Source organism: Echiichthys vipera (genome assembly GCF_963691815.1).
Source record: "Echiichthys vipera genome assembly, chromosome: X".
In the NCBI taxonomy this organism is placed as follows: domain Eukaryota; kingdom Metazoa; phylum Chordata; class Actinopteri; order Perciformes; family Trachinidae; genus Echiichthys; species Echiichthys vipera.
The window spans coordinates 39,018,897-39,160,393 of record NC_139825.1 but is presented as its reverse complement, the minus strand read 5'-3'; the positions used below and the strand labels follow the sequence as shown (position 1 = coordinate 39,160,393).

Sequence of the window (141,497 nt, the reverse complement as noted above, 5' to 3'; positions counted from 1 at the left end):
ATTTTTTATCTTATTCTTTATCACAACTAAGTTCCATTTTAGTATGAACTATCAAAAAAATTGCAGACTGCTACTTTAGAAGCGTGAACTCCCTCTGGATACCATGTCCACCATTTCAGCAGAATATTTTTATGTACGTCTCAGTCATAAACATGCAGTCGTAAAATTCCAGCTAGCCTTGAAACCACATCTCAAAATGTGCCCTTTGAGATCTTTTCAAATGTATAAGGACTGCTTTCGTAGGAAGGCAGGACAATGACAAATAATTCATTTGAACCACAAACATGGATAAGGTGAAGTCGCTATTTATCTTCCTTGATGAATGATAATGCAGAAAATCATGAGTTGTCCTTTTGCTATCAGAAGCTATTGGGGCTTTCCAACGATATCTACTAGGGCCCCGATCAAGGTCATCCAAAACCCTTCAGGCTCATAACTGCTTTTCAGATGGGACTCTGACATCTTGGAGTCAGCACAGGACACAGTCATAACATTTGGGTTGGAGTCTTCCAACAGATATTATTCAGTACAGCTTTAAAAGCAAAAGCTGATAATATTCATACTGTCATCATACTCGAGAAAGTCAGCAATCTGGCTGAGGGCCAGCCAGCTCACTGCTCTATATTTGGTCATTTCTCCTGGCTTAAAATGACTTCACCATTGCAATTTCAGCTTGGGCCCATGTGTTGTTTCAGTCTCATTTTCAGTAAACTCTGTGATCACCTTGCCTTTGCGTTCCACAGGCCTTTCACTGGGAGCACAAAGAGAGAGAGGGGCGTTAGTCCACAAGAAAAGCCCAGCTTTGGCTTCTTAAAGAAAGCAGAGGTTTAGCTCTTTCACTTCCACTGCATTGTTATGCTAAGGCCCTGCTTGGGAATAAGAGTGAACCATTAGCATCTGAAGAAGAGCCAACATCTGAGGGAAACATGTCTTTAAGGCCCCAAAGAAAAGAATCCATGCTGTCTCTCCCTCTCATTTTCTCATTCTCTAACACACTCACTTGTTCTTCAACTCAACTCTCATTCCTCACCATTCGAAGGCCCATTCTCCTTCCTTTCTCTTTCTCCTACTGGCTCTTTTGGCGCAAAGAGGGATAAGAAGTGTATCTGTGTGTGTGTGTGTGTGTGTGTGTGTGTGTGTGTGTGTGTGTGGGGGGGGGGGGGGGGGGTAGAAATGAAATGCTTCATGAAACAATGAATATAGCTCTTAGCAGATGTGTGCATCTATGTCAAACAGGTTATATTCATTACAGTCCTATTATTAAAGGCACCACCCACCTAACTGATGAAACCAGGAGAACGCAGGCTTATCTGAAGATACTAACACTTACCAAAAGATTACAGCAAACATACCTCGAAGGTAATGTGACTGGGGCTGACTACTATTTGAAAAGTGCAAGACTTGTATGTTACCTTGAGTTTCAATACCAATATACTGTTTGGAACAGGCCGATGGCTTGGCCTCCGGTAGGCTATTGCTGCTTGCACTTTTCTCAAAAAACAATGACTGTAGCCAAAAAAGGTGACAGAGGGTTAGAGATGAAAAACACCTGGTTAGGAACAGGGAAAAGGCTGTGGATTGGTTATGGCGCAAAGCTAAAGCGCTACAAATCGCCTCTTTTAAATTTGGGGAAACGGTTATTAGGCAGAATCCAGCACCCGGAGACTCATCATGACACAGTGTGGCCTGCTCTGCCATCACACAGAAATGTCTCTTCAACCCCAATACCATGGAGAAAGCAACCACGGACAGAGGCTACTACAAAAACTAAGAGCAAACTGCCCCAAGACACAGGGATTCTACTAGAGAACAGACTCACTCCACTTTCACAAGACTCAAACTCCCCAAAAGAAGGCTCATCTCCCAGGACCAGAGAAAGGTATGAGGCTAAACCAAATGCTAAAGGGCTACAGGAAGAGTTAACCACTGGGCCTCAAACTCTGATACTTTTGCAGCAAGAAAAACACTGAAGGTACTCCCCAATGGTTTCCCAATGTCATGGTGTCTGATGTCTCAAAGAAGATCCTTAAGATTGCTGCTGAACATCTGACACTGAAGACTCTCATCATCCACACAGGAGCCCTTGATGTTGTGAAGCAACAATCGGAGGTATTAAAACAAGACTTTATTGATCTGATAAACAAAGTTCTGTGTTTAAATACGAAAGTGTTTTTCACTGGACCTCTAACAACAGTTCAGCAAGGAGATGAGAGATTCAGCAGGTTGATGATGCTAAACAGATGGCTCAAAGACACTGCTCAATCAATGAACTTTATTGACAATTTCAACATCGTTTGGGAATGCAGCCGCTTCTTTAAGTCAGATGGATTTTACCTTAACAAGTCTGGAGTACAGCTGCTAATCTCCAACATTATTTATTTTCTGCGTCAGGCAGCAGCAGTCCCAATCAAGGACAAGAGACAAGAAAATCCAAAACAACAGATAAGATGGTGCTCTGGTGAGGGCGCTGAGATAAGGATTGACCATGGCGGACAGCGGACTCAGAAAGAACCTGCAACGTCACCATCTTCACCCCAACAAGTGGATTATCCCCCCCCCCCCCCCCCCCAGACCCCACACAGCCCCCAACTCTCTCCATTTTGGGTACATCCACACAATCGAAAACAACCTTTTTTTCAACCATTGTTCTTAAAAAGTTTACCGTCCACACAGACTCGGCTCAAGAAATATCTGCATCCACACAAAACCAATGAAAACGGCTAACAACTCTGTAATACACATGCCAGGCCTGGGTGTGGCGCTGTAACTGCCACAGAAATACATCAACAAGGGGAAGAAGAGAGGGAGAGCTGCTGTTGTGTATAATCATAACACCGGAGACTTTCCTGCTGAATCTGGCGACTTCCCAAATCCTCATCCATCCTATAGAGAAGTCTAGCGACTGTTTCTGGTGTTATTGGAGACTTTTGTGGTGTTTTGGACTCTGATGCACAAATCAGTTTGCACAAGTTTCCACAACGAGCAGTGGGTGTGGGTGCTGTGAGCCCCTTCCCCGTCCCAAAACACTCACAGACGGGCACTGTCTTGCTAATTTTTGCGACCTTCTTGGCATCTTTATTTGTAATAAGCTACTTGCGACCAATTTAGCAAATTATTCAGAGCATCATGGAAAAGGGAGAAATATATGGTCAGCCTAATTCATTCCCATGCATGTGGCTCAGAGTACAGTTAATTCTATGTGTCTATGTCTCTCTCCACACAGCAGCACTGTCGTTGTTATGCAGGTCGGAGGTGGGGTGATGATGGCATCTTTTAACAAAGTATGCAGTTTCGCTGTCCCACGGGGAGCGTTCTCAAATCTTCCCACTCCTTGTTGGGACCTGGTTACAAAAAATATCGTTTTCCGGATCCGATAACGCCGGCTGCGCGTGGATGGTCGGCCATAACGATACTAAAGTTGTGCGGTTACAGGAAAACTTGCTTCGTGTGGACAGGCCCTTAGTCTTGACACTCCGACAAGATGAAGAGCCTCGTCAATACTAGAATCCAACTAATGTCCTAATGTCCTATTATCTATACTTTTTATTTCTTAGTGAAACATGGCTGACTGAATGTAGCTGTGGTACAGTTCTCAATGAGGCAGCGCCAACAATTTCAGTTTTATGCATGAGTGACGAAGTGGTAAAAAAGGCGTGGGGCATTTAAATCTGTATTTCAGTGCAGGGAAACTATATTTGGTGCTTTTAGCTCTTTTGAATAGCTCTGTTTTTTAGTAAAGAGGGAGACAAAGGTTCTCTTTCTAATTATTTATAGACCACCAAGATACCCAGGAAGATTCTTCGATGAGTTTGCTGAACTTCTGTAAGTTATCTGCACAACTTTTTTTATCATAACAGGGGATTTTAACATTCATATAGACAATAACATGGACACAAATGGCAAAGAACTTTGTTTTTTTCCTGACACTTTTGGTCTCTTCCAACATGTGAAAGGGCCCACACACACTCAAGGCCACACTCTGGATCTGGTTATCTCTAGAGGTGTTGACATTACTTCTGTTGATATCAAGGACATGGCTCTTTCTGATCATTTCTGTGTGTTCTTTGACTTACAGATAACTCCAAGCATTCAGTTAACCTCTGTGTAAGAAAAGGTACATAAATGAGAATACCAGTGTTAAGTTTAGGCAAGCTATAGCAATGTCACCAAGTGTTAGTGCAGAGACAGTTGATGAACTCTTGGATAATTTCAATTGCAAAATCTCAAATGTCATTGATACCATTGCACCGATTAAAACTAAGATGACCTTGACCAGACATGGAGGAACACTATGACAGTAAAGTCTCTGAACACAGAATGCAGGAAATCAGAGCATAAATGGCGAAAAACCATGTCATTTTAACCACGGGTTATTCAAGGCTAGACAGCAACACTTTTCTGAAATAATTTATAAGAACATCAGCAACACTCACGCTCTGTTTGTTATGGTTCACAAGTTTACAACCCCCCCAAAAGAGATAGTTGCAGAACTCTACTCCACAGAAAAATGCAATGAATTTACTTACTTTTTCAAGGAAAAAAATCAGAGGCTAAATATCCACACAAATCAGCAAAATAATATTACAAAATAATACAAAAAACATTTGTCTTTATGTAAAGCACATTGAGTTTCCTTGGTATGAGATGCGCTGTATAATTAAATATGCCCTGCCTTGCTTAGTACGGATAGCATTTTAACCCTGCTCCCCTGGCTTACAGTCCTGTGTTTTAGGAACCAGCCACCACCCCAACCTGCACCTCCTTACACGGCGGCTCACTGTCTTATAATACGTCACAGGCTTTCACTGTGGGGAATACACACAATAAATATGTGTAAAACATATAATTCTAAAATGATATTTCCAAAAAATATTGTTATTCACCTCAGGGTTGATACTAGCCATACTGTAAAATGTAATGAAATGCAGTTTAGCTGAGAGCAGGAGGGTTGCTTATTGAAGTGGATTCGCATGGAACGACAACAAAGCTTTGACAAAATCAAATCCTGCAGATGCCAAGTCTCACGTGAGCGCAACCTCATCTATCCGGAACAATCATGTTACCTGGATAATTAAACATGGCATCATTGGCTTCCAAGTGTGAAAGCGGCTTTGGTTTCATCACTGCTGTGAGCTTAGGTTTGTTGTCTGAACGTTGGCTGCAATGCTCCTACAAAGCTGGAGCTGGTCAGGGGGGGGCAGCTGTGGGATGAATCATAGCCCCAACACACACACACACACACACACACACACACACACACACACACACACACACACACACACACACACACACACACACACACACACACACACACACACACACACACACACACACACACGTCATTCTGGGTGTGATACCCCCCATGGGTCACAACTGGACAAGAAGTGGATCAATTGGTAGAAAAAGAGAGTGATACTGTAAAGATTGGAAAACACACACTGTAGGGCAAAAAGCAGGAACTGAAACCTATAAATGCTGAGTCACTGGAGTTTTGTGGACTGTTATGTTCCCAGCTGGCTGTTGACATCTAAGGGAGAAGAGATGAGCTGAGCGATAACAACAACACCAACACCAGCACCACTGTGGAGACCACTGTCTGATAAACACATGACTCTGACAGGGATTTTTGGTCAAGCCCTTCTGGCTGCCTAAAGCTTTGGTGAAGCTCAGAACCATTCGGGGAAGAAAAGAATGACTAAGTCGTGCACCTGCCTCTCTGTCAGGGTAACACAGCCAGCACACTGACAGGAGGGAAGGGGGTGAGAAGGCTTTATGAAAAAAAGGAATTTTCAAGGACAGGGAAGATGTTGTGAAATCATATTGCGCATGTGGCGAGCACAGCTGCGGAGGGAGTGAATTGCTCCATGTGTAACAGAATGAATCACCAGTAGAGTTCCTCAGAAGTCAGATCACACTTTCGGCTCGCAGTCTCTCTCTAATTCTTCCTGTACCTCTCTCTCACTCCTAGATCCCCCACCCCCTCTTCTGTTTTCTTTATCTCGCCTTCTTTATCACAGGTGCAAGCAGTGAAGTTTATCCACATATGCAATATTTGATCACACCCCAATCTCCCAGCCGCATACACATACAGTACACAAATACACACACCTCAGAAATCACAATGAACAATGCTGGAGCCATCCAAAGTCTCTTCATCAGCATGAGATCATGTGGCATATATAACACACATCGCTCACACACTTCCTCCTCCTCCCCCCACTGCACTATAACGCAGGTGGCTGACTGCAGCCAGAGCAGCATTCCTGCTCTGTTGTTAAGTGACATCTCCTCTGTAGAAGTGTCCTCATCCAGGAAAATCAGATGACTCACAAGGTTATTTAGCTCAGATGGATCTCATTGAGATTTTTTATGTCACTGCCAATGTATCTGGAATGCTTATGGAGGTGACTGTACACCTACATGCTGCAGATGCATCATATTTTACTGAGAGCAGTTTGGCTGCTATCGCCCACAAAAGTCCAGGTCACACTAACACTTAACAAGGCAACATCTTGTGGCAAAATCGATTCATTCCATCTGTGGATTTGCTAATGGATTTGAGTTTCACTGGAGTTTGTGCTGTTGACCAATAGTAAGCCAATAGTACTGACCTTTGAGGTTCAAATTGGAGTAAGCTATTGTTGGTTTACTTAAGCCGTTTTCTCTTATGAATTCCTGGGGCTGGTTTCACAATGATAGACTTTGGCTTCGATCTAACGGCTCGTCAGACTTTTGATAGATGTCTAAATTCATCCAAATGACATGGCTCTTAGTCCACAGCAATCCTGGGGGAAGGGTGGTCGACTTTTTAGATTTAAAAAGTCTAAAATGTCTTATCAAGCAGCTAAAGACATTAATGAAATATCTTTGTGAAACTGGCTCCGGACAATGTCCGATAAATCAGGTTCAGTTCTCACTTACTGGAAATATTCCATTTGATTCAGGCGATGGGTGGCGTCTGGTAGAGGATGAAGGAAGCACCATGTAGCTTGTTCATAATTTGAGCTACAATTCTCTTGTTGTACCTTGAATTTGTCTGACGATTTCAACATCAGGCCTTAACAGCAGATGTTCTTGTTGGTATCTCGATAAATATCACCCTTCTTCTTTGCTCTTTTTTGTTTCAGTTTTACGACAGATAGAAACATCATCAATAACCCACTCACTCACAGTGAATTCTCCAGAGAATTAGCTTCTCTATTCACACATGGGCTCAATTTGAAATTGTCCAGACTTTGTGCTACGGTGCGTTTAGCGGCCGGTCCAACTGATTCAGACATTTGACTTCTCACGTACTGCTCCCCCGATAATGTCTAGATTCTTCCAGGGTGTGTTTGGAAAAGGGGCTCCAATGTCTATAAAAAAAGGATTGCTCTGCAGAAAGTGCTGAGACAGTACATCTTTTGAAAAATCTATGTCAATTGGTTGTGCCATTAGCAAACAAGCTAACAAGTTCCAAGAACTTTTATCCCTCCATGATAACCCTTATTATCTACGTAAAACAAAATATTTTGGATTTTCAGATTGTGCTGGGCTTCTTTCTTGTGTGCTTTATTATTAGTGACTGTTCAGAAAGCATTCACCCTCTGAAGTCCTCAGTAATGGCATGGTCAAAGGAGGAGCGCCTTCATGAAGTGAAGAGGCTGCCGACATCTTTATCTGTCAAAGCTTTGGCTCTGATGCTAAATTGACAGCTTTAGAATGTGTCTTTAATGCTAATTCAATGGCTAAATCCACCCAGTGCTGGGCTGGATGTAGTGCCCTGTAGGGCAGTGGTGTTATCCAGGGTCCCTAAGGACTGTACGGTGCTGCTCTGTGTGGTCCAGCCCCCCCAGGAGAGGCCTTGGGCCTCTACCTCCCTCTCATCCTTGTCCTCCTTTGATAACAGGAGTGCTGGAATGGAGGAGTAGCACTGGAAAGGAGATGGGGTGGGGGTGGGAGGGGGGTCTCCCTAGTTGCCAAGCGAACGCCATATGGGCAGCTCACTGGTGTTACTGGGGGCCCGGGGCAGTTCCCAGAATTCACATGATAATGAAGCCCGGGGCCATTCAGAGTGCTGGCCTAAAGCTGGGCCTAAGAGCTTTTGATAGCCCCCAGCAGCCTGTAGGCCTGCCCACCCCGGGCCCATCCAGCTTTCCTGCCAGGCCTAAACCACCTGTTTGATTTTCCCAGGGCCCTGCCACAGCGGAGGGAGAGGAGAGAAAGAGGGAGCAAGGAGGAGGAGGGGAGGGGCACCAAAGGAATGTCTCCCTCTTATTTTGTCACTGAGTGTGTACTTCCCATTCACTTCCTCTTTATAATCCCCTAGCCCTCCCCTCACATGCACACACACATACACACTGTTGCATAAACACAGGCTTGCACAAGAACACATGCACCCGAGTATAACCTAGATGCACATACGCACACACCCGTGCTGACCCACACTCAGGCTCTCTCGCCTTTTGTTAAACCCCCGAAACAATCCCAGGGAGAAGAATGAAGTTTAAAAGTAGGGCACCTTCTGCTGCATCGAAGTTTCACACAAATAGATTCCTGGAAGTGGGCCCTGGTTGAAAAGCAGGGCACTTGTCTTAGCTGTGTGTCTCATGATTCTACATGGGAACAAACGGAGGATCTTTCCTGGGCAGTTGAGGGGACTGGGAGACTGGCAGTGGAAGGACCTAGGGGGTTGGATGAGAGGGTGATGGAGATTGGGGTGGATGAGAGGACACCCAGGCGTGAGAGGAGGGAACAGGGAAAGGGATTGGCACTTGTGGCTCTTGTGGGGGGTCGATACATTCCTTTATCGTGAGAATGGCTGGTTGATGCACAGCAATAACATGGGACAGACAGGGCAGATGGCCCCAGGAAGTCCCTTACGGTAGCCGAAGCACATGAAAACAAATGTTCAATTCTTGCTTGTTGCTTTATCAAACAGTCAAAGGTTGAGTGACAGGGGGAAATTAATTTTAGGTCTGTCTAATTTAGCTATGAGGCTTACAAAGATATTTGCATCTAACATGGTAGTAAAATATTTCCTGTTGGCAAAACACACACACACACACACACACACACACACACACACACACACACACACACACACACACACACACACACACACACACACAAACACACACACACGCACGCACGCACACACACACACACACACACACACACACACACAAACACACACTGGGTGCACAGGTGTGCAGGTGTGACGCCGTGTACTCTGTGGCCACTTCTAGTTCCCGGTGTTACAGGCGGGGCAGCGTTCCTACAGTTTAACCTGAAATGCTACCTTGCTGGGGGCTAAACACCTGCGCTGCACTCACAGCGTTGGAGAGAAACGGTATGAGTTGATGGGGGGAGGGGGACCCTTACCCAACAGGGTCTCTGGTTACTGTAGTCCCCTGGCTGAGCTGTTCTTTTGACACATCATCCAGGTAAGGTGTAGAGGGGACAGCTGCATAGAAAACATTACAATAACTTTGCAATGTAGCCCTATTGAGCGCGACAAGAATACACACACCTACACCTGTTGCACCTGCACTTCCTTCTATAGGGCTCATGAATAGATAGCCAGATTCCCACACCCAAGTAAATTAACTTCCTCTTGCTGTTTCGCCCTCTATACAGCTTTGATAAATAGAAACAACAAACAAGAGGCGAAACTTGAGCAGGCTCACATCACAGCTGAACCAGCAGAGACTGTTAAGGTGGGACTTTAGTGTCAAGAGCATCAGGAGAGAGAAACAAAAACTCCCCGAGGCCCAAATAACTTGATTATACCCGCTCCACAATCAAAACAAAAGTGGCAGGCCCAATCTGTTCACTGTCAATGGCGGCTCTCATTTGTCAAGCCCATCCAAGAGGTTGGTTCTCAGGCGACTTGCACAATGCCCAGTGACAAACAGGAGGACTCTCCTTTTAGCCCTGCCTGCCACCGGGAAGCCCATCTGAAGTATTAATCTTTGGGTGGAAGAGTGGAGGAGAGGGCTCAGCCTGGCCCAGCCATTGTCCCCAGGCCTGGGCCCTCTGAATGGGGCTTTGTCAGCTCCCCAGCTGCCACTGTCCATGCTCCATCTTTGGGCTTTGGCTCCCATGTCCCCTGGCCGTGCTGACTGGACGCCTCTGTGCAGCTGTGGGGATGTGCGTGTGTGTGTGTGTGTATGTGTGTGTGTGTGTGTGGGATGGAGAGAGGTTAGGTGACAGACCATTCGTCTCATTCTCACACATAAACACACAAATACTAGGCTTTACAGAGGGTCTTACTTGTCATTTCAAAGTACTGCATTTGGTTGCCATGGAATCTTAAAACAATCAGAATAAGTTCCTGCCTTTAATACGTTACGAACTTCTTTCAACAATACGTATCTCAGAATTTCATTGCTCTCATTAACGATTTGACAAACTACAGGAAAACTTGCAGGGACATTTGTTGGTGAAGCTTCAATTTTTTATGTTGAGTGTTAAAGATGACCTACGGTTTTATTTCCTAGATTAATTAAATTATATGTACAATATATACATAACATATATACACCTCCAGTCCAGCAATGCTATCTGGTGTGTAAATAAGTAAACAGTTGAGATATATAATGATGGAGCTGATTTGATGCTGCCCAGAAGTGGTTATTTGTTTGTTCTCTATCTCCCTCCTAAAGCAGGGGGCAGCTGGCCAGCAGCAATTAGGCCTGTCCCCCATAGGCTTCTTCTGGCTACCAGCTGGGAACAGCTGGTCACCCCTTCTGCTACCAGTGGACCTTGGCCCTGCTGGAAGTCCTGGAAAGGAGAAGGATCTGACAAACAGGCCGCATTCACACATAGACAGGTTCTGCTAATGAAGAGGCCTCATCAGGCTACATTTACAGTTTCTATAGAGGTGCATCTATTGTTCAGTCCAAGAGGGGAGCAATAGCCGTGGGGCTCCTTGGGACAATAGAGTACCTCATCAGGTTGTGTTGCCAGTTTCACTGTGACTTCCGTGCAAAGTCAGATTCAACTCACTGACCATCCCCTGTGTGATGTCAGCAGCGAACTGTTGCTAAAGGGAAAGACGCAGAGGGAGGGGTTAGTTGGGACTGTGAAATAGTTGGTGGTGGTGGTGGGGGGGTGATGACCAGTGGACGGAAAAGGGACTCTGGCGTTATTAGATTTGCAACAAGCCGTAACACTGTCTCCCATTGTGTATCCCTCCACCCCTGCCCTCCCCCAAGCCCCTGACTGTAGAGAAGACTACCCAACATCCCCTCTTCCTCCTCCCTCTTACCCCCTCCTCACCCAGCCCCACCCCAGCACCCCCCACACCCCCAACTAAAGCTCTCTCTCCAGGCAATTGCCACTGGAGTGGAAAGTATTCCAGAGCACAATGCCTATGCTCTCAATGGGTGCTTTAGCATGCCACCAGTGCGCTGTCACCAGCAGATGGGGAGCTAATTAGAAGCCATTAAAGGGCTTTGATAGTGTGTGTGGGAACCAGGCGGAGGGAGATGGCCACAGGGGTGTAAAGGAGGGGTGAGTTTTGGGTCTGGTGAATGCACACACACATGTACACACGAGAGAGAAAGAGATAGAGAGACCAAGATGTTCCTGCGAGGCCAAGGATGCAGAGCAGAGGACACCTGTGGAGTTTCAAGGGTCTCTGTGAAGCTCCGCCACATACAAACTATCAGATGAAGATAGTGTTCCCGTAAGTTGTCCCTGGCTCTCAGGGAAGGGCATCCATCCACCCATCCAGTCTGCCGCCTGCACACAGGAAAAATACCCAACAGGCGAGGAGGCTCCAGCCGGTCTGCACTGCTGATGACACATCTCTGAACCAGGACTCCCACAGGAAGTGACTCCCAACCACGCGCCCTCAGTCATTACAGAGGAAGGGCTGCCCAGAGAGGTGCCAGGCCACGCCGGGACATACCAGGAATCTGGGAAGAAAACACACACTCACAGAAGCAGTGACACACAGTATTACAAACCCTCACATTCATTACAAACTTCCTCAGCCTGTACCTGTGACTGATGAGCCCTGAGAGCCACCAGTCAGTCGCCACTCCGCTAGGGAAAGATGTGACGTTATGTTGTGGTCAAAGTTTTTGCCCCCCCCCCCAGTCCCATGTGAGCTGCGCCACACACCTGCACACAGGTGTGATCATTATCAAGCAAACAGGAAGAGCGTGACTGGGAACTGGAAACTAATCCCACAGCTGCAAGGAGATGATCTGTGTGTGTGTGTGTGTGTGTGTGTGTGTGGGTGTGTGTGTGTGTGTGTGTGTGTGTGTGTGTGGGTGGGTGGGTGTGTGTGTGTGTGTGTGTGTGTGTGTGTGTGTGTGTGTGTGTATGTAAAAAATGTTGAAAACTAGCATGTGGTTCATAATCTAATTCCTGAATTCCTGCACATTTCTTTTCAACAGTGTATCTCGACAATCTCACTCCTCAGTCTAAGAAACAAAAAAATGTATTCTCCCCCTCCTCCTGCCATTATTGTGCTTTGGTCACTTTCATGTTTCAGGAAGTAGTATGCGCACTACTTATTGTCCCTGTAGCAGTAATAATAACAGCAGCAAAAGTGTGAAAGCATTGCTGGAATGTCCTATTTCCTCTGGATGAATTCCTGCACTAACTTTTCCCCTTGCGGCTTCCTGTAGTGTGCTTTTGTAGATCTTTTTGCCGTAGTGATGAAGAGGGCGTATTAGCTAATATGTTTCCCAGCCACCAATGGGAACCATTTATCGTGAAAAACGCTACTGGGAAGCAGTTTAGTGTGCTCGCATAGATTTAGCCAAATTACACAATGTTCTGAAAAAACAAAACAAGTGTTGCCCTTCTGCTGTTTGATGGCTGCGGGTCGTTGCAACAGTAGCCTGTCGTAAAAATAAAAAGTGATAACGGGCTCACATGTAAAGAGTCCACAGGGAAAATTAATTGTGTGTCAGCGATGAAGGAGGGAAGGGGTGCTGGGAGAGGGCACTGGCATTCTGTCAGTTAAAATCAGGAGCTAATATGTTTCACTTTTCGTTCCCCTCCTCTGCCTCTTCCCTCTGTCTTCTTTCTCCCCTTGCCTTGATGTGCTGTAAACAGGCTAAAAAGGGCCCAGCTGTGTGGAGTTATTGTTGGTGTCAGTAGGAAGTGCTGATAGCTTTTGCAGCTGAACAAAAGCTGGATGAGGGGAGTGGAGGGGCGCTCCAGACACTGTGGCTCCAGCCTAGATTCTCTCCCACAATCCCTGCACCGCACTCCCATTGTTCTGCCCACCCGGCCCTCCCTCCGCCCTGTCAGCTGCGACCTAGGACAGAGGGCAAAAAAAAAAAAAAAGAAAGAAAGGAAAAAAAGAAAGTTTCTTAAAAAGTTTTTACAGGCTACTGCAAAAGCTTGAAGAAACAGGCCCGGGGGCAGTTAACTTTGTTACAAGACAGCACAGTGATGCTGATGTTAACTTTGGTCTGCTGCAACATCTGTGCAGATATAAGCAGTGGCTCTTTAAATAGCATTTATATTCAAATGTGAGGAGAACAAGCTGTTTTTAATTCCTTCAATATGCAAATGCATTTAAAACTTGATTAAAAAACTGCACTGTCAGTCTGTGCAATTGTCAATATATTGATACGCTTCACAAAAGCTGCAGAAGATGCATTTATGAACAATTGTATTTTGCAGATTCTTGTCAAATAAGACAACTGAGTTCATTAGCATAATATATGGCATTATACAGTGGTGGAATGTAACTTTTAAGTACATTTACTCAAGAACTTAAGTAAAATTTTGAGGAACTTGAACTTAACTTCATTATTTATGCATCTACAGCAATTTTATTTGACTGTATTTCACATCTAAAGTTTCTACTTACCATATTTGGATTTCCTATACAAAATATATCATCTACTTATAGACTTTGGTGTATTACTATATAATAAACTACCAAAACGGTCTACGAAATGGATTCACATTGGCCATCTACAATATGGAAATACACGTAACATGTTAATAGATCAGTTATGATAATACACAATAATAAGACACTTACAGGGACCATTGTCATACTTAATGAGTACTCTAACTTTTGATACTCTGAGTATATGTATATGTTGGTATAATATTGGGGAATGGATTTAGGGGGTGCAGGGGTTTGGAGGGTATATAAAGGTGTGTATTCTGTACATAAGTTTTAGTTTTTTATATCACATTTGTAACATTTCTAGTGTGTGTTTGTTTTTTCCATTGATGTGTGTCCCTCTGTCTCTCTTTTATTAAGTTTCCTATTTAGGTGTTTATAGGATGCTGACTCACATCTTATGTAATAAAAAAAATTGATGTATTTTACTTAAGTAAGCTTTGGAATGCAGGCAGCTTGCAGCATTTCTACTTTTACTTAAGCTGAATATGTTTTTCACTTATTTGTATAATGTATGGTAGTTGCTGCAATATTATAGTGGAAACTAATAAACCATGTACATGAAGTAATGATAAAAAAATGTAAAACAAGTATTTGGGAAATGCATTTTCTCTTTTATGTCATTGCTTAAAATCATATTAAATTGTCTTTTATTTATAATCTACATTAGTTTGATGCATGATGTATTCGACACCATTTGACATAGTAAAGGTCTTACAAATAAAATGCATGAAATGAGCTGATAAAAAACATGTATAAAGGGTAGTAGTCAAGCTGTGTGAAGGAATGCAACAGTTACTCCGTGTTAAAATGCGGTAACAACATGCTGCAGAGCCTCCTCCCTCCTCTGACAGCTCGGGCTGTGCAGGTGCGCTGGGCGGTAATCTCACCCCGCTGCTTTAAGGTGATAAATGAACGACAAAGCTCCGGAGCCGGTTTGTTCTCAGGGCTCCGCGCGCCACGCAGGTGAATGGAGGAGTGCGGAGTGCGAGCTCTCTTGTTTGACGTCTCCATGGAGACCGCCCGAGCGGCGCCAGGCTGACAGGCGTCAAGGCTCGGATGAATGGGTGACGTCACCGCGCTGGCGCCTGCCAGTCTGCTCGGGCTTGTTTGGACAATCTGGGGGGAAGATTCAGAACAGAGCGATGCGATCTGAGTGTGCACACAGGCTGAGCACACACTGCAGAAACATGTGAAGGAATCCGTGAAGCTGCTGCTCACACTGGGCTTCCTTCAGTGCTGCGAGAAAAGTGCAGTTTGTGAGCATAAAGAAAGCCTTGAGTTTTAAAAAGTGGAGAGTTTTAGAGCAAGGGGGTGGGAATGAGTGCGCAGCATATTTCCATTCCTCTGATAGCAATGCTATTAAACTAATCATGTGATATATTGAATTAACCGTTAATCTATTTAATGGCAAATGAACGTTTTTAACTAACTTCATCATTATCATGAACTAATGACCTTAAAAAAGAAAGTTAATCTTTTCCCAGAGTTGCTTGGCCTCTGTGCCATCAGTTGTCTTCCTTTACTGTACTATTGTCATCCACATCTGCAGTGGCGTCAACAATTGTGAGAGGCAAATCTAGGGCACTGTGGTAGCCTAATTATCATTAGCCATTCATCCTATTCATCCTGCCCCATCCCACACACATTCTCACAGTGCATACCCAGGCATTCACCACCCCTTGACTGTCCCAAGGCAATCCACACCTGCAGAGTCCCCAAGCCATGGACAGCTGGATTCCCACATATTACCCATAAAAGACACACATTTGTTTCCATTTGTAACGCCATCCCTCAAACAGATTGTAAATCCCGATAACCAGGCGAAAGTGGTCATTGGCTAAGAGCGCCGCTGTGGACCTACCCATCAATACAAACGCAGCCGTCTCATTGGTTTACTGTCTTCAAACAGGACGACTCTGGCACGCCCCCGACTCCTGCTCCGCTATAAATCCGAGGAGGTTTGCCCATGTGGATGTTGCAAACTGTCAACATACTATTGCTGAGATCTCTAAGAGGAGGAGAAGCCACATCGCTCAACTACTCTATCTTCATCCCTCGGTATCTCTGGAAACTACACCTCCTACTCCAATCAAGATGAAGGTTGTCGGGTCTACCTGCGCCCTGAAGAGCAAAGTCGGCAGCGATGAAATGGTGCGCTGCCTGTCTGAGCAGAGCTTGGCCATCTCAAAGTGCAAGATCCCGCTGCTGGACGAGCACATGAGCGCCTTCCTTCACGACATGAACAGCTGCTACAGCAAGCTGAAGGAGCTCGTGCCCACCCTGCCCACCAACAAGAAGGCCAGCAAAGTGGAGATCCTGCAGCACGTCATCGACTACATCTGGGACCTGCAGGTCGAGCTTGACGAGCCGGAGAAGAGCCGACTCTCCGCCAGCGGCGTCACCCGCACACCGCTGACAACCCTGAACGCAGAGATCGCCAGCATCGCAGTAGAGGTAAATATATCTTCACGTATACTGCAGAATACAGAGAGAAAAGCGCAAGGTCTATTAGAGCTGTGTGCACCATGTGTGTCTTTGAACGTCTGTGCTTAAAGTTGTAAAGTCCGTGCGTAAAAGTTATTTTGCGCACCGGTTTGCTTGTGACTGCCTTATACCCATGCAACGCAGATGTACTAATCAATCTTCTTCTTCTCTTTCCCCGCAGAATGGATGCTCAGACGACAGGATTATGTGCCGTTAAGAGCTCTTGGAGCATCGCACCATCACCCCATAACGAGCACCGCGAAGAACGAACAAGGCTACCCGATGTGACTTCTCGACCACATCTATTAAAAACCTTGAACTGTGTAGGGACGTTTCAAACTCCCAATGCTAGAAAATTAACCTCGTGTGGACATCCTACGGCGGAGAGGATCTCTGTCACTCAAGGCTCTCGATTCATCAGAGGGCCCTGAGAGAAGAAGACCAGCGGTGTCCAGATATAGACTGGGTTAGCCGAGGGACCAAGACAAGTTCAGTGCAACCAGCATCGCTCGTTGCTTGTAGAGTTTCTAAAGAAAGCTAATGTTTCTGTCACGCTCTTTGTATCTTGTGTAAACCATATAGAGATATTCAACATTTTGTTAAAGAAAAAAAAGTAAATTTCTCAGATTCCTGAGCGACAAACTGTATTGTATATTACAATGACACATTATGTGAAGATATTGTTTTCTTACAATGTACCTTATCTGTGTTTTTATTAAAACAAGACAATTATTTTTGAACAAGAATTCTTCTGTGTGCTGTATATATATGTCTGTGTGTGTGTGTGTGTCAGAGAGAGAGAGAGAGAGAGAGAGAGAGAAAGATAAAAGACTTGAATAGAGCAGAAATACTTTATTGATCCCAAGTTGGGAAATTGTAGTAAAATGTGCTACATCAAATCATATACCTTGTGAGTCTCAGTGTTGGTTAATTTGCAAAAACAAGAACCCTAGTTGTAAAACAAGACACTCGGGTGGTAATTATGGTCAGTTATAACGTTATTATTATTATAACAGCACTCAAACTCATCTGAACAGCTTATCTTGTGGCTGACCTGAGTATCAGGGAAGTGTAACGTGATTGCCAATAATAATAATAATAACAATAAAAAGTGCTACACCTAGAATAAGCTGTTAAGACATCCAGGTAACATAAAACTAAAGCTGGGGGTCAACATAATGGCTCAAAGCCAGTTAAATTGGTAATGTGCCTCTCTATGGGTCATTACCGTATCACATTACAAGAGGAAGTATCCTGTTAAATCGTCAAGTCTAAAGATCTTGACAAATTGAGGCAGTTAGAAAAGTTTAAATATCATGGTGTGATGTCATGTTGATCATGAAAAGAGGATGTAAGATTCTACACTGACACATTATTTGACAGAGATAAAGTGATGTATGGGGGTTTATTGGAAAATAAAAAATAAATAAAAGAGATTAAAAATTAGTTTCACTTAATAAAGCATCCATTTAAATGGCGTTTCAATATGTTGTAGAGTAACTCAGCAAGTCTTTAGTCTCCTCGGCACTGCAGGGGTTAAACTGGCTTTGGCGAGGCGATTCGTTATAAGATTTATTTTGTTTCCCTGGTGCAATGTTTTTCCCATTTCCCTGCGGTGCGATGCGCACAGCTGCAGCCCCGGCGTGGCCAGTGTGTGATTGTGTTTGTGTGATAGCTTTGTGCCAAGGGCAGGGGAGGGCGGCGGGGCCCAGACTGAGCGGCGCCTCGGCACACCTGGGGAAGTTCAGGTTAAATAGCTCCACATTCCTCAACACACAGCTGATTGAAACATTAACAAACAGTAATCCACGGGCCAGGCCGCAGATGGGCCGGGAACCACGCCAACACTCAGAGAGAGAGAGAGAGAGAGAGAGAGAGAGAGAGAGAGAGAGAGAGAGAGAGAAAGTTACTCTCGGATAGAGATTCCCACAGTACACTCCTATGTTCTACATTTGCTCTTAATACATACACTTCAAAAACGTTTTTTAAACATACAATGCTTGAGCTGTTAGAGTCCATAAGTAGCTGTTCAAGAATATAAACGTATTTAATGTTTTCCTTTATTCTGAAAAATTACTTGTAGCATTAAATCTCTAATCACATATAATTATCTCTTTACAAATCCCTCTTTCCTAATCTGGTTGAGCCGTGGAGAAAATGACGACCAGGCTATTGTGGTTTCCCTAATAGGTCTGTACTCGATTTTTTTATTACCATTAAATCCAATTAAGTCCCATCTCTTGAGTTTAGTATTCGCTTAACTCTATTTTTATTATTATTATTTAATTCCGTCCATCTATAAACATGAATCAAACTGCATGTTGCTAACCTCGACTCCTATAGTTAGCGCCCTCTTGCGAGCCTGTATGAGCTGCTGTGTGTGGCACTTCTGTCAGTTGGAGGAGACATTAGTGGGTAGCAGCGCCTCCTTCTGGCAACAGTGACATGAACACATCTGTTTCTATGGTGTTGATACTATGACATGTCTTCCTGCTGATATAAAATAATGGTTCATAATTTAAAATTCAGTGAAAAATTGCGACTCAAGTACTTCACTTACACGCTCCTTTATAATACGACTCCACAACATGTATACTTTTACTCTCCATTGCAGAGACGAATATTGTGCTTTTTATTTATCTGACATTTCAAATATTTTCCAGATTAGGATTTTACATAAAAACACATGTTAAGCTTTTAATTAAATCATGTTTCAGATGAGTTGTTTTTAGTCGTTTTACCAAGAGAGATGTATTATCTAAACATGTCAGAACTCGTTTTTCTTCATTCCAACCCCATTAATCATCTTATGATGTGTCCTGTGACCCCGGAGGGGCCGAATCGTTGAATCACTGGATTAAACTATCAGAGTAGCTCCACCTCAGCCAGCTAAAAATATTAGTTATCAGTAATCTAATAATGTCTTAAAATATCAACCAAACGGGACATTTTTCTGCAGATTGACTACTCCTATGTAATTCAAATACATTTGTTAAATACAAGTCCCGAATGTACTTTCTGTATGTATATGCAAGTTGAATTTTGAACCTTAGACTCTTCTCAAGTATTTATATACAGTTCTATCACTTTTACTTAATTTAAGGACGTTCTTCAACTGCTGTCTGAAGGTTAGGATATGTCAGAAAAGCATTGATAGGCAATTATATAAAAAATTCTGTTGTAATACTAAGCAACATTTAATATTGTTTTATTTGATCTAAAAATGGGAATAGATGGATCCTTTATTAGCATCTTACAATAATCCAATAGCAGCAGCCCTCATCAACGTGATTCATTTTATGCAATAAACTGGATATTTAACTAGAAAATGTTTCTAAAATAAAGTCCTTGAAGCAGCTTTGCTCATTTGATGATCTGTATCTCCATGGTTGAATGCACTTATTGTAAGTCGGGGTACTGAATGTAATGTATTGTAGAGACAGACTGTGTAAATAGCAGTCAGTCACAAGATAACCATGTGAAGAATAAGAGACAAGGGTGTTTAAATAGAAATTTGTATTTACATCAATATCAACAACAGAAAAAATCTGTAATATACATCCTGTAAGATGACGGCTTATCTTACCTCCAAACAAAGAAAAACAAAAAACAAACCAAATGATCTCTTGCCTCTTTTTGAACTTCATTCAAACTCTACAAAGCTCCTTTTTTTCCTGAAGTAACAATATCTGGACAGGACATAAAGTTGTTTCCTGAAAGATAGAAGAGATATTGATATGTCTTGAACTGGATTTCATTCCATTGGTATTTCTCTTTCACAGCAAAACATACTTTGTTTGTTTTTCCTGGATGTAAAAACGTTCTGCTGTGGGTATCCAGTCCTTGTCACGCCATACTGATAGCCTCCTACTGTGGAACTTAGCCCCTTGCTCCTTCTGCTTACAGTACAAAACCATCCTATGCTTTTATAGAACCATGATATGTACCCATTTACCATCAGACTAATATAACGCTTATCAATAAAATGTACACCAAAAACCTCCGAAACTATACAGAGATGTGGAAAAATATCTTTGGATTGCGCACGTTGGAAAGGTAGATTAAGCAAGTTGAGAATAACAGTCAAAAGAAGATGGTGATGAATAAAACTAAACTTGACAGACACAGCTGGTGGGAGGAGAACATCGCAAGGTCCAGGCTGGTTGGTACACAGAGGAGTGCACGTTGCCGTCTTCACTGTTCTGCAGATGGATACAGCTCACCCAACGCAGACAAAACCCAACTAAACCACTTGATGTAATCGACTGGTTCACTTCTGCCAACTTCCAATAAAACCTCTGACAGTGTGAAAGCTCAAGCCTTCAGCTCATCAGATCACAAGTAAAAGTGCCTTGCTAAAACATGGAATACATGACTTTTCGGAAAATTAAAAAAAAATACAGCATTCAGAAAATGACAAACAAGGGATGGAAAAAAACCCCACCTGCAATACTTGCAAGGGCATAAAAAAGCAAATCAAACAAATCAGTATTGACCTATGGAACACAAAAATACAACCAGGTCTCATACTTTGTGCAATAATGGGCCTTTAAAAAGCATGTTTGATATATTTTGTAGGATATTTACAATTCATATTAACAGAGGACATTTGAGACATCTAATACTGCAGTACCATTTGTTTGCTTATAACAGGTGTTATGATGCTCAGTTACAGTCTAAAGCATAGAGGCAAGAGTTATTGCTCCAATCTGCATAACATATATAACTGTGCTTATAGCTTCTGATGACTTCAAGAATGAGGCGCATCCAAGGGATAAGAAAAACAATAACTAACCAATGGTTGTAAAGGCATTGAATCTCTAGTAAGGCTGTAATGATGAAGAAATATTGCATCAATCTTTGTTCCACACAGAAGCCTCCAGGTAAAGTGCAGCCACAGCTAGTTGTACCATAGTCCCGCTCTGCAGCCTGGCCGTGATGCTGAATACTGCCTGACAGCTCCAGGTCACGCATGTGAACACACCCGAACATGTGCTCACCCACATACACTGATTTTGTTTGTGCATCTTCTTAACAGGGTTATGGTATGTGAGGCTTCAATTGTGGATGAAGCCCACTGTTTGTCCTTGTAGCCACCTTCCTCCATGATGAGCAGTGTGCTGTGCTGAGTCTCCTGCATGACATGTTATGCTGGAGAACTCTGTGTACTGTGTGTGTGTTTGTATATGTGTAGGTCCAGCTCTCGGGCCTCAAACCTCTCTGCAACAGCTGAAAGGGTCCAGATTCTGCTATCGGCCACCGGTCTTCAGCAATACTTCTGCAGAAAGAAATACAACGTGAGTTGTGCTAACTCTCCACTGAACTTTACATGTCTGATATCTCAACTGTGTTTTAAATAATCAGCTGACCCCCACGTAAGACCACTGAACTCCAATGTGTCAATGTATTACCTACCTGATCAGGTCCCATTGGCATTCTGCTCATTCCCATGGGATTCATGCCTATTTGGCCCTGCATTTGGCCTTGCATCTGACCCTGCATCTGGCCTTGCATCTGACCCTGCATCTGGCCTTGCATCTGGCCTGGCATCTGGCCCTGCATCTGGCCCTGCCTTGGTCCTGGCATTTGGCCCATCTGTCCTGCACCGGCCCCGCTGACTGGCCCAGGTCCACCCATGGAGTTGTTCATCATCATGGGTCCAAACTGGCCCTGGTTGCCCTGCTGGGGAAACTGTTGCTGGGGGTATGTGCTGGAAAACCAGAAAAGAAAAAAAAGTTTTAACATAGGTCATTTACCTCGGCAACTTAAAAAGGTGTCACACTAGGAAAAGCCTTTTTGAGTATGGTGCTAAAATGATGATTATTAACTACAAGCACTTGAATAATTAGTGACTCTAAATACATTTTCTCAAGGAAGCCTAATGCTACATACTTGGTGCGTGGTATGCCGCCCTGTGGCCAGCCTTTCATGTCTCCAGACGGGTACATGGGCCCTCCCTGTGGATTGCCCTGCATCCCTGGCATCATGGTGTTCTGAGGAGGACCTCCCATTCGTCCTTGCATCATGTTTGCTGGTGGGCTGCTAACTGGAGCCATGAACGATGGGTCCCCCTGCTGGTTCATGCCTGCAAGTACATCAACAAGAGAACAGAGAGAGTTGTAGGTGTGAAACTTGAATATCAAGGAGAAAATGATACAAAGCTCTGTCTCAGTCAACTCACCATAGTTACCTCCATAGTTGAAGGCCTGCTGTCCAGGCTGGTTCATGGTGGGGCCTCCAATTGGGCTGTCCATGCCTCCTGGTGCAGTGACATTTGGAGGGGGGCTAAAGCCTCTTGCTGCCCCCTGGCTTTGCTGCTGTTGCTGCTGCTGCTGCTGCTGCTGTTGCTGTTGCTGCTGCTGCTGCATCAGCATCATCATCCTCTGCCTCCTCATCTGCATGGTCATCATCTCCCTGCTTCGCTGAGCCATCATCTGGGCGTTCAGGAAACCAGGCTGCAAACATACATCAATACTGACCTTAATTTGACAAATGGTGACTTGACATAGATATTATATTAATATTATATATTAAGTGTCAAGTGAATGCACACTACTTTAGATGTAATTAAGTGCTGACTACATACCTGACCACCCATGCTTGCAGGTTGCATGCCGGGCTGCATGCTAGGCTGCATGCCAGTTTGCATGCCTGAATGCATCGCAGGGTTTCCTCCAGGAGGATGTTCCATCTTTATGCCTTGTCGGGTCTGGTTAATAAACTGCCAGATGTGACAAGATTGACAGTAAACATACAGTATATCATATATGCCAGTTTGTTTGTTTACTTATGTTCGATATTAACATACAAGAAGCCACCAACTTCTTCTTAGACACAAGACACACCTGCTGTCCTTGCAGTCTCTGCTGCAGCTGCAGTCGGAGAGGCTTGGTGGCAGTCATCATGCGAGGTCGCATCATGTTTGCGCGGGGGTTGCCCATTCCAGCCATACCATGGAAGCCCCCTGTCTGGCCCACTTGATTCACCATGGGGTTGAAGCCTCCAGGAGACTGGCCTTGCATCGTGTTGCCACCATAACCCGGCTGCATGCCCATAGAGGAGGGGCCTGGAGGCCCAGGGTAGCCCTGGTTATACATGGGTTTTTGATCCATGGCTAAGGAGGAGTCTGGCCCTGGGAAAGACTCTGATGGTGGGCGCCGACCCTGAACTCGATCCTGGCCCTGCTGGTGGCCTTCCGGTCCATGGTTCTGTCATACAGAAAAGTTGCATTGTCATGCTAGTTTGGACAAGATAACTGTAATGCTATATCAGCACAGAGCTGGATAAGGGCATTGGTGTAATTTAACTACTGACAGAGCACATAAACACATATACATAACTTTTACCTGTCCTACTATTTCAGGGATGCCTAGGGCTCGGTCTATCTCCTGCAGAGCAATGACATCAGTGGTATTGAGCAGAGAGTCCAGCTGATCAAGAAGTGCCCGTTCATCACTTGGGCCCTCGCTACTGGTCAGGGGCCCCAGCAGCTCCTCCAGGGGGTGCCCAAACTGCTCCCTAAAACAACAAATGATAAGAAATGTCAATCACTTCAAGAGAAGCAGATACACTATTACCACCAACTTCTGCATTCAGCTTAAGGTCTGAGTTAGAAAAAACATCAGAGGTGTTGACCAGTGAAAAAGGCTTACCTGTTTGTGTTACCCTGTGGTCTGTCCATTCCCATAGCAGAGTCTGGCCAGGAGGGGGACCGAGGTGTTGGTCCATGTCCACCAAATGTGCTCATACCCATATTTGCCTCATTGGTACCTGCAGAGGTGAAAAAACGTAGTGTATGATGAGTATAGAGTGGAAACAACGACTCAAACTATCCACCAGTCAATTCCCAGGAAGTGGTTCCAATTCAAATATGTACATTACTTCATCATATTATGTACCAAGCACCAAACATTCACTTGTTACAGTTTCACACCCAACATGAGACATACCCATATCCATGAGTTGCTGCTGTAGCATAGACCTGGTTTTTCCAGGTACACTGTTGGACCGGTTGATCATGGGTCCTCCCATTGGACCTGAGCGTCCCATGCCAGGGTGTCCTGGTCCAGCCACGGGGCTGCCATTGGACCTTGGCATCCCCCAGTCCCCTGGCCCTGAAATTGGAGGCCGCTGAGGTATTCCCATTCCTCTGCCCATGCCTCCTGATCAACAAAAAGACCATAAACATTGAGTGTTTCATCAGTGAGGTTAGCAACATAGTGAATATTGGATCCTAAGCTTCTGTACTTTCAAGGGGGGTGGGTTTAGCTTAAAAGAAAGTAGTACTGAGAAAAAATTTATCTCAGTCTATTGTGTGGGACCCAGGTCTTAAAAGAAATTCAGGCTGTATTATACATACTAACAAATAGGGGTTCTAGTTACTTGTTGGAGTGCCCCGTGGTGGACAAACGCCCATGCCCCCTGGATATCCATTGGGAATAGGTCCAGGTCGGATTGGAGCCTCCATCTTCTCCTGTTTGACCAACGTGGGACAAGGGACATTTCGTCTCATGGCCAGCCCACCTCCCACTACTCCCTCTCCACCCATGGGCTTGGCATCAACGGACAAGGCTCTTTGATAGGCACTGCGCTGAGCTGGAGGCATGAGGCCTCTCTCGCCATCTGAAACACAAACACAGTACCAAAGTTAGATTACATACCTACGCACATTCAGATCCTAAGATTATGACTGCTGACAAAGAGGGATCTACATTGTGATACCTACTGTGAGACTTAAAAAACTTTTTGACATGCCATATGTTAAGACAGCTATCTTGGCCTTACAAACTCTATGTTTTTCCACATTAAGCAAGAACCTTCAGTGTCAGAATTGACCCCCATACTCAAATAGACTGACTTACCATGTAAACTATCGGGCATTTTTGCCTGTTTGTTTCCCACTTCCTTCCCTGCTCTGGAGTCTGGTTCAGGATAGAAGCCAGAGTTGTTCCTTGGGACACCCAGAATGGTCTCCAGGGTCTCCACCTGAACCAAGTGAGACACAATAATGATTAGAAAACAATCTTCTACTATGAATTTTATAATACAACTAATTAATTGTAATTCTGGGCAAACGCCTTACCTCATCAGATGGCTCCAACTTGACCTTTCCATCCATGCAGTGGGGGTCAGAGCTGGTGACCCCTGCCCCCTGAGCTCCTCTCCCCTCCAGCTCCTCCAGCTTTGGCTTGATATCACCACATTCTTTAGAGTCGTCCTTATTGAGGAGGTAATGAAGGAGGGCGTGGGGCTTCTCCTTCTTAGGACTGTGTTGCTCCAGCTTTGATTCTGATCCCTTAACCCCTCCAGAGGCTGCCGGCCCAGGCTCCGGTGCCCCTGACTCCAGGCTGCTCTTTCCCGTGGCCTCGGCTGTGATGCGAGCCACCTCGTCGGGAGTGTTCCCATTCTGCAGAAGTTTGTGGAGGATCTTGTGCTTCTCCTGCAGTGACTGACTTGTTAAATGTCCTGCAGCACCAGAGGAGGACACAGCACCGTGATTCCCACCCGTAGAGGAGGACACCCCTGATGAGGAGGATGGGCTGGTGACGCCGGCTGTTCCGTCTTTAGCCTCAGGCGTGGAGCTGGACCCGGAGCTCGGTGTGTGATTGGGTGGCACCAGCTCATCTGTAGGGGAAGTGAGGAGCTGCAGAAGCTTCTTGTGGGACTTGGCATCAGGGACCCGTCTGTTGCATTCTGCCCCGGCCAGACCCACCTCTCTGCTGGCCTGGCTGTCTGGTTTGTCAGGAGGGCCCTCGCTGGTGGGGGTATGTGGATGCTGCTGAGACTGCTGCTCTCCTCCAGCCCCCAGTGAGCTGCCTGGGCTCTTGGAGTCAGAGAAGACTGGTAGGCTTGGCTTACAGGGTCCCCCTACTGCCTGGTTGGTGGAGTTAATGCTTGGGGAGCTATCAGGCTTGTGAGGGGCAGGAGAGGTGAGAGGGGAGGGCATCGGATTGCCCACTCCCTCACTAATGGCTTGGAGGGCATTTAAGGAGCTGCTGGAGAAGGTGGTCCCTCCTCCGCCGCCTCCAGAGTTACCAGGGTGACTGGAGCTCATGGGAGAGTTCATACCTGCAAAGGACACAACCAGAGACATTATCAATCCATTCAAGTTATTAACACGTGTTACAAATCTGTGTGAGTTAAGAAGTTGGGATTTTCTATATCTAAGATTTCTACAAAAGTTTGGTTCATACCTCCAGGAGAGAAGGGGCTGGCACCCATCTTAGGGCTACCCCGGACTCTGGGTGACCCCATGACGTTGTGTGGGGGGCCATTGATCCCAGGACTAGCTTGGGGGGGACTGGTCATTCCCATCCCGTACCCTCCACCTCCGGGTCCACCTCCACCTCCATGGAACTGACCCATCTGCTGATGCTGGTGCTGCTGCTGATGCATGCCATGGTGGCCCATCTGATTCATGGGCCCCATTTGGGCCATGGAGTTCATGGGGGAGTTCATTGGATGCATGGGGTTCATTTGACCCATGTTGTTCATCTGATGCATGGAATTCATTTGATTCATCTGATGCATGGGATTCATCTGGTTCATGGGATTCATACGGTTGCCCCCAGAGTATGGAGGCACTCCTCTTTGTGGCATGTTGCCCTGTTCAGCCATGCTGTAGCCCCTGTTCATGCCCATGCCCCCTCCTGGGCCCATGTTCATCTGTTGGTTGGGATTGTTCACACCCATGTTTTGAGGCCTCATACCTCCACCCTGGTTTCCACGATAACCATTCTGCTCCCTACAATGAATACAATGACATAAATTGAAAACAGAACAGAGTTTGAGGACATACAACACAGTGAGACAATTGCCCAATTTAGGAGAAATCATTCTTCAATTCTTAAGAGCATTTGCACCTTTGTAGCAAATGTGTGGAGAGGAAAGAGTGTGGTTCATTGGTGTTGGGATTCCTGCAGAGGTCACTCCTGGTCTGGGCTGTGACTGGGGTGCCATCAGAGAGTGAGAAGCGGTAGAGTGGGGTCTCTGCATGGCTGTTATGGAAAGCTAGAGCAGAAAAAAGAAGGAGAATTAAAAGGAAAACAACACCATAGCTGGCAATGAGACCAAGCATATAGACACTAACAACACAAAAAAAGGAAAATGCTAATAAACAGCTTTTAATGTGAAGTTGACTTAATTAACAGCAATTACAGATGTGATAGTTCAGCAAAGAGGATCAGAGGCTGCTGTTTGTTAGATGAGTGGAACAAAAAATACTTTTTGTTCTACCACACCATTAAGTCAAGAGTGCTATTCATTGTGTCATACGAATCCAGTAATGCCTCCTGCTCTACTGGAGATGATTGATTAGTGCCTTGAGTCTCCTATTCATCTGGCAAGGGCAGTTTCATACATACCAAACATTTAAGGAGGTGACTTGGGTTCTGCTACATGCCTTGTATACTTTTGTCATTGCAGCCTTCTTGGCAATGCACAAACATGCCCTCCTGACGCCCTACGTCTAATGGCTAATGTTTTTGCCGATGTCAATAATGTCAATTTGTCTGCAACCATGTTCTAATTCTAAGTAATCCATTTATGTAATGTAGCACCAGAAGCGCAAATGCTAGGCGTGCTGTGGTAGCAGCTTAGTTATGGTGACACAGGAGGTTTAATTGTAGGGATCTTCAGAATTATTTACCATCTTGATAGTGCCTTTTGTAGGACCACGGTTGTCCCTCACTTCGATGGAGGAACATCTGCATACAGCGCCTCACAAGGTCCTCCCAGCCTGGACGCATAGTGGTGTGAAGAGAGGTGTGCTGTTCAATTTCAATCAGCTTGCCTGCAATAAAAGATACACCATTTGGATTACACAAAGAGAAATGGTTAGTTGCAAACCTTATATTTATATGCTTAATACAGTGTATTAAGCTTACAAAATCTCATTTGTAAGCTGGTATGCCAAACAAAAACATTTCCAAATATCACGTGTATACAAAATTAGATATAATAGAGTGGAAACTTACCAGACAGTTCATGGCGTGTGCTAAACCTCTCTGTCCTATCTACTGCGATGATGCGTCGTGCCACACAGATCATACATGACTGCAAATCTAAGTAAAGAGACAACTCGATGTTAAGTCCTCATTTGAATACACTGGAGTAAAAACTGGACATTCATAATCTTGTTGGTAAAGTGTAATTTGCAACAGTTAAACACAAATTGACCAATAATACAGTAGAAGGCATAAGACAAATGAGTCCTACTTTGCAGCTACTCGTTAAATCACGTCCTCTGCATGAATAAATGAACATATTAACTATTGTCACATGTTTAACTGTAACTACTGCCCCATTGTTTTAATCGGAAAATTAAAATAAGATATACTCAAAGCTTTTAACCATGATGTATACCTTCTCCCTCCTCCATCATGGCCCGGGGCTGAGTGAGGGCAAAACACTGCATGGTCTCATAACGTTGGCCCCCAGGTCTCTCCTCTGACATCCCATGACCATGAACAAAGTTCACCAGCATGCGACAGTTGAAGGTGTGGCTCTTCTGCCGAGGTGCCTCTCCAACCCACGATGCCCCATTTGGTGCTATAAAGAGAAGCAGACAACAGTTGAACAGATGACCATGTCTTTATTGTAAGTATGTGTGTCCAAGAGCATTCACATGTCAAGTCTGTTCTACACGTGTAAGTGATTGTGCTTGAGCCTAAATTTGATCTTGAATGTGTTTGCACCCACACATGTATGAATGTCTCACCATTAGACTTGGGTAGGTTCTTGTGAAACTCCTCCCTGTCTTCATCATGGATGATGTTGTACACACTAGTGTTGATTAGCTCTTCCTGCTTGTATTGCAGGTACTGCGTCACATTGTCCGACACAAACACAATGCTGCCCTCACGGTTCACCACAAACAGAAATCCATCCAAGGCCTGAGGACAGCAGGGACACAAAAATAGAGAGTTGAATGGAGGAAGATTTATCAGTGAAAATAACATTATAATTCACTTATTTGGTTACTATCTTTGCCCCTCCATAAACCAGCTGAGACATTTCTATCAACTTTAAGTGAACAATGACAGAAATGCACTGGTCCAGCATATGGAACGGCCGCTAATTAGTGTTGCTCCTTTTCCCCCCAGTGATTGTCCCCAAGCTGACCTGTAGAAGCAGCGGTCCCAGATGGTCCTTGTCAATGACCCCTTGACCAGTAGAAGACACATCCGCCTTCTGGACATCGTCATCACTGCAAGAGCTCTTTCCTGATCACAGATGAAGCACATCACAATAGTTATGAAGGGCTATCTATGAATGTGAAGGTATTATTTGGTACTCTACATACTGCAAATAATATCCATGGTGTAACTACTCTCTAAGAAGTGTAGATGACCTGCATGTTTTTCTTCACAGTATACATGATGTTATTATATAATATATTAAGTGATCATACTGTCAGAATATCACCACTATAGGATGTTTTTCCTGCTTCCCCAATACAATGAAATACAATACTTTTCTGACCAGCAGGTGGCAGCATGAGTAATGGAGGAGTGATTAGCATGCCTTTCTATTTTTAAAATCAGCATGTGTCTGTGTCTTTGTTAGATACCACTCTATATAGCAGGGCCATCTGTGGCGCGAGACACTGAGCAAGACGACAAATAATATGACACAGGATTTAATTACATTTCTAGCCAAACATGGGCAAACAGCTGAGAAAGCAGTAACTGACAAAAAAAGGAGACACCAGAGAAACTGATTGCAAAGACGTGTAAAGAGGGGGAGGGGAAAGGTGTGTTAAATGGACAACAGACAGTAAAGAAAAAAAGGCCCTCCATCATTCCCACCCTGTAACTATGGAAACCTGGCTGCATAACACCGGGGGCCAGCAGTAGCCAGCTGTGACCCGCTGGGCAGACTCCAATATGATTATATGATAGCTCTCTTCCATACCCACTTAACCTCACAGATCTAATCTCAACCAAAATAAAACAGGCAGAAGAAAATATCCTCTTTTGTGTATCCAGTCATGTTAAATCTATTTAAAAAACAGTTGAAAATTGGTCCAAGTATTGGAGTGACTCTCTATAAGGTCAGATTTCTGAGTCAGTGTCATTTGTCTCCCAGAGAGAAGCATGGTTTGGCACTAACAGATACACACTGTCACTGACAGCCTTGAGCCACGACCACCGAGTATTGGTCTCAATTACGGGTGTTCGATTACCCCCAGCAATACAAACAGCCAAATCGCCTGTCAGTCTGAAGCAGCCTGGCCATGAACCACACACACCACTTCATCACTGGCATCATCTGTCCTGCAGCAGGCTACTTGACAAGATTCAGTCTAACTTCACTCACTGTTTACTCCTCATAACAAATTCAGAAAAAAACACATAAAATGTTTATGACCACGAAGTGTATGGGTGTGCTTTGCACAGTGGTGGTACCTTGCTCTTTGATTTGTCTGATCTGTCTCACGGTCTCCTTGAGGATGGCACATTTGTCTGGCTTGACGTTGAAGCTGTCAATGTTGGAGAGGTTGGCAGAGATGAGCTCAGCCAGCTCCTCGATGTACTTGCTCTCTTGTTCCCTCCGACGCTTGTCACACCTGCCGGGGCGCCAAGGGGATTAGAAATGTTGCTATGACAACCTCACCTCCCCATGCCCCGTCAATATGCAGGCCATACAGCCTTGGCTTAGATGCTTCAGATATTTTGCTAGCAGCAGAAAGACGTTTCAACCAAGGGATGTTTGAGGGAGGCCAGGAGAAAGGAAGTGACCTCATGCAGTCACTGACATTCACACTAAAAACAGCAGCCATAACATGACATGTGATCAACACTCAACAGAAGTAACAGCACTCACCCTAAGCCTGGTGTGTCACAGGTGGATAGTTTACGTTTGCGGTCGGAGCACAGCGGCTCCAACGAGTTGTCTCCAATGCCACTCATCTTCAGCGCATATCAGCAACTGAAAGCACAAAACTGCAACACACACACACACACACACACACACACACACACACACACACACACACACACACACACACACACACACACACACACACACACACACACACACACACACACACACACACACACACACACACACACACACACACACACACACACACACACACACACACACACACACACACACACACACACACACACACACACACACACACACACACACACACACACACACACACACACACACACACACACACACACACACAATCAGAGGGAACCAACTGAGAATGTGGATTTATATGCTCATATGTGTGTGGTACAATCTAATCAAAGGATAAGTGTGGATTGGAAAGTGCCCTCAGCTGTGGTTTCTTTGCAAAGTTCACTCAGATATTACGCCAAATTCAGGCAAACCTTGAGAGCTTAGTGTGTTAAGTTATGAGGGGAAAAAAATCCCCAAGCTATTGAGGTTATAAATGAAGTGACTTCCAAGGGAAGACTAGATTGTAGATTCCCACAGATTTATGAGGGTAGACTATCCAGTTAGTAAAGCAGCCTTGGTTTCTGCTTAGTGCTTGATGGGAGTGAAATCTCATCTGTTCCACTGCGAGAAGCGACTGATGATGATGTAGTGATTTGGAGCCTCGGGGGAGGTGGGTCATCCTGCGTTCAGCCAGCCTGCCCGCCAGAATGATACCATTCTGCTGGCAGCGGCAACACACGAACAGACTGCGTATACAAACTGTTTCTAGTACACCTGCATGTTCAGGCATGTCTCTGCACAGTCTGTAAGAGAGATGAGTGCTAGGAGCTCCTGTCCCAGCAAGGCACATACTCACCAGGCTACCTCTTTGTCTAACTGCCTGGGACAGCACGGGGGAAGAGTACACTGCTTAGGCTTGTGGAGCCCAGAAACAATCCAGACGAGGCTCCACAGCGCATTTCAGGGACTAGTTAGAATTATCCCTCTTCCGCATTCTCTTTACTCTGCATTCTCCATACTAGGCTATATCCGTCCTTTCTTCCAATAGTGCTAAACTGCTGTTTCCCCCATACCATCCCAAGACAGCCCCTCCCGTCTGTCCCTCCCTCCCTGGGTGTAGCAGTACTGGGCTGTGGACCCTGCCCTTGTTTTTTTGCTCTGGCATTGCCCTGTGTCTGACCCCCTCAGAGTTCACATTAGAGGAAACCTCTGTAGCCAGCCTCTAAGGTCACTGCTCTTTCCTATTCCCACCCAGAAACACACACAAAGCTGCAGCAACCAGATTGTTCAACTACAACTCTATCCTCGACTCTGGGTCTGCATGTGTGTATGTGCGCACACAAACGCTCTTAAACACAGAGCGAGCTCATTCCAGAGTGGAAAAGTATAGAACGGATGGGAGCCATTATGCAACTGCTGTTCCGCAACTGCAGGCTAGGACATGCAGCCCAGTCACCCACCACCACTACTACTCTTTCTAGAGGAGCACCAGGTCTCAGACACGCACGCCGCACCATAAATCTGCATCGCATGCTTCTTGTCCATCTACCTTTCACCACCCCTCTCTAAATCCGCCTGTCCTGCTTCGGCTGTGACTCTCATTGCCTTCCCTTCTCTCTTTCCTCCTTCCTTTCTGATTTCTGTCCTAAGGCTCACCTCTGCAGCAGTGGAGAAAGATGACATCAGCCCTCATTCAGCCTCACATCCTGAAACAGACAAACAGCAGAGCTGGGGGCCTTTCTGAGGACAGGGAATGCATAGCGATGTAGCACAGTTTCTACTGTGGTCATGGGGAAACAATGTTAAAAAACTTTTGAGTCTCTTTATTACACACAACTTCACCGAAACAAATGGCCTCATGGGATTTAGACTGCATGACACAATTATCATCAATCATAATAATGTATCATTAGTTCACTCATGGTATGACTGAAATCCCAAAACTGAAAAACCCAAGTACACAGCACTTCTACAGCACGATGAGAGGTTGTGAGCAGCAGCCCACCAAAACCACAGATGACTCTCAACAGGCCTGGCATTTGACAATGTGAAACTTGCTGAGGGACAAGATGAGATATGTTGGGTACACATACAGCAGCTGCCGAGCTGTGAGAAATACAACATCTCATAGTGAAAAATAAAATGGTCTGACTGTTTAGCAGATTGTCCACCTGGTGTGTTGATGCAAGTGTGTGTGTGTGTGTGTGTGTGTGTTATTTATACATATATATGCTCACCTTGACCAGTACAAGCCCCAGTCAAGCTCCATTCAGGGTGTAGTGTCGCTTCAATTTCTCAACATCCCCTGAAAACAAAAAGAGAAAATCATAGGGTCATGAACTGGGGTGCCCTCAGAATGTCTGGACGTCTCAACATGACTCTATAATGGCACTGCTCCCTATGAAAATAGCAAGAGGCCTTTAGATGTTTTCTCTTTCACAGAAAGTCATGGGAAAAACTGATTTCTAAAATTGCACAGGAAGCCACAGCAGATAGCATCCTGTTTGCGTCCTCCCCTCAGCCCGTTCCACTGCGTCATCACTTCCCTTTCCTGGAAATGTGGCCACTCATCCACTCTATTTACATATTCTGTTTATCAGACTGGACCCATGTCATCCTAATCACACCTTGTATGATTGCTCTGCTGGCCATCAGAAAACTTTCCAAAGCTTAGCTTACTCAGCATTAAGTGAACAACACTGTGTTGAAATGACCCCATCCACACAAAGGTCAGAGAGTTTCTGCTAAATTATCAGATGGTTGCCAACGCTACATTTAAACTCTGATTAGTCAAAAGCTTTCCTCACTATGCACATAACTAAGCAAGTGTTTTATTTATTTATGGTAACCAAGAGGCGACTGGCACCTTTCTTTCCTGCCATTTCTTTTTAATATACAGTGCTTATACAACTTTTAGAAACATTTGTCACACATGCCGGTAACCATTCTGTTGAAACTTTTATAACCTTCAGTAATTTGCAAACCTAGTAATCATAATCACAGTAAAGAAGCGGTTTCCTGTTTTCTCATCAGTGCAAATGGATAATCTTTCATCAAAGTAACAGCAAGGGATCTCTCTTGAGCTGGCCACCAAAATCTGCATAAATGGTTCCAAAAATAGCTGTTAAAACAATATGCTTGAAAATATCTTGGCGTGCTTAGCAACATTATCATGTCAAGGTGCCTGTCATAGGGGTCCTGACACATGAACTGGGAGAGTCTGGCCTTCAGTGTTTGGGTACAAATTGCTCCAAAAACCAACATCATCATCCTACAGCTACAGATAAGCCTATCAGGTGTCCTTACTCCATGCAATCTAATACTAATCTCCCTACTCTGCACATTAATTGATTGATTCCTTCATTTGTTGACTCATAATATGTGTTTTTAGGATTCACTGAAAAACTCATTATCCATAATTGTTTTTCTCTAAACACATGCTAAACAATAACTACAGATGTAAAATAAACAAAAAACTAATTGTGGACAATACTCAATAATAAACAATAATATTATATTATTGTTTATTGACTGGTAAGTCTATATACTATCATGATGTCTCCATTTAGGTTTAGTCTTAATAGTCATAAATGTAACTTACAATCATAACAGTCATACACAGGCACACAGGCAGTACAACCTACTCTGCCCACTGTGTGTGTGTGTGTGTGTGTGTGTGTGTGTGTGTGTGTGTGTGTGTGTGTGTGTGTGTGTGTGTGTGTGTGTGTGTGTGTGTGTGTGTGTGTGTGTGTGTGTGTGTGTGTGTGATCCTTCACCACAGACCACTGATCACATCAGTCCTAAACGCAGGGCTGCTACTGAGCTAATGCTGCAGCTGAATAATTTAACACAGAGAAAGAGAGAAAAGTGTTCCCTTTCTGTCAACTGTCCAAACACAGTTTAATAATTCTGAGTCGACACTGACGAACACCAGAGCAACACATCCACAATTCACAGAAACTTGAGTGAAAAAGCAACGTGTGAATATTTTTGAGCTTCTGTTAGTTTTGTTGTATCCTCAACTCACATTCATGTCAACTATTATTTATCAACTTTATTAATCTTTATGTTTTCTGTCGCGCGCACACGCACACACACACACACACACACACGCATGAGTAACGCAAAACGTAATTCAAACCAGGAGAAGCACTGGTATGAATATGGATCGCAGCAGGAGGAGGAGTCAAAGCAGACTGAGCAGAATAAAGAAGTGTAGGAGGCGGGAGAACAGGGAGGGGGAGGGGAGAAGCGAAGAAACAGTGCACTGACATAAATGAACTGAAGTTGCTGATCAGGTCTGTTTTGAAAGAACAGCCATGTTGTATCTAAAAGGCTAGTAAGTATCTTTTAGGTTGTAGTTCAAAATGAACCTTATATATCATATAGTACACTATTATTTACCACCTGCCACTGGTGGCCTTGGTTATGATCTTGTCCCAAGACCAAGTCTGAAGCAAAGAGGAGATCAAGCCTGTTCAGTTGTGGCCCCCAAACTCTGGAACGAGCTGCTTTTGCATGTTAAGCTGGGCCTGACACTGCCTGTTTTTAAACCCGGTCTTAAATCTCATTTATATTCTTTGGCTTTTGACTATCCATGAGAGTTGCCCTTATATATAATTGTCCTTTAGTATTTTAAAGAGTTTTCTTTTGTGTCGTTTCTTAATGTTTTTCTTTGTTTTTTTTTGCTATCTCTGATCGAACGGCAGTTTGGTCAACTGTTGTTCTTTTTGTTATGTGCTTTAAAAACTGGATTGAATTACTGTAAACAGCTGGTAATGTTAAAGACCTCTGCCACCTCCGCTAGCAAACCTCTACATGCCTTGGAGCTTTCAAACAAATCTTTATTGACCATTTTCAACAGCCAGAATAGTACACAGTGGTCGACGGGCCGTTTTAATTTCTATTTTACATGTACAGTGTGAGCACTCAGGTCGTGAGCTTTGCCTTTACAGCATACATACGATTTACTCTTACAGTATGACTTGGAATTGAACAACAACCTTTCCAAAATCCTACAGTGTATGCCCAGCTTTACTGGAAAAACGATCTTCTTTAGGTGAGAGGGGCGCCTGCAGGCGGAAGGATATGACGCGGATTACAGCATGCCGATGGAGCTGGTTGGTAATTTGGTCATAAACAACCAAGTCTCTTGCCGTTCCTCGAACTTGTCTGATGATTCCAGCTTGGTTCCTTAGTAAGAAAAGTTCCTGAATTGTTGCCATCTGTAAATCACCCTTCTTCTTCATCTTTAGAAAGTTTGTTTTCTTCTTGTGTCAGCTGCGGCGTCATAAAAATGTTATCAATACGCCAATTCGTTCTCCATGAATACACCAGAGAATAAGCTGCTGTATTCACATATGGGCTTACTCAGAGCTTAAGCGGTCTTTGTACTAAGGAGATGGGGGGGCAAAGTCTATTTGATGCTTGGTCCAATTGAATCTGACATTTGTGTTCTTACATAATGGGTAATGTCTAGATAATTTCAGGTTTGCAGTGCATGTGTGAAAGGGACCCATGTCGCTCAAGAGTCTGTAGTGGGCTCAGTTTTAAAGCTATAGTCAATATGTTGGTATCATATTAAAATAGCTTGTCTGTTAGGGCGCACTCACACTGTTTGTCCGTACCGAGCCCCGGGCTATAAGGGCGCACTCACACTGTCGTTCTGTCCCGGGCCAAAACCGTTTTTTCAGCTAAAGCTTAGTACCTTTAAGCAGTGTGAGTGCACCCGTTCCGCGCATAACAGCCGACAGAAAGAGGTGGGCTTTAGCGGAGCCGTTTGCACATGTACGAGCACGAGCGTGCGCACGTGTACAAGCACGAGCACGAGCCTTACGGCGGTAGCAGTATGTGCGCCTGTTCGGACATAGAAAATAGAAGGACGGACCATGAGCGGACATTTAACAACAACAACAATGGTGGTGAAAGGTTCACGTTGGTGTGATGTGGAGGTGGAGTGTTTACTGCAGATTTGGTCGATGAAAAGATTCAAAAACAGTCGACAAGACGCACAAAAACTCTGACATCTGTGGAAAGATTTGTAAACAAAGCCACACACACGCGATCAATGCGTGTGACGTGTTACGTCGCTTTGTTTACAAATCTTTGCATAGACCTCAGAGTGTTTGTGCATCTTGTCCGACTGTTTTGAATATTTTTATCCGACCAAATCTGCAGTAAACATTTTACCTCTATCACACCAACGTGAACCTTTCGCCGCCATCGTTTTAAATGTCCGCGCATGGTCCGTCTTTTTTTTTTCTTTGTCCGAACAGACGCACATAATATGACGTCAGAACCGCCATAGGCCTTGTGCTCGTACATGTGCGCGCGCTCGTGCTCGTACATGTGCAAACGTGCTTTACAAAAGCCCACCTCTCCCAAATGGTCCTTGGCCGGCAAACTGGCCGTAGCTAGGCGCGGTGCGGTTGCACTCACACTGGTCAAACGAACTAGGCTTTACCTGTGGAACCTGTTTGGGCACGGTACGGATGGACAGTGTGAGTGCGCCCTAAATAACACTCCAAAATCGGGCTAAATTTCGAGGGAAAAACTGGCAAGGCCATTTTCAAAGGGGTCCCTTGACCTCTGACTTCAAGAATGACACTGGGTTCTCTGGTTACTCATTAGTCTCTTATTTACAGACACGAACAGGTTATAATAATCCTTGACAATTTGGGCAAAATCCAGCAGTTTTTCTCATGCAGTACAGTGTTATTTGTGTTGTTTAATTTGAGACCATTTGTTTGAAACTTTACCTGTGTATTCACTGACCTGTTGTGACCTCTAAGATGATCACAGTCTCTTGAAACTTTACAATAGGGCTGCTCGTTTAATCAAATTATATTTTCAAATTATTATTTTGGCTTCCAACAATTATGAAAACAAGGTAATGAAGATAAAACAATTATAGTGCCGCATTTAGATTCACAATGATGCTCTCGTTTTGTCTTGTTGGCCCATTTTCAGTGAGTTACTGACTTGAATATGTTGAGTTTAGTTTTCCGAAATGTTGAATATATGTTTAGGAGTTTTCAGGAGGTTGTGAGCAGCAAAATACGTCTCAACCAGAATACTCAGGTGGACGCTGGAACATGGTTTCACGTTACTCAAAGCCCCCGAACACCCACACAGGTGTTTTCAGTTACTCTGGCTGATTAGACCTCTGCTTGGGTTAAAGGTGGGTGGGGCTTTGATGAGAATTTGATGGGAATTGATGAGGTTGTAAATGTCCGTCTACCGATATGAATGATAAAGGTGTACTTTGTCCTGCATTAACAGGTGAAACAAGCTAACAGGAAACTCAGGAAGATGTCAATCAATCACAGTAGACACACCCACACAGTCCAGAGAGGAGGTCTAATCAACCGGATTAACTAAAAACACCTGTGTGGGTGTTCAGGGGCTTTAACAAAGACAAAACAGCTTGTTCTTTCCTTTCGCTGCCTGTATGCTGTCCTGGCTGCAAAAGGGCAGATAGCACTACTAGCATTGGCATTCGCTACTTTTTTTTGCTAAGTCTGTCATAGAACAATGAGTAACACCGAACAAGAATTCTTCTTCTACACACTCCTGCTTGTAACCCTTCCACTCACTTAGATAGCACCAGATGATGTAAGCCCAAGGACATCCACGTCTCAACATAAAGTATTAATAATTACTGCAGCATAAAAACAAAATTCCATTAGCACATTTAGAACGGAAATAAGGTATGTGTAGTTTCAGACTGAATTACACTTTTATACATTAGAATGATAATATTTATCTATTTCTTAACATTTTTTTAGTTTAATTATATAAAAAAATCAAGAAAATCCATTCATTAAAATGTCTCCAATGTCAATGAATGGGTTAAATAATCCTGATCACAATGTTGACCAAAATAATCGTGATTACAATTTTGCCACAATCAAGCAGCCCGACTTCAACACCCCCAACTAGAGACCTAGGACAGAAACAAAACTCTTTTACTGAACTCCTTTGACTGTGAGAGGTTTTGCGTCCTCACATCTTTATTAAAACAATTTGCCAACATTGCAACCACTACTTCACTGCATGCATTACAAGACAATTATTTAATTAATCAGTGCCTCAAGACTATCGTATAAAGCACAACTTTACTCATACTGAACAAACGAAGTGAGCATAGGGAGCATCTCCAAAGGCACAGGCCTGATTTTTGTGTTCTCTCAGGGAGGGTTTGATCTTACACACAGGATCTTGCAGCCTCAGTGAAAGATTGGGAGAGTTTGATACAAATGCAAGTCAACCTATGTAAGCTAGATAAATTAGCTGATAACTTTTTGGTCATTTCACAATCAGATTGAACATTCCTCATTAAATTGAAGGTGTAGAACACGTGAATGTGTTTGAAGGGACTATATGAGGGAATACATAGGTGAGTGTTGTTTTACGGTGTGCCTACCAGGTATAAGCAAGAGAGCCAATCACCCTTGTGGATCTCTAAAGTAAAATGCATATGATGCTGATGAGATTACTTAGGTAAACTTGGTAGTTTTGACACTGAATTAACGTTAATATTTTAAAAGTGCATTATTTCGATACACAGGGATTTGGCTAACAGCCAGAGTGGCAGCAGTGTCAGTCAGTCAGGACCAGAATAGTGACGACATTCCTGCTCAGCCTGAAATAAAGCCTGCAATCTGAGCTCCCTGAGACAATGAGTGGCAGACCCAACAATAAACACTGGTCCACCCAAAACAAAGATCCACAAAGTGGTGCACACATACACAAAACTACAGACCCACCAAAACGCACCCAGAGCACATGTGGTGACTCATATATCATATCATATAATTTATCATAACTGTGACAGATGGCTTAAAGGTATGGAAAAACAAAATGAAAATAGTTTTTCACGATCAAAATCATAGCAGATATGAGCTATTATAGAAGCCACATCGCACACGCACACACACACGCACACGCACACACGCACACACAAATCACAACAAAAGGTAAATTTGGGACAACAAGCACAAAAAAAGCGCAAAAAAGCGACAAAAAAGCGCAAAAAAAGAAACAAGAGGACAGAGGTCTTCCTGTTTTTCTTCAAAGAACTTCTCCACCTCCTGCTGAGCATCGATCCGGTTACTGGGTTGAGTGCAAAGTCTGGAGCTCAAACAAACCCCAGACTTAATGTTTTTGTTCCAGACTAAAATCCTGGGTCATTTTGAAGCCATGTTTTGCCGAATCCAAATGTACAGCCTATAAACTTAAAACAAACTGGTTCATTTGGACTTCAGTCTTGGAATAAATTAAATAATCACAAAAAATACAAAAATATATAAATATTTAATTAAATATTAAAAATATTTAGAATATAGTTACAGTATACTGTATATTTGGGCTGTTTTAATGTCAGCTACATTAAGCTCTCTGTCCAAATCCCTCTATAACTGCTTTGATGTCTCACAGGCTCAGGAATGCGTTATTTTAACCTGACTGCACAATAAAACACAACCAGTAGTTAAAAGGGACGTCACAAGGACCGATACTTGCAATATCTTTCGATTCTAAATTGAAAAAACATGAACTAATGGGGGAAGTATAACGAATTCCAGTCATACTTGCATTCACAAATCGGAGGTCAAGAAAAAGTGGAACTCACGTTTCACAACCCATGTGAAAGATGGCAAATCGCGTTGCCCCAACTCGTTAATAAAAAAAGGCATCATCGTGCCATCATTGTGTATGGATGTACTTTGCATATGAGGCTGAGGACAGTGCCGTTATTAATCCGCTGAAGCCACTATGCAAAAAATGCTACGGTGATCTTCAGAGGCATCCACGGGCAGCTACGGCACAGCTACTAATACAAGGTGATTTTTGATGCATATATATTAACAACATCCGAACGTTTTAACAAGTTAATGTTTACCTTAGAAAATCCTTATTTTTTATAGTGCCACTGAATTGTGATCAAGAATCTTGTAATTTCACTGGTATTGGCACCGACCACTGCATTTTTGATTTTGTGACATCTCTAGTGGATAATGAGAAGCACTTTAATAATACTCAATTTAAATAATCCAGTACAATGTGGTGCAACTAATCACAACAAAGGGGAATACTAAGGGCGCACTCACACTGTCCGCCCGTACCGTGCCCCGGGCTTTAGGGTACTTGTCCCCCCAATATTTAGTTGGCAAAAAGGTAAATAATTGTTTGTCTTCTAGGTAAGAATATAAACACTTTTACATTATCAAATCTTAGAAAAAATGAAGAAAATAGGTTTTCTTTCACTAAAATACGCACAAACAGCAGTCACTGAACTGACTGAAATAGGCTTCATCAGGACTGTTCAATTCATTTGGAATTGAGGCCGGTTGACGAAAATGATCCAAAATGAGGGGCCAGAAACATATGAGCATCACATTAATGTGTATTGTAAAACAATGCAGTGACATAAGAGTACATACAGTTTATTGTCTTTATTGTATCGATGTGAAAATTAGTCATTACCTCATAGTGCAACAAGCTTGTCAAAAAACAACCCTTGTTGAATGAACAAACCTGTGAACCAGAGGTTTTCACTCAATCATTGGACTAAAGTAAAGTTTGAGGCTCTTCTCCTTGAGTATTTTATTTTCCTGCTACTTTATTCTTCTGCTCCTCTACAAATCAGTGGAAATATTCTACTTTTTACTGCACTACATTTATCTGACTACTTTACCAGGCTGACAAGTACATACGAAACATTAGTTTATTCATCAAAAACTGGACTGACTGCTGCCAAGAGGATTCAGAAACCCACGAAGAAGAAGCGTTGTGGACGTGTGCCTACAGGGGATTTGACGCGCTGAGATGTAGCGCTGAGATGTAGCGCTGAGACGGATACAAGAGAGGACAGCGGTCATGAAGACTTACAGTACATTGCACCTCATAAACCGAACGGTACACACGTGTACCGAACCATGACATGCGTACCGAAAGGGGCGGATATTTCCGGTAAACCGCTCCTCCCCTGTCTCAATGTATTCACTTCAGTGAACCAACTAATGGTGAGATATGCGACAGGCTCTTCTGGGCCTTAAGCCCTATTCGGACGGGATTAGTTTAATGTGGTGACGTGTGGTAAAAAAGTCTTACCTCAGGACATCTGTAATATAAATTGCCAATTCGCACAGGATCAAGAAATCCCTGCATTCTATGGAGGTATGAGGGGTTATTTGATTTACACACTTGGTCGACTCCCTGTCGACATGTGGGTTCTACCTAGTTCACAAAATTAAGTAAACACGAAACTAAAGGACAGAACCGATTATTTTAAAAAAGTGTTAAGAGTGATTCTTTAAGCACCCCCATGCTAAAAAATACTACCTATTGACGGGATATGACGGTATATCAACATCGTATTTGGATGGAGCTAGTTTCACCTGAGGTATTTTTTCCGGACCGTTTTACAGAAGATGAAAATCACCATCATTTAATGATATTCTCCAGAATAACTGCTGACATGGCGCATTTGGACAGAATGAAAATCTCTGGTAAAAATTAACATACCGCATGCCCCCACATTAAAAAAAGCCCATCCTAATAGGGCTTTAGAAAGGAATACATGATAAGAAATGGCCATTACAACCAATAAAAAGAGGTATTGCCATAAGAAACATCCATTTGTTTGAGTGAATGAAAGCATCACACCTTGCAAAACACAATACAAATAATATACTTTTTAAAGGTCTGACTGCTGAGAGGAAGTAATGTCAGTAAAATTATAAATAATTAAATGGTAGCCTCTGTTCTTTTCTACTGCATTTTTTAATGAAAGTTGATTACTTCTGTTTGCATTTTACATGGACAGACAGTGCATTCAGAATGAAAAACTACACACTTTGAATGAGAAGAAAACTTAGGAAGTGATCATTGCCACAGTACACCCTCAGGTGTTTGACATACTGATGCTTTTAACTTTTTTACCCTTGCTAGATGGCAGGGAAAACAAGGGGACAATGGGTGATATTGCTGATCTTGCTTAATATGATTTAGAACCATATTTCACTTTGTTTAGCAGCCATCCATCATCTCGACATTTTGGGGATTCCCCCTAAATTGTGAGGGATGATAACTTCCAGAAGCAAACATTTTTCATTGAGACAAATGCATCATTGTTGGTGACTATTGCTAATTTGCTGTTTTCCTGCCAACATTACACATGACTTTAATGAAACATGGGCTAGTGGGACTAAACTGGAGCCAGAAGGTTTAATAGAAAGATGGAGAGTGCCGCCACTCAATGAGAATCAGGGATGGAGATGAGGACATATGTCAAGCATGTGTGTACAAGTGTGGATTTTGAAAAAGTGAAGCTATAAATTGTTCAGAGAAAGCCTCCATTTAGGTGCTGAGGCAGCTGTGAAATTCCAGCGAGGCTTAAAAACCAGACTGAAAACAGGCTATGTCTCTACGTCTGTCTGGTGGTAAAACAAGAACTTTCTGTCTCCTTGTTTCTCTGTATACTTTTAATGTGATGATCCATTCAAACCATGTCAAGTTGCGGACTGACATTGCCAAAAATAAAAACAAATACAAAGCCAAATTTGTTTTTCCTGTTTTACAGAATTTACTCCCTCAGCAAGTCTGACTATTTAATAGATGTTTCCACTGTATGGTTCGACTTAGCTTGAGTTAACTCACTTTTTTGGTTGCAGTGCTTTTTTCATTTTCCTCATCAGTTCAGTGTAGGTGTAGTTCTCAGCTGATCGCCATGGAGCTACCTGATATCATCTTCAGAGTGACCGCCGCTGGATCATCAGCAACCAAATAGAGGAATATCTGCGCTTTGTCAGCTGTATGCCGTAGTGTTCGGCATACTTTTGCAGGAGAGGATAGGTTTGTAAGATCTGGGTCAAGTGGATAAAACCGGTATTCTCAGTAGCTTGGCTGTTTAAAAATGGCCGGTTTGTCAAGGATGTATGTGACACGCTAGTGACAGCTCTCTCTGGCCAACCAGTGGTCTGCAGTGTTTAAGTCCGCCTTCTAGTATCAACTAGCTTGGAAAAAAATACTAAAAAAATATCAGGTAGTATTCACAACTTTTGCTAATGGAAAACCAAAAAAACACAGTCAAGCTGAACCATGCAGGGGAAAATGGCATTAGAGTTAAAGTCACACAAGGAGCAGTCCACAGTGGAATAAAGCATGCCTTTCAAAACCATGGTAGTGACGCAAATGTGAGAGAGAAGAGGACAGGGAGGTGGAGCTGGGAAAGCAGACAAAAACACACCTTCACTGAAGCTTATTGGAGTTTGTGAAGCATTCCAGAAAAGCATTAGTGAGAAGCCTCAGTCTTTAAGGAATCCAACTTGAAGGCTCAATTTGCCTGACCAATCGAGGCCTAAAATATGTTCTGTACATTTGAACAGTTTCCTAATAATAATAATAATAATAAAAGTCACACACAACCTTTGCAGATAAAAAATAAATGTGGGGTGAATTATCAATAATAAAACACTGCTTAGCCCATGTGGGTCTCATTTACACTGACTGCAAGACAACATACTGTTGATGTAAATTATATTAGAAATGTTCTCATGTAAGAAATTCACTAGGAAACATAAAAAAACATTAAATGTATAAAAACACCATCTTTTTATCTTAGTTGCTTTTTCCTCAAACTTGAAGAGCACATGATGCCCATAGATGAATGTGATGAGGGAGAGAAGATAGTTCAAAGCAGATATAAACCGCCTTCATGATTGCTTTTTCCCCAAGAAAAAACATCCCCCCACCCATGCCCAGTGCATACAACACACAGATCTCAGACAGGCTGTGTGTGCATCTCTGCATGTCTCTCTCACAAACTGCATGGTGTGGAAAAAACAGGGAAAATAAATGAAGGTGGAAACAAAGAGATGGCAGATTCCACTGTGTGTGTGTGTCACACTTGCATCTCCTACAACTATCCATCATTAAAACAGACAAAGAGCAGAAAGGACCAGGAAAGGGTGAACGCGGGCACGGATCCAACCGGCCAAATCTCTAACAACGCCTTCATCTTCTATAAGCTTGACATGTTGGTGTATATAGCGAGACGATAAGAGTGAGGACACGGCCTCGTCCAGAGGAGCCCACAGCGAACAAACAAAATGCAGGCGGCTGTGATCACACAAGGCTAATATTATGGAAATTACTTCATTAATCAATAGCTTAACAGCCTTTTATCTGGAGAGCCAGAGCGCCAGGGCCTGATCAGCCGCCATACTGCCCATTCCGATAACACACACATCGTCACTAGCAACTGATGGGGTTTCAGTGAGAAGAGAAATGTCACGTAGATTCAGATAATTCAGTGAAGATATGTCAACCATTGTAATTACTTTTGCCAATATTTATATATTAATAAATTAAAAAAAGACTTCAAGTTGATATAAAAAAAGATTGCATGGTTTTAACTTTGCTTGTCATAAGCAGTGTGTTTGTGTTCACGTTTCAACTGTGCCGCTCAATAAAAAAAAAAGGCAGATTTTCAAACCGCAGCGCAGCAAGTATAGACGATTTTCCCTTCCTCCCTCCCTCTTGCTCTCAAGTCTTTCTCCCCTCCCTCTCGCTGCGCCCTCCCCCGCCTCTCCCCACCGTCCCTGTTGGATTGGTGGAGTAAACACAGGAAGAGAGCGGGCTCTGTTCCACCACGCCAGAGCTGGGGCTGGGCGTTCCTTCAGAGCTCCTGCGCCGGGGTCAAAAGTTTACTGTGGTTTTCATTTCACCTTTCCTCAGCCAATCACAGCGCCACACTGCAGCGCCTGAACTCCGACCCCTGCAAAGAATTCTACTCAAAAGATGGTCTGACGCCAGTTTCACAACTGCACCCCCTCCCATCTCTCATTTTTCCCTTTACTACTCCTTTTCCTTTCTTTCAACTGGCCAGTTTCATGTGTTGACAGAGCCTAGGTGAAAAAGATTCCAGAAATGAGGTACGAGGGGTAACGGAGAGCAGGAGCACGGCTGGGTTTTTTTAATCCTCGCAGCCATGCTTGACTAGAAAACTTTCAATACTTCATTTATTTATTTATTTTATCTCAGGGTGACCAACAGTTAACCATGGGAAAACAAAAAACAAAATGAAAGAATTCACCTAAAAATCTTGGAATCACAGGGATCATTTTAGAGTCTGACACACAAGGAGAGACCATTTTAGTTGGCTTTGTTTCAGTCCAGTGCAATAAAACGCAGAGAATTATGGATTATAATAAAAATAAGAACATAAACCATATCCTTGTGTACTTTATAAAGTGTAGTACTCTACTCTTAGGTTTTCGTTCTTTATGTTCCTTCATTTATGGTGCTTTACAGAGCCCTGTCACACATTCTGCCCACCACATGCCGTTCAGTTCCAGGTTAACACTATTAAACACATGTTTAAATGACTTATGAGGACAGGCTGGATACAAAGGTCACAAGGACCAAGTGTTGAAAGACACACAGAGGAAGGAAGATGGGTGAAAACTAAACAATACACTCTGCTGGGCTTGTATCACAACACTCAGGAATCTGCTTAGGAATCAAATCAGAATTGCTCAGTCTGACCTGAAACACACACACACACACAGCCATAATCCAACTGGGGGTGTGTTTTGTCTTGGTGACTCTGCACTCTGTTCCCATCTGCTGAGTGATTAAGCCTGCACTGCTAATCAAGTCCCTCACACTGTATGGGAGCAGGCAAAGGACGTCTCACGCTGATCGAGCTGACACATGCTGGCCTCTGCTTCAAACTGCCTTCTTGGCTTTCACCCATAAAAAAAAAAGAAAAGGTTCAGGGTCAGTGTTCCTGCAGACCCACAAACTGCTCAAAATGAAATGAAATTTGATTGGTTCAGAAAGGCTTTCAAACTGTCAAACCAAAAGTATGGACAAAAGAAAATATACTGCCGTCTGTTCATTTTGTGATGTCTTCATGGAAGACTACGTAAGGTGCCTCGGATTGGACTGAAATGGAAATTATCCTATACCATAAACCAACAACTTTGGTACAGTAAGAGAGAGAGTTTTGTCAAACAGATGTTAGCGCTCCACATGTTTGCAAAACTCAGCTGCATATCTGCAATGTGGAGCCTTTTAAATGTGTTGCATCTGCTGTTGCTAGAATCCTCGCTAACTAGGGGGGTGTAACGATACATGTATTCGTACTGAACCGTCACGGTACAGGCACTTCTGGACGGGTACAGAAGTGGACAAAGGTCCGTAAATATGGCGTTAATATGGCAAATTTACAGTCTTGTTTTGCGGTGCGGAACATAAAACTTCCCCCCGAACTGTATTGCCTCCGACTTCGCCTGCACTTGCGCAGCATGGGTGCGCAGTAGTTGCCAGCGAGTGAGAGTCGGTGAGAGTAGTAGTGCAGGCAGCATAGCTGCAGCACAGGATGTGTGGATGGAAGGCTAGCGAACAGAGAGCGAACTGTGTGCCGAACGACAACATGAAACCGGAGCTTGCAGACGTCCCCCCAGTTAATTTTGAACATGTACACTTTCTGAAAAAAATCCAGGTGTCACCGCTGCCGTGAAACAAACCAAGTGGTGCAAACCCAGGTCCCCCCACTACTTCAACAATCCCTGCCAGGAAATTCAGAACGGACAAATTCTGCAGTTGCAATTATTTAAGAAGTATTATATTTATTGGAGCAGTATTTTTTATTTTTTTTGTTATACATTTTATTTCTTTTGTATTTTAATACTGACAGCCAGAACTGTTTAACTGTTGTGTTTAATTGTTTACTAATTAAACTTCTGTTCGTTTTCCCCCTTAAAGTGAAATTCCAGTGAAAAATCATCCCAGGGTCTTCTTTGGCAAATTGGGTCATCAAATAAGCCATCGAGACAATTTTTTCCATGTATGAACTATTAATGTAGATTTTCCGGAAAGTCGCTAACAGCCTGCCGCGGCTAACACGGATAATTTCGGGGCGTAGAGTTGGACGCATTAGAACGTCTTATTTCACCACTAATACTGCTCCGAATAACACCAAACCTCTGCAGTAGCATGACAAGAGTCCTGAAACATTAACCGAAGCACCAACAATGTAGTTTGTGAACACATTGAAAGAGTGTTTTGAAAGTATTACCTACTGGCCCGGTACCAGCTGCTCCATTCAAGTCGATTACCAAATGCAATCCAAAGGAAGGAGCCCATTGATGATTTATTTCAGCAAAACACGTAAACGTGGTTTGTAGCAGTTTGGTGAAATGTCCCACACAGCTTTCCCTGCAGCACCGAAACATTACGCAGACCTCAGGGGGGCGTGTGTTGCAGAAGACACACAGTGAGTGCAGGCACGGGTAAAGACGACTAGCCTGCAACTTGAAGTAAAGAGAGACAGAATGGTTCTGGATCGTTTCCGGCTGCGAAACAAAACTGAAAGCTTACAAGCGCCAAAGAACGAATGCTTAAGCAGAGGGATTACCGTGTCTGCCACAAACCACAACGTTTACGTGTTTTTCTGGAATAAATCATCAATGGGCTCCTTCCTTTTGGATTGTATTTGGTAATTGACTTGAATGGAGCATCTAGTACCGAGGCTAGTAGGTAAGTCTTTCAAAACACTCTTTTAATAAACTCCATGTTCACATACTACATTATTGGTGCTTTGGTTAATGTGTCAGGACTCTTATCATGCTACTGCAGAGGTGTGGTGTTATTTAAAAGCAGTATGAGTGGTCAAAAAAGATGTTTTAATGCACCCTACTCGCCGCCCCTAGCTATCCCGGGTTAGTCACGGCAGGCTGTTAGTGAATCGCCGGAAAATCTACATTAGTAGTTCATACACGAAAAAAAATATCTCAATGGCTTGTTTGATGACCAACTTTGCCTAAAACGACCCTGGGATGATTTTACACCGGAATTTCACTTTAACTTTGAACAGTACCGTCCTGTACAGTACAGTAACTTAAAAACCGAGGTACGTACGGAACCGTAACTTTAGTGTACCGTTACACCCCTATAGCTAACTATGGGCCTTTTCACACACCGGTTCATGTTTTTTCTACATTATACACGTTCGATCTGGTTTGTTTTGGTTTCACATTGCAATAAACGAGCACACCAAAGAACTATACATTACATATTTATATCCTGTCTCTCTCGATAACTGTAATCGACTGGTTTGTTAAAAGGCTTTCCCCTCCTCTCATATCCTCTCTCTAGTGTGGGAATGTTTTTTCCGACTCCTGCTCTCCCCATGTTGCTGCTGCTACGTTGTTATGAAGCAAGAAACAGGAACTTTACTTTGGTCTTGAGGAGCTGCAGCATTTATTGAGACAAACTGAGACCTATACTGGTCATGTACTACCACTTAACTGCTAATGTCCTCTCTGCTCCAATCACTGACAGCTGTGTGCTCTGAGCACATCAACCAGCACGCTATCTCAACTCACAATGTACGCACTAAGCAATTCCTCATAGGAGCTTCCCTACTTTTATAACATAATGATAGCCTAACAGACCTTGCTCTAATTAGTCCAAAGGTCTGAAAATGCCAAAATGCTTTCACACCAGAAGACAACTGTACTATGGTTTAGTTTGATCCTACCAAGACCACCTGTTTCTCCAGACCATGGTCTGGCTGGTTGATCCAGACTGTAGCACGGGCGGACACTAAAATAACTGAAAGTCCTGTCCGAATAAGATGTAAAACCAGGTCCCTCTTCGTTTTCTATTTATGTCATACCAGAGTAGAATCACTTGTTCCAGTATGGCAATAAAAATCAGATAAACATATATGAATACCACAAGAAACAAGCCTGATCACCAAAAATAGAGCCACCTCCTCACGAAACGCTGGATCAGACTTTTGGCCAACTTTTGTGACTGTTGTTTGGTACATAAAATACTACATTTGTGCAAAGCTTGATGTGAAGGGGCAATGCCAGGAGGCAACCTTTTGATTGGAGTGTTGCCTTAACAACAAGCCACATGCACAGGCGTGACATCACCAAGCAGAAGCAAAGAGCAGTAATGGTGAAAGGAACATTTTCCACTTTATCCAGAAAGGAGAGAAAAATAATCCTTCCAATTAAGAAATGAGTGTTGTCAAATGAATGGATAGTAATAAATTATCTGAGACATGCCTTGACAGTGTTGACATGCTGTAGTAAGTCTGGAGCCTTTAACGATGGTGTGGAAGTCTGTCATTCATAAATTGACTTGTCTTTGAACTCAAGGCTGCAATAAAGTAAAAATCGCACTTGTGGAAATCTAAATGCTGTCTGGCACAGTGTTGTGAGCAAATGTCTGCACACTCCCTGCAATTTGTGTCTTTTAATGAAAGGAGCTTTTAAATTGCAGGTAAAAATATAAGGTTTATAGGTGACATGCAATGTACCGTCGCTGTCACATATGTGCACATATCCTCTTACAACTTCGACTGCTACGCTATACCAGCCACAGCTGGCTCTCAATCCAGACAGACCCAGAAACCACACCCCACTGCCACATAAGTGCAACATCAAACTGTTTTACCTTGGAGATATACAGAGAGGGAAAGGAAAACAACGTATACAAAAGGAATGAACCCTCCCGACCATTTGAAACTGTTCCATACTTTCAGAGGACGGAGTACTGAGGGAAGTAAATGTCAGCTCTGTGAATATTTAGAAGAACCTGTGCACTCTGCAGCGGTCGAGGCCAAAGCCCCTTGTTGTTTTGGTTGTAAATGCAAAGCAACTATTTTACCTGTGTTAACACACCTTTTTCAAACGTTGTGTATTTGATAGAGGTGGAGTACATGGGATGAGAAAATTGTAGACAGAGAGAAGATTGAGTGTCCATGTAGCAGTTGAGAGGTTCATCCAGAAATGACAGTCTTTCTTTTCTTTTCTTTTCCTCTCTTTACCAGCGTCTCTTTCTCCTTCTCTTAACACTGAATAACAGACACAGAGAGCATCTGGTAGCAGTTATCTCACAAACCAAACTTTTTTTCACCCTTGCTGTCTCTCCTCCAAAGCATTTTTTATAAAAGGGGGCCCTAAACAAAACACAAACAAGGTCTTGCAAACATTTTACGATGGTAACAAAACTAGGCCAGGGAGCTACCCTCCCACTGGCTTGTTCAGGTGAACCCGTTTTACAAGCATTCTTCAGCTGGGGGAGCGAAAGTTAAAGGGGGAGTTGAAGTTAAAGAGGAAGGGCAAGGAGGGGAGGGGGACAAAGCTCTTGGCACCCCCTTCCCTAATAAACTCTTGCCTTCGTCCAATCAGCAAGGACTACAGAGGGTGAACTGTTCCAAATCCTTGCTGGTTATAAACTGGAATTGGGTGCAATGATTGCTTCAGGCTGCCCGTTTGGCTTTTAGAAGTGTGCATGGCTCACATATGGCTCAGCTAGCTAACACTTTGGTATTACCTCGGAGTTGAAGAAGAGGGGACCGAGGGGATGAATGAGATGTGACTTGAAAAAGAGTAAGAGTGCAAACTGTACCACTTGACTTTGGACTCAGTGGGCTGTCTGGCTTCCTCTGATTAGTGAATAACAATCAGCTCTCCTCTCATATTCTCACTCTCACTTGTTTGGGCGAAGTAGCTTTAAATATTTTAGTAGCGGAAACATGATTGTCTTGTTGAACAGAGTTTTCTATATTTAGCTCTACAGAGGTAGACAAAACCTACCTGTTGATACTAACACCAGTGTGGGGGTATGTGCACTTTAACAAACACGACAGATCACTGCACGAGTGACCTTGAGATGAGGACTAATAAGGATGTTTTACACCGCTGGAGCTGACCACAGGAAACTTTGTTAAACCTTAGTTGAAAAACAGCCTCCAATGACAATTCAGGGTTAGGTCTAAACTGTACAGAGTAAAGTGTGTTACTGTCGAGCAGGCAAGGCTTTACACTTTTTAACATATAAAAAATGGTACAGGAAACAGCAAAACATGCACCCCAAAACTGATTTTTAAATATTTGATAGTGATATTTCAATTTTGCTGTCTCAGTCAGAACTGGAACCGGACAACACTTGTGTTTACTCACAGGCATCTATTTAGAGACAACAGTGAAGCACATTAAGTTGTTAACTTAACTGTGGAGACTTCTTAAAAGAAAATGTATTAAGGTTTTAATTCTTTTATGTCCCATTTTGTTTGACAAATAACTGCATAGTATCATAATTACTCAAAAATAAGGCGGATAAAAATATCAACCATACTTTCAGTTTCAGCAACCAAAAGCTGAAGCTTGATTGCCAGTCTGGCAACCCCTTGTAAAAGTAAGTGTTGAGCCCTGGTAGATCTAAATCCCATTAACATTAAATGACTCCAGTAAAATGTTAAGATCTACTCTCTTCCTGAATGACAAGTACTAATTGCAAGTTATCCGTCAAAGGCAGCAACTCTGGTATTTTTCTTGACTTACTCTACGCTACCTGGGTTGCTGCCTAACAAAATGGTACCAAGACCAAGGAGTCATATTTCAATTGGGGGAAACAATCAGGCTTTCCTTTCAGCTCTCTGTGTCATGAAGAGTCTCTAAGAGACACTTCTCACTCACACAGCTATTAATCTTAAATTGAACACATAACACATTGGCAGTTACTCAAAACGAAAACGTATTATCTCTTAGTGTCTCTTAAGGCACACAGACTGGCCAAACACTAAAAGAATGCCATCTATTCAGACATCAGCGATGCAAAAATGCAGCTTGACAAAGACAGATTAGAGACAGAATCAAAAGGTGTCTCTCCACTTATTTTTTCTCCTTTTCTATGAAACCCGCCAACAAGTATTTTGGACCCAATGAATGCAACCAAAGAGCAGAAATATTTACCCAGGTCTGTTAAAACGGGAGATCATGCGCCAAAATGTTATTAGTGTCCTAAAGTTTTGAATTATTTAAAAACATTACATATTAAACACAGACCTACGTCTAACTATAAAGCAAGGAATCTCTTTCTTTCTCCTTTCCTTCCTTTGCATATCTTGACATTATCCGACCTATTTCATACTTGACTGTTGTGTTGTTGGTGACCCAATGCTTTATGTTGAATTTGACCAGATGGTGGTGCTATAACCACAACCTTTACCTCCTGACCTGAAACTATTGAACCATACCTTTCAGGATTTTTAACTCATATGAGCCACGCCTCTAGATGCATTTACATCTAGATTGATTTTCCATCATTTTGAATCATGTCCAAATCTGTCCCTTTTTTGCTACTATTCATATAAATTGTGAGCAATCATCACCAAATGTGGTACACAGAATATGGACCAAGCCTGAAAGAGTAACCTTTTTAGATTTTTTATGTTCCATACAGCTGGCCCCCAAAGTTTGCTCAAAGGCTGTGGGCAGGACTTATATTACAAAACATCTTCTGAACGCTCCGGGGTACTGCAGCCACATTTGGTGGACATGTGAAGAGATAAGATGTCTGAGTTGCCATGACAAATTTGGTGCCGTTTGGCCGACAGATGATGCTGCTACAGCGCAACGTAACTATAAAGGAAGGAATCAGAACCAGACTAATCAGGCCTGGTCATAGGATCCGGAGTTCCTCTTTCACACATGCAGCACACAACAGTATCAGATGTGTTTTCACTCCATATAGGCAGTTTACACTGTTGGCCAAAGCATGATAAAAACGCCATCAACACGCCCATTTACTCCCTGTTAATAAACCAGAGAATAAAGGGCTCTATTCACATCATGGCTCACTCAGAAATTAAGGGCGCACTCACACTTGCCATTAATACCATGCCCAGATCTAAGCGGCTAAAGTCTAGTTCGTTTGACCAATGTGAGTACAACTATTCTGTGCCCAGGCAGGGCATGCTTCCCAGCCTGGTTGAGAGGGGTGGGATTTAGTAAAGCTGCACATGGACGGCGTCCCTGAGACTATTTATATGCGACCCTTCCCACGGCGGACATTTAAAAAGATGCCGCCGAAGGTTTCGCGGTGGTCTGATGTGTCAGACAACATTAAATCTCAGAGGGGTGATGACGTAAAAGCAAGAAGCATTCGAGTCTCGGCTCGGATCATTTCCGCTGTGTAAGAGGGACGGGGGGACAATCGCGCTAAAGCGCAGCCCGGATCATATGGGCCAAGTGTGAGTGTGTCCTAAATGGTACAAACACTGTTTAGGGCACACTCACACTTGGACCAGATGATCCTGGCCGTGCTTTAGCGTAATTGTCCCCAGTCCAACATCGCACATTTGTGTTCTCACGTACAGCCTCAAAGGGTTATGTCTAGATAATTTCAGGTTTGCAGTGCATGTGTGAAAGGGGCTTATATACGACTGTCCTTCGCAAGCTGCAAGTAGCACTACCGGGAGACAAGCAATCCGAACAGGCACTGCACTAATTTGTACAAGTGTTTCAATTCAGCGTACTGACAAAAATTCAGTGAACCTATTTTGCTTCCATTACACTTACAGTGTTAACAATACAGTTGGCTGGAGAAAAATCAAAACATTACCCAACCTTACCTTGGAGCTACAGATGTCTCTAAATACATTTGAATAGCCCAATATAGTGTATTTTTACACCTGACATGTTTTTTTGCAGTATTAATTGTATTGTTGACAGGGTGCTAAAATACTCTACATCAAAAGAAACCTCCATGAGCAATAATTAAATATAAATAATGCCACTAAATATATGCTCATTGGATTATCAATAACGTAATCTGTTGTAACCAGAGAATCTGCCACCAGAGAGAGACTTCTCCCAGTCCCATGAGAAAAAGTGATAAGTTAATGAATTATTGAGAGCACAGGGGCCAGCAGACAAAGAGCGAAAGCCATGCATCCCAGTCACTTCTTCACCCCATCTGCAGTCAAAGAATCCCCCCAAAGATTGATTCATTGTTAATGCAGCCTGACACCCTGTGTGAGGGAGAAAGAAAGTGGTAGATAAAGGGACAGAGAATAGGGGACAGGGGGCTCCATTTGCCAAGAATATGAGCAGAAGCAGTTCATTGGACAGGTTCCCACAGTGGTCATTCTACCACTTACAAAAATACCACATACGTGGGCTTGAGTAATGGCATTCCATCAGACTCAAAATGAAGACAAGTTCGCACCTTTGATGGCTGAAGACTGCGCAGCACCATTCACACTTGTTTATTCCCCGCTGCATCCTATTTCAAATGACATTATTGAGATATTGCAGCTTTTTTAATGAGCGGACTGCATGAAATCATATAAGCAGAGCATTCATCAGTATGCCACATCCTAATAGCTAGACCGTACAGTAATATGACAAAAACACCTGAAACTCTCACGCTGAAATGAGCATTGAGCTGAAAATACCTGCAAGTATTGGCAGGGATGGCCCCAGGCGAAGAGAGCGACAGCACACCTAAACCCCAACCGTTTCAGTGGAATGACTAACCTACCTCCTCATTGTCTGCCGACATGAGCACGCTCTTCAAGAATGTCCTCTTACCACCTCGAAAACTGAATGCTCAGCACCATGTCGAGCTCAGAGAAAGCAAACCTGGACTCTACCTGAACCCTGTGAGAGATCATACTCCTCTGCACTGAAACTCATCCATCTCCCTCTGCCAGTCTCCGTCTCTCTCTCTCTGCTAGTCTCTCACACATGCATCTAAATATGATTTATCAGTAGTGAAAGCCAACATGTATCATACTGTGATGGTCCATTATACCAACCATTACAATCACGGATACGTAATGTCACGATCGCCATGCAAATAAATAACAGATGCTGTGGGTTCTCCAGAGCAGCCACACTTAGCTACTCAGTTCAAGTTTGGTTGACAGTGAAGATACAAGCTGGTTAATCGTGACCCTCAGCATGTTGACTTCAATTTAAAAATAAAATAAAAACATGTTTTTTATAAAGCGACAATTTGTGCATCTATCCCTTCCTATGAGTTGGTTTGTTACTATTTGTTTAGATGGTGCTGCATTTTTTGCAGCAAAATAAAAGGTAAGAAAACTATTCCACAACCAAAATGCAACCACAATACATGTATAATAAAGTTTAAAACGTGTTTACCCTCCATTACATTCATGATAAAAGCCGGAAACCGTAACAAAAGAGTAAGAATCAGTTTTATTTTCATGCTGTTACACAAGAAAACTACTACCGTGTAACTAACGTTAGCTGTGAACACAACACAGTCAACTCCTGCAGCCCCGTTTGGACCGAAACTGGAAAGCAAGTCTGATTTAGAAAAAATAAAAAATACTGCCGAAAGCTTTTCAGTTTTTTGTGAACAAAAACACATCCCAGTGGCTCCACAAAGTTAACATTAACGAGCTTTGAGTATTAACAGCTATGCTACTGAACCAAAGCGAATCAGAGAGCCTGAATCTCGTAAACTTTGTAGCTTAGCGGATAATGGAAACGACTAATAACGTTCACTGATCAGGGTGGCACATTAACAAGCCAGGCTTAACGTTAATTATTATATTATTTATACAGTTTATGAGCCACTTATATCATAATAGACAGTCTATAACAAACAGACAGTGGTAAGGTGGCTCGTTGTATCACAGTAGCTTAAAAACCACAGCCTGCTCGGAAGCGGGGCAACACCAACTGTCTGTGTGACAAACGTGTACGTTCAAACACACACTACCGTCAGTGTTCAAAAGTCTGTTATAATAGTATAATCAACTAATTACGGGAAACTCACCGGCTTCGACGCTTTCATTGAGTGGAGCAGTTTCTTTTACGCCTCTACGAACTCTCCGCCATCTTCGGCAGGACCGTGTTTGTTTAAATGCGAAACACTCCCAGAGCGGAGGGAGCCAGCTTGTAGCAGCGCGAAGGGGCTTCTGGGTAATGTAGTTGTTTCTCTTCGCGAGCTGCATCAAAACTGTTTGACACGTTCCACAACCGTACTACACGTGCAGCAATACCCACGGGCGTTATGAGCAGCGGTCACTGATATTATTAGGGGAGAGATTTAAAAACTTATTTATAGGCTGACAGAGAAGCAGCTTTAAGCAAATCACTCATTATAGGCCTACCTCTTCAGTATTTAATCATCACTTTACATATAATTACAAAAATATCTTTCACAAATTAAAAAGAACACACGTTCACATTTGGAAATAATTTAGGGGAAACGTGTGCACATTGTATGAGTGTTGACTTGAGTGCAGAACTAATAAAGCAGGCATTTCGACAGAATGCATGGTGTGCAAAATGTGGCGTGAAGTAAATAAGCATAATTTATGGTTTCTATATTGTTAAAGAGAACACTCCATTAGCTGCATCACATAAATACCTTGTAATTATTACATTTATATAGTGACTGCAACAGTGTGGACATAGGGGGAACTGTCCCCATGATGGTCCCTCAGGCAGGTTTTGAGCTTTTACTACTAAGGAGGGGGTGAGGGCCAAAGATGGAGGGAGAGCAGCAGTATGGGGGTGAAGAGGGGAGTAAAGAACAGAAGAAGCAGAGTTAAAATCTTAAAAATCTTTCTTGCTTTTTCGTGTGAATATTATTCTGCAATAATCTTAAAAACTTTGAGGTGAGGTGAATTATAGAGTGTGTATGCAGGATGGAAATATCCATAGTTTATTTGGTTGGATCTGCTGAGAAGGTTCATTACCAAAGTCATAGTGTTTGAGGTTGTGCTACCAATTTACAACATTTTGTTGCGTCTTGTTGACAGACATAGCGTACTCCCAGATATGGTAGGAAGATGGGCAATAAGTCACCCACATTATTCACATTATTCACAATATTGATGCAAAATATGATTATATGTAGGTGAATTCAGATGGATTGTTTGCTCATGTTAGATACTTGTTAATGGCCCATGACACGATTAAATCACCAAAAGTTAAATAGATAAAAGTTTAATTTAAAGAAAGCCTTGTGCATTTTGTGTGTGTTTTGGTCTGTTTGTGTGTCTGCCTGAGTGAGAGGGCCTCAATTACATTCCATGGAGACCCAAAGAGGGGCCCAGTGGCCCTCTGTTTGTGCCCCTTCCCCCACAAAACATGGCAAACTGACCTCCCCCCTCAATGAGTGTGAGGCACTTTATCCCATCCCCCCTCCCTACTCAGCCTCGCTACTTTGAAAGGACAGGAGATAACAGTTTGAAAGGACAGGAGATAGCCCCATAATCATTAATGTATTCAGATTAGTTTACCTGCAAACAGCTAACAGCATGCCTTTCTTTGCTCCCACCCCATCCCCACCCCCATCCACCAACTTCTCAACACTATGCAGATACAATAAAGCACAAAAAACATCTTATACCTACTATCAGCTATAACACAAGTTATAACTTAACAAGATAACAATAAATGATTTTAAATATAGCATTCAGGTAGCCTAAAAAACTCCATGTTATCGTGGATCTAAAAGTGTTTTTTAAGTTTAAAGTTCAGTAAAACCTACAAGTAAAACACATGCTTGTCTTTTCCGTTGCAAGGCTTTCTTAAGGCGATATATGCTGCATATGAACTGCAAGAAAGCGGTATAAATAACTTTGCTTGTCTGCTGTACTATCTTCAACTATAAGGCTAATCAAATGAAGTCACTAAAACACAGTGAAACTACAGAGCGTAACCTGTAAGTACATGTTTTTCTCTGTTTGATAACTGGATAATCAGATTCGGATCTATGTCATATGGCTTAATCCATAGTTTGATTGTGGAAACTAAAAATAAAAAAGCACAGATCCATGTCATACTATAGGCATGGATCTGTGCTTTTTGATTTTTTAGTCTCAAGTAAAGGATAAATAAACATTTTAAGGTGACTTTCTGCAGGTTACTTAATTCCCTTTTCATAGACAGCACATTGAAATGTATTATAATCAAGACCTTGAATCCAGAGGAGGCTCAAAGCTGTTCAAGGGCTGGTCATGGTGATCAACCCAAGGACTGACCTGAGCAGTCAATAATCTGACTAGTGCGCCATCTTGGGGACTGCAGGGCTCGCTGCTCGCTGGTTTATCGTTTGCAGACTGGATATCAGACGGTAATTTACAGTGAGGACTGATACACACGACACAATAATATTTACAACATAATAGTTACGTTTTAATGTGCAGTTTCACCGGAGTAATACTGTTTCATCGTTAAAACATCAAGTAAATGTCCTGAGCGGGTGATGCTCAAGATTAGTATGTTTTGAACGGACGCTCATGACTCATTTTTTTATCTCCAGTAATGTTAAACACATTTTTTTTAGGTGTAACTTTACAATTTTTCTGGTAAACTAGCAGAGAAAGAGAGAGATAAGCTAAACCCAACAGCCACGATAGCTTAACTTTAAGTCTTTCGACATTTGGACATTCTGCGAAATATGCATTATCCTTACATTGCTGAAAACCCACACTGACTCTTTCCACGGCCATTTCCCAGCAATTTAATCATTTTATTTTTGTATCTTTCTGCCACATAGTAGGCTACTTTTTTTTTTTTTACATGCATTAACGTCAACGCACCATCTAGCGTGTCAATGTCTGCACTTATTCGGGACTACCCTACAAAACGACAGGAAAGTAAAGCATTTTTCTTAAGCATGCAGTGTTGACATTGAGCTTACATATGAAATATTTCCAAGCAATCAGAGTTAGAATCTGATTTATTGGACCAGTTTGTGTGCACGTACAATGAATTTGACTTGTTTTTTTATCATTACCCTTTGTGTACTTACACAGAAAGAGACACATAAAACAAGTACAAAGCTGGGCAAAAAACAATACAATGGTACAGAGCGCTGAAGGTGCTGGGATAAATATGAGATGATTAATGTTAATGTGTTTTCCATAAACTAGAGTCCGAGTGCAGGTAGTATATGCAGCATAGCATTACCACTGGTTTGGTAAATATGATTATGATGCACGTTATGGCCTGCTGCCGGCACTGTAAGTAATATGCGCTTCAGGGTGACAAGGTGCATACTGTATATACATAGTGCACAGAGAGTGGGATACATGGGGGTTCAGTCAGAACAATTTCCTAGGCCCCATCTTGCAGGTAAATCAGACCCTATCCAGGAGTCTATAACTAAAAGGATTTGTTTTTTTATTATACATTTAATAGGTAGTTTAAATCATTATACCAGTGAGTGATGTAGGCTTCACCACATTATCCACCTTACATCGTATAGGCACTCCCATGCATTCCCTGCTTTATCATAGCAACACATCTTTTAGCCTCTGTCCAATGGTTGTCAAATGTGCTCCTTGTATAACTTATTTATTTGGCTGCTTTTGACATGAATACATTTCATAACACTGGGCCAGTATATACGGAGCTGAGCCCACAAGAGGTCGCTGCTGTCTTTCTTCCTGTAAGGAAGGCCATAGGGAACTCAATAGTGCATGCAAGTTCTTCTCAGTAACCAAATCTTAAACAATAAAAAAACATGGTGACAATAGCAATACCACCATATTTTTTACCCCTAAAACGAATGAACCCACTAAACGTCGATCACCTTAGTGTTTCTCTCTCTGATACATGCCATTAATTAACAGAATTATATGTGTCTTTCCTAAAGTGGTGAATAGCCTATTCTGCATTTTAGTGTTAGGTAGATAGCTTATCTGTTCCATTTGAGTTTTGACAATGAGCACTGAGCCATCAGTCACAGGTACACTCTTCTGGAGACAGGTAGTTACCAATTAAATCTATAGATTTTTAAGAAATATGAAACAGGTCATTGGCTAATTTCCTGACAGTTAGCGTCAACTGAATGTCTTTGGTGAGCTCTTGTCTTGTCTACTTTATTCATCCCCAGGGGTAATTATCATGTCACAGCAGTAATACAAGACAAGAAAACAAAGAATAGGGAAAAAAACCTAACATCAAATATTAAATACTAGTAACATAAGAGTTAAAAGTAAAAAGTATGTATGTGAAGGTATAACCGTTCTTGCAGTGTGTTCTGAGGTAAAATACTTGTTCTTGTAAGTCATTGAACATCTCGTTAAATCATGCTTTGTGGTGGAATGATATAATAGAAACTGAAAGTCACTGTTTCTTTAACAGTTGCGGAACCATATTGTTCACATGTGATCACACCATAGACGGATAACACACATTTCAAAGGCCAGTCAAATCACATGGCAGTAATTTAGTCTGTATTCCTAGCATTGTTGTTAAACCTTTAAAGGTCAAAGTGCATTTCATTTGAGACTTGTTTACTCATATGGCAGTTTTTAATCTTTCCCTTGATGGTTGGTTGATCTTTGGGGCGGGAACTAGTGAGACAAATTCCACCTTAGGAATACAGCCAGGCCTGTTCTTTGTGTTCACACACCATCTGCTGACTACCCTCATAGCTGAGCAAGAGGCCTACTTAATAGCAAGTATATGAAACAAAAACAGTTGTATGCAGTCTTGTTGGTAGCTGATAGGTGTGCAGAGGCTGACTTTTTTGATCCGGGCCTAGCTCTCTTGCTCTGAGTACTGCATTTTAGTTTGCCTGTGCTAAACAAAAGACAAGCAGCCAGGAAATGCAATAGCCAATCAGCAGCTGCCTTACATTTTATCGGCATGCGTGGCCAGTCTCTGCGTGCCTTATATCTGAGCAGTGAGTTGGACAGCTTGGAGAGCCGTGGCTGTGCTCTGAGCAGGGTGAGGGCTGACAGGGCTGTCCTCCATGTTTTAATAAGCATTGACATATCACACAGAGTTTGTAGCCATGCATCCACAGAGGTAAGCCTTATTTTCATTCTTTTACATATACAACACTGTTGATAAGGCACCAGCCACTGTGTGTGATCCATGCCTGAGTAATAATACAGGTTTGTCTGACAGACTGGGGGAGGGGGAAGAGTATTTGTCACCCCACAGCATAGGAGTGGAGCTAGGAGAGTATAGCATGGTACAGTACAACATAATGTCTCTCCTAACTGGGTGGCTGCCTGGACACATACAGTAGGGGGCCACAGGTCAAGTGTAAGGCCATTGTGTATTCATAGTGTACTGACTAAGAAAACCTGCTTCCTTTTGTCAAGATCAAAAGAGGAATGAGTTTTTGTGGCTGCTCCTGGCCTATGCTGTCAAGATGGCAGGCCTAGTGAGGGATCCAGGATGGCAGAGACAGGGAGCAGTGCAGAGGGTAGTCCCCAGAGGAATTAACAGATGGTAAACTGACAGCACAGCAAGTTTAATTTAGGCCTCAAACTGGCACGAGAGCAAGGCAGCAGGACACTGTTAATTGTTTGCCAGACTAACATGGCAATGCAAAACAGACTGTAAATTGTCCAGTTTTCATTTTTTTTCTACACTTCACCCAATACCCAGTTCACCCCAACATAATGTCCTTTTTTACTTAGTGAATTAAAAAAAAAAACTTTAAACAGGCCTAATCCTGTAAGCTGCTCACCACTTTTCCAAAATACCAATGATCTACAGACTAAATATACCGTAGCAGTTTTTCACAGGGTTGAAGGAATTGCCTGAGCCCAACGGTGTGCACTGCCTCCCGGTGTTGTTCTCTGCTGCCGAGTGTCAGCCATTTTAGAGAGCTTCCCCTTTCTGTCCCTCTGCTCCAAGCACACTGAGTATTTGTATGTAAGGGAGAAGGAAAGAAGAAGGAAAGGACTTCCTCTGAAAAGGTTCTGCATAGAAACCTTATCTCATCCATAGAGGCTTGAAAACCTGTTTGAAGTCGACCAGGTTAGATTGAATTCTCTCTCCTGATATCTGTTTATATATAATGATGTTGGTTTTCTGTATGCATGAAACAGATACAGAAAGATTACATTTGCTTAAATATTATATTTCTGCAGTTACTTAATATTGTCTTTTTATTCTTGAACATTTAGTATATTTCAGATGGATAATGTGATATTTGTTTTGTCATTATTAGTGGGTGTTGTCTGATAAATTCCTCTGTTTTAAATATAACCAGGGGAACTACGGCCTAGAAAAAATGGCACACATACTGTTGCTTGACCAGGGTTCAGGAGCAGTCTGCATTGACTGAAACAGCAAATCCCCCCCTCAGTGTTTTATGAATGGTCCTTGGTAATTCGTCTAATCCCTTCATTCCACTATGGTGCGAGGATTGGTGTAGGAACACTTAAATCTGCATTACAACGACACACAGCCTTTTTTGTCTGGTGTCTTTGAAACATCCACCAGATGACCTTCTTAGACTTGTGTAGATGATACAGTTGACCTTGACATTTTGGCCTGGGTGTGGTTTCTGTTTTGGGTTGCTTATAATGCACTGGAAATGTACCAATGTGTTTTAATTGTGTGCATTGTTTATATTCATAATTTGAAAATCTATATTGATGAAATGAGATGCATACATTAGTGAAACAGAAATAACTTCCACAGAAAGATTGAAACATGTATAGTGTTGCTCCTAGTTGTTTATTAGTGTTTCTTTCCCAGTTTACTGTTGCTCACATTGAAATCTCCAGGCAGACATTGTTTATGAAACAGTATGTGTTGAAGAAACGTTGCACATTGGAGGAATAATGGGAGGGAGGGGGTTATGCCTTCCATGCTGTCTGGGAAGCCTGTGACATTTCCAGTCCTGTCTTTGTGTCCAGCATTAGGCCCATGCTGCATATCAACATGCTGGGGCACATAATACGCTGCATGTGGTCTTCTACGGCGGATTCGACTGGTGCCGTGTGTATGTGCTGTGTGTGTGCGGTGCACAACATGGTCAGAGAGAGAGAAAGAGAGAGAGAGGGAGAGAGAGAGTGTTCAAAATGGATGCCATACACACATACTGGCTGAGAGCAGAGTGAGGGAGGGAATCTGATCCTCTCCCTGTCAAGCCTGTCGAGCTGCATCTTATATGTCTGATAAAAGGCAAACAGCCAGTACATGCATGCCTATCTGGGCTTTAAAGAAAGTGAGAGACTTGGTTTTCCAGGAGGTTTTTAGCAACAGTGAGGAGTAGTCCTCTCTGCATTGCAGCACTGTGGCTGAGGAGAGCGGGGAGAAGAGAGCCTGTGTGGCACACCGAGCCGAGCACCCAATCAGGCACCTCCGTGTGGTGCTCAAGCCAATCGGCAGCCTGCAGCCGAGGTTAAAGATTGACAATTGCAGGAGAGAGCAGCAGGGAGAGAAGGCCTTCTGGGAAACCTGGACCCATCTTTTCCCTCATCCCCCAACGCCCTCAATAATTGAAAAAGATTAAAGAATAGGGTGAAGAATCTGTGTGTGAGTAAGGGAAAAAAAGGTATGCTGTTGATTTCCTACATTGAAGCATGGATGTTGTGGCAATGGTGGGTGTGGAAAGGATTGTTTCAGTAGGTTACAATAGGCTGTGCATGTGCTCTGTGGTCTTTGATTTAAAAATGTTTTGTCAGGATGGGCAGCATTGATTTTTGTCCTTGTGCCTGTCCCTGTCTTTCTCTTTGTCTTTTGTTGCTGGATTTCCTGCCCTGGACAGGACAGGATGTTGCTGGGGTATATAGTCTGAGGCTGTCCAGACAGGTTAGATGAGGAGGCCAGTAAAGCCATTTCACAGCTCTCCTGTCTGCCTCTTTAGATGTGCTTTGATCCTGTCTGATATTTCATCCTTCTTTAGTGATAGGGGAGCAGGAGGTGTGGGGGTTGGTGAACAAGATTATTGAAATGAAAGCAGTATTTTTGTTTTCAGTCTATTTTTCTACACTAAACATTCAAATGGTGCTTTCCTTGGAGTAAGTTAAAGAAAAAATCGTCACAATTGATGCCATCTGAGCAGTGAGGCCGGTGCATCTGCTGTGGTGTCAGAGAAAATTGCAACAATAATAGGATCGGCAACAGGGCACATGCAAACCAAGGTGAATCATGTAAAACAGAAAAACCTGTTGTGCAGATTTTAAATTGCCGATCAAGGGCTGTGATTTTACCATCCATTATGACATGCTGCCTGTTATTAGGTCACTTGATCAATGAATATTAAATGGTTGTTTTAAAACAGCAGGGAGTCTTATTTACACGGTTTTCACTTTCCTGGGTGTGAAAAGGTTCAGACACTGCAGGGTCTTCTGTTCTGTGTTTTCATGTTTACTATTTATAGATCTGTGGTCAGCTATTTATGACTGGAGAATGGCCCTGCATATTGAGCTTCCTTTGCGCCAGTATTATTACATTTCAAAGTTGTGATCTTATTCTACTTTAAAGCTTAACATTATATTTTGTGTGTGTCTTTGAGCCGTTGACGTATGGTTTGAGTGATGGCATTGCTGTGTTATCAGTATCAGTCATGATAGGGATTGAAAGTGGCTGTTTGCTCAAAAGTCTGTACAGTCTTATTTATCTACTTATCTTATATGTTATTCAATTATTTAGTTGGTTACTATACTACTAGTTGGTACCACGTCTGACATCGGTTGTTGGGAGGGATAGTGGGATTTATGTTGGAGATTTTTGTTTTTCTTCCTGTTATTTTACTTTAAGGCAGATGCGTTGATACACTGTTCAACTGTTGTACTTTTTCTTGTTTGATTATCTGTGAAATTCAATTAAGAAATGTATCATGTCTGGCATATATCTATATATGTCTGGCGTCAGGCATTTTTGAGTCCTAACAGTTGTTTTTATGCTACTGGGGAATTCACTGACCTTTATATTATAAGCATAGCACTTTATCAGAAGTAGTGGTTTGAAGATCAGTTTTAATATGACTTTTTACAGAACATCTATGATGCTTCTCTTCCCAACTGAGGCCCCAAATCTAACCAGAATTTTACTAATGTCAAGAGACAGCCTGCTGGCAAAATTGATCTTGCTTGTATAGAATAACCCCATTGTAACAGGATGCGGTAGTTGTAAGAAGTAGGTGAGACTGTTTCATGACAAACTTCTGCAGGATTGTATTACAGTCTTAACACTGAAAAACAGAGCATTTCCATTTCCACTAATGTAGCATACAACTGGAGGTCACTCATAATAAAGATTGTTTGGATTTTGTTGATTTGCCTCAGATGAGAAAACCTAGCACTATTTGGGACTTTTAAACTGGGTAAATTAAGAATGCATTGGTCTTCAATGATAGTTTAGCTTGCAAGGCTAATAAACTATGATGTTGCATGCACTAAGGGCCTAACAGCTTTAGTGTACGTCATTTTTGGAGGGCTATTTTTTTCTTTTCGTCAGATAGAGTGCAGAAGAGAGTTAACCTATTGAACTAAATAATAGATATAAGAAATCTTCAACTGTAGTTTATGTTTGACTGGTAAACCTTTGATTTTCTGCATCAGTGAGGCAGAGGAAGAGGAGAAAACTGAGATTACAACAGAAGGAATGGAGATCTCAACACGATCCAAAGGTAATGACATACTGTACAAATTTGTTTTAGGATAGGTTAACAAGGCTCTGTTTCTATACTGAAATTAGGCAGTAATATGCATAGTATGTATACGTGGTTTTGTTGTGGTTGTCTTGGTTTTATATAATACTCGATATTATATAACTCACTTATCAATTGGCTTCACTTGACTGAGAGTGCAGGAAAACTGTTGTGTGTGTGATCTCTGGTATTTTTACCTTCTTCAAATAGGCCATCAGTGCGCCCTTCCTAGTTTGTGTAATCTTTGACCTTCGTCTGCAGTTTCAGACACGGGGTCAACAGAACGGATGACCCAAAAACGAAAGATGCCTAGTCCCTCTCACTCATCTAATGGTCACTCCTCTGCTGAAACATCCCCCTGCCCAGTGAAAAAGAAGAAGAAACCAGGTGCTGTTAGCAGCAGTAAAGACCAGGTAACGCTAATCAAAAAACACTGTTTAAAACTGCTACCACTCCAAACCTGGTCTTGCATTGCTAGATTTCCACAGTGCTGTGGCATCAATGGAGAAAAAGCCTGGCTGCACCAGTCATCATTCTGGTATAGGGGGAAAAAAAGCCTTGGCTTGTTTGTATTACTTTAAAATTATCTCTATCCTTTTGGGCGGTGCTAAGTCCTGGATGCAGCAACGATGCTCTTGAAAAATAGATTGTCAGAGGACAATGCAGTCTAAAATAGGCGGTCAATGGTAGGCTTTATCCCAAGAGGCTACATCCGGTGAGTCAGACTAGTCCTAATCCCTATAAACCAGAACATAAACAATGACTGGCATGGAGTCGCCCACACAGTCCATGAAACTAAGGCCTACCACCTTGCTCTTGGCATTTATTATTCAAATTTCAACTGAGAGTGCAAGATATTAAACTGAGGGTGGGATGCATGCTTTGGCATTCTGTAGAACCGGGCCTGAACAGCCCGGCAGATAGGGGTTAGGTTCTTTCATATAAATTAATTATTGTTAAAAGTGAGATGTTGTGTATGTAGACCTTTCATCTTAAAGATATAATCCAGAACATTTTCATCTAGTTAATTGTCTTTTAAGTTTCTATCTATCAAAGAGTGAGTTAAAACAATGGTGATTGATCATATGACCCACTAATGAAAGCATTTGTTGCCTTTTTGCTGAGTATCCCAATCTGTGTGTCTGTGGTGACATTCCCTCCCTAGATGTCAATGCGCTGCGTCAGAATTCTGTTTCAGGCTCATTATTATGTGTCTGTAACATGAGGCTCGCCTGTAGTTACATCTTAACGCCAAAGCCGCTACTAGAAACAACTATCTCAATTCTTACGGATTACAACTTCAATGTGCCCCTTCTGCCATTAACTTTCACCAATACTCAACAGTTTGTTCTATGGCTTGGACAGAGTGATATTGTGTCCTGCTTTATAATATTGCTAAACTGGCATCAGTGCCATGGTACATTCTCTTGTGATTCTGAGGCAGAGGTATTTCTTTCCTTTGCAGACATTTAAACCCCCAACTGTTGTATTTCTTGATTCTTTGCAAAAAGACGATGGCTGTTTGGCATTTGAATCACGGCCCATGTTTTCATGTCACTGAAACTCTTTGCACTTTGAAACATACTGTTTCATTTCAGAGACCTTAGTATTTAAGAAGTCATGCACTATAGCCTATTAGCGTGTTATGTCACTGTATTTTACAGTGTTATGTGTAGGATTGTCTGCCATATGAATAACTGTTATACACGTTCACGTCATTGTTCTATTTCATTAGATATTACTGGAAATAGTAATTTGATAAGTGTTTGAGGTCTGGTAATGAATCTGTGCAGCTCTAATTTGAAATGAAATTATCTTTGTGTCTTAATCAGTTCACAAATACACAGTAGGTAAATGATTGATAGTATTTGGCACATTAAGTTGACCTTTGTAAATGATTAATAGCCACTGTAACAATCTGAGCATTTACCAGTTTAATCAATGCTGTCCACACTGTTTACCCCTTTGACGTGATGCTTGTGTTCAGAAACACAGACCTAAATCAGAGAACTGAGCAAGTCACACAACTTAGAATAAATATCCAGACCTGTCGTCTTTTTAGGTAATTTATATCACAATTCAACATTTCTCATCTCATCAACCAACAGTTAGTTTGTAACACCTGTACTTATCAGAGCTTATGGCTGTCTGTGTTTTGGACTTAGTGTGCCTTTTATTGATGGTATGCATGTCTGCTTTGATTCTTTAATCTCTGACCTGATTTTGACCTTCCCCAACTTTGTCTTTCTCTTGCCCACATTCCAGTCAGAACTAAGACATGGTCCCTTTTACTATGTGAAGCAGCCTGCACTCACCACAGACCCTGTTGATGTGGTACCGCAGGACGGCAGGAATGACTTCTACTGCTGGCTGTGCCATCGTGAGGGCCAGGTGCTCTGCTGTGAGCTCTGCCCCAGGGTTTACCATGCCAAGTGCCTCAAACTACCAGCTGAGCCCGAGGGCGACTGGTTCTGTCCGGAGTGTGAGGTACTCAACTAGGAATGTGTATAGTTTTATGGGTGTAGTAAACCATATTTCAAAGCTTTTAGTCAAAACCTGACCTCAGTAAGTTTGGACATAAGCGATAAAAACAGTTGAGCCTACATACACTGTGATGAATAATAGGATAAGAACAATGTTTTCAGATATTTTCCTCTTGATGTCTTTCAGAAAATAACAGTTGCTGAGTGTATAGAGACTCAGAGCAAAGCCATGATGATGCTAACTATAGAGCAGCTGTCTTACCTACTAAAGTTTGCTCTACAGAAGATGAAACAGCCAGGTGTAAGTATTTTGGTCCCTCTGTCTTTCTACAGATTTCTTGCTACCATGCTAATTATATTTTCTCGAGTTAGGCAGTCTAATTACAGATGGGGTGCACTGTTTATTGTCATTTCTGCCTTTTCTAATTTTACATGGAAGTTTATCACTTGGATATTGGCATGTGTTCTTTTCTGGCCAGTCTTAATTTTTTAGATTGCTTATGCAACCATCATATTTTTAGATCTGCACCCTGAAGTACTACCTGTGCACTTATCAGTCCAGCATGATATATTATTGATTTGCATGTAAAAATAATTTCTAATAACAGAACTAACAATCATAGTCATTTCTACTATAATGGGCCTGTCATGGCTGGAAACCATGAAGGTAAACATGCTAGCTGGCGGTGAGGATACAGCTGCCCCTCTCACTCTCTTTCAGGATCATCCCCGCTTGTCATCTCGCTCCCCCCATGCAGCTTCCACGCAGAGAAAGACTTTTAATTGGGTAATCAATTACACCACTAACAAGACCCCGTCATGATTTCTTCCTTCACTGGTTTGCCTCCTTTTGTTCGAAGCTGCTTTTTTTAGTAGTAGCATGTTCTTGTGCAGTAGAGGGGAAGGTTATGCAATAAGTTTGACCTGAGAGTCTGTTTTCCTTCACTCTCTTTTCTGTCTGCTCACTTTTATAGACCGAACCCTTCCAGAAACCTGTCTCTCTTGAACAGCATCCAGATTATGCGGAGTACATTTTTCACCCTATGGATCTTTGCACACTTGAGAAGGTAAACCACAAGCTGTCAGTTATTTCCCTTTGATAGTATGAATGTAGTAATGTTATAAAGTTTGTCAGTCAGGCACCATCTTTTCTTCTTGCACTGCAGAATATTAAAAAGAAAATGTATGGCTGCACAGAGGCCTTCTTGGCAGATGCAAAATGGATTTTGCACAACTGTATTATATACAATGGAGGTATGTTTGACTTTGTGGAAACTATATTTGAGAATAATCCAGCTGATTAAATTGTTATTTTGCTATTAATAAGAATATACACCGGCCACATTATTAGGTACATCTTGCTAGTACCTGAGTTGGTGGTTGACAACTTTTTGTCTTAATTCTTTATGACATAGATTCAACAAGGAGCTGGAAACATTCTTCAGATGTTTTGAACTCATTTTCACGTTGAAGAAACTAGTTTGAGATGATTTGAGCTTTGTGAAATGGCGTGTTGTCCTGCGTGAAGTAGCCATTAGAAGATGGGCACACTGGTCATAAAGGGATGGATATGGTCAGCAACCACACTGAGATGGGCTGTGGCATTTAAACAATGCTAAATTTGTACGGGCAGTGGCGGATCTGGAAATTCTACATGTGGTGGCAAAGCAGTCGCAAGAGGTCTTTGCAGGATGGCATGGGAGGATGGTACGCAGGAATCCCCAAATGTAAATGGGTGACATGTACTGAGTGACATGATATGTGATGCTACTGTACTGCAGTTTATATGGAAAGAGAATAAAAACATACCATGTGGTCCAGGGGGAACTGCAGTAGGCCTAGGACCCTCTTCCTCCCAGTCATCTTTTGCCTGGTGGTCACTCCCTGCCCCTTTCTGAATCTACAGCAGCCTCCTCTTCATCCTTCACAACCTCTTCTCCTTCACTTGTTTCCCCATCTCCTTCTGTGGTCTTCTCCTGCTCTGACCCTCCTGGTCTCTCCAGTTGACTACCTTCTCCTTCATTTCCCTCCGTCTCTTCCTGCTGTGCACTTTTCTTACCAAGAAAACTGTCAATATCCCCACGTTTTGCTTTCCTTTCCATTGTTCTGCTCTCTTTGCTGCGATAGTTAAGATGTGAAAAGGTTATCCTTAGATTACGTTACACTGTAGGGCCATGTAGCTAATAAGTATAACAAATATAAATGTGTAGACTAATTAAGGCTGTTGTATTGGTCATTTTCCCAGTTTGACAGTAAAGGGTGTCACCTGTTTAATTTGTGCAGCGTCATTGCTGTGATATGTGACAGTAAGTGGTTTAATAGTAATGCTTAGCTCATCAAATCAAAATGATTGATCTCCTAGCTAGCACTGTGCAGTGTGTCTGTAAACGTTATGAATCGAAACAGACAAGTTGTTCTTGTCTTTAGTAAAACCAAAACGGATCAAAGGGCAACATGCTCTTACAAATCACGAGCGAGCGATTTCACGTTTGGCTAAATAATGCACACACAGTTTTAATAACACAAAAGTTAGGGGGCAGCTGGGGGGGGGGTGTAAGGCTCTACAGTAGGGGGGCAGCTGCCCCCCCCTTGCCAACCTGTGGATCTGCCCCTGACTAAGAGGCTTTAAAGTCTCTCAGTTCTGACCCAACCATCTGAATGTTGCAGATATCGAGACTCATCAGACCAGGCAATGTTTTTCCAATTTTCTATTGTATAATTGTTTAGATCCTGTGCCAACTGTAGCCTCAGTTTCCTGTTCTTAGCTGACAGGAGGGGTACCCGCTGTGGTCTCCTGCTGCTGTAGCCCATCTGCTTAAAGGTTTGATGTGTTGTGGGTTCAGAGATACTCTTCTGCATATCTAATGAGTGGCCTTTGGAGTATTATTACTGTACTTTCCTATCAGCTCGAACCAGCCTGGCCATTCTCCTCCAACCTCTGGCATTGTACATTTTCTATTTACTTTGTTGCACTTGTTGTGGAAATGGATTCTAAGGGAGGTTTATAGAGAGTATATGTAGCATGTTATGTTCTATGTAGAAGAGTGGGTAGTGTACTGTGTATATGGCTATTATGACAATAAACCCTCTTCTTGAATCTTGAATCAATAAGGCACTGATGCCCAGAGAACTGGCGCTCACTGGATATTTTCTCTTTTACGATCATTCTTTGTAAGGGATGGTTGTACTTGTAAATCACAGAAGATGAACCCTGAGGTCACCTCGGACTGGCCTACTAGTTGTTTCAATCGTTGAAACAAAACACAATGAAGTAGCATTCTGTTATTATGCAACTTAGCAACTTGACCTTCCAGATGATACCAGACAAGCCCCGACTCTGACCACTTTTGTGTCAAAGCTTAAAACTTTTCTATTTAATATTGCCTATTCCACTGTAAATGAGCTTAAAGTTGGTGTATTTACTGTCTCAATTTATCTTTTTATCACTTTTATCTCATTTCATTAAACTGCATACTTATACATACAACCAATGTCATGTTCAAAGTCACTTAAATTACCTTTAGTTTAAACTTGAGCAGATCATCTTGACCATGTCTACATGCTTAAATGCATTGAGTTGCTGCCACATGATTGGCTGATTAGATACTTGCGTTTACGAGCAGTTGAACAGTTGTACATAATAAAGTGGCCGGTGAGTGGCACATCTATGAGTAGTTTAGCTGCTGTTCAGTGGAATCCACTGTGTTCCACTGTTGATTGATGCCACTTCTTTTTTTCAGAGTAATTCATTTGGATAACAGATTTTTTTTTAAAGATTACATGCTGTTATCCATAATTTAACAATAACAATAATATTGAATTATCACCCTGTCTAGTGTGTATGCACACTGTTTAACATAAATGTATGTCCCTGTTTCAGGCAATCACAAACTCACGGCTACAGCCAAAGTGATCATAAAGATCTGTGAACACGAGGTGAGTGTGTCGTTTGGGTCAGAAAATATTTTTAGATTCAAGCTGAATTTTTATTTGTTGAATAATTTAAAATACTGGATGTGACAGCTGACACTTTATTTAATGTCTCCCGATTCTTTTGTTGCAGATGAATGAGATTGAAGTTTGTCCTGAGTGTTATCTCTCTGCTTGCCAAAAGAGGGACAACTGGTTCTGTGAGCCTTGTGTAAGCTAGATGAGTAACTTGAAGTTTCTGTTGATGATTCCACAAGGTTGTGTACCCTTTTAGACATAAATCACTGGGATACAACCACTTAGTTCCAGTGTTTTACTGTATGTCTGCAGAGTAACCCTCACCCTTTAGTGTGGGCAAAACTGAAAGGATTTCCATTCTGGCCTGCTAAAGCTCTGCGGGACAAAGATGGACAAGTGGATGCTCGCTTCTTTGGTCAGCACGACAGGTATCAGCCATTTGTGCTTCAGTTACTCAGTTACTTTGGCACATTTCAAGCTTTGTTTATGATGTGAATCTTTATCCATCAGGGCTTGGGTTCCTTTGAATAATTGCTACCTCATGTCCAAAGAGATTCCATTCTCTGTGAAGAAGACCAAGAGCATCTTCAACAGTGCCATGCAAGAGATGGAGGTCTATGTGGAGAACATGAAGAAGAAGTTTGGAGTGTTTAACTATGCCCCATTCAGGACACCTTACACTCCTGACAACAACTTCCAGATGCTGCTGGATCCATCCAACCCCTCATCCACCCCGATGAAACCTGAAAAACAGGAAAAGATCAAGCTGAGCTTTGATATGACAGCATCACCCAAGATCTCTTTGACCAGAGCCATGTTGTCAGGGGCCGGGGTGGGAGGAAGCGCTACAGGCAGGAGGCTCCACCTCAGTGATATGCCTCGCTCCCCCATGAGCACCAACTCCTCTGCCCACACTAATTCGGATGGGGAACAGGAGACAGCCGACAAGTCCCACACAAAAGCTCCAAACAGCCAGTACAGTACAGGAGAAGAGTCCATGGACTGTACAGGTATTTCACCAGTTGCATTTTAGTGTAGCAACAAGTGTGTTGTGTATAATGGGAGGAGACTTAATATAACAGTTAATATCTCTGAACAGCATCACCTGCCCATCCTCGACCTTGTCATGCAGGCAGTTCCCTAGACAGCCCTAAACCTTTCCACTCTGAAGCTCCTGGCGTCCCCAAGCAGGAGAAGACCCCAGCGACAGGAAGCATTCTGAATCTCAATCTAGGTGAATTTTTTATGGCAATTATGTGATATGCATGATATTCATATTTCGCTTGTGCAATTTTGTTTGGAATTATTTTTCGTTGTATTCTTCTAGATCGAAGTAAAGCAGAAATGGACCTTAAGGAGCTAAGTGAAACTGTTCAGCAAAAACAAGGAGCCACATCAGTCCTCACCTCTCCAAAAAGACAGATTAAGAGCCGCTTCCAGCTGAACTTGGACAAAACCATTGAGAGTTGCAAGGCACAACTGGGTCGGTAGAGTATGCTGTTTTGGGGATGTGAATATGATGTGGTGTTGAATAATTTTGCATGCACCTCATTAGCTGAACCATGAATCAAATGGCAGTGTGATATCCCTCCTGTTACCTTTTTTGGCAGGTATAGATGAGATCTCTGTCGATGTGTATAAACGCGTGGAACACAGTGACTCGGAAGACTCTGATAAATCTGACTCCAGTGAAAGTGAGTATGCCAGTGATGAGGAGCAAAAGACCAAGGATTGTCAGGATGCAGCGCCCCGTGCTGGAACCCAAAAGGAGCCAACCAAAAGTAAAGTCAATGACCATCCTTCCCTGAACAAAGACAAGGAGGGTAAAGCCGATTCGCTCGTAGCATCCGAGACTGCAGGAGGTGACCCCGCTGCAGCTGCAGCAGTTGCTGCCACTAAAGAGAAAATGGGCACAGATTCTGAAAAAGAGAGCCCAGAGAAGGCCAAAGCACCTCCATCTACACCTGGTCTTAGGGAGAAGGCTCAGACGAAGGAAGAGGCAAAGCAGCTTCTGCCAATGGAGGATTCTGACTCAGAGAGAGAGCTGGTTATTGACCTTGGAGAGGAGCAGGGAGGCAAGGACAGGAAGAGAAGCAGGAAAGAAAACACCACTGTTAAAGAATTATCTGCAGGTAAACCTGAAGGTGAGAGTCATGCTTTTCTCTGCTGATCTCACAAGAAATAATCAAACACACTTTGCATTAATGTCCAATTTTAGTATAAGTATCACATGGAAACATCACCAACTTGTTAACTGGTCAATAATGCTGGTACTTTCCCTTTTAGGTAAAGCCCTGACCCCATCCACACTCCCATCTCAAAACAGTACAGCTCCCTCCACACCCTCAAGTGTTTCCACACAGTCCCCTATGGCCATTCCTGTCACCATGGTCTCCTTTACTGCTCCTTCACCCGCAACCATAAGCCTCGCAACCGTGTCCAGTGCCGCCGCAACACCCCCCTCTTCCTCCTCCTCCTCAGCCTCAACGACACCAGCTTTAAAGAAACAGCGTCCTCTGCTGCCCAGAGAGACGGTGCCTGTGGTGCAGAGAGCTGTAGTATGGAATCCCACTGCCAAGTTTCAGACCTCCTCTCAGAAGTGGCACATGCAGAAGGTGCAACGTCAGCAACAGAACCAGCAACCTGTGGCAACCACGCAGACGCAGGCGTCGTCTCCCAGGCAAGGCCAGGCTCAAGTGCTGACCCAGACACAGGCCACTGGGAACGGCTCCACAACAGTATCCTCATCTTCACCTCAGCAGTCTTCCCAGAGCACACGCTATCAGACCAGACAGGCTGTTAAAGGTAGATAGCACAGATTCAAGTATGACTTTACACAGTGTGTCGGCCAGTACAGTATGTATCAAAACTCCATGATGTAATGATGTAGAAAATATTTACCCTCTACACGTGTTGCTAAATATTTCACCGTCAGTTTGGCCAGAACGATGTTTCTGATTCATAACGATTTCTAATTCTAGCTGTTCAACAAAAAGAGACTCCACTCAGCACATCTACGTCAGCTGTCACCCTGGTATCCAGTAGTCCAGCTTCTGTTGCCATGATGGCAGCATCAAGTTTAGGCACAGCTGCTACATCGTCACCAGTGGCAACAGATCTGTATATCCCCACTGCCTCAGCAGATGTAGCTGCAGACATCGCCAAGTACACAAATAAAGTTAGTATAAATTTCCATTCACATTTCCCTTCTAAGATGCCAAATCCAGTGGACTTAAGCATTGACGGATCATTCTCTGGCTAAATAACCTAAATCAGAGGTTTTCAAAGCCGCTGGGGGGCTTCAAAACTGTTTTCGGGGAGACTCAGTGAATGGAAGTTAAAACATATTACATTAGTTATTACATTAGGTATAGAATGGTCTAATTGTATTTGATTTGGTTAAAGAGGACAGTACAGGACATTAATATAGCAGCAAACAAATACTTGCTACGTATAGCACTATTAGGCTATGTTGACTCAATTGGAACAAATAAGGAACAAATAAGGGCGCACTCACACTGTACTTCTGCACCACGCCCCGGGCTTTAGGGTACTTGTCCCCCCCTCCCACTCCCTCCGCTGGCCAGCCGGTTTGTACTCACACTACCTGGGCCTCGTGCAAATGCTTCTTGCCTGTCCATACGTCATCACGCGGTAACACGTCACACGTCACACGCATTGATTGACGTCATCACAATGCGTTGCTTTGTTTACAAATCTTTCCATAGACCTCGGAGTTTTTGTGCGTCTTGTCGACTGTTTTTGAATATTTTCATCGACCAAATCTGCAGTAAACACTCCACCTCCGCATCACACCAACGTGAACCTTTCACCGCCATTGTTGTTGTTGTTAAATGTCCGTGCATGGTCCGTCTTTTTTTAATTCTTTCTATGTCCAAACAAATGACGTGAGAGCCGCCATTGGCGTCGTGCTCGTACACATGCGCACGCTCGTGCTCGTACATGTGCAAGCACGCTCTACAAAAGCCCACAGACCGTGGATGGCCAGCTGGCCGCAGCTACGCATGGCGCGGTTGCACTCAAACTGGTCAAACGAGCTAGGCTTTACCGGTAAAACCTGTTTTGGCCCAGTGCGGAAGGACAGTGTGAGTGCGCCCTAACATCATAATCATCATCCCATAGCATGATGGTTGGCCCTTAAATGGGATCAAGTACAACAATTTACTGACTTGCTTATATACTGTGACAATACAAGTTACATACATTTACATAATGAATAAATGTATTGTTAACATTAAAACACATTTCATCTTGTCATCTGATACCCCGCCCCCCGCAGTTATAGTGGAAATGGTGCAGTTTCATTCATTTGAGGGCATTTCTCATTGTTTTAAGGTAGAAGGAGGAATATAATTGTCCAAGTCTTATTAGAAAGAAAATATTTCTCTATGTTTGGAAATAACTGACGGCATTTTTGGCTTTATATTCAGCATATTAATGCAAAACAAAGCATGGCCCTGATAGATTTAAGGGCGCACTCACACTGTCCTTCCGCAGCGCGACCCAGGCTTTAGGGTACTTGTCCCCCCCTCCCTCTCCCCCCGCGCCCCAGCCCCGTTTGTACTCGTACTGCCAGGGCCGGCCAATGCTTCTTGCTGTCCATACGCCATCACGCCGTAACACGTCACACGCATTGATCGCGTGTGTGTGGCTTTGTTTACAAATCTTTCCACAGACCTCAGAGTTTTTGTGCGTCTTGTCAACTGTTTTTGAATATTTTCATCCGACCAAATCTGCAGTAAACAGTCCACCTCCGCACCACACCAACGTGAACCTTTCACCGCCATTGTTGTTGTTGTTAAATGTCCGCGCATGGTCCGTCCTTCTATTTTCTATGTCCGAACAGGCGGACATAACGCTACTGCCGTAGGGCTCGTGCTCGTACATGTGCGCGCGCTCATGCTCGTACATGTGCAAACGGCTCCGCTAAAGCCCACCTCTTTCAAGCGGGCCGTGGACGGCCCGCTGGCCGCAGTTATGCGCGGAGTGGGTGCACTCACACTGCTTAAATGTACTAGGCTTTAGCTGAAAAAACGGTTTTGGCCCGGGACAGAACGACAGTGTGAGTGCGCCCTAACACTTGATTTGGGAATGGTTGTTAGGGCGCACTCACACTGTCCATCAGTACCGAGCCCTGGGCTTTAGGGTACTTGCCCCCCCTTCCCTCTCCCCCTGCGGGCCAGGCCCTTTTGTACTCACACTGCCTGGGCCTCGGCGGAATGCTTCTTGCCTGCCTATACATCATCACGCTGTAACACGTCACACGCATTGATTGACGTCATCGTCCGTAGGCCTCGTGGTTGTACACGTACACACTCGTGCTCGTACATGTGCAAACGTGCTTTACAAAAGCCCACCTCTCCCAAACGGGCCGTAGCCGGCGAGCGTACCGCGCCTAGACGCAGTTCGCTTGGACTCACACTGGTCAAACGAACAAGACTTTACCCGTGGAACCTGTTTGGGCACGGTACGGATGGACAGTGTGAGTGTGACCTTAGAGACTCCATCTCTGTCACTACAAGGCTAATGGCCATTATTTTATTTGAAATTTCCTGTGTTGGTATTAAAGCTAATGGTGGTTTGGTCTAGATGAGGGGCACAATTTGGAAAGGTTTGACCCCCTGTCCACAATTCCTAATGGCTGGCCTTTTGGTAGTGTTGAATATCAATTAGATCTATACATTAAATATGTCTTCCTTGAATGAGCCATTAAAATATTATGGTCTATTCTTTTTCAGATAATGGATGCAATCAAAGGTTCAATGACTGAAATCTACAATGATCTTTCTAAGAGTACCTCAGGGAATACAATAGCAGAGGTAGGTGTTTGCTCTTGGCCCTGTAGAGACTGAATACTATTGAGATCATGAGTGTGACTTTGTATGTGACCCTTTTCTTGACCCTAACCCATGTTTTTTGTATTCAGATAAGAAGACTGAGAATTGAAATAGAAAAATTACAGTGGCTGCATCAACAAGAGTTGTCAGAAATGAAGCACAATCTTGGTGAGAACTTCATCAATCAGCAAAAATACTGGAACGCATATAGTCTTCTTTTGTGCGACAAGTTTTACTTGCGTTTAATAATTTGTATGTGTACTTCAATGTAGAGCTGACAATGGCAGAGATGAGACAAAGTCTGGAACAGGAGAGAGAGAGGTTGGTGACAGAGGTGAAGAAACAGATGGAGCTGGAGAAGCAGCAAGCAGTGGACGAGACAAAGAAGAAACAGTGGTGTGCTAACTGTCGGAAAGAGGCCATCTTCTACTGCTGCTGGAACACCAGTTATTGTGATTACCCCTGTCAGCAAGCTCATTGGCCAGAACACATGAAGTCCTGCACTCAGTCAGGTAACAGACACATACCAGCAACAAAATGTATTTGATGACATTCACACAAGGGGCTTATTTGTTGGGCTATATGTTTTCATTTTTTTTCTTACAGCTGCTTGTTACCCTGTCTGGAAGTCTTTGCTTGCCTGAATAATCACCAGCCACATGACATTCTCATAGATATAATGTATTTCTTTCCACTTTTGTTCTTTTTGTAGCCACAGCCCCACAGCAAGAACCTGAGGCTGAGTCGACAGCAGACCTCCCAAACAAAGGTTCAGGGCAGACGAGCACTGGCCCGACCTCTTTAAGAGACACGCCAGTCTCTGCACCGTCAAACAAAGACTGTGACACGGAGAAGAGCACCGACAACGTTGCTGTCACTTTGTCCTAAACAAGCTTACTATTCTTGAAAATGTAAATGTGTATAGATTTTTTTCACTATAAGGATATATGTCTATGTAAATGTCTATGTAAATTGTTCCGTTCAAGCAGCTGTTATGGGAGCAATCTAAATTATTTTAATGTATATATTTGTGTTTGCCTTTCAGGACTCACTGCCCCCTGTGCACAGCCTTTACATATCAAATGTGGAAACAAGACTGACAGCAAATAGTTAGTAACCACTAGAGGGGGCAGTTTAAAAAAATGTATACGGTATAATCATGCACTCCTCCACAGTCTTTAGAGAGCTGCCAGTTTAAAGATCTTAAGAGCATGCCTGAGTGTCACAAAACATACGCGTTGTGTAAAGGACACTAGTTAAACATCTGCAAAAATATAACCCATGATAATGGACCACACAGATTTAGATTAGACTGTTGACAGAAATGTCTGTAAATTCCTTATTTTGTATTCTATGTTAATTTATTTGTTATTCTAATGTTGCCTGCTGTATACTGCCAAGAAAATAACAAATACAAACATTTAAAACAAGCTGATTCTATTCTACTCTGTTGTTGTTGTTAGTTATGAAGCAGTCTGCAAAAAATTAGTATAATTTCAACTAATAGGTTCAGAAGGTAAGTTGGTTTTAAACAGAATGGGATTTCTGACATTCAAGTTATCATAATGCTAGTTTTGATTAAAAAAAGATCAATTACTTGTTACTCTTTTCGTTACACGTCTTGTTTTATTACTTTTCTGTTACACCCACAGAATCAGTAAGTCCGTCCTCTCCCTCAAAATTTTGCATACTTTGCATGTGCACTTCGGACTGTCAGGGTAATCGCCAGTGAGTGCAGATTAGCAAACTAGCTGTTTTTTTCTGTACATTTTATAAAACTACACGCTCCACTGACTGCATTAGAGACTCTTAACATGTGTGGCAAATCTTAAAATGTCAGGTCTCTATGTTAGTGAGTAGTCCTGACGGAGAGGTTTATTAGGGCATTAAATATTCTCATTAGAGATCAAAATTCAAAATTCTGACTTGTGAATTTGGCAAATTTCAGCTCAACTTCTTACTCAATTAATGATGACAGTGAATGTCATTACCTGACAGACACATTTTACATACATACATAATAGTATAGACTACTAGTGTGTTAAAATATATATTCGGTAGAAGTGTAAAAATACATAGATCTGGATCGATATAGCAATTATATGATCTATGATCCAATATCATTGCTGCAAAGTGAAGATATTGATACATATCACCATCTGTAAGATGAAATTCTGGTGCCTAAAACACTGAGATATAGAAGCTTCCAAACTACATATTTTTGATTGTACTTAAAATAGGACTTAAAGATGACAAGACAAAGAAACCAGATGATCCAGATGAGGATAGTTGGCCCTTAAATGGGATAAAGTACAACTATTTTCTTACTGGCTTATATCACTGACAATACAGTTAGAGTTACAGTAAGTTACATGCATCTACATAATAAATAAATGTATTGTTAACATTAAAACACAATCATCCTTTCCTCTGATACCCCGCCCCCCGCAGTTATTGTGGAAATGGTGCAGTCAAGTTTCATTCATTGGTTCATCTCATTGTTTTAAGGTAGAAGGAGGAATATAATTGTCACAGTCTTATTTGAAATACAATATTTCCCTTTGTTTTCAAATAAATGACAACCTTTTCGGCTTTTTATTCAGCATATTAATGCAAAACAGAGCATGTCCTGTTGGAACAGTGGATTTGGGAATGGTTGTTAGGGCGCAGCCACACTTTACATTTTTAATAGTATAGACCAGGGGTAGGCAATTCCGGTCCTGAAGAGCCACTGTCCTGCATGTTTTAGGTTTCTCCCTACCTAACACACCTGAGTCTAACAATAATCAAACTGTTACAAGCATCAGCTGCTTGATAACGAGCAAATCATAAGAATCAGGTGTGTTAGAGCAGAGAGAAACCTAAAACATGCAGGACAGTGGCCCTCAAGGACAGGAGTTACCCACCCCGGTATAGACTAATAGTGTGTTAAAATATATATCCATATACATCCATATAGCAGTCATATGATCAATGATCCAATATCATGGATGCAGAGTGACTTGACTTGCGTTCCCTGAAGCACGTGAATCTCGGGATGCAGGCCACGCCCATTTCCGCGATTTATGCAAAAGCTACTTTTTCGATTGTCTGATCAAGATGAAACTTGGTACACATAATGTTTGGATGGTCCCGACCAAAAGTTATCAAAAGAATTGTGATTATCTTATAAATGCGGAATTATAAAGGAACGACTTCCTGTAGATTACAGTCAAAACAGGAAGTGCTGCGGATCTTCTTCAAATTGTGTCTGATCAACACAAGATTCAGTAATCCAGTTTCTTTACTGAGTCTTGACTGAGGCAGCTACATAATCTGACACCAACCAACCACTCGGTGGCGCTATTCATAATATCTTAGTAATTACAGGCTTGCACCCTGTTGATACCTGCTTGCAGGTCTAGTTTCTATTGCATCACTTCTTGTTTTTAAATGTGCCTGATTTTGAGCTGTTTTATCTTTCTGCATCTTTTTACCGTAATCTACTTCTTAAATATAGCCTGCTTGTTTTTAATGGACTCACTTGTAGCCTGCTTGTTGTTATTTGGAACTTGTTTTAATGTATTGATTTTTATTGCTTTGTGTAAAGTGTCCTTAAGTGCCTTTGAAAAGCGCTATACAAATAAAATGTATTATTATTATTATTATTATTAATAAAATATTGATAAATAGCAGTTTAAGATGCACCTTGATTTTGAAATTCCCACATTATATTATTTTTTTTATAAAAAATAATAGTTTGTTATTTATTTAAATGGCTCTAATAAAACCGTCAAATAATAATTCAGTTCCTTTGTGTGAGTTGATAATTGATTATGTTAAATGGGAATATGATACATCATAGATCACAGGTCCCTGAATTGAATTCAATCAAAATCATATTTTGTAAGGATTTTAGCAAGTATGTTATTGTTGTACAAAGAATCAATATAGTATTGTATCACAATTAAACTTGAAACATACACCCCTAAACTACCATGATTAAAAAAAATATTTGTATTTGTATACTTGGAGTGTCAACGTAGCTTGAGATAAAACTAAATAAGCTAGAAGGTAAGGATGCATATTTATACACGTGTATCTGGTACGCCTATGCATTCAACCATAGACATAATAAAGGCATTATTATGCCTATGTATACAAGCCAAACAAACCCAGCATTGTTCAAGATCGTACACTACAAAACATTTCAAGTCAGATAAACTTGCAAATGAAAGTTCACCTGCTGCCTTAAAACACGTTAACTTGAGGTTTATCGTTGTTTCAGCTCAGAAATAAAAGTTTAAAACAATGACTGTACTACATTGTTGTAGTCAACTTGGTTATAGAAGTTGTCAAAGTTGTTTTAACATTTTATCACTTGCTGTCTCAACTTAACACTTTGAGTTAAAACAAAAAATTCTTACACATTATCAGTATAAGAAAACTGTTCATTACTTGTTGTTTCAACTTAATAATGCGAGTTAAAACAAAAACATCACCAGTAGAAGAACTTTTCTTAGCTAGTTGAATACCACACATTTCTGTATTATTGTAACTTAGTTTTGAGTTAAAATAACTGACTGATGTTTATACTACTTATATAGTACATGATACAACACACAGAATTCTTGCATTTGTCCAAAATACAACATTTATTATTAAAACATGTAAATAAGCTCACACATTGGGTTCTCATACATTGATAACATGCCACCCAACTAGTTGTTTATCCCAGTGTCAAGTGTGTCTCACAATTGTGTGCGTGTGCGTGTGTGTGTGTGTGTGTGTGTGTGTGTGTGTGTGGGTACAATAAGGCAAATATGAGGCATGTTATACAATGACACAATCTGAGATAACAGGTTCATTAAAACCTCAATACGATGAAAGATGCCACACAAAAATTGTGTTACTTGAACACACTTTTAAATCTTTTTGTTCACAGGCGATATATAGGCAGTTAATTCTTAGTCCATGGACTCTTGCTGAGCATTGGTCTGGTTTAAGGCTCATGATGACCTTCTAAAGGAACTCAAAGGTATACCTCATATTTTACGAGGAACTCGAGATTAAGGCAGTAAATGGCTTCATGTGCAAATTGTATTCAAAAAGTCCTTAATCCTGCTTTTGAAATGGTCCATGCTGATGAGGGATTCCAGTTTAAAGTGATCCTGTAGTTTATTCAAAGATAAGGGTGTTAAATATTTAAAAGCATAATAAGGCTACAGGAGCGGGTGGTGCAGATTCTGGTGTTTCTAGGAGCCAGCAGAGAACGCAGATAGGATGGAAATTGATGTACACAGAATCCAGCATTTTTAAAGATGAAGTATTTGCGTGAATGTGCAAAATATCACCATAGTCAATAACAGATAAAATAATGGCTTGGATGAAAAACAACATTTATTTCTATACAAAAAACCCAAATGCACCCTGTTTACATCCTTCCATCCCTCCCATTATCACATTGAGGGCTTCGCCATGAGCCTGAAGACAATAAGACAAACACATTTTAACTTACATGTCCAAGTTAAAAACATCATGGCAATTCTAATGAATAAAGGATGTAACTGTCTAGTGGGTGAGTGAGAAAATAATGGGACTTAAAGGCTGTGGAATCAACCAATGATAAATAAAATAACTCCTGCAAATGTAATAAAACATGTACTAAACTTGAGTTAAAAATGCAATAAAACCCAATAATGTCAGAACTATCGTCAGAATACGATAATACCTGTAGGATCCAATAATGTATTTTCAAAACTGTAATACCGCATGACAGTGTTTTAGTTTGTGTTTTAAGAATTGAATGTTATATACTGTACATTGGATTTGAAATGAAAGAACTCTGAGGACAAATAAAACGATATTGGGTCAAAATTCTAAGGATTTCTTCTGTAAAAAATTATTATTGCTTTAAGTATGGCAATGCCCCTTATGGACATGGCAAATGTTGCCTCAATCACATTTAAAACTACATCTAAAGAGTGTACTATAAAATGTGTGAATATAGTGTCTTACATCACACATCCTGATGATGTTGGAGGAATCATCTGAAGGGTAGTGCGGCAGACCAAGTAGGGCAGCTGTTCGGTTTGTGTCTCCTTGAGATGTGAGTGGACAGCAGAGTCCAGGCCGGAGGAGTTAGCTCTCCTGTGTTGGGCCATGCGTTTATGCAGTGGTTGTTTTGTTCCTCCTATGTAGAGATGAAGCCTCTTGGATGAGAGGTGAAACGTCTTCCAAGAAAAACAACCAAGTCCAGTTGCTTTTGACTTAAATGTTTTTGGGGATAACGATGGCCTGGACACATGAGAACATTCACAGGTGAAACGAGGCTGCTCTGTTTTGCAGTGTATGGCTGCAGGCCGTCAGTCCCCCTCCTGGCCAGTGGGGGCGCTGTATACACATGGAGCGTGTTCCTTAAAGCGTCAGTCATCTGTAGCCGTTAGCTAGCTAGCTCCAGGGGGATTGAAAAATGGAGGATTGACCGAAGCGCGAGGGCATATTCGGTATTTCTAACGTGTAGGTGAGCAGAATGCAAAAATTCAATATTTTATCAACCTTAGTTTAACTTGGTGTTGTTTCTTTTTTTTTAGTGTCACTGTTTTGTAACTGCTGCACCAGTTTTTCTACGAGTTAGCTTTTACGAGTTAATGTTGCAACGGCTAATGTGATAGGACGCGCCCGACGTTAACTGTAACATTTAACTTAGTTTAAACGCTATTAAAAAAACGACCCTGGACAGTCGCATTGAGTCGTTGTATCAAACAAATGTAGCTCCTATTTCGGCTTTCGACAGTTTACGTCATTTGCTTTTATTTTGAGGGCTTACGAGCTGACTGTGTCACTAGTCGGACAGTTTTGGGCTAAATTCGACCAAGCTTTCTGTTTAACCTACGAGATATTAATGATGGTGTAGTGTGTAGAGTTAATTTGATTGGGTTCAGCTAAATTCTTACTGCGTATCTTTGTAACCAAATATCGTCTTAACGACCTAACTTATCCTTGTGCTTACAAGAGTAACGAAAAAGACTTTAACGCCAGTGAATTAGCCGTGTGCTACTCTCGGCCTTAGTCGGACACCCCGATCTCCTCGCCGTAAACACCGGGAGCTGCTGATCATCCACACTAACATCAATGCTGTCAAAACATCCAGGACCATACTCCAGTCCTTCACAATATAATGGCATACTTTAACAGCTCCAAAATATACCGTCAATTCTTCTTAATTTACATTTTTTAATGTAAACCACCATCGGAGCTGTTCAGGCTGAGCGCCGCCAAAACGGTTCTTAATGCTTTCTCTCATCGACGTCACTTTAGTTTACTAATCTGACATACAAATGCTCATGTGCAACTATGAAACTTCACTTGTAGATTTTCACAAGTGTGTACATTAATTCCACTTGCACTTTGGTGGCGATCACCGAGTAAAAGCAACACGAAAAGACCGTAAAATGCGGCAGAACAGATCAGTCCGGATAAGGCTAATACCAGCGAACGGCGTCCGACTTGTGATACATTTCCTATAAATGCTAAAGGTTGAGCTAACAGTTAGCCACGGCTAATGTAAGGAGGCAATTGCAGACAAGATGTTACTGTGCACGTGTCATACCCATATCCCAAAGGGATCGATGAAAAATAAATCTAAGAAGTCTAAGTCTATACCACAAAGCTTTATTTTTTTGGTGCCCCCCCCCCTCCTTTCCGTGCCGTTAGCTCCCCCATGCTCGTGTTGGCGCTAGCTATACTTCTTAGCTAAGTTACGAGTGCACGTTTTGCACCTCTCCATTCAAGACGAAGCGATAAATGTCGAGAAAGAAGAGTCGAGACACGCAACTGTTTTTGCTTAATTTTATTCATGAAGTCACGGAGTGTGCCCCGCCCAACAATGCAACACATTTCGTGCCACTAGCTCGTGGATTAGCTACGTTTGCTAACGGTAGGTGGTGGTTCAGGGGTTTGTCAGTGTGCGGCCATCATCGGGTGTGCAGGAGGGAGGTAACGTCTGTTGTTGTCGTCTGTTTACTCCGGTGTAGTCCGACTGGTTTCATAAAAATGTTCAGGTCACGTTTTGACAGCATAGCGTTACTTGTGCGGTAATGATGCATGGCTGCGATTGGGATTTTAAGAGGTATTATATTATGCGCACTAAGGGCCTGTGTAGCGGACCCGTTTCGGTGTCGTACGGCGATTACAAGTACAAACACGGCTTCACCGTGTCGTCGCCGAATCTGTAAACGTTTCAAAGTCGATTTCATCACTTTGTCTTTTATATGTACATTTAATATCTGTCCCGAGACCCTCCTACCTCTGAAAGCAATAGTTTTCCTACCATTCACGTGGCACGATGTCGTGACCACAGGCACGCGACTGGAAAATTCAAAAACAGTCTCCGGTTGGATTTTAGTGTTGACGGTGCGTGGTGCAAAGCCCAGCAATACCTCGATTTAAATTTACATAATAGAATTATTATTATCTATTAATGAAGTCATTATTGTATACTAATGTTTCAACTGTTAAAATATTTCGATTATTTACTAAATCACTGTCAATCCAAGTCATATCTGGTTATTTTTTTTTATCAATTTGTAGTTACTTTGCATAACACTCATTGCGGCATATTAGGTTAAATCAAATTCACTTGTTTTTGGTGTTATGTTGGTCATTTTGGAGATGCACCTATCGGATACCCAGATTGGATATTGGCTCTGAATAATATAATACACAGAAATACAGTAACAGCGATCTAGTCACTTCAATTCTATGTTTGCAGCACCGGTTAGGGCTTTATAGTGCTTTTTAAAATATCTGTTTGCAGTGCACTTTACATGGAAGTGTTATTTACTTCTTTTTGATCCTAATGTACATTTTGTTAGTTAATAAATAATATTAAGTACATTTATATCCGTGTTAATTTGGTACCTTTTTTTTAACAAGGCTAAATATTTCTGTCAAGCATGATGCCTGCACTCACATGGTAAGGTACACGCTTCATCCATTCGACAGTAGTATCAGATCGGTATCTGATATTGGCCGATACGCTCCGCCCGGGTATTGGGTTGGATTGGAAAAAATGGATCAGTGCATCTCTAATCATATCCAGTTATATAGTTATCCCAGTTAATAAGCGTCTGTAATTTCCAGAAAATTAACATGTGTTGTTGTTATTATCATCTAAACAATTCCTCCGTGTGTTGCATCTGGAGTACATTGAGCCCAACTTGTGTTTTTCTCTTTCTCGCAGATCCTTTAACCTTGTACCAAGATTAATGATTACTGGTGCATAGCCGTTGTTTTGTATGAAGATCAACTGTTACTCATCACTGCAGGTAAAGACATTGGACATTTTATTTTTTTCTCTTAAATTAATTAAAGAATACAAGTTTTTTGGAAAATCTTAAGAAAAGTACAGTTTCCATAATTTTGACAGAAATAATTCACCAATCACAATCAATAGTAACAATTCCTAAACTGTATTGAGCCATAATGAATGTTTAGCCTAAACATTAAATTCCAAATAATGTGATGTTTGTGTGTGAATTATTATTATTATTATTTTTAAGTTAAGAAATGTAAAATCAATTCTAAACTAATGCATAAGTGGTTATTTTTTAGTATTATATAACCTTCAATTGCAGCACTGGACTATATACTGTATGCATATGATGTGACTATACAAAGAAGTTGCCATAGTCAGTCCTCCTGAGTAGCAAACATGCTAAACGCAGATACATTCGCATGCTAAATATTTCTATAAAAAGCTGTTGTGTAATCTAGTTAGAGATTAAAGAAATTCAGGTAGATGGCTGTCAATATTTTTGTAGACCTTACTATTATTACTATTACTACTACTACTACTACTACTACTACTACTACTACTACTACTACAACAGGCAGCCACAGTGCTAGATTATCCTTCAATGTCCTTGCAAATGTATTGAGACTGACAAATGTAGAGAAGGTCATAGTGGAATGAGATGTGGTGCCTGATACGCATACTTACTTATTTGTATCAGGAAACCTGCCCACATTTCCAGGTCGAGCGTGTAGTCCAACCAATTTGGCATTTTTACGGCCGATCTGTGTTTTAAAAACAAATATATATCTTATCGCTCTTCACAGCAATGTTAATATTCATCCCTTAGCTTTTTTTTCTGCATAACATTTTACAGTTGAAAGTCAACTTGTTAGTGCCCTCTGATGGACAAACAATGCAAATTAGACACTGTTTCGAAAGTGACTTGTTTGGCATTTCTGCCTTGCAATCCTTGTTACTTATCGGTCGACATATGTACATACAATTTATCAGTAAAAAGATAATATTGGTCAGTGTTGTGGCCAGGTTATTTATTTCCCGATGGCCTTCATGTTTTCAAGATATGAGTTTGTGTTCTCAGTTGCATCTACCTATTTATAGCAGCCCTAACAAAGTTGTTTGGCTACTTGGTGACGATGATATGCAAAAAAGTGGCATCATGGCACGACCTCAATAGAGCGGTCATTAGAAAGATTTGTTGAACTAGTGCCCTTTGCTGCTACATAGAACATAGGGTGGAATACAGTCAATTATGAACTAAACAGTTGTTATTGTGTTTAGTATATTTTTAATTTAGTTGGTCTCTTGTGCTCTTCTCTTAACTGTAGAAATTCTGTTTAAAAGTAGTGATTGCCTCCATCATCTATGGAGGAGAATGTGAGCCCTGAGCACTCTCTAGCTCCTGAGCCAGAGCAGAGCCAGGACCATATGGATAGCTGCTCTCAAGGTACCATGGCTGAGCTTCTTTTCCCCTCACAATGTCGGTGGGGGAGTTTTAGTAATACAGGGCACAATGGTAGTTGTGATCTTTACGTTTATTGTGAATTTGACTGAAAATGCAAATTGGTGAAAATGTAGGGTCATATCCAAGTCGAGCAATCATTTATAAATTTGTTGTGATTCATATGTATGCTTGATCAAAAAACAATTAGTAGTTTCTTGGCTATGTGATTGCATGCCATCTTTTTTTTTCCATAGCCTCCTTTTATTGTTTGTCCACAGGTTTTGGAAAAAGGGATGGAGAGCAGAAAGAACAGTTTCAAACTGAAAGTGAGAATGTGGCCATAGAGACTCTAGAGGAGCCAGATAAGTCTTCCAAGCAGAACAGTGAACTAAAGAAGATTTGGAGTGTCCAACTGTCCACTGTTGCAAAGGGAGAGATGCCTGTGGAGGCTGCAACCGGCAGCCCTGATAGCCGCTGTCCTGTACGTCGCAGTGGCAGGCAGCCCAAGCGTACTGACAAACTAGAGGAATTCCTCTTGACTGCCAAAAGAGGGACACGAAAGAGCGCCCCTCCTAGTCTGGAAAGTGGAGATCCTCCTTCCCAAACCCCTACTGATGCTGAGACAGCTTCAGAGGCCAGCTTTGATGGTAACACTGACACCAAGGCAGTAGAGGACAAAGTAGAGTCCATAGAGAGGAGGACAAGAAGTGGCACAAGGAAGCAGGAGCAGAGGAATAGTGGAGGTGGCAGACAAACTCGAGGAGGCGGTGGAGTGACAGTCAAAGATGAGGGGAGCTCTGACAACGAGGAGGACAGTAGAGACACTGCCAAGAAGGACCAGTCACCTGATAATGATGAGGAGAAAAAAGATGTAGAGAATCATCCCAGTCCTGAAGATGTAGGGAGCACTAATACGGTGCAGCCTCAGCAAGAGCAGGACTCTGACAGGAAAGAGGTACTTGAGGAGAGCGAACATGGAGATGAAAATGACGAAGAGGAAACGGAGGATACTGATAAAGACTCTGACGAGGACAGCATAGACGGGCCTGCGGCATTGTTGGCCAAACGTGGACCAATAAGAACATACATCAACAAAAAGAGGGCAGTCAATAAGAACAGTAACCCTGTTAAAGGTCCTGCTCCTGTCAAGCGGGAGACCAAGCCTAAACCTACCCATGCTTCTGGAATGACACGTAAGCCCCAGAAAGAAGACGACGACTCTTCGTCTTCCTCGTCACCTTCCTCGTCATCTTCCTCATCATCCATTGATTCTGACGATGGAGGTTATGACCCCAATGCACTTTACTGCATCTGTCGCCAGAAACACAACAAAAGGTTTTTATCCGATGTTTTTTAAGCCATTTTTGGTTCTATTGTAATCACAATGACTGTAGTGTCTATTTAAAGTGTTGGTAATATATTCATTAAAATGTACTTAATTAGTATTTGCTCTTCATTTCACTTTAAACTCTGCATATATGCTTAATTTTAAGCCCCCTCGTTGTTGTCAGGCTCGTAGCTACAACCACTATTTGATGCTATGTTGAGTTCTTGTTGAGCGTTACTTTAAAGAAATGTGGCACTATGAATGTTCTGTGCTCACTAGGTTCATGATATGCTGTGACCGCTGTGAGGAGTGGTTCCATGGAGACTGTGTGGGCATCACTGAGGCCCGCGGGCGCCTGATGGAGAGAAATGGGGAAGACTACATTTGTCCCAACTGCACCGCTAAGAAAAACCAGGTGGTCAGACCTGCCACATCTGTCCTCTCTACAAGTACAGATATTGGAAAACCCAAAGGGGCGACTTCTGCTCTTGGTTTTTCGGCTGCAACCTCTGCCGAGAAAACAGATGTCAGTCTGTCAGCTGCTCTGGCAGTGTCTGCAAGTCCATCCTTTACTACTGGAACTGAAGAGAAGGGAGCAGAGGACCAGGGCATCAAAGGAAGGATAGAGAAAGCTACTAATCCAACTGGGAAAAAGAAGATTAAGATCTTTCAGCCGGTAGGTTACAACTGATCTCAACTTAAAGGCTTTGTATACCTGTGTTATTTTAAATCCAGCTATTTAATCGTCTGATTCGCTGTGCCTACTGTTTTGTCATCCAATTCTTCACAGTACATGTCAAGAGTTGTCCCAATAATCTAAATTTATTATTTACAAGTTAATATGATGCTATTGTTAAATATGATAATGAAATGTTTAGGCAGTTAACAGTATTAATGGAAATATATTTATTTGCATTGTAAAAGAAAAATAGGCTATAAAGTCTTTCTTAAGTACTTGTTGACACTAGCCATTTGCGTTGTAAGCTCCTTTTGTCTGCTGGCCGATTTTAAATTGGCTGATGTGTCGACTTCATCCAGAGTATGTTAGGCAAACAGCTGACAACCTCACAGGTGGATGTGGTGGGGACAGGCTCCGTCATACCCGCCGCGGACAGTGGTGTACTTTTACTTGCCATGCGAACACGCAAGTGGTTCCAGGAAAATGGCTGCATGTGCCTGCGACAATACACACAACATTGTGGCTGCAAGTCCACAGCTGTCCCGAAACTATGTCCAAGCTTCCCAGATGGGTGAACTAGGACTCTGTTGCCTGCTTGTTGGTTTATGATTGGCTAACAAGGGTCAGCTATCAGTCAGCAAAAAAATAATCTAAATTTATATTATGTGAATTTCCCTGTAGTAAAATTAATATAATTCATCAAAGGGCTTAAATGTGTGGTTGAAAGGAACATTCAAATCATTGACTCCAATTGTTCCTTTGTTTTAGACAATGCACATTAGAACCCAAAAAGTAGCTCCAGAGTCTAAAAGAGTCTGTTATTGTGAAAACACTATGCAAAATAACATTGCTCATCATTAGATGTTTTTGTTGTGTACTGACTTGGAGCAGGCTCTACAGCAGCCAGCCCAATCAAAAGCAGACCAGAAATCGGCACCCACCATGGACAAGAAGGTGGCACCCACAGCAGAGCAGAAAGCACTACCAGACACAGAGCATAAAGTGGCGTCAGATGTGGAGGTGAAAACGACACCAACAGTGGAGGTGCGAGAGCAGAAGGCCGTGGAGGAGTCTTCCCTTCCCAAATGTATCGGACCTGGCTGTGAGAATTACGCCCAGCAAGATTCTGTGTACTGCGGCAATGACTGTATCCTGAGACATGCTGCTGCGGCCATGAAGTCCATTACTGATGACAAAGAGCCCAAGCAGAAGGACAAGGCCAAGGCTCAGAAAACCAGGTCTACACCAAAGGTAACTTGGACCACTTGAAATGTCAAAGAAGTTCTTGCCTTTCACCTGATGAGTTTTGTATGACTGCCATACAGTCTGTATACAAATAGAAGTATGCGCTCACATCCAAACCAAAGAGGGTATGTGCATCTGTGCTCAAAATGTCAGAAATGTCATACATAATTGGATAATGAGTGTCCTTGTAGCGTGCAAGCTATTTATTAATGGTAATACATGATTTGCTAAACAGTCTGTGTCATAGTAATGTAAATATAAGCCTTTTGATCTTGTCTTTTATCAAATTTGGGAAATGATCTCAAGTGTATTTTGTTAAGATGTGGGGTTTATTGTTAGCGTGGCCGGGCACAAGTACTTTTCTATCCTATTTTGGATTTTAAAAATGTAAAATTCTCATTTTGGGTTTTGTCTTGGATAGTTTCCTTGCTGTGGCTGCACCCTCGTCATTTTTGATAATGTCACAAGAGGTCATATCTTTGCCTGACTAAAATGGTTCAGAGAGCTTTGCTATTACTCTAAAATACTCAACAAATAAATATCAACTGGGAGCTGCTACTTGTGATGTCAGAACATCTTGTTGATTTAGAAGCCAATTTAGAGGGTAAGCATCCTGAATTTGGTCGTAACATAGGCTGTTTCTTAATAAGACACTGACTTATATTTCACAAGGTAGGATCACAGTCGATACACCTGTATAGGTAAGATGCAGTGAGCAGGTTAAGCTCAATAGATCAGATCAAAGTGAGCCATTGGCCTGTCTACTGACCAGTCAGCTCATGGGCACAATGGAGTCATCATCCCCACTGGATCGTGAAATGGACAAAAGCACTGCATGTGTGCATTTATGTCAGTGATAAGATGTTGTAGCCCAATAGGACTGCTGATATTTCACAGTCGCAGATAATATGTGGTGACTTTATGAATTGAAAATAGTTTTCCAGATGCAATGCCATGAGTTGTATAAGTGAATCATTTACCCAGTGCACCTGAACGATTGTGGGTGATAAGCCTGTTTCGTATAAAGGCCAGAAGAACATGCTTTTGGGGGTGTGGTAGCTCTTCTGGCCAACAAACCCCAGATTCACTCTTGTTTTAGAACAAGCTTTGTACACCACTTGGCGTTTCGCCTCATATCTGCGATTTTTGTGTCACACACCCAGTATCCAAAGGCTGACGCCCAGAAACATCCCAAACAAGGAAATGAAAATCCAGACGAAAGGCAGCCTGTCAATACATGTTTTCTTTTTTAGGAAAATCCTACTGATTCTGCCTTTATTGAAAGGAACATCTCAATATGGCTCTTAATACAATGTTTTGGTCACACTGTCGTGCTTTTCAAGCTTTTTTCTGCACTCTTACATCTACCTTTCTAATGTCTTTAATCATTTATATTACCATTATCTTATCTTTAATATTTGTTATAGTGAAAATATAGAGGGGAATAGATAACTGAAATGTAAGGCTTACAGTACTGTCTATAACAGTCTTTATATTGTTCACATTCTTGATTTAACTGTTATTGTTGTTTTGTAGGGGTTTATGTGCTTAAGGTCGGTATCTTTTATTAGCCTAATATTGACCTAATTTTACCTCGGCACCAACAATCATCCCCGGACAGTCCTCATCTTTTGTTAAATACTTTTCATATGCTATGCTGCTGTTAGAAGCACATATGCCACTTGTCTTTTGTCCCACAATCCTTTGGTTTTTAAAATTACTTTAATAAAACAAATGGACTTTGTTGCCATTATACCTTCAAGGGCTGAGTAAAAGTGATGTGTATATTCAGGGAAACTCTTTATAGGTGTGTCAAATTGTAAGAGCTACTTCTTGAAGAAAGCCTGACAATGTTGAACTTTTTGCTCGCTAGCCTATACCAGTAAAACAGACCTGCCAAGAATAATTTATTACTCGGCTATATGAATATGTCTAGGTTTACAGAAGCTTAGTTGCTACATTCAGAACAATGTAAAAGGTATACAGAAATGCTTTATTTTGAATTGTACTACGCACACAATGAGTGTTTAAAAAAGGAGAGACTATGAGAACAGTCAGACTGAAGACTGTAAAAGTTAATGGTTTTATATACCATGAACAGATTTTGGCAGTTGGCAGAACCTCATGAAAGGGATCTAATTTTAAAAGCCAACATGACTTTAGTCAAACATTTCAGATTTTTACTGTTATGTTATCAAACAGTTCTTCCCCAGTGCTGGTTCTAAAAGGTCTGAATGTGTCTTTCTTCCCATCCACCCAGAGCATCGCTGGTGGGAAGAAGACTCAGAGGAAGACCCGGCAGGAGTCAGACAGCGAGGAAGACCACAGTGATGACCCAGATGATGATGATGATGATGACGACGAAGATAAGCATGCAGTGGAACTCCCGCCCCCACCGGCCACCGCGTCCTGGTCCAGCGACCATAATTACATTGCAGTAACACCAGAAAAGACTACACCCATATCACCAACAGTGTTAAACAAAAAGTGTATGTATCTCATTGAAGGTCTTGGGCTGTTGTTGAAATCACCTTATTTTTCCATTATAAATGTGGTTCCTGTGATGCTAACATCATTTAGAAAGGATCCGTGCATATGGGGACGAACATGAGTTGTCTGGAGATAACTCCACTGTATGCTAGTCTTAAAAGTTATTTGCACAAGTATTGTGAGTTTGATAATGTAAAGTTTTTGTTACTTAATGAAAGTGGGCAGCTGTGGAAAAAAAGGTAAGTGTTTGTGGCTTGGGTAAGTATTCAACAACCCACATTTTTCAAAGGGGCACTCCACAGGTTGCACTAGTCAAGATTGTTAGTCATTTTATTGGGTACTTAGTCAGAGAACACAATTCTAAATATGTTCTGTAGCTGTCTCTAGGATTATCTCAGCTTGGGAGACTTTAAATTCTTAAAAGAAAGCCTGCATTATTAACTGAAGGCCAGTTAGAATGTTTTATATATATATATATATATATGCCTCTGTTGCATCAAATTTTACTGCTTCCTTTTTAAAACGACTATTGAGTCCCTCAAATTTTGGAAAGTGCAATACTCAGTTGCTGGAGTACCTCTTTTGAATACCTCAAAGTTGAAATGCATAGTTGTAAATGAAAACGGTATCCTCTGGCAGAGTTAAAAAGCAAGGCAATCTCAAACTCTGAGCTTGCGTGCGTGCGCATGTTTGTTCTACTTACTGGGTTCATCGCCTCAGGTCCCTCCCTCCCTCCAACAGGTAGGTTTCTCCAAATTCCCAAAGTTAATGTGTACTCAGTGAAGCTAACTTAACTTAAATTGAGCTGACAATAACCGCTGTTAAGCACGGCTTTGTGTTTTATTTTTCTGCCCTTCATTTTGTGGGTAACAGGCTGACTTCAAAGTTGTTGATTCATATTAAATATGATGCTCATGGGAAAACTGGCTTTGAAATAAAAGGTGATATAACAGATTTTAGGATGCCTTGACTGATTATGTGAGCAGTGTTGGCTTGCTGTAGGATATCCTGACCAGTTCAGCTCAAACAAGCAAATTCAACTCATAAGTCTACACACACAATGGAGTTGTGACAACCAAGAGCCCCCAGATGATGAACAGCTGGAAAAGAAGGAAGCTCTGCCACTGACCAGACCACTTGGAGACACTGCAGTGAAGTTCAGAAGGGGTGCCACAGAAGAAAGAAGCTAAAGACCTGGGTTGAGCACTGATCCAGAAGAGTGAGAGGGGGAGACCCTAGCTCAGGTTTTTCCACACATTTTGCACCTGATGAGATCTGATCTATATTAAGAGGAACAGTTGCAAGGAAATGTGGCCAGTGTGCCTCACCTTTTGTAAGGGGTAATTGAAAGCATTACATGGATCTTAGTATTTATGTTAAGTAAATGTAAGGTCAGCAGATCATTATGACCACTGATTTTTGTGTGATTAACAGGAGGAAGTTGTGGCTTATTAATTAGTTTTTTTGTAGTCCGTATTTTGCTGAGGGATATTTTGACTGGTCTGACAAACTTTTCTTCAGAAGATGGTTGACTGGGTATCATTACTATTTCTGTGCACAATATTGTTGGGGTTCATACATTTAGTGGGTGTATAGTTTGTGTTCAAGGGCCCTTGATGATTTTACTAATGTAGCTTTAACATGCAAATTCTTCATGAATAATTCATCTGCAGATGAAGAAGAGCCATTTGAAGTGTGTATTGCCATATGTCTAGCTGGTTGATGCAATACTTTTTTCCACCATAATCTTGTGTGAATAGTTTAAGAAATGTATTATTCATGTGTACCTGCAGCATTTAGTTAAATGACGGAACCACCAACAGGATTTGGGTCTAGTTTCTTTTGGGGCCATGGCCTTGTCAACTGGTTATGATTCGGGTTTGTAGCTGAGTGCATGATATGAGTTTAAATTGACAGAGGTAAATTAGAACTTCGTTCTCAATAATTTCCTTTTCTCCAGGTCAACATCATGCAGTCAGTGTGATGGATTTCTTCTTTAGTAGGTAGTGAAAGAAAACATTTAGCCGGTGAATGTCCAGTTGATATTGCTTGACTCACATTCAAGTGCGAAAACCTTGTAGACCTCTCTTTTCAGTAAGTGTTGATAGTGAGATTACAATAAGGGTAAGACTAGTGCATCAGTTGCCCCTCTTGTTTGGATCGTTGGGTGCCGAGAATCAAGCCGTTTTATGGAGTACAAAGATCATTGCTACTTAATGTTTGGGAAGAAAATACTTTTTCTCAAATGGACAGCGTAATGTAACTCATCCACTGATACAAATTAAAGGGCTTTTTAACTGCCCAGCTGTCAACTTTGTGTTTAAGAATATTCATTGTAATTTCTTCTGTGTGTAAACAAATCATTGTGAATGATGTGCTTTTTTTGTTTTTTTAATGGGAGGGGTTCATTGTAACATTTACTACTGTTTAACTTTTTATGATTACAGGTTGTTTATTTCAGCTTTGAAGTTGATAACTGGTGTCTCAAAACCATGTGGCGCTTTTTCAGGCCTAGCCTGAATGTTGTAGTTGGAATTATAGACCTTAAATCCTGATTATCTGCTGTTTGTAAAATACTTAAGTGCTACATGTTGTGTCTGCTGTTATTGTAAATCATAGCATATGTTTAAATGTTTGATCTCTTCCTTGGTTTTCAGCTCCCCCTAAAGAAGAGAAGCTGGGTGAGAAGGAACATAAAGAGAAGGAACTAGCCCCGCCTCCTGAGAAACCTTCCCCAGCACCTGCAACCAAAGTCAAAGGAAGGAAGAAGTCCCCGGCTCCGAAAGCAGCCAAGGTTTCTCCGAAGGGCAAGAAGCCTTCACTTCAGACTGCTTTGTCCAAGAAACCTGTAACACGTCAGAGTGAATCTGCAGCAAAGTCAAAGAAACCAGGTACAACTCCTGTCCACACACCGTCTCGCTTCCCTCCAGGTCCAGTTAATGTCACAGGAGCATTGAGAGTCGTCAAGTCCAACTTTACCATTCCTAAGAAGCAGCCACAACAAAAAGATTCTCCATCCCAAAGTAAAACATCTTCATCCTCGAGAGTCCAGTCATCACCAGTTTCTTCAGCTCCTTCCAGCCACTCCTCATCCTCCAGACCTCCACATACAGCAGCTTCAGTGCCCCCTGTTTCCCCCATGTTGCCGCCACCCAACAACCAGATGAGAACGAACATTCGCCGCTCGCTGACAGACATCATATTTAAAAGGTAGGAGTCCCACAAAACCTAGCTTAAACTTTTTTTTAATTTCCTTTCTTTCTGTAAGTCTTTGGTTACACTCCAACATCAGATACCAATATTTGTTGTGTTCCTTACCATCAGGGTGAGCGACAGCGATGATCTGAAAATGCCTGAGATTGAAGTGGCTAGGCTGGCAGTTGCCATTGAAAAGGAAATGTTCAACATCTGCCTTAGCACTGACAGCAAGTACAAGAACAAATACAGGTCCCTCATGTTCAACCTAAAAGATCCTAAGAACAAAGTGAGTCGTCACAAATATACATGCCCTTACTTTTCTGTCAAGTACACGTCTGAGTTTCTGAGTTTACCTGATCTGTCATGTTGAGATGTTAAATTATGACTGGTATGTTCCCCTCAGGGCTTGTTTTACAGGGTGGTGGGTGGTGAGGTTAGTCCCTTCAGACTGGTGAGACTAAGTACGGAAGAGTTGTCTTCCAAAGAGATATCTGAGTGGAAGAAGCCATGTGCTCCAGAGGTAACTATTACTTTCCTTTAGCTAAACGCCAAGCGTATGTTAACTTGACATTCAAAGAGCATATATGGTTGTCTCCTGCAGGCCCAGTCCCCCAGTTCAAGGTCCCATTCTGGACATTCCAAACTGGGCAAAAGACATGACTCACGTAGCATGGATATGGATGATGCTCCGCCAACATCCGATACGGATGTATGTATCTCTGCCACCACTTCATCTACTCGCATGGCTTCTGCTGCAGTAAGTGGTGGCATGCTGTCTTTCTTTAGCTTTCACACCATTTTTTTCACCTTTGCATGAAGTGCTTAGTAACAAACTGCAACACAAATCCGGCAAATTACATACAGTAGCAAAGGTATCGTGGGTTAGTCTTGCCAACTGTCCTGTTTTTCAATGCTGATTCTTTCTTTCTGAAGCTTTGTCTTTCCTCATCGTTGGGCATTAAATCTTCTTGTATCTACTTTGCACAAAATACAGTGTTTTACATGATAGTAATCCAAAATTCAAGTTAATAGATGAACTTGAACAGATAACCATTCTCATAAGAGCTGATGGAGCTCCTCTTTTCTGTGTTAACAGGACCAAGATGAGTCTAGCTCCACTCCTGCAGGTTTGGCTCAGCCCTCTGCTGTAGAGGGGAACAGTGGCAGTAGCATGCCAGACATTTTCAGTACCATGCTCAAAGACACCACCTCCGAACACAAGACTCATCTATTTGACCTCAACTGTAAAATATGCACAGGTAAATGAGACGCAGAAGAAGGAAGTGTCAGGTTGATATCCAGGGAATTTTAAATATTTTGTTATACATCGGATAACTCTTTTAATCTTGCCCTCTAGGTCAGAAGATAGATGATGAGCCTGCAGCTAAGAAAGCCAAACTGACCAAGAAGCCTGAAATTAAGCCTCCCAGACAAGAACTGTATCCGTCTAGGTCAGGGGATGTCTCTCCTGCTGGCCAAACACAGGTCCCCACAGCTTACCAGCAACAAGACCCCTTAGCATACCAACACCCAGCCCCTCCATCCTTCCAGTCTAACATGGAGCCAGCTGTCCTAGAATCACAGCCACAGCTAGACCTCAATATGCTGGCACCTCCCGCCCAGGCATCCGCACCCATCACCCCCACTGTGTCTTCTGTCACCACCCGCAGAGACCCCCGCATGGCCAGGCATAGCTCTGCTGTGACTGTCACCTACCCTGCTCCAGAAAAACCTATCAACAACTCAGCAGAAACACTCCCAGCTCCTGCTAGTGTTCCAGCGGAAGTTGTACCCAAGGCACCAATGCCTATGCCCCCAGCTCCACCATCTTCAGTAGCTGCATCCAAACCAGTTAAAACAAGGTGCTTAATCTCATCACGCTTTTACAAATAAGTTGTGTACTTACATTTGTTAGCAATATATTTTTATATTGTGTGCTGAAATTGCATGATAAATTGGGTTTAAAATGTTCAAACAGGATCTGTGGTGCTACAGTAGAGTATGATGGAGCGTCATTGTTATATTTTTTTAAGAGAAGCCCTGTGTACGATATATAGTCTTGAGACTTGGAATCTGGATTTTCTCTAAAAGGAAGACTTTTGTTTTTTTACAGTACATCTGAGCCTCCTCCTGAGGGTGAGACAGCTATCTTCCTCCATGGTCAAGAGAAGATTTGGAAAGGATTAATCAACATGCAGGCTGTTGCCAAGTTTGTGACTAAGGCTTATCTGGTGTCAGGATCCTTTGAACACCTTAAGGAGGTTAGCAATTTTTCCTGGTGATTAGGCTGATGTTTTGTTTCAAACTTAAGCATCATTGAATGCCAAACCTTTGAGCCAATCATAGAAACAAGAGTATCATACTTATTGTTGTCAATGCAGGATTTGCCAGACACCATCCATGTAGGAGGACGGATATCTCCAAACACAGTGTGGGACTATGTTGGGAAACTGAAAACCTCACTCTCCAAGGTTTGTTTAGAGAAAAATTCAAGTGTAAAAGTGCGTAACATCTTTATTTCAAGACCATGCATCTTTTATATACTGTGTTTTTGCTCTCTCTGTGTTCGCAGGAACTCTGTTTGATCCGTTTCCACCCAGCCACAGAGGAAGAGGAGGTGGCATATGTATCTCTGTTTTCTTACTTTAGCAGCAGGAAAAGATTTGGTGTGGTGGCTAACAACAAGCGTCGCATCAAAGACCTCTATCTCATCCCACTGGGCGCAAAGGACCCATTACCCTCCAAACTCTTGCCGTTTAATGGGCCAGGTAAGCATCTACAGGGGTACACAAATGTAACTTGGTGGTTGGATGGATTAAGTTGTATTTATTTGAATGTTTTTGCTGTGAGTTTGTTTGTTTTTTTGTCTTTGTACCTGTGGTGAGTATATTTAATGAAATCTTTGTTGTTGAACTCAGGTTGAAATGAGAGCTTGTTGATTCATGAGTTTGTACTGTAGGGGGCACTCACACTACATGATAAATCTCCCCCAGAAAACACTGTGCATTTAACAGCTGCTGTGTATCTGACTTTGTATCACATATTTCTAATAAAGGAAGTTTGCATCGCAGGTTGGTGCCAATTGAGTCCAGACTCAACCTTTTGTTTAAGACTTGGCTCCTACATAAACATAGTGGAACAACTGTGTAAACAGTACATTGTTATGACATGTCAACCATTTTATACCATGCTGATGTTCATATGGTAAACATGCTGCGCCACTGGAATAAACCAAAAATGTTCTTAACATCTTCTAACTGAATAATCGGCTCTAGATGTAACCTTTGCAACCAGTGATTGTAAATTCACTGTGAACAATACCCACATTGCTATTGCAGCTGTGGTAAGTAAAAAGGTTGTACATCTCAGAGGGCCTCCAACATCTGTAGATCTGCACCTGTATAGTGCCTTTTTTCTTTTAGTAGCTTCACAAAAAAAAAAAAAACACATCTTAATTGATGCACCTAATTGTAATTGATAACTGTAGATCAAATCTGTTTGAAGTATATTTTGCAGTCATGGGTTGGAAATTTCTAGAAAATTTTCTAGAAATTTTGAGTCTTGTTTTATATCTGGCAGGACATATTCAAATCAATTAACTTATTAACAAAAGCCTACTGATGACAAATGTTTATCTGCAGCTGGTGCTCATTTACTAATGTCAGCATGTTTTTTTCTTTTCTGTTGAGTTTCACGGCCAAACTGTAAACAAGAAAACTTGCACAGTTCTACCATCATCATTTGTTGTTGGAGTTGAGATAACTTTGGTTTTATATCTGATAAAGCCTTATGTGCCACTAGTTTTTAATGTATGAATCGATTTTAAAGGGCTCTCATTTCCCCTGTTCTTTTGTCTTGCAAGTCAGAAATACTCAGTAAAATATTTTAATAGCAGCAGAAAGAAATGTCAGTCTATTTTGTGAATTTGTACTTCATTTGCAAATGTTTTCTAAGATTTTGTTTTGTGCATCTTGCAGGGCTTGAACCAGTTCGTCCCAACCTCCTCTTAGGACTGTTGATCTGCCAGAAGGACAGAAAGCGTGCTGCTGCTCCACTGGAAACTGAGGAAAAACGGTCGAAGACTCAAACCAAAGATGCTGTTGACACTGGCTTTCCAAAGCCATCTCCTTCAGTCAGAGCAGAAAGAAGCACACGTCAGAGTCTTGAAATCCCCTTCAGCACAACTCCTCCAGGGTCACCTCCACCCAGCTCCTCAGAGACCTCTAGCGGCACTGTGGCCACCTCTTCAGTCCTTTCCTTCTTGTCCTCTGTCAAAGCTACAGCCACATCCACTACCACCGGCAAGGACTCCCCATCCTCATCCAGCTCTGTTGCTTCCTCTGCTGCAGCTGCCACTCCTCTTCAGACCATCCTCAACACTCTTTTTGGGAAGAAAAATCATGACTCGGAAGCTTCCAACTCTCCGTCTGATCAAGGTGGGGAACTCTATGTCCCGTCCTCTACAATGCTAGACCCTATTGTGCAGCAGTTTGCACAGATTTCTAAAGAGAAACAGGTGGAGGAGGATGAAGATGACCGGCCATATGATCCAGAAGAAGAATATGACCCTAGTAGGGGCTATACTGTGCCTAAGAAACCTGTTGAGGTAGTAAGTAAACCTGAAATCTCTAAGCAGCCTGAGGTGGTTGCAAATGAAGGTGATGATGTGGCATATGACCCGGAAGATGACTCAATTTTTGATGAGGTCAAAAGTGTGGTACCAGGTAAAGCTAAGGTTGTAACTGAATCTATAACTGATCCACAAAATATCTTGGAGAGCCTTAAACAGATTGGGGATCAGACATTCCAGAAACAGGGAGCACAGCAAATGTCATCTACAGGTACCTCATTGACACTTCCAGACACACTCTTAACACAACCTACCAAATCCCTTTTGGCCAATACTCAGCTACTGCAACTTGGCAAAAAGGTTGAGGAACTAGTGAAGTCTTCATCAGTTACTCCCTCGATCACCCAGAAGAGAGATCCCAGACAGAGCAGGGATCCTCGCCAGGCTGCGGCCAGCAGGAAACCAACTGATGAACCTGAGGAACACGAGGAGACATGTACTATATTGGATTCTACCCTTTCCACACAAACTGCGGTTCAAGACCCTCAGCCATCTAATATAATTGAACTCCCAGACTCCTCACAAGGCCCTGACACATTGCGGCCTAAGGAGGAAATTAAGAGCGAAACGCTGCCCTTCATGGAGTCAGTCGAGATGGAGGTAGCAATTCCATTATTGGGCGAGGAGGTGGAACCTGATATGGAGGTCAACTACACGGGTGAGACAGAAGTGAAAACTGAGGAAGCTGAGCCAATCAAGCCAGAAACCGAGATGGACAAGTACAGTATTTGGCCAAATGCTGCGAGTATTTTAAAAGCTGGTGAGGACTCAGAATATGAGGAGAACAGCCAAGATGTACCAATCACAAGTTATTATAATGAGCCTGCAAACACCTCCACAATACCTTCGACAATCCCAGTACTTACTCAGAGCACAACAATGGTTGACACTCAGTCCCATCACATGCCGCATTACAGGTCAGCATCAGGCTTTGACAGTGAGTATAGACCTCCTGCTGACATTCCCCCACCATCCATCTTCCCCCCGCCCCATCCGGTGCAGGGACAAAACCTGGTAATGAGGCCTCCGCCGATGGCTATGCCACCACCTATGCAGGGTCTTCCTCCAATATCAGGCCCCCCTCCTATGCAGAGACCCCTTCCACCCATCCATATTCCTCACACAATACGTGGTCCTCTCCCCATGCAGGGTGACAGCAGCCAGCAATATGGTACTGCTCCAACTGCATACGCCTCCTATCAGAACCAGTGGTCAGGCACCCAGCCAACACCACGGCGGCAGCCTCCTCCCGGACCACCTCCCCAGAATATCATGCCACCCAGAGGACCACCACCATTCCCTCCAATAGCCCAGAGAGGTCCTGCTCCTCAAATGTTTGGTGCCCCCATCCCCCCACAGCATACTGGACAGCAAGGCCCCCCTCCAGGCCTTCCTCCACCACCTACTTTTGATGGTCAAAACAGTTTACCTCCACCAAGATTCACTGGCCCGCCCCCACCATTTAATTTTCCTGCAAACAGAGGTCCTCCTCCACCTTTCAGCGGACTACCTCCTAGTCATTTTGAAAACAGACCTCCTCCTTCGTCCCACTTCCCAGGGCCTAGGGGTCTCCCATCATCACAGTATGGTGACCATGTGGCTCAACCCACGATGGTAGACAAACCTCGAGCCTCTGCAGAACAATATAACAAAGATAATTCTAACTCCTTCAAGTTAAATGTGGACCAGAATCCAAACCTTCTGCATATTTTTAAAGACAATCAGGGTCCTCCACCAGGTCCAGCATACCGCGGGCCTGCACATGACCAGTATGAGGACAGAAGAGGCCCGCCTTCCAGTAGCGAGTTGAGCGGACAGCACTTTAATCCACATAACCAGTATGGCTCAAGACCATACTCCTCACCACCACATAGAGAATCTTTTGATGAGCACCGATGTCCTGCCCCTCAGGAGAATAGACTCCATCCATCTCAGCCTTTTGTTGGTTTAGAGTGTTGCTGCTTTGATAGGCACTCGGATGAGGCTAGACCTGTTCGCCACAGTGGGCCACTACTGCCCACTCCTCCAGAGGCTCCCATTGGTCTTCCAAGTTGCATGGGAGCTCACAGTCCAGACATTCACCGGGATGACCACTGGCGCCACCACTTACCTGAAATGAGGAGGAGGAGCAGCACCACCCGAGAGGACTCGGAACCCCGCAGTGGAGATTGCTTTTGTCATTTTGAGGTAGGGCATAGAGATGCTGCTTCTGGTCCCTCACTACCCTCTGAAGAGAGACTAAGGGAGCTGTCTGAGGACCGTCGGAGGGAAAGAGAGCGGGAAGCCCCCCACGCCGGTAGAACGTCATGGGACAGGGGCCAGGACAGACGGTGGAGCAGAGAGCGAGAGTGGGATAGAGCTAGAGAAAGGAATCGTGATCCCGAGCGTAACCGAGAAAGAGACCGTGATCCGGAGCGGACTAGAGAAAGAGACAGAGAACCCGAGCGTATCCGAGAACCCGAGCGTATCCGAGAACCCGAGCGTATCCGAGAACCCGAGCGTACCCGAGAACCCGAGCGTACCCGAGAAAGAGACCGTGATCCTGAGCGTATCCGAGAAAGAGACCGCGATCCTGAGCGTATCCGAGAAAGAGACCGCTATCCTGAGCGTATCCGAGAAAGAGACCGCGATCCTGAGCGTCCCAGAGAAAAAGACCGCGATCCTGAGCGCATCAGAGAAAAAGACCGCGATCCTGAGCGTCTCAGAGAAAAAGACCGCGATCCTGAGCGTATCAGAGAAAAAGACCGCGATCCTGAGCGTATCAGAGATAAAGACCGCGATCCTGAGCGTATCAGAGATAAAGACCGCGATCCTGAGCGTATCAGAGAAAAAGACCGCGACCCTGAGCGTATCAGAGAAAAAGACCGCGATCCTGAGCGTATCAAAGAAAAAGACCGCGATCCTGAGCGTATCAGAGAAAAAGACCGCGTTCCGGAGCGTACTCGAGAAAGAGACTGCGATCCGGAGCGTACCCGAGAAAGAGACCGCAGCAGAGGGAGGGAGGGAGAGCGACATAGGGAACGAGTCCCTGACAAGAGGAGAGACAGGGAGAAAGACAAGGAAAGAGACAGAGCCAGGGATTCTGACCGGAGGGACAATGACCGTGACAGGGGGAGAAACCGGGATCGAGAGCGTGAACGAGAGAGAGACAGGAAACGGGACAGATCCCGAAGCAGGGAAAGAGACAGGGACAGAGACCGTGGGAAAGGCAGAGACCGAGATAGGGAGAGGGAGAAAGATAAAGACCGGGATCATCGGGACAGGAGCAGAAGCAGAGAAAAGAGAGAGGAGAAAAAGGACAGTAAAAATGATACACCCAAGGAAAGAGATATAACTGCAGAAAATGTCAAGACCGTGTCCTAGTCTCTGTTTTAGGGACACTACATTACTATTTTGAGAGACACTTTGTATTATTTCGTTCAATTTCCACAGCTGTATTCGTACTAGAAAAAATTGACAATGTTTGTATTCCTTTTGTCACTTAAAGATTTCTAACTTTGTTTCATTACATTTGAAAAAACTTAAGAAACTGAAGGCCATCTAAGTTGCTCGTGTACAAGACGTATTAAGCTACTGAGTCCTATTACATGTACCTTCCTCTTGTCCTAGCATTTTTTGTAAGAAAACAATAATGTACCTGAGTAACACACCACTTGCAATATGTACATATGAGATGTGTATATATACACTGATGAAAATAAAGCCATATATCTTAGATGGATAATGTGCAAGTTAAGGAAACACTGTTTACACACAAATGTGTGTTAATATGTACTATAATGCATTTGCGCTTATTGTTACTTTAAAGGCTCCAACTATCTACAGTATACATCCCATCAATGAATTGTTCCCATTTTGTTTAAAATTAAACCTGATTGATGACACGTGTGTGTACTTTTATCAACAAAGTAGAATATGAATTTAGTCTTGGGTTACACCACTGCCCATTAAGGCGGCTTAGGCTGTTGCAGCACCTTCAAGATAATTAGCAGCGTTATGACATCCTAGTTCATGCTAAAATGGCAGTTCATATCCACATTTATCTAAGCGCAGTTGGAGTGTCAACATAAACCAGATCATGTTTTAGACTGTGTTCTCATATTTAACAGCCTCAGAAGATTTAAGTAGTAACAGTAGCACTCACATCTGGTAGAAGGGAGAAACCTGGGGAGGAAGAGGATGAGAAATATTTCTAGTAACCAAACGAGATGTTAAATTCAAAAACATACCTGCATGATAAAGTAGTGTCGGATTCTTTTAGAATTTAAATAATGTAAAAATAAATATGTGAATAGCGACATAATTTGGGCCATTCTGTACAAACATTACTGTAGTGGGGAATAAATGACATGGTGAGAATTCTATGTTCAGGAAAACCACGGTATTTTAACAAACTGAATAAGGAAATAGAATTTATTAGACAATATAATTGATTTTAGACTATGAGAATCAGTCATTTCTGAAAAATGATGAGCATTTCGTTAATTTGTCCCACTATCACCCCATAGGAACTTTTATTATAATTGCTTTATTGTTTTTTTCTGATTTAAACATAAAAACCCATTTTGTTTGTGAAAGTCAAAAACCAATAAAATAACAATACATGTCCAGCTACCTAACTATGACAATAAACAAAAGCATTGGCATAAATAACTATTCTATATAGCACAAAAATGTATTAACCACGGAGGATCATTCAATATTTATGTATTGGCCTCTACATTACTCAATATTTAATCATCACTGCCCATCTAATTCAATTCAATTCAGTTTTATTTAAAGTGCCAAATCACAACAGAAGTTATCTCAGGACACTTTACAGACTAGGTAAAGACCACACTCTATGATAAACAAAGACCCAACAATTCCCCCGTAGAGTACGGTGGCAACGAAAACCTTCCCTATTACAGGCATCTGCTCTGTCTTTGCTGCTTTGACCCTCTGTGATATTCTCTTCTGAGCCGAATAGTTTATCATCAGACTGTGTCCCAAACCCATGCCACACACTCAAAAATAGAGGTACCAGTGTGAACCTAAAAGGATACGAATGCTTGTAGCTTGGGGTGTACCTTTATACTATACTACAGAAATGTACCCACTGAAAAGGCTGCTATAGGGTACTTACAAAGGTGCAACCCCAGCAACAAGCTATTCGGGACTTTAAGGAGAATTGTCCACAATAATTGCTTCTTGACTGTTTGATAAGATCATATAAAGTTAATTGTGAATAAATATTTATTACATAAAATGTATCCATGTCAGTGTATAAAATAATGAAAGTAAAGATTGCTTAAATTATTAATAATATACATTGCATATTCATGCTATTCTGATAATCGATTCATTGGTTTGACTCATTTTGAAGAAAAAATGTCAAAATTCTCTGACCTCAGCTTCTTAAATGTGAATACTTGTTGGTGTCTTTACTCCTCTATGACAGTAAAATGAATATCTTTCGGTTTTAGGTAAAACAGACATCCAAGGCATCTCTGGGAAACACTGATTGACATTTTTCACTATTTTCTGACATTTTCAAACAAACAACTGTTAATCGATTAATCAAGAAATTATCGACCGGTTAATTAACTATGACAATAATTGTAAATTGCCGTCCTACTGCAAATTAATACATTCTTAAGTAAGGTATTTTCTTGTACTGTATGTACAGTTTGCATCATGAAAACCAATCAAACCATCAACGTACTGTATTAAGGCAGAATACTTCAAGGAAACAAACAAAGTCTATCATCAACAAAATATGTGTCAAGAGCTTAATGGTCTAACTCATTTCCTGGATCGAGCAGATCCATTCATTGTCAATTGTGACATGGTAAACATGGAAATGACTGTCATAAGAGCAAGGAAATAACAGTTTCCTACACAACACCCAAAAAATCTCAACGTTGAGAATCTACTTGCATCCAGGTATGTTCAGTAATTCAGGTTAACCACCCAAGTTACAGTTTCGGTAGGGGTTTGTCTCCATCCACGATGATGTTTGTGATGCGCCTCTGGAGAAAAGTCAGTGTCTTTTTGAAGTATGCAGGATATGTCATGTTGAAGACAAAGTACATGCAGAAGGCTGCAATAAAGGCCTCAACCACTGAAGTGCAGGAACAAACCTAATTACTTAGCCCTTGATGACACTCTGACACTGTCTGGAGAGGGCAGCTTTCCAGTCTTGATCTTTCAATTGAACGGCCGGGTATGGAGTTACAGGCATACCTTATCAGATAATATGGATCTGATAAGGTATGCACAGTGATCCAAAAGAACATTAACCTATGGCAGTAGTTATGCACGACACCAGGTAATTACCCCTCAAAGGAAGATGAAATCCTCAATCTTCTCATTGGACATCGAGGACAAGAGGAGGAGTCAACCCCTGAAGTCAATTCCTAGATCAGAAAGATTGAACAATGTTAAGTGCTAATGCATTTCAAAGAACTTTGGTTGATACTAATAACATGCAAATTGCCATAGACAAGCTACTGCATTAGAGTCGCCATGTTACTTCAAATACAGAATATTTGATAACTGCTACTTCAAATTAAACTTATATAAGCTTTAAGATAATGTTGCATTTACATCCACTAGTGTTTCCTTGTAGTATTCTGCCTTTGTGTTTTTCTCTTAAAAAACAGATTGATTGATATCATGGTATGATATTCGGATAGGAACACTTACATTGTACACTGTGACAGCATTTCATACAGAGACCCAGATATTGTGTTGCGGTACTTTTGTTCCTTGTGGACTGGTTCTTTGGCATCGAAGCAGCTCTGGACATCTTGTAGAATGGAAATGATGGCTGGCAGTCTGCGGCTAGTAGGTTCGGACTGCAATACAGCAGGAGGACAACATTATCTTTGCCATTTTGCGACCCCTTTAATGCAAATGAGGACAATAACACCTCGATGCATGTGAAGATACATGTGAAGCTCCTCTGCTGGGGACAGAGGAGCTTCACATGTTTCTTCCAAAGTCAGGATGACCTCCTTATAGCGGTGTGTGAATTCTCTGAACTTAAGCTGTATTTTGAAAGGCAGAGATATGCAATCATACTCAATGTGAGTCCGCAGTCTACTGTTTCTCCATCGACATCATTGTCTGAAATGTAAATAATAAATAAAAAAGCTATCAAAAACACAGAAGCACTGAAACTCTGAACATGCAAGGAAACCAAAATAAACCACATAAAACAAAGCCTTTTATCTTCAAAATGTACGCTACTACTGATGCAGGAGTCCTAAGTCCAAATCTCTGCTTACTGAACCGGAAACAAAAACTTCTACTTATTTTAACTATCCAACTATATTTTAGAATAAAAATAACACAATATCTTCTTATCTTTATCAACTTTAAAGGAAACCTCTTACTTAATTTCTCGGCCTCCTCCTCTGAGATGTCAATACCTCCTTCCACCACCTACAGACCCCTGAGCGCCGTGCTGACCTTTGACCTCCCGCTCGGCACTGGAATCAGCATGACCTTTGACGTCTGTGGTATTAATGCGCTGCTGTTGCTTGGCAACCATTTTGCTATGTTGGGGGCATAGACCGTGTAAACTAATTTTATGATATATTTATTATAGTCTATGGTTGATTGGCGGAAGGATCACGAGACGTTTATGATCACATTTCATGTTGCTGTGTGTTTATTTACTATCTAATAAAAGCAAGTTTCGGGATTTACAGTGATTTTAGAATTCAATCAATTTTATTTACAGTGCCAAATCATAACAAAAGTTATCTCAGGACACAGAGTAGGTATAGACCCCACTATGACGTAACAACTCTAGAACAACCTAACTGAACTCAACTTAATTTATGTAGCATCTTACCTTTAAACATGAAGCCAGAAGTCCTTCACAAAACAGGATTAAACAGACAAATAAAATAAAAAACAAAGAATAAAAGCAAAATTAACAATTAATAAGCATTACTGTTCATCTGCATGGTAAATGATTTGGCTCTGAGGACTGCCCTATGTGCTCTTGTGCAAGAATACATTTTGTTTTTATTATAAATCGATTCCAAACTGGTCCTTGTGTCACAAGTTTTTCTAACAATAGTATAGTATTCATTAGATGTAGAATGGATTTCGAGCGTAGTGAGAGATTACATTTCGGCAATTTAATAATCCTCGTCTTCATCTTCATCTTCAGTGTACGGACATTCAGAGGAATTCAAGCCAAGCTCCCAAGCTTCATCATTTTCACCTTTCATTTCCTTCCGTGGCTTGGACACTGACAGCCCTGACCATATCATCTGAATCTTCATTGGGCACCATACAAACTCATCTTTACAGTCATAGCTCAAATAGGCAAACTTGATGAGACTCCTGCGTTGTCTCATGTCCAGGACAGCAAACACAAAGTAGTTGAGAACACTGTCCTTGACATCTGGGAGTTCTCTGTGGATGAGAGTTTCCTCCAGGAAGAAGCGGACCAGGGGGGCTTGGTAGTGAGGGTACCCCAGTGTTCCCAGGCACTTAAGGATGCGGGTGATGCGCAGGTTGTTATGAGTGTGACTGTCAAAGATAAACGGTTAAAAAAGGCAAAAAAAAAAGAAATTCTTAGATGTTTTTTCTCACTTTAAGTGGACAATATGTTTTATCAGAACTCTGAGATTACCTGTTAAGGTTGTCGAATCTCTCTTTCCAGTTTGATGCTCTCTGGACTTCTCCTGTTTCTTCATCACACAACTTGATACCATAGAAGTCCAACATGAGTTTGTACGATTGTAACAGATTTGCCTTTGCGGTGCTGTTTTGAAGAAACTCCTGAAGGAAATGAAAAACTTCTGTCAGAGCATGTGTTGGAGAAATATATAATATGCTATGATATCTTAAATATGTGGGTTTACATGCGTGAGCGGAGATGTCTGTCTCCTCTCTCATGTGTGTATAAGGGGTTGTTTTTATTAAACTGGCGCCATAACAGATAACAGGACCTTGGTCCTTGAAAGGGTTGCGCTATATTATTTGAGGCACTTTTGGAGTCACAGTTTGCTGGTGTCCGTGATCATGTACACATATGCCAGAAGCTTTTCTGATCAGATTTGTGTTATTTAACTATATATTCTTGTAAGGACAACTGAGGGCCTTACGTTACTTCTTTATCCATCATCTGGAAGGATCATCAAATAGTACAAGTTTTCTTTATCAAGGCAAATAATTGCTTTTGAGATTTTAACTTGGTAGCTTTTATGTAGCCATTACCTTAATTTCTTCTTTCGTCAGTGTACTGGCCTGATAGTTCATCCCTGGTTCCTGCAGTGGGAACAACCTTTAAGAGATATAAATAAATTGTTTACACAGGACCTAAACATTTTAAATTACATCTATGATTATGGAGTAACTTACCATTGAATGTAGGAGTGTACAAACTCCAGTGTGTCATACTGTCCATACCAATTGTTGTGGAACTCATGTATGTAGACACCTGATAACAAATAAACGCAAACACCGGAAGATAGTTGCACAGATTAACATGAATCCAGACCAGATGTTTCTGCTACACAATATTCTGTTTTGCTTATTACTTTTCTATAGTAATGTCTGTTCTCTAGTGAAATACTGGACTATCGGACTCCTTAACGGCTCTAAAAGTTATTCAAATGAAACAACATGAGATGGGGAAATCACTTGTTGGTCAAGCTGATCACGGCCCTATGATGAGGGGTGACGTGTGGATAACTCTGTTTAAGGGGACGCAAGCCAAAAAGCTTGGGGACCACTGAATGAACCCATCTGATGCATATTTATACTGAAGTTAAACTGATTTGACAAATTAAACCACAGTGTAGAACTTGTTTAAGTCGTGTCCATGTGCTTGTAGGCCTACCGTCAGGTTTTGAGGACGCCGATCCAAGGTAGAACTTCAAATTAGGCTTGTCATCCTACTCAACAGACGAGAAGTGCATGTTTTTATTATAACTATGTCATACAAAGAGTCACATAACCACACAGTCATCATGTTTGTACTCACATATGCTGGCCTTATCCGGCGTTGTGGCCTGGTCTGGGACTGTGGGGAAATATAAGAAAAGTGTGTGCCTGCATGGTTAATGCTTAAAATAGGGACAGTGTGTTAGTTTGCAGTGTGGGTGCTGTGTTTGTGTGTGTGTGTGTGTGTGTATGTGTGTGTGTGTGTGTGTGTGTGTGTGTGTGTGTGTGTGTTTGTGTGTGTGTGTGTGTGTGTGTGTGTGTGTGTGTGAGAGAGAGAGAGACTTACAGGGTAGCCATGCCTGAAGTTCTGCATGTCTCTTGCAGCATTTTCAAATCTGCTGAACTTGTACTGGTACACAGAAAATAAATGAAGGTCAGTTTAAACTCAAGACATTTAATGGTTAGAGAGGCCTAACAACAAAAAACTGCAGTAAATGGGCCATTCCACCAAATCTGTGCCTTTTATGTCCCCAGGACTGTAAAATAGGCTAGATTTGCAAAGTATCCTTATTGTAATTTGAAGATATATTATGTTAAAGCTTAATAAAAGCTACTAGCTCACTGAGGAAATATGATATTAGTCCACCCATACCCTCTAACGCTATAGTTCACCATTTGAATCCTTCAGAAATCTTTTTTGATCTTTTTCTCATCCATCATAAGTTTAAATACATATTAGGTCGTGTCCCCATGTTTCTATTACCCCTCTAAAACTTTCACCCATGGTCGTAACTTGCCACAAATAAAGCTTTGAAACTGCAGTTAAGTAATCCACCACATGAGATAAATCTAAGGAGATGTAACAAGGTCACTTTTAGAGCATCGAAACCAAAGACACACAGAAAGTCTTAAAAATCGAAAGTGATCCCAACGCAGGCCCCCGCTGTGGGTGCAGCAGGCCCGGCTTACTCACGTGTTTGGCCGACACCTGTCGTCGCCTGGTGCTCATCATGAGTGGACTCTTCTCGGTCTCCCAGGTTGAATCATAGCCACAGTACAACTCATCTGAGGTCTTGACTCGGTAATTGTCTTCGCTGTCAGACTCATCGCCGTCTTTGACGATCCTCGGCCGCTTGCTGTCGAGCTCTCGGTCGAAGCCTGCGGGCCTCTTCCCGGCGTCAGCTTTCTGATGTTGACCCTCATCACGGCCAGGCTGCTCCACCTCCACCTCCACATCGACCTGCCCCTGCTCAGTTCCCTCTGTAAGTTTGTCTCTGTCGTCTATTTCAGGCGTCGGGCTTCCGTGGCTCCATCGCCAGCGTATGGCTAAATATTGGACAACCGAACCAATCATTTTCATACCGCTCCATATGAGACCCAGTGTGCGCCAAAACGGTCTTCGTACCCGCTCAGTGAACGGAGAAAGTCGGTGGATGATCCAGGCCATGATAAACACAACTCGTCTGCCGAGGTAACACAGTAACGACACAGTTTTCATCCGAGCTTTATGTGATGTAAGTCTACATGTTCAACTGTTTCACTTTCGCTTTCTCTCAACTCATCTTGACACAACAGAAACTTCCGCGGTGAAGTATGACGTTATATTTGTGCCACATTAGGGTGAAGGAGCAAAGTGAGATTTTGAGCACAGAAAAATTAATTTAGCGAGTACACATTATCAGATGAGCAAGCAAATATATATATAAATATATATAAAAATATAATACCACCCCCCTCGTGCCTCCTTGGTTGAAAAAGTGTGCTAAAGTGCCCTCAAGAGTGGCAAATTAGGAGAGAAAGTCCAATCTAGAATAAGAAAATCCAAAAACATGCTCAATGAGTGCCTTTCTAATGCCTTTACAGTGCCTACATGGTTGAAAAATTGCCCTCTAGAGTGGTGAATACAAGAGAAAGTGCCTCTTTGGCTGCCCTTTACATAGGAAAAAAAATATTGGGTGCCCTCTATGGTGCCCCTTCATACAATAAATTATGATGATGTGCCCTCTAGAGCAAGAATATGGCAAACCAAAAAAACATGTTGTGGCAAGATAATGAGGTGCAGACGTTCCTCTCTTTGGTAGCTGACGAACGGGGAATGCGAAAGAGGCGTTGCGTTCATGTGGTGTCGCTATGAAGAACTGTAACATCAAGTGGTCCAGAAATCTGCATTGGATAACGAAGCAAAAAGAATATTAAGAGTATGCCCGTACCAAGGCCCATAGTGGAAAAGCGCAATTAGATGCCAAGTTTGAAACACGATAAAGTAATCTCATCTGCACTGTCCCTGTTTTTCCAATGCACCCTTTTGGCTAGATTATGTTACAATAGTAAACGCCAAAATGGTTGCCAACAATGACACAATAAAGTACAATAAAATACTAATATCCATTGTTAAAAACGATATATTTCCTTCATTTACGTTTTCAGTTTTAGCCACACCGCATTTAGAGTGTGCAGGTCTCAGAGGGGGCTTAATATCCATGCTGAATACAGACAGAGTTGTTACTTTCTCTCATCCTACAGTGTGTGAGGCAGGTGATACAGCAAGTTTTCTCTAAAATTGTAAAGATTGATCTACACCAATGATTCATCACTAAATACTAATGTACACTGCAAGTGCTTTTATAGTATAGCTGTAGACATTGCCTAGATTCCTAGCTAAGGAGCTAGCTAACTTAAGCTAATTTAAGAGTGGGGTTAGCATTGGGCTACCCATATAATTACAGAATGCCAAGGAGAGAAAGAAAGCTGAAAGACATAAAGAAGGAGTTAAAAAATGCTGCAAGAGGTAGCTCTTCTTTGAAAGGATGGATCCAGAGCTGCAACAGCCAGGGAGGAGATAAGGATAAAGGTGTGCCAAGTCATCTCATTGCTAGCTATAGTGCACTCCGTTTTTGTATGGACTAAATTCAACACTAGAACCGCCGCGGCGTTAATTTAACTAAGATTTTCTTTTCCTTCCTTGATACACTCTCCCAGGAGCTACACCGGAGGTTCAAGGGGAAGGATGAGACACCAACTGGGTTAATTCTTTCAGGCCTTACCATCCCAAGTCACTGGAAAGGCATGACAAATGACAGAGTTGCTCTATCTGTCAAAGATGTATGCAGGTTTTATGATGTGGAGGAAGACAATGTTGTCACCGAGCTCAAGGTGTTCCACTCATCATATGCTCTTCCTCCCAGCAACGTGAAAGCTGTGTTAAAGTTCCTGAAAGACACTGATGTGCAATCAGTTTTCCCTGGTCTGACTTTGCTCCTTAAAACAAATGCAACAGTCACGGTGACAACCGCTTCAGTAGAGCAATCATTCTCTAAACTGAAGCTAATAAAAACCCAGCTTAGAAACCGATGTGGGGAAAGTAGGCTCTCGGATCTTCTGCTGCTTTCAATCGAAAGGGATATCCCAATTGACTATAACAAGGTCATTGACATCTACAAACACACGGCCAAAAGAAGAATTCTCCTATGACTCCACCACCCACCATCTCCGTCCCCTGACAGCTAAGCTCCCAAATCATAGCGTTCATTGTCATTATCACGTCTGTTTGTGAAACACATGTTTATAGTCCCCTCTGTGTTTTGCTGTGTTTTATAGTTTCCTGTGTGGTTTTATTATAGAGGTGTGGTTATGATTGTAATTGTCAGCACCACATCATTAATTACCTTTTTCTGGATCTCCTTATAATTGAATGCTTATCTTAATCAAGGATGAGGACTATTTCAACCTTTTTCTGGATCTCCTTATAACTTAATGCTTACCTTAATCAAGGATGAGGACTATTTCATCATACATGATGCATCATAGCTTTTTGCACGCTGGTGGGGCCCGTGTTGGGCAAAATGTGCCCTTTTAATTTTTTCGCCCCTGCCCTTCAAACAGCCTGAGTCCGCCCCTGATTACAGCGCACATCCCGGAAGCATTCAGGAACATCAGCAGACCACAGTGGATGCAGTGGAGTTGTTCGACTAAAGCTGGATTATTATTTTTTATTATTTACTAGTGTGACCGTGGGTTATAGTTGCATATACTTCTGTGAAATAAGAAATAAAAGATACGGAAACTCCATTCACTGAACGGGACGGTGTACTTTATTTCTTCGCTCCTCTCAAATCAGGCAAACTCACATCGCCAACACTTCTAATCTGTCCCCTTCAAAATAAAAGCACTCAAGAGGAAACTAGGATACATTATTAATACGGTGTATTATAGCACTGTTTTGTCACGTTCAGATTAGGTGGAGCCGATCACAGCTGACATCGGGTGTGAGGCGGACAGGACGCCAGTCTATCACAGGACACATAGAGACAAACTGGCAATTTAAGTTATTAATGAACCTAATACGTGCATGTCTTTGGACCGTGGGAGAAAACCCACACAGACACAGGGAGAACTTGCAAACTCCACACAGAAAGGCCCCAGCCGGGTTTCGAAGCAGGAACCCTCTCGCTGTAAGGTGACAGTGCTAACCACCACACTACCATGTCTTACCTCTGCTAAGCTTGTTTTGATAAACCATGGCAGAGAGTTTCTCCGTGATTACATAACAACCAGCCCAGTGAGGGAGAAGCTTGCAAGGAAGTTTCCTGGTTCCCTGGTTGTCATTTCTGTTCAGTGGAGCAAAGATGTAGTACCACACCTTGTCTCCCACCTGGAGCTCACCATTGGACGATTTTGGTCGTAGTATGACTTACGTCCTTCTGTGCTTTTCTCTAAGTGTTATTGGGCAAAAGCAAAGGTAGCCTTGAGGTGTTTGTTCAAATCGGTCATGTATTCATGCGTGGTTTATGCTCAAACAGGAGCTACTGGACATCATAAATGACTGTTCAATAAACTCTTATACACACTCATCAATGTCTACCTTTGTTAAAACCTTAATATTACCATTTACTTTCCAGTGATATTATTCAGTGGTCCTAACCCTGTTACCACTTTACACTTTAAAATGAATTAATGAATTGACAGAGCCTATAACTGAGTATATTCAATTTTGTGAGACTGACGTCACTTTTAAGAAAACCATCAAAATATATCCAAATACCGAAAGAGAGGCTTCCGTAGAGATGCGACAGTGTATTAAAGAAAGAAGGGCTGCCTTTATTAGTGGAGACTTGGACAGAGTTAAATTAAAGAGGAAAGAGTTAAAGTTAAATTCAATTTTAAGGAAGAACAGAATGCATTTTAAAGAAAAAGTGGAGAGTCAGTTTTGCTCTGGTAATATAAGAGAGCCTGGAATGGACTCAACACTATGATTGGAAAGGAAAGTAAAAGTAAAATAAGATGACTTATTGAATAAAGACACTTATTTAGATGATTTGATAAAACTTTTAAACTTCTAAGGATAATGATAATTTTATATTTTCTCCAAAACAACTGACCACTCTGCAATAACCCTGACAGAGGCAGAGGTTGCTGCAAGTTTAGCAAGAATGGAAATCAAATAAAGCACATGGGCCTGATGGATTAAAGACACGGGTGATTAAATCTTGTAGGTTTCAGCTCACAGGAGCTTTTACAAAATTATTTCAGCTCTTATTAAATGTACATTATGTTCCAAAAATATGGAAACTTTCAGATATTATTCTTGTTCCCAAGAAGCCAAGAGCAGTAGAGTTTAATGATTTTAGACCTGTTGCCCTGAGCAAATGTATGGAGAGGGTTATAGTTAATCATCTTTCAACATTTCTCAGCCGATCATTTGACTCATTTCAGTTTGCTTATAAGAGAGGGAGGGGTACTGATAATGCAACGCTGACCCTAATGAATGCATTAACAAACCACCTTCAAAAGCCTAAGAGCTATGCTAGACTTTTATTTACAGATTTGAGCGCAGCTTTATATTGTATGCAGAAAATTCTTCCGACTCAAAGGCTTTGTAATATTAATAACACCAACAGTCATATCATTGAGTGGATCAAAGATTTTCTGACCGATCGGCCACAGTGAGATGTGGGGGTGTCATATCCGGCACATTGAATACAGGCGCACCGCAAGGATGTGTTCTGTCGCCTGTTCTGTTATCTTTGTACACTTATGAAATCCAAATCAAAAATCCTTTCTGTCAACTGTATAAATATGCTGATGATATGGTGTTAATGGGTCTTATGCAGGTGAGGGATACAACCAGCCAGACAATGCATTTTGATCATATTGCTGAGCTCACTGGGTGGTGCAGGGACAGCTGCCTTTACATTTTCATTTTTCATTTCAATTTTATTTACAGTGCCAAAAGTTAACAAAAGTTATCTAAGTACACTTTACAGAGTAGGTATAGACCACACTCCATGACCTATTTATAATTTACATAGACCCAACTATTCCCCCCTGGAGTACAGTGGACGGATGTTTCACCTCTCATCCAAGAGGCTTCATCAGTTTGTGTTTACAACTGATCAGGCTGGGACTGGAATGTTATCCTGTGCTTTCTTCACTCTCTGAGTCAGAAGGGTCTGTGCCTTCCACTCTTAAGGTGTATTTGGCCACAATCTCAGCTTTTCATGTTAGGATAGACGGTAAACCACCAGGCAGCCATGTGCTGGCATTTAGGTTTATGCAGGGGGCCCATCGTTTGTGAACACCAGCGTCCCTTGTCTCCTTATTGGGATCAGGCCGCATTATTAGATGCTATGACTAAAGCTCCATTTGAGCCCCTCCGGCAAGCGAACCTCAAGTTTTTATGGTTGAAAACGGCCCTGCAGAGAACAGCAGTTCTACGTCCTAAACCAGCTTTTCATCCGAAAGTTATAACAGCCGGGTTTAAATCCACTACCGTAAATCTGTCTACCTTTTGCCCCCCTCCCTTCAAGTCGGAGGAGGAGAAGAGGTTACATATGTGACCTCTCTGTGGGGTGTCTTCTGGCCAAATGAATCTCGGAGCTGATCAGGAACAGCCGTTCATTCGTTCTGCGTATATAACAAAAGATAATGGTGGCGTTCAATCATCTTGTGTTACATTTTTCATGCTTACAAAATTAATTAAAGGACACAGTATACAGTGATCGTATAGATTTAAACTTATGTAATGAAAATAAATATAATAATAACAATAACAAAGAAATTACATATTTAAAATATATCATACATTTTTTTAACTGGACTGTTACCCGTTTTATATTTTGTACATTTAACAATGATGTAACTTACTTACATAACATTGTAATAACACCACAACATTACTGCAATCTCTTTAACACAAACGTACCTGCGTATATAACAAAAGATAATGGTGGCGTTCAATCATCTGTCGTGGACAAACTGTTTGGAAAGACGGTGCATGGTATTTTTAGCTAGTGACACTGGAGGGAAATCACTAACAACAAAACACATTAAAAAAAAAACAGTTGACTTAATAAAAACGTGACAAACTTATTGCAAAATAACTTATATCCTACCAATTACAGTAGCTTAGCTTTTAAGTACTAAGAAATAAGTTAACATTTTTTTGTCCACAGACATTCTCAGACACGTTACCTCAATGTAATCCTCTGTTGCTTTGAGTATTACCTATAATCCTTTGCTAGTACGGCGGGTTTAGAACTGTAGATGGCAGTGTTGTCCCATTTAGCGGGATTTATTTACCTTTTTAACTATGTTACACATACACTGTGTCCAGTCCGTGCCCTTGACATATATGTGGAACGCACCCGGACGTTGAGACGCTCTAAGCAGCTGTTTATCTGCTATGGTTCTCAGGCTGAGGGTAAGGCCTTGTCTAAAGAGCGCTTATTAAAGTGGATAGCAGAGGCTATCACACTGGCTTATTCTGCGTCGGGCCAGGCACCCCCTCAAGGTCTAAGGGCTCACTCTACCAGGGGTGTGGCAGCCTCCTGGGCGCTATTACAGGGCACTGCTGCTGCCCCATGGACAACCTCTCATACATTTGCGAGGTTTTAAGTTTCTGGATATGATAGAGGCTACAGTGGCTCATTCCATCTTAAGTGCTGCCAGATGATTAGCACCAATAGGTGATCGAACTATCACTGAGGTCAGTGGGATGCTACACCAGTTGGGGCATGCGTGTTTTTTCAGCGGCCCTGTTCACATGTGTGTCAGCAGGGGTTGGGCGGAATCATTTTGGCAATAGTACGAACTCGAGTTCGAAATGAAGTAAAACGTTTGGGTTGTGCTACTCACATTGTGGGGGCGATTCCACGGAGCCGCCTAAAGCCAGGTGGAGACACCTGGTTGGTTGGAAAGGTTGGTTGGTTATATTATTATTATTATTATTATTATTATTATTATTATTATTATTATTATTATTATTAATATTGTTGTTATTATTATTATTAGAAGTAGGTTAAGTAGAAACATTTTTCAAAAAGATTGAGCATTCGTTTAAAACAAAAATCTAGAAATACTTTACAGCAAAATTGTACATTTATTGTTTTGAATAAACACCTGAGACTTGTTCTCAGTTGCCTCTCTGAGGAACTTGTTTAATGCAGAGGTCAGTGCATTATTGACGTATAGTGGCATTTTGATTTCAGAAAGTGATAAAAATCATAAAAGTCACCATAATTACCCTTTGTTACATATGAAATAGTATAGAGCACTATATATTACATTTATTTGTAATTACATGAATAACTTTTTTTAAAATTTAAAACTTGAAAAAAAGTTTTTATTTACACAAGAAATAGTACAGAACACTTATAGAGATTATTTTATAATGAACTTGAAGTTTTAAAATGGAGGAAGTTAAATTTGTATTTATTTATTTGTAGTGCATGAGATTGCATAAGATTAAAGTGAGCTTGAAGATTTGAAATGGACCCTGTGCTATCTATCCTTTATTTTGTGGCTTCTTTCTGACCTATGGACACTAATGATGATGTTGAGCTGCTGTATGCATTAGACAGGTTGTGAGCTTGTGTTGTGTGACGGATTTTATGTTGTGAGTGACTATTGTGTTTGTACGCTTATGTTTGTTTTGTGCTTTGATGTATTATGATTACTCAGTTATGGATGTATGTAATTCAAATTATGCAATATTCTTGTGATATACTGTATGAACTGAACTAAACTAAACATCGGCCACCTTTCATAAGATGACCTATGTTTTGGTTTAGCAGTAATGTTTGGATACAGAGGCCTGCATTGTGCGCCTCTTCTCTCGGGGAGTTATTCTCCAGATAGTCCTTCAGATATTAATTGTTGTTTTAGTTTATGTAGATTTAGTTTTATGACTGAGAAGTCCAGACACATCATAACTGCCTTTTGGTTCTACCAGAATATTTATCTGCGTCTAGTGTTACGTTATGTTATTATCGCGATTGACCTCAGAATGCACTGAAGGCTAGGAAAAAGTCAGTCTATGGAGGGTTTTAATGGACATATTTTGATGCTATTTGTTCCTACTAATGTTTTTAGTTATGGGTAGGATAAATGTTGGATTATGTTTTTTCTTTAACTTTTATTTTATTACTTTACTTTATAAGATACGGCCTTACTTTGCTTTTAATTTTTTACGAGTAATACTTGCCTTTGTAAAGCATTAAAGAAACCATTAACAGATGTATTGATATTCCAGTCTGAGTTTCCTTCACCAGACTCTACATATAATTCATCTATTTTATTTTCCTGGGGGGCAGATGACCCTTTCACTGGCCATTCCCCGTCTGGCCACCTCTTCGACTGGCATACCTAATTTATATAAGTTCTAGTCTTTGTGTACCTTATTTTTAGTCTTTGAGTAACTTTCTATTTCGTTTTTTTCTTAGGATTTGGTTTACTTTTGAATGCAGATGTTTTGGAGGTTTTAGACTTAAATAGTGTACTACTGTGTGAGTCATGATACTGTTGGACTCCAACTCTGAGGCTTTCTTGTACTTACAGATCAGAAGTGCTGGTAGTTGAAAAAATCATGCATGCGATATGGCATTAGCAGAACTTATAGGTAAGGGAAGCAGTTCCTGAAAAAGAGTTTTGAGCAGCAACACTCTCACTCACTCACTCACTCACTCACTCACTCACTCACTCACTCACTCACTCACTCACTCACTCACTCATCTTCTGTGGTGGGTCGCGGGGGCAGCAGCTCTAGCAGGGGACCCCAAACTTCCCTTTCCCGGGCCACATTAACCAGCTCTAACTTGGGGATCCCGAGGCGTTTTCGGGCCAGTGTGGAGATATAATCTCTTCACCTAGTCCTGGGTCTTCCCCGAGGCTTCCTCCCACATGGACTTGCCTGGAACACCTCCCTAGGGAGTTACCCAGGGGGCATCCTTACTTGATGCCCGAACCACCTCAACTGGCTCCTTTCAATGCAAAGGAGCAGCGGCTCTACTCTGAGTTTCTCACGGATGGCTGAACTTCTCACCCTATCTCTAAGGGAGACTCCAGCCACCCTCCTGAGAAAACCCATTTCCGCATGTCCTTCAGTCATGACCCAGCTTTCATGACCATAGGTGAGGGTAGGAACGAAGATTGACCCGTAGATCGAGAGCTTTGCCTTCCGGCCTTTTCGTCACAATGGTGCGGTAGAGCGACTGTAATACCGCCCCCGCTGCTCCGATTTTCGGGCCAAACTCACGCTCCATCGTCCCCTCACTTGTGAACAAGATCCCAAGGTACTTGTACTGAAGGTCACTGACTGTTGATGCAATCAGGACGGCATCATCTCAAAAAAGACCCTCAGCCCACCAAACTGCAACCCCGCCCCACCACGACTATGCCTCGTTATCCTGTCCATGAAAATCACAAACAGGATTGGTGACAAAGCGCACCCCTGGCAGAGGCCAACCCCCACCGGGAACAAACAGTCCTTCTCCATGAATTCTCCGAACTTCTCCCACACCCGCTGCTTTGCCTCTGACACAGCAGAGGCTGCAGCCGTTCTGGCCCATCGGTACCTTACAACTGCCCCCGGAGTCTTCCGCGATAACACATCCCGGAAGGCCTCCTTCTTCAGTCGGACAGCTTCCCTGACCAACGGTGTCCACCACTGTGTTCGAGGGTTGCTCGAGGGTTACTGCCCCTTGAGGCACCTAAGACCTTGAGGCCTACACTCACCGCTGCAGCTTCAGCAAAGGGAAGCTTTGAACATTGCCCACTCCGGTTCAATGCCCCCAACCTCCACAGGGATGCCAGAAAAGCTTCTGGCTCCAGACGGGGGGCCCGGGCTTCTTCCGGGCAGGGTCTTTCTTCCTCTTCCTCGTTGTTCGTGCACTATACATTAGTTTAGTAAAGTTAAAAGTTCAGATTAAACTAAATGACTAAAGAGGAGTGAGTTAGCTAATGTTAGTAAAGTAAAATAAAAAGTTAAGATTAAACTGAATGCGGCGGTGGTTGGGAGAGACTTCTGGGGGCGAGAAGAGGAAAGAGACGGGGCGAGGATATCGACAGAGAAACGAAGAAAAGGAAAATGAAAGCCAAATGGCTGGCGGGTCGTGAATGGGTTGTGTTTGATCACAAATATGTCGTCATGTGTTGTCAGGGAACTAGTGATTTCAAAGTCAAGGCAGTAAAAGACCATGAGACTGCCTGAAGTCATCAGGAGAGCCCAAGGAAGTTGGATGTAAGATAGATAGATAGATAGATAGATAGATAGTTAGATAGATAGATAGATAGATAGATAAAAAGATATAGATAGATACCAAGCTTGAAATTAAATGTTTGCACTGTGTATATATTGTTGTATGTTTTGTACTTGATCTGTGTTTTGTCATGTCAATAAAATTATCAAATGCATTCACTGTGGCACTCATAATTTCTCTTATTTTCACAGGAAAAAAATTGGCAAGTGGAGCCACATTGGCTGATGATCAAAAAAGTTAATTTAGAACCCTGGTTATTAGTGTGGGTGATAAATATGTATACATAAGATTTTTCAACCAGGTAGAAGGAGTATTGTAATGTCATGTATGCATCTAAAAAGGATCTTGTATGCTTAATGTTTTATTCTTGGTAATCACAACACAAGAGCTTTACAAAAATAAATAAATCAAAAAATGTTAATACTGAACTCCAGTAAGCAAAAATAAATCAGTGCAGGCCTGACTAGATATGGGCGCCTTACTGCCACTTTATTGCTGTTGCACTGTTTATTCTAAGTGGGTTTTGTTTCCTTTTCTGTACATTTACAAGGCTGACACTGCAAAATAAAATATGCTAGCTCTCAGTTAACATCATTTAAATATGGTCCCATTCTGTGAAGTATTTATGCTGCAAACTTTCTCAGACTAACTCTGTTAATCACTGATTCTGTGTTTAGAAGGGTTTGGGATACACAAGTGTCAGAGCATCTGTGTGCGTATGTGTGTGCGTGTGTGTGTGTGTGTGTGTGTGTGTGTGTGTGTGTGTGTGTTGTGTCTGCCACAGAGAAGCACAGCAGAAATAGCTATGTTTCAAGACTCTACTCACTTGATTATTTTGCCCTGTGAAGCGTTCATGTGCGGAGTATTCACAATACTCTGAGCAATGAAGCATTAGCTGGTGGCAGTGCTGACCTTTATCAAGCACACTTAGTGGCTGAGTGATCGAGCCAGGCTTCGCCATTAACTAAGTCCACCACAGACTGAGAGAGAGAAATGATCTGTATCGGTGCATCACCACAGAGGCCTGGTTCATGGAGCTTCACTAGGGTTCTCAGTGGCATCTGCTTAGTTTTTGCTCAGTGTCAGGCTAATTGGGTTCACAGTACAGCAACCAGAAAATAGGCTGAATGCTGTAGCTCTATGCTGCAAGTTATTTCAGTGTAATATCCGTGATATCTGCACAATGTTCCATATATTTCAGAACATTCCAGTTTGTGGGACCTATTCATGCACTAAACCAGGCCATAAGAGCCTGAGATCTGTCATTTAAATTCACATTTATTGCGTCCATCTCGTATAGAACATATGGCTACCACAATTGTATTTTTATCTTCAAGAGACAGTACCTTATCCCGCTTTAGTAAGCAAAAATGAATCTACTGCTGAACAGATGTTAACAGTGTAGCATGCAAACAGGTCTTGATTTTCTTCACTGGCAGTAAGAGCAATTATCTCCTTTTGAAAGGATTCCCGGGGAGATAATAGCCTTGCTAACGTCCACTTAATGAGAGCACATAGTGCTGACATCAGTAATATTCAAGACCAGTTTGTTTTGTAGATTTCACATTGTGTGTAGGAAACAAGAAAAAGAACCATCAATTCAGCAGTATACTGTGAAATCACTGCGAAGGACACCTGACTTTCTTTATAAGGATCCTGTGGTTTTAACAACTCTCTAGCAATGAATTAATGATGCTGTACTATCTGATGTGCACATCTCATATCTCTCCACTCTACAGGACGGTCTGTGCATCCCTTTATCTTCCACAGGAAGACATTAAGAGCAGGATGTCCACTGACTGGAGTCGAGACACTCATCTGTCCAAGTGCCATCCCCATAGAAAATGAGGCGGGGAAATATACTGCAAACATGATGCTATCTTTACACTGATAACAGTGGGTGACGGAGATAAAGATGGTCGTTATGAGGATCACACATTACGGAGACACAGTGTATGTTGGTCTTGGAAACAAAAATGCATCCTTTAAAAGCTTGTTTAATTAAAAAAGGGTTTCATATAAGCGTTTAGACGAGTGTCTCTTTAGTGACAAGCTCTCGGTGTCACAGAGGGAAACAGGCCTGAACTTTGCAGTGGATGGGAACAGTGCTTTGAGCCTTATTAGCAAAAAGGGCACAGGCGTCTTTAATTCATCTAAGTCACCTTCAGGGAGGGGTGACTCACTCTGGTTGATGCTTCTCCTCCTCTGTAACTCCCTCCTCTTTAGGCATTTAGTTTAATCTTAACTTTTGACTTTACTAACGTTAGCTAACTCCCTCCTCTTTCAGTCTAATTTCCTGATTTGGCTCTGTTCTTCTTCTTTTTCCTTGTGTTTTCTGTTGGACGCTCTGTTCATTTCCATGGTTACTCACGCTGGTCTCACTGCAAACTGCGCACAGCTAATGGGCGTATGAAATGTCATCTTGTAGCATTACGACACAACGTTCATGGGAAATGGAGTAAGTACCGCAACAAGTATAAATGACCGAGAACAGAGGCTTGTATCATACATGTAATGCCTCATATTGAACATCACCGGCAAATCTGGCTAGTAAGTCAGTTTTAACATCCGCCAAAATGAATTTTACCCTTATTTGGTAGGTTGGCGGTTGGTGTTGCTAATAACCCAGTAGTGGCGTAGTATATTGTATATATTTGGATCACACCTTATTTGCACCTGCAGCACAGCTATTTCTCTAGGGATAGTTTTATCTAATCTAACAGATGAGTCTTAATATGAATATGAATATGCAAATAAAATGTTTACTGAAATCTTCTTAATTCTAAAAAGGAAACTTACAGAAAAGTCCATAATCACTGTGTTCTGGAGGCCTCAACTTCACACTTGTGTAAGTTGTTCTTAGATCATGATTGCCAGTTGCCAAAATCATGCTAGTGCATGCACTTGAGATTTGAGGTGATAGGAGAGAAATCTTCCTCTTTCTCAGATAAGGCATTCTAGTGTCAAATTCTGTATCATTGTGCGCTTACAGTGACAGTCAAGCATCAAGGTGAAGTAGGATTATACTGTGGAGATCAAAATTAGAGAACAAATTATAAATACTTGATATATTCTGAAATACTGTTATTTTTCTGTTCATTATTTTATAGAATATCTGCTGTGGCTGTACCACTGCTGTACTAACATGTCATTTTAAATAACCAAGGCACTTCAACAAAAAACTTTATTTTGTGAAAAAAGCAGTGAGAAAAAATAAAAAGAAAGTGTAGAGGCCACAGCTTTGAATGACTTCAGCACATCTGCACCCACAGGACTTCACTAGTTTCTCTCACTGCTCTGGTTTGATCTTGATCCATTCTTCTTCAGTCTCTTCCACAGTTCACTAACTTTAGTGGGTTTCTTTGACATTACTTTGTGCCAATGATTTTCCAGAGGTTCTTTATGGGGTTTAGACCTAGACTCTGGGCTGTTCATGTCATTGTTTCAATATTCTTAGCTTCAAGGAACTTAACCCATTTTGCAGTGTGACGGGGGCATTGCTTTGCAGGAAAATTGCAGCTGATTGGGAGAAAACTGCAGTGGAGGTTTTGCATGTTGCTGAAGGAGGTTTACATAAACATTTGCATTCACCCTGCCATGTAGCTGTGCAAGAGGCCCAACTCCTGCTGCAGAAAGCATCCCCAAACCATGACACTTCTTCCTCCAAATTTAACTGACATCTTTACTTTGCGTTCAGTCTTTCCCCAGTCCAACATCGAACATAATGTTTCCCATCAGACACAAACAAATTAAACGTCCTCTCATCGCTGAAGTCACTCTGGACCAGTTCTCCTCTGTCCAGACAACATGCTCCTCAGCAATGGCAAGTCTTTTCTCTTTGTTCTTTCTGCTGATGAGAGGTTTGGTCACTGCAGAGTGGGCTTTCAGTCCAAACTGTCTTAAATGACGAGACAATGTGTGCCGAGACAGATCCTTGCCCTGTTCAGCACTGAACTGGCGAGAAACTCCAGCTGCAGTGTTGAACCTGATTCCCCATTGAGAGTTTTAATAATCCTGTCTTCTTGGGCACTTTTTTTGCGTGGATGACCGGCCTTTTTGAGGGACTTAAATTAATCTGTGTTTTTGTATAGTTTCAATATTCTTGAAATCACAGACTTGGAATGCCCAACCTCTGTCTGATGGCCTTCATCTGGACAACCTGCTGTGTCAGGGTTTCAGTCACCTTGCGACTTGTCATCATGCAGGAGAGCTGCCAGATAAATAGGGTGTGTTCAATTATTTAATAAATGTCACCAGGTGCCAGATTAACGTCAATAAGTATCTGACAGTGTTCTCTAATTTTGCTCACTGTTTTTTTTCCACAAAAGAAAGTTTTTTGTTGAAGTGCCTTGATTATTTAAAAAAACATTCTAGGACAGCCAAGGTGTATAGCCACAGCTGATATTATATCAAATTCTTTACAATAAAAAATAACAATTTTTCAGAATAAATCAAGTATTTATTATTTGTTCTCTAATTTTGATCTCCACTGTACTTTACAAAACACATTTTGAGAGAGGAACTTTAATGAGTTGACCATATAGACAGTGAGTGCACCTGTAACATACTTAAGGTACAGTAAATGATCCTGTGAAGAGGTAAGGTGCTGCCAGCTGCTGAGTTCAGGTAACGGTACACACGCACCATTTCACCTGATGACACCTAATAGAACAGGCTACAATTTCAACACGCAACCTATTTGGGACATATTCTGTAATCCTAGCAGGCCAAAGGGGCCTCAACACATCACGGAAGATGAACGGAGTTGATGTGTCCTCTGTGCGTCTGTTCCTCTGAGCAGCAGCACCCTCCCTCCCTCCGCTCCGGGCGCACTCCGGAGTTGAGGATGAAGAAGCAGAACATCAGGACCCTCTCTCTCATCCTCGCCATTGTTTTCTACCTGCTCATAGGAGCCGCCGTCTTCGACGCGCTGGAGTCGGACAGCGAGAGTTCAAGGGGAAAGGCGCTGGAGCAGAAGCTTAACGAGCTGAAGAACAAGTACGGTTTCACCGAGGATGACTACAGAGAGATTGAGAGAGTGGTCCTCCAGTCGGAGCCGCACCGCGCCGGGAGGCAGTGGAAGTTCGCCGGTTCTTTTTATTTTGCCATCACTGTAATCACCACAATTGGCAAGTAAATACCCTTATGATTTCTGCATAGATGATTTTCATCTGAAAAAAGTAGGAAAAACAGAGGAACAGGTGACGCACCCGGTGCAGTGTGAGGTTATCTATAAAGACATGTTGCGCATGAACACGCACGTTGGTCATTGTGACCGAAGTTTGCCATTGTCGTTTGGGCCATTCCCCTAGAATTGGTGCCTTTTTCTTCCTCAGGACATTTCATGCATTTACATGCATGGAGAATATCTGAATAACATATTATCAAAGTGCCCTACACTTTGTCCTAATGGCAACATAAAAATACATCATGTAAAACCTTAACTACACTAGCCTCTAACACTACACTGCACCATGAAATATAATGATTTGAATCTTTCTGAAACGTGTTGTGTTATTGTGACTCTATTTCCAATCTAAACATTGGGCTAAATTATTAAAAATTCATAATATGCTAGTTAAAATAAACATTAATTCATGTTTCCAGGTTTTTAGTCAATCCTGTTACCCTGACACATCCTCCTCTAAAACTTTGGGACATTTCACAGGTCACGTGATTAACATGAAATACATCATGTGAGTCTCCTGAAGACCACTGAACAAATGGGAAGAACTTAACAAAGTTATCTCACTCTATTTTAAGTTTTTGGTCATTTTTGAAGTTTGCCTGAAAAGTTCCATACCAACTTTCAGTCATGTTACCTAAATAGTCAAGGACAGGAAGTTCAGACTATATATTTTTGGAATCCTTACAGATCGATGAATCAGAAAATCTTTGATTGACAATTTTCAGAAGTCATTACTGCAGTACATTTGGGTCCTGAAAATGTTGTACTATTACACTAAAAATGCCTTAGGCTAATTTGCTGCTGTTGTCTTGAGTTAATTAAAGCAAATCTGAGGTAAAAATGTTTGAGGAAAACTTGTTATACATCAATTTTAGATAGTTCAAAGGGTCCTAAATGCAAATACACCATATAATATTTAAATCTGGTCCCCAGTTTCTCAGAATTTTGATTAAAAAATGGATGCTTTGCTCTCAGGCGAGAAAAAAACTAGTAGATAGGGTGAAAGAATGAACTTACGGTTTTAGCACTTTATTATTATAGTTTTTATTATTATTTTATTATTATTATTATAGTATTATTAAAAATACTTAACAGTTCCTGATAGAAAAAGGAACATCTTATGATTGCAGAAAACCCCTTTATTTATTTTGACAATAGTTAATATGCTTATGAGCCAACATGTTAATGCTGCTGACTATGAAATTGTTGACACCACACCTCAGGCTCCCCATCAAAGGGGTGGGTGTTATGTTGCTAAAATAATGACTACTCTCAACTTTCAATGCATCAACTCACTAAATTATTCCTGGAACCCGAAACAACACATCTATAGTGTCAAAATGTGCAACGCAAAACAGGCATCCTGAATAATAGAACTAGAACTGTATGTATGTATACTGTATTAGGTGAACACAACACGTCCGAATGTTTAGATGTGGAAGGTAGCAACAAAGTCTTTGAACTCCCCAGGGCGTGTATGGACCCTGACAGGGCGGGACTCAGGAACAAGGGAGGCCAGCAGCGGGGCTGAAATCGGAGCGGGGCACTGAGCAGCTAGTACAGCTTGGGCGAGAGGTGCAACAATGGTATCCGGCACATGAGGCGCCGGCCCAGTTGCTGGGTTGCTCTGCTCCACCCCTGACAGGTGAGGAGGTGATGAGGGGGATGCACTCTGGGCAGGCAAATGGCATGCCAACAGGAAGTATCAGTCAGCTGAAATGAAGCTGGGCCGAGCTGCCAACTGACCTGGTACATAGCCGATCAGAAAGATGACAGCTTGTTAGCTCTGTGGGGCTGTCGGGCTCTGACCCAGTCTGACACTCTGATAGCAGGCTACTTAGCCTTGTGCTTCTCATCAAACTTCTGCTTCATAGAACTCTGTTGTCTCTTGACGTGAGACTTGACTGCAACTGGGCATGGTCGTGGGCCTACGGCTATTGGTGGTCGGAGACTTGACAGGGGAGGCACAAGCTCCCTTTTAGCATGAAAGCATCAGGGGAGTCCCCTGTTGTAGAGTGGGCAGTTGCTCTGTAGTGGAGGAGGGTCAGTGACATTGCGGCCATCAGGGAGTATCCCTCAGACATGTTAACATGTAGTCCATATTTTAGGAATTGGTTGAACCGTTCAAGCTGCAAGTAGTCCCATGGTGCAGACTGCAAATTTACTGGCTGTAGTGGAGCTGAAGCAGGTAGCCCAGTCTTCCCACTGGTGAGGCACGCTGCACAGGAGCATATGAGTCCCTTTAGGTCACAGTCCATGGCGGGCCACCACACAATGTCACAACAGGTTTTGACGATGGCAAGGTGTCCCTGATGTGCCATTTGGAAGACACACCCTCTGAGAGCCACTGGGATGAAAGCACAGAGGTCACTGCTGAGGCGGACTCCAGATCACGGAGGGAAACCGTGCTCTTCAGTGGTGAGTGGACCAGGTGTACTACCTCCTCCTCATCCGCTGGTAAGACAGCAGAGCACTTGGGTGGCAGCTATGCAGGATAGAAAGTCTGCTACAACATTAGTCTTGCCAGGCATGAATTGTAGCTGAAAGTCATAATGCTGCAGGTGGTCTGACCATCTGTAGAGGCGAAGGGGCCTGTGTCTACCTGAAGTGGACATCAGGGCTGTCAGGGCCTGGTGGTCCATCCTTAGAGTAACCCAGGAGGTGTAGGCTACGGGCCACTCCATGCAGTCATGGAGCTGTGACAGAGCCACAGCAGATGCACCACATGCACACGTAATAGGCTGTCATCCCCAAGAACGAAGTCAGCTGCAAGGCTGCCGTGGGGGTGGGGACCACGCTGATGGCTGCCACATTCGACTGAAGACGGGAGATCTGTGGACACACGAAACCCGACATAATCAATAGCTGGTGCGGAAAACAAACACACTCAGCGTTCAAGGTGACATAGTGGCAGCTGAGGGAGTCAAAAACCTGTTCCAGGCGGGAGTTCTGTGTGTCAACATCTGGCCCGTGTACCACAATATCATCCATATTGGCCATAGTACTGAGGCAGGGCAAGGATTCGGATGATCTTCTGAAAGCAAGATGGCGCTGAACTGAGCCTAAAAGGCATCCTTGTATAGCTGTACGGGCCAGTATGGGTGATAAAAGCCATCAGGTTCATACTCTCCAGGTGCAGAGGAATTTGTAGGTAGCCCTGATGTAAGTCCAACTTAGAAAAGAACCTGAAGCTGTAGAAGTGGGTTGTGAATTCTTCTGTCATCTGGATAGGGTACTTGTCAGGCACCACTGCCTTGTTGACTTGACGAGGTGTTGGAGCTCCTGTGTAACGATGTCCCGCAGAGCCAGGGCAACACGCCAAAGAACTGGACCATGGGAGGCACGCTGTGGTCCAGGAGCAGTTTGTGTGTGAATGAGGTGAGACACCCAAGGCCACTATTCGTGTTCCGTTGTTGTCCTGTCCACTATATTAGAAGCACATTTAATTGCCGCCTCCATTTGTAAGGTGATGCGTCATCAACAACCCCTCCTGGATTCTGGGATTAGACATTTTTTTCAATGAGCTGTTCTCGAATGAGTTCATCTCTCATTATGCTAAAATTACAATAGGAAAGAAGTCTACGGAAAACTAAGGAAAAAAAATAAAGATGTCCTCCAATGAGGGCGGGTGGTGGAGGGTAAAAACACAACAACATTAAAGCAGCTATTTAGCATTAAAAGATAAAACAAAAACCCAAATATGGGTCAATGATCATCTAGATCTATTTGACATGATTCAGTGCCATCCAACATGATAATTTAAATTCTAGGTAATCCTGGAAATGTGAGATTGAGAAATTAGTATTTAAAGGCGGCCATTTTGAACATCCAAGATCCAAAATCCACAATGACCTCGGAAAAGTGTCAATCAAATTTTTTTCTGATTCTTCCTAAGGTTTCCAAAAATATATAGTTTTTATAATTTTCAAAATAATTGAACGAAATTACACAAGGAAACTGACCAAAATGATGTCTTAGATAATATTCATGTAAGACAGTGTTCTCATGCTATGAGCGTTGATGCCATGTGGCTACATTTCATGTATTTGCTAATTCTATGTTAAACCCTCAGTATTGTTACTTTCAGCTGTGTTACTAAGTATTTGTATTTAGGAACAAATGTTAAAAAATAAAAAATAAAATGGCCAGAGATTGACCATTACACATTTTGAATAGTTAAACATGTGTTATTAGATACTAGCCTGAAACAATATTGAAAAAAGTTTAATTTTCAGCAGTTACAAAATGCAAAGGGCAACGATTCAGCAGAATGGCCCATTTAGTGACCATCCAATTGATAAAACCTAATAAACAATAAACAACAATTTGGCTAACTGGCATTGTGACTTATACAATCACTTAAAGGGATAATTTACCAAAACTCTGTATTTGATTTGAAGTTATTATAACCCTGTAGGGTTGACACAAAAAGAGGTCAACAAGGAGTCACAATCAATTCTTATGGTGGCCAGTTTTCCCATTGGGTAAAATGACAAAAATAACATTTCTCAAAACTTCTCATGGGAAATAATTTTCTGCTTTCCATCTGTATGCATATGGTGCAAAATACACTGTTCCCGTCTTCAACCTCATGCAAGACCCTTTCAAACTTGTTGTTGGAGTAAACATGTCAGGGTCCTGAGTGAGGATTGAGATGGTAGGCCTGTTTAATGAAAATCTGAATCCATTAAATTCAAGTTGCCAACAGCTCTGTTAGGTACTCAATGACTCAATTTTGAGTGGAGTACCTCCTTGAAGGTTTTTAATTTAGTTTTGCAAAATGCATCTAAATTTGATTTGTGAATAAACAACATAATGGCACAACAGCAGCTGAACTGCCTTGTGAAATATCTGGCAAAAATGAACCTAATACAACTGTTTAAATTGCCCCACACTCAAAACAGACATGATGTTCTGATGAGGATTATAAATAAATGTTCTTCCCATCAGATTCATCACAAACTGTAAACAGCATATGAAAAAAAGACACCACAAAAAAACAACTGTGAACTTTGACCCCTGAGGCCACTGGACTTTCATTGTCTTCCTGGCTGTGGGTGTTATCTACCTTTGTTAAACTATTTTTAAAAAGCTACATTAATCACTTTTCAGTAGAGACTAGAAAAAAATATCAAAACAAGCAAACAAGGGCTACCACAAGCTCACCTGGTAGAGCGCCCCATATACAGAGGCTTAAGTCCTCGCTGCAGCGGCCCAGGTTCAACTCCGACCTGCGGTCCTGTACTGTAGGTCGCGACCTCTCTCTCCCACCCATTTCCTATTAACCTTCAACTGTCCTGTCAAATAAAGTCATAAAAAGCCTAAAAAAATTGAACTTTAAAGAAAAATATTTGACTTTCTGCACCATCTACGGTCAGTGCTAACTTGGAAATGCCTGCCCACAATGAGCTGAAAAGCTCTACAGAGTGACAGAGTCTGGTAGTAATTGTTACCCATTTTGGCATATGAGAAGTTTCACATACAGAGGTTGGTGAATAAGTGTTAATGTTAAAATCTTAATTTGTGTAGGACAATGGAAACTTGTACATATAATAATTCATAAAGGCAGAGTTTAAACTCTGAGACTTGACTTGGTTTCAGCAATGGGTGAGGTGAGCATTAGTAATCTTGATGTGAATCTTTTTAGACATTAAACAGTAGTACTTGACATTACGTGACCTGCAATATACTCTGACTTTGTAGGTTATGGCCATGCTGCTCCACGCACTGATGCTGGCAAGGTCTTCTGTATGTTTTATGCTGTCTTGGGCATTCCTCTGACACTGGTCATGTTCCAGAGCCTGGGCGAGAGGATCAACACTTTTGTCCGCTATCTCCTGCGCAGAGCCAAGCAGGGCCTGGGTTTACCGAAAACGGAGGTGACCATGGGCAACATGGTCCTGGTGGGCCTGCTGTCGTGCACGAGCACCCTGTGTATCGGAGCAGCTGCCTTCTCCCATTTTGAGGACTGGACCTTCTTTAATGCCTACTACTACTGCTTCATCACTCTCACCACCATTGGATTTGGGGATTTTGTAGCCCTGCAGAAGACAGATGCTCTCCAAAAGCGACCCCCCTATGTGGCATTCAGCTTCATGTACTTTTTGGTCGGACTGACGGTCATTGGGGCTTTTCTTAACCTGGTGGTCCTGAGGTTTCTCACTGTCAGCACTGAGGAGCCCTGCATGAGGCGGGAGGCAGGGGTGGTGGAGCAGGGAACACAGTCTAAGGACAAGCAGGGGGATAGGGTGGAGGTGAAGGCGGAAGCAGAAACAGCTGATGTTAGCTATAAAAACGGACATAGCAGCCTGTGCAACCTGAGCCTTCCCATGGAGGGGGGCACCAGCTGTATGAACCTTCTTCCCTCTCCTGTGGAGGAGCGCATACTTGTTTTGTCTGAGCACCCGAAGCTCTCTGAATCCAGCAGACTCAGGGCCTTGTTCTTCTGCATATGCTGTTGCCTGGACAGCCCCTCTCCGCCTCAACGTGACCAGGTGGGCGGCCACAGCAACCCTGTCTTCTACAACTCCATCTCTTACAGGGTGGACCAGGCCTCTTGTAGCTCCTGCACTGTGTCGTCACAGGCCTCCCCTAGCAGCGTAACTCTCTGTCTGGGCAAGAACAATCCTCACGCCAGGAGGAAGTCGTTATAAATCAAACCTTTGACTTATTAGTGGCCCTTGTTTTGGACCTTCTGTACACACACCAGACACCTCTGATATTCTGCTTGGTAGAACGAATTGCTCAGTGCTTTCCTAGTCTTGAATGTAAAACTAGTTTCTACCTGATAAAATGTAGCATATCATAAAAAATCCTTTACAGTTTCTAATGTATTTTTCTAAATTGAATAGTTCAGTGAAAGAGAAATGTGTAAACTAGTTACACTATTACTGTCCCAATATACAGTGTGTACAGTTTGTGTGCTATATAAAATGTATTGACAGGAAATTTGACTTGTGCCTGAGGTGTGATTATCTGCATTATTGTTTTAAGCGTCAGACTTTCTGCAGTGTTGTCACTTGTGACCTTCAGTTATTTCCAGTCAGTAATTATCAGTGTCTTCTAATAGGAACGTACACTCTGTCGCTCTGGTTGGTTCCCTTGGTAACGTTTTCCATCCTCATAGCTGAGTGCAGTGGAAAACTGCAGACAGACACGTACAGTGCACTGAGCATTGATGGTCTGAAGGCAGTATTCAGTCCAGATCTCATTTTCTGTGATGAATGAGCATGTCAACGAAAACTGAAATATGAACAGTTGCACAAAAAGTGTAGAATCAGAAACCTCTCCAAATTAGTGTTTAATTGTATTCTTAGATGGTTATACACACATTTCCATTATTCAAGGTAGATTTAATTAGAATGGAAATATGGATTTAATGACGGTTTTTATAATATTTAAAAAAATGTAATTGTTTTTTTGTAGAAAATAAGGCATTTACTAAAAATGCACTTAAAGAGCCACTACACGGATTTAACACATCTAAGTCAGTTTATAGTGCACAACAAATGGAGTACTACTCAGCTTATGAAAGAAAGGCTGTATGATGTACTTTGTGGCTTTAGACGAGATACTGAAATCTGAAAAAATAAGCCTGATGACATCATCAGGCAACTCTAACTCCCAACTCGTCGGCAGCTTGGTCAGTGGCCCTCAGCGCCTGATATCGATTCACCTTGTCAGCGTTCTTACAGGATGCACCGGACTCCCAGAGCTCAAACTCAGTGCTGTAAAAGGATATAGAAGGATGAGAAACCAATTCAGTGCAGGCAGAAGGCCTACCACAGTATAAGAGCGACAAAATTTGCTTGAGGAAGGTTGGGGTGGGGTATAGTTCAAACAAACAGGAATCTCATCTGAAATACCAGTGTTTCTTAGGTAATGTTCCTTATGTTGTTCATAACTAGTGCCATAAATGTAAGTTACGTAAGTATTTTAACCCAAACAACCATCTTTTCCTAAAACTGTAATTCGCAACGAGACTTCCTCTAGTGTTTAATGTGGCACAAGTTATACAAAATAACAGGAGAATAATGGGTCTCATGCAAGAAGATGTTTTTGTATTATTTTAATATTCTCTTCACTTCTTCCAGTAACTGTGTAAATGACAAGACGGTCAATGATTGCAGTAGGAGGGGGTTTTGCAGTTTAAGATGTTCATATTGATATTGTAGTGTTAAACAGTAGCATCAATAGACAATTTAAAATTAATGAGGATATTGTTAGGCAACATGAATACATTTATAATTATATAATAATTCAAATTGCAGAGTCAAACAGTATCATGTCAACATAATTATGGATTTATATTGGATTTTCAAAGTTAAAATTGCTTCAAAGTAATCAAATAAACAATCCAATATTAAAAAACTTGGATAACAATAGACTGTGTGCACATAACTCCTACGATATGTCTGTACATTAAGAACCAATCTGTTTGTGTGAGTGGTTCTTGCGTGAGGCCTATTGTTCATAGTTTGACCCCAGATCAGTACAACACATTTTAACATACACTGTAGTCTTCTTCCTTTGCTGCCTCATATTTCTTCTTTTATTTCCACTTCAATCGGCAGAGTGATACAGTGTTGAGAGCAGCAGTTTTGATATCCTTGACCTCAATTACATCAACCCTGCTGTTTTTTATTGTAGCAATCAAATCATCGACCAATTTACACCTCACATTTGATGTTGTACTTGGAAAACTGTGAAGAAGAACCAGTGTTTCAGGGACTGTCCATTAACCAGAGGAGCCGTACTCATGAATGGCAAACATCTGCCTCGATGAACACCACTGACACCGAAGCTTCAGGAGTGCTTCTCCGTAGCTGATTTTAAATCAGAAAAGGTTGCCCACCGCCAGCTCCCCAAGATGGCTTAAATTGCAATTATCATCTCCTGTTAATATTTTAGTAATCTGTAGCTGACCTGTTCTCTGACCTCTCTTTGGAGGGTCAACCAGATGATCACTCAAGTTTTGCATTACAGGAGCATCTAGTGGTAACAAACAGTGACTTGCATTTGATTTAGTTTCCTCTGGTTCCCATTTCTGACACTAGGGAGCAGCATTGATCTACATAAATGTTAGAATGACTTCTGCAACACAGACAGTTCGCCCGGGGAAGTCTCTGCATGATAAAGTTTGTATTTCTGAATTTTATGGAACCTCAAGAATAGCACTAATGCAAATACAAGTTCACTCCAGCGGGCCATCAGTGTTGTATAAGGAATTAAAGGATGAAAGCAGGAACTATGACACAGATTACTCCTGGTCAGATATGAGATACCTTTCACTCAAGCGTACACACATCATTATCTTCCAGCTTTATCAGCTTTAACATTATCAAGTCAGAGCAATGAAGAACATAAAGATGACGATGAAGATGAAGATGATGAAAGTCGGCATCTCATTTGCATAATTACACTATTAATTTTACAGATGGTGCTTAACTTTATTTCGTTATAATGCTTCAGAAACCTCTTTATATCTCATATAACACTCTGAACCTGAAAATATTATTACTACAACGATCTAAACAGACCTATCGCCACACATAGAAGATGATAGTGGCCTATATGGTGATTTTGAACCAGAATTTTTCAGATGAACTGAAGGATGAGGTGTTCCTCGTTGTTGGGAAGATTCTCCTACTTCGTAATATTTAAATTGGGAGATACATGATTTTCACTGGACAGGAAGTGGATGAGAAACTGTAATCTCAAAAGTCACTAAAGCTGTCAGACAAATGTAGTGGAGTAAAAAGAACAATATTTGCCTCTGAGATGTAGTGGAAGTATAAAGTTACATACAATGGAAATACTCAGGCAAAGTACAAAGTACAAATTTGTACCTAAGTACAGTACTTGAGTAAATGTACTTATATGTGTGCATTCCACCACTGACTGTGGCAAAGAGCAGCAAGCTTTCTATGTGGCTCAGTAAGTGGCAATCCATTTGGCAGTTTTCTAAAAGAACAATAAGAAAGGAAATGTTATATTTAATGTTCATATAATGGCTTTGAGCAGGTGCCCAGACTGCAGGTGGTGGTGGTTTTAAAAAAAAAAAATCAGGCACTGTCTTCAGGTGAGTCCAATTTCCTCGCACATACACAAGCATCTCTTTATGAAAATGCAGTTCTGTGGGAAGTCCAGTGATTTTTGTACTACGGGTTGTTTTTTTGATGATGACTTCACGCATGCTCCTCAATAAGCTCTGCTGAGGCTGCCGAACATTTCGCGGTTGGAGAGAAAATGATTGCAAATCTATGCCGTTGTAATTCAGAAATGTTAATACCCACACAACAATACTTTAGTTCATTGAACAAACAACAATAACCTTCAGTTTACCTCAGCGTTCATTGATTAATTCCGTCATCAATGCAATGCACACATGCTTATCCTCTTCTGTACCATAGTTGTTCAGGGCTCAGGGTGAATAATTGATTATATTGTTAGAGATTTCTCTTTGTGAACGCACCCTGTTAAGCCATTACTGTCCTGTGTTGAAGGGTCTTTCATGTGCATGGTAGGGGATACCAGATTAAATCAAAAATGAGCCGTCGGTTCAAGCAGAGTGCAACTCTTCTCTTTCTAAAGGGTAAATTATACATTTTATATGGCAGGATTGTAATAGAAGCTGCATGCAAATGAAGTATTTATGGATGTAGAAATAAACTGAGCCAACAGTGGTTGCCGAGTTTTGAATATGGAGAAATATGTTTTGTGTAGACAGTGTTTCAGGAAGAGCTTGGAGTCTATGAGCTATTTTCACAGATGTGCATCAGAATGTGAATGCATATTCTCTGTCTCTCACCTAACACAATGAAAGATTAAGGAACTGAAAAAAAGTGTCATAATTATTCAGATTGATTAAATAGGTAGACATTACGATTTAGTTGAAGAGCATTGGAAAATAGACATTAATAGAAGTTCATTGGTGGGGTAATTGCTCATTAGTATTAATTCCAAGCCAATGTGCAGCTTGTGTCGAACAGTGTGAAAAGCCTGTTTTTAGTCCGTGGTTGTCTTCTCCAATCAGTCGCTGTGTTTGACATAATGTGCCTCTTTGACATTTTGTGTCAAAGGAATCAGCTGCTTCATCATGAGCACTTTAAATTAAGTCTTAAAGGTGAGATCAAATCACACACTAATCACCGGGCCTACAGCTCTGAATAATGACATCCACATTTGAAATCATAAACTGACAATTAAGTAAAATGAATAAAACCTCTCTCTGTGTTTGCTCATAATATCCATATCACCTCCAAGCAAGTAGAGCCGAGCCTTCAAGTAACCACATTAGTGTGCTTTGGGTGTTTGACTTTTAATGGTTAAGCAAGATATGAAACATTCCCAGATCTTTCTATTTTAATGCAAAATGACACACTGACTTTTTGTCTGACTGCAATAGAAGCTGAGGTGTTTTCATTGATACATTTGTCAGTGGTTGCCTGGCAGGTCCATCACTTTGGTCCAAACTGAAATATCTATCAACTATTGGATTTATTGTTATCTCATTTTGTATTGACATTCATGGTCCCCAGAGGATAAAGCCTTTTGACTTTGATGATCCATGACTCTTGTTCTAGTGCCATCCTGAGGTTGACATCTGTGGTACAGAGTGTAATATTCTAACAATTTTATGATGGATTTACTTAAAAATTTGCTATAGATTATCAAGGTCACCATTCATGAACTGTTTCTTTAAAAGAGCCGTCAGGACTTCTGTACAGTTGTGATGTCACAACTATACTATATACAGGTAGAAAGGACTGCATCAGTGATGTTACAGTCATTCCCCAACTGC

General features: G+C 42.0%; 6 protein-coding genes across 21 annotated transcripts; 4 read left to right on the top strand and 2 right to left on the bottom strand.

The window, feature by feature from the left end:
* The first annotated feature begins 15,855 nt into the window (after nucleotides 1-15,855).
* id1 (inhibitor of DNA binding 1, HLH protein) lies at nucleotides 15,856-17,100 on the top strand. Its single transcript, XM_083938973.1, has 2 exons — nucleotides 15,856-16,324; nucleotides 16,536-17,100. Exons 1-2 carry the CDS (start codon nucleotides 15,965-15,967, stop codon nucleotides 16,569-16,571), a joined length of 396 nt encoding a protein of 131 aa, XP_083795099.1. The 5' UTR covers nucleotides 15,856-15,964; the 3' UTR covers nucleotides 16,572-17,100.
* Nucleotides 17,101-19,931: 2,831 nt separating this feature from the next.
* On the bottom strand, nucleotides 19,932-56,969 carry LOC310965398 (nuclear receptor coactivator 3-like). Of its 3 annotated transcripts, XM_083938961.1 has the most exons (24): nucleotides 56,894-56,969; nucleotides 33,508-33,575; nucleotides 32,927-32,976; nucleotides 31,181-31,299; nucleotides 30,763-30,923; nucleotides 29,477-29,577; nucleotides 29,073-29,247; nucleotides 28,718-28,903; nucleotides 28,330-28,416; nucleotides 28,002-28,145; nucleotides 27,217-27,364; nucleotides 26,548-27,098; nucleotides 25,437-26,422; nucleotides 25,216-25,339; nucleotides 24,737-24,976; nucleotides 24,304-24,516; nucleotides 24,007-24,124; nucleotides 23,701-23,872; nucleotides 23,200-23,562; nucleotides 22,941-23,075; nucleotides 22,536-22,809; nucleotides 22,247-22,439; nucleotides 21,770-22,064; nucleotides 19,932-21,632 (listed from the first exon to the last, which is right to left on the bottom strand). In XM_083938961.1, the coding sequence occupies exons 4-24, from the start codon at nucleotides 31,264-31,266 to the stop codon at nucleotides 21,621-21,623; spliced, it is 4,764 nt and encodes a 1,587-aa protein (XP_083795087.1). In that variant the 5' UTR covers nucleotides 31,267-31,299; nucleotides 32,927-32,976; nucleotides 33,508-33,575; nucleotides 56,894-56,969; the 3' UTR covers nucleotides 19,932-21,620. The 3 variants fall into 3 exon arrangements, with proteins under 3 accessions (XP_083795087.1, XP_083795086.1, XP_083795088.1); XM_083938960.1 differs by lacking the exon at nucleotides 32,927-32,976; XM_083938962.1 differs by lacking the exon at nucleotides 32,927-32,976 and having other exon boundaries at nucleotides 22,545-22,809.
* Nucleotides 56,970-61,751: 4,782 nt separating this feature from the next.
* Nucleotides 61,752-80,171, top strand: zmynd8 (zinc finger, MYND-type containing 8). 7 transcript variants are annotated; one of them, XM_083938965.1, is made up of 20 exons: nucleotides 61,752-61,890; nucleotides 66,396-66,463; nucleotides 66,746-66,897; nucleotides 68,750-68,971; nucleotides 69,155-69,268; nucleotides 69,942-70,034; nucleotides 70,134-70,221; nucleotides 72,848-72,903; nucleotides 73,031-73,108; nucleotides 73,228-73,343; nucleotides 73,426-73,925; nucleotides 74,048-74,149; nucleotides 74,243-74,398; nucleotides 74,526-75,059; nucleotides 75,202-75,720; nucleotides 75,897-76,093; nucleotides 78,675-78,755; nucleotides 78,863-78,941; nucleotides 79,046-79,285; nucleotides 79,486-80,171. In XM_083938965.1, exons 1-20 carry the CDS (start codon nucleotides 61,877-61,879, stop codon nucleotides 79,659-79,661), a joined length of 3,585 nt encoding a protein of 1,194 aa, XP_083795091.1. In that variant the 5' UTR covers nucleotides 61,752-61,876; the 3' UTR covers nucleotides 79,662-80,171. The 7 variants fall into 7 exon arrangements, with proteins under 7 accessions (XP_083795091.1, XP_083795090.1, XP_083795089.1 ...); XM_083938964.1 differs by having other exon boundaries at nucleotides 74,015-74,149; nucleotides 74,526-75,047; XM_083938963.1 differs by having other exon boundaries at nucleotides 74,015-74,149.
* Nucleotides 80,172-85,209: 5,038 nt separating this feature from the next.
* Nucleotides 85,210-106,926, top strand: LOC310965164 (death-inducer obliterator 1-like). 8 transcript variants are annotated; one of them, XM_083938608.1, is made up of 17 exons: nucleotides 85,210-85,271; nucleotides 87,997-88,081; nucleotides 89,397-89,515; nucleotides 89,791-90,847; nucleotides 91,119-91,515; nucleotides 92,410-92,769; nucleotides 95,024-95,252; nucleotides 97,911-98,463; nucleotides 98,578-98,737; nucleotides 98,855-98,971; nucleotides 99,053-99,208; nucleotides 99,548-99,710; nucleotides 99,809-100,313; nucleotides 100,565-100,712; nucleotides 100,833-100,922; nucleotides 101,024-101,219; nucleotides 102,429-106,926. In XM_083938608.1, the coding sequence occupies exons 3-17, from the start codon at nucleotides 89,434-89,436 to the stop codon at nucleotides 106,442-106,444; spliced, it is 8,229 nt and encodes a 2,742-aa protein (XP_083794734.1). In that variant the 5' UTR covers nucleotides 85,210-85,271; nucleotides 87,997-88,081; nucleotides 89,397-89,433; the 3' UTR covers nucleotides 106,445-106,926. The 8 variants fall into 8 exon arrangements, with proteins under 8 accessions (XP_083794734.1, XP_083794739.1, XP_083794737.1 ...); XM_083938611.1 differs by having other exon boundaries at nucleotides 85,212-85,275; nucleotides 99,053-99,160; XM_083938607.1 differs by having other exon boundaries at nucleotides 85,212-85,275.
* A 3,902-nt stretch (nucleotides 106,927-110,828) lies between these two features.
* On the bottom strand, nucleotides 110,829-114,477 carry LOC310965214 (opioid growth factor receptor-like). The gene is made up of 8 exons (XM_083938703.1): nucleotides 113,946-114,477; nucleotides 113,319-113,381; nucleotides 113,073-113,111; nucleotides 112,929-112,983; nucleotides 112,448-112,526; nucleotides 112,304-112,370; nucleotides 111,717-111,865; nucleotides 110,829-111,613 (listed from the first exon to the last, which is right to left on the bottom strand). The coding sequence occupies exons 1-8, from the start codon at nucleotides 114,468-114,470 to the stop codon at nucleotides 111,217-111,219; spliced, it is 1,374 nt and encodes a 457-aa protein (XP_083794829.1). The 5' UTR covers nucleotides 114,471-114,477; the 3' UTR covers nucleotides 110,829-111,216.
* A 14,875-nt stretch (nucleotides 114,478-129,352) lies between these two features.
* Nucleotides 129,353-136,347, top strand: LOC310965877 (potassium channel subfamily K member 15-like; the record flags this gene model as incomplete). Its single annotated transcript, XM_083939628.1, has 2 exons — nucleotides 129,353-129,635; nucleotides 135,398-136,347. 2 exons carry the CDS (start codon nucleotides 129,353-129,355, stop codon nucleotides 136,345-136,347), a joined length of 1,233 nt encoding a protein of 410 aa, XP_083795754.1.
* Between the last annotated feature and the right edge of the window lie 5,150 nt (nucleotides 136,348-141,497).

Coding starts and splice junctions, on each gene's coding strand:
- id1 (XM_083938973.1), top strand. CDS start 15,965: ATGAAGGTTGTCGGGTCTACCTGCGCCCTGAAGAGCAAAGTCGGCAGC. Junction 16,325..16,535: donor TCGCCAGCATCGCAGTAGAG/GTAAATATATCT, acceptor CTTTCCCCGCAG/AATGGATGCTCAGACGACAG.
- LOC310965398 (XM_083938961.1), bottom strand. CDS start 31,266: ATGAGTGGCATTGGAGACAACTCGTTGGAGCCGCTGTGCTCCGACCGC. Junction 29,578..30,762: donor CAGACAAATCAAAGAGCAAG/GTACCACCACTG, acceptor ATCTGTGATCAG/GAAAGAGCTCTTGCAGTGAT. Junction 22,810..22,940: donor CTGCAAGCATGGGTGGTCAG/GTATGTAGTCAG, acceptor GTATGTTTGCAG/CCTGGTTTCCTGAACGCCCA.
- zmynd8 (XM_083938963.1), top strand. Junction 73,109..73,227: donor ACTGGTTCTGTGAGCCTTGT/GTAAGCTAGATG, acceptor GTATGTCTGCAG/AGTAACCCTCACCCTTTAGT. Junction 75,721..75,896: donor GACCAGACAGGCTGTTAAAG/GTAGATAGCACA, acceptor TTCTAATTCTAG/CTGTTCAACAAAAAGAGACT.
- LOC310965164 (XM_083938608.1), top strand. CDS start 89,434: ATGGAGGAGAATGTGAGCCCTGAGCACTCTCTAGCTCCTGAGCCAGAG. Junction 99,711..99,808: donor CAACTGTAAAATATGCACAG/GTAAATGAGACG, acceptor CTTGCCCTCTAG/GTCAGAAGATAGATGATGAG. Junction 100,713..100,832: donor CCTTTGAACACCTTAAGGAG/GTTAGCAATTTT, acceptor TTGTCAATGCAG/GATTTGCCAGACACCATCCA.
- LOC310965214 (XM_083938703.1), bottom strand. CDS start 114,470: ATGAAAACTGTGTCGTTACTGTGTTACCTCGGCAGACGAGTTGTGTTT. Junction 113,382..113,945: donor GACAGGTGTCGGCCAAACAC/GTGAGTAAGCCG, acceptor TCTGTGTACCAG/TACAAGTTCAGCAGATTTGA. Junction 112,984..113,072: donor GCCGGATAAGGCCAGCATAT/GTGAGTACAAAC, acceptor TCTGTTGAGTAG/GATGACAAGCCTAATTTGAA.